This window comes from Scyliorhinus canicula, chromosome 14 (genome assembly GCF_902713615.1).
Source record: "Scyliorhinus canicula chromosome 14, sScyCan1.1, whole genome shotgun sequence".
In the NCBI taxonomy this organism is placed as follows: domain Eukaryota; kingdom Metazoa; phylum Chordata; class Chondrichthyes; order Carcharhiniformes; family Scyliorhinidae; genus Scyliorhinus; species Scyliorhinus canicula.
In genome coordinates this window covers 69,083,011-69,223,508 of record NC_052159.1, presented here as the reverse complement: position 1 = coordinate 69,223,508, position 140,498 = coordinate 69,083,011, and the positions used below count along the sequence as shown (strand labels likewise).

Genomic DNA, 140,498 nt, shown 5'->3' with positions numbered 1-140,498 from the left:
CCGAGGAGGGAAAAGCCATCACCAGGGATTGACCGATCTGCACGGAGTGCAAACCACGCTTCTATAGACCAGACAGGGCCCACCTGGTAAAGGCCTCCCAGCCCTTTGAACGCCTGAGCATCGATTTCAAAGGGCCACTCCCCTCGACCAATCGGAATGTGTATTTCCTGAACGTCATCGACGAGTTCTCCCGCTTCCCCTATGCCATCCCGTGCCCTGATATGACCTCCCACACAGTCATCAGAGCTCTGCACAGTATCTTCACCCTGTTTGGTTTCCCCAGCTATGTACACAGCGACAGGGATTCGTCCATTGTGAGCTGCGTCAGTACCTGCTCGACAAGGGCATCGCCTCAAGCAGGACTACCAGCTACAACCCCAGGGGGAACGGCAGGTGGAGAGGAGAACGCAACGGTCTGGAAGACCGTCCTACTGGCCCTCCGGTCCAGGAATCTTCGGACCTCCCATTGGCAGGAGGTCCTCCCCGACGTGCTCCATGCTATTAGGTCCTCCTATGTACAGCCACCAACCAGACCCCTCACAAACGGCTATTTGTTTCTTCTAGGAGCAGTAGCACGGGGTTTTCATCCCAGCATGGTTGAAGACACCAGGCCCAGTTCTCCTCCAGAAGCACGTCTGGATCCACAAAACTGACCCACTCGTAGAAAGAGTGCTCCTACTCCGCTCCAACCCTCAATACGCTTTTATCGAATACCCTGACGGCAGTCAGGACACTGTTTCCCTCCGGGACCTGGTGCCTGCAGGATCCAATCCCACCACTACTACCGCCGAGGTACCCCTCACACTACACCCCGCACAACCCTCCGCACCCTGCGCCCCCGCTCCTACAGGTTCACTGCCCGTGCTCCGCGGCCCCGCACCTATGGGTTTCCGGCGCTCCCTGTCGCCAGTCGAACCAATCGGGTACGAAGCTCAGTTCAAATCACCCCCGGAGTCCTCTATCGTACCCTCACCGACCGCCGCCACCCAGCCACCAGAAGAGGCTGCAACCCCGGTGCTTAGCCGATCCCAAAGGACGACTCGGCCGCCGCACCGGCTCAATTTGTAGACCCATCACCCCCGCCGGACTTGACTTTTTTTACAGGGGGTGAATGTGATGAATTATAAACCGAGTAATTCACACTGTGTTCCACTATATGTATTGTGTCCTTGTGGGCTCTGTATACGAGCCGTTGCGCGGCTCTGCCCATAGGGGGAGATGAGGAGTTTGTACTGGGCTCCGCTCATGGCTCCGCCCATGGCTCCTCCCACTAACCACTAAGTGAAGTATAAAGCTCTGCAGTGGTGAGCCTGCTGCCAATTCACCTCATCGCAGGCAGGCTCTGTTGTAGGATTATTAAAACCACTGTTCACTTTCAATCACGTGTCTTGTGAATTGATGGTTACATCAATCCCCAAGGCCTTTTTCCAAAACATAGACAGTCTAATCATGGTGTTTTTGTTGGGGGGTGGGGAGGGAACAACCCGAGAATTCCCAGACTGACACTGCAAAGAGGAAAAGTCAGAGGAGGCCTGGCTCTACTGAACCTACAATACTACCACTGGGCAGCAACAGCAGAAAAAGTGAGGGGATGAGTACAAGAACCCAACACAGATTGGGTACGAATTGAGGCGGCATCCTGTAAAGGAACGACCCTCCGGGCCCTGGCTACAGCAGCACTCCCATCCCCCTCAACAAGATACACAACGAGCCCAGTGGTAGCAGCCACGCTGAGAACGTGGACCCAGTTGAGACAGCACTTCGGGATAACCAGAATGGCCCCCATCTGCGGCAATCACAGATTCCCCCAGCCATGCTAGATACCACCTTCAAAAGATGGAGACGGGAGGGGGGCACAATGACGGGAGGGGACTTCTACGTAGGGCGAGACTGACGACACTGGACAAACTGACGAGGAAATGGAAACTAGCAAAAGGACAGGAATTGCGACACCTCCAAATAAAGCACTTCTTCCGCAAAGAGACAGTAGGGTACCCCGGGGCCCCAGAAAGCACACTTCTAGAGGACCTGATAGGCACAATCAGTGAAAAATGGGGGCTATGTGGAAAAATATACGGACAGCTGCTGGACAGAGCTCGAACACCACTAGATGGGACCAGACAAAAATTGAAGGACGAACTGGGGACAGAGATAGGATGGTGACTCTGGAGCGAAGCACTGAGCAGGGTGAACTCCACCTCCTCCAGTGCAAGGCTGAGCCAAAAGCAGCTTAAAGTGGTGCACAGAGCGCACCTGACCAGAACCCGAATGAGCAGGTTCTTCGCTGAGGTGGAGGATAAATGTGAGCTATGCTAGAGGGGCCTGGCCAACCACACACACATGTTTTGGGCTTGCCGCAAGCTTACTGGGTTCTGGACAGCCTTCTCCGAAGCAATGTCCAAGGTTGTGGGGGTGAGGGTTGTCTTGTTATGCTCTTGGGGTAGCATAAGTTACTTCCTTGATGTTCACTCTGACAAAGGAAGGTTCAGACGTGGAGATAACTTCAACACGTTTATTCAACTGTTAACAATTCTCCTACTCGGGTTCGCCACTACTGTTAATCCTTCTATAGCCACTGAGACTGACGAACCAGTCTGCTACAATCCACGTGGTGGGTGTGATGTTGAATCAACCCTGTGTCTGTACTCACTGAGTGTCTCCACTGGAAAGAGGAAGATCATGTGTGCTGTGTCCTTTATATATGGGTTGGTGTAATGCCCCCCTGTGGTAGTGTCACCTCTGTGTGTATTGTGAATGCCCATTGGTCATGTCCTATCTTACTGACCTATTGGTTGAGTGTCTGTGTGTCATGTCTCTAGTGCACTCTCTAGTGTCTAACTAGTCTATGTGTACTTACATTAACCCCTTGTGTATCTACAGTGATGCATATCACCACAAGGGTGAAGCCATTCCCAATAGTGGCAATCATCAGGGTATTGAAGCAGCCAGAGCTACACATGGGGAAGGGGGCCACGCCCTTGCTTTCGCTTCCCTGATCGTATACCAGAGAATCCTGCTTGGCTGGCGATCAGCAGCACCACCCAAAGCTGCAGACTGACTTGCCGACCTCTCAGAATTTCTCCACCTGGAGAAGATTAAGTGCGCCACCCAAGGGTCGGAGGAAGGCTTCCTGGATACTTGGACTAGTTCCACGGGTGTTCCAAAACCTGTTTGAGGCCAGCAACGAGGAGTAAGCCAGGAAAAAAAAGAGGAGGAACCAAAGGACTGCACAAAGGGGGGTGGGGAGAGATAGGAAAATGGGGAAACCACAGAGAAGAGAAAGGGTAGCTGAAATTAATGGGGGGTGAGGGGGACAGAGGGGGGGATATCATAGACTGATCCAGAGGGCAACAAAATGTATGTACAGTTAGTTAAATTGAGGACAAAACCAACGTCTCTGTAAAATAAAGCAAATTAGCCCGGGCAAGAAAAATGAAATGTATATACACAACAACTGTTTATAAATATAAGAAAAGCCAATCAAAAGATTTCCAAAGAAAAAATAAATTGCTGCCTCAGAAGCCTTGGTGAGTTTTTGCTTCTTGTAGATAGTACACACTGCTGCAACTGTTTGTTGGTGATAGAGGGAGTGAATGTTTGTGTATGGGCTGCCAATCAAGTGGGTGTTTTTTCCTGGTTGGGATGGAGTTCCTGGAGTGTTTTTCGAGCTGCACTGATCCAGGCAAGTGGAGAGTATTCTATCATACTCCTGGGGCGAAATTCTCCGACCCCCAGCAGGGTCGGAGAATCGCCTGGGGCCGCCGAAAATCCCGCCCCCACCGTGGCAGAGATTCTCCGCCACCCGGGAAGTGGCGGGGGCGGGAATCACGTCACTCCAATCGGCGAGGCCCCTGCAGCGATTCTCCGGCCCGCGATGGGCCGAAGTCCCGCCGCTGGGAGGCCTCTCCCGCCACCGAGGTTTGAACCATCTCTGGTGGTGGCGGGATCGGCGGCGCGACCGGGCCCCCGGGGTTCTCGGGGGGGCGCAGGGTGATCGGACCCCGGGGGATGCCCCCACGGTGGCCAGGCCCGCGATCGGGGGCCCCGATCAGGGTGCGGGCCAGTGCCCTGGGGCACTCTTTCTCCTCCACCGCCACCACGGCCTCCACCATGGCGGAAGCGGAAGAGAAACCCACAGTGCACTTGCGCCGGTGGTGACGCCAGCGGCAGCTGGCCGCTGATGTCACCGCCGGCGCATGCGCGAACCGGCGAAAGCCTTTCGGCCAGCCCCGCTGCCGGGCGGCGGGCCTGAAAGGCCGCTGGCGCCGGTTTTTGCACCAGTTGGCGTGGTGCCAACCGCTCCGGCGCGGGGCTAGCCCCCAAAGGTGCGGAGAATACCGCACCTTTGGGGAGGCCCGACCCCGGAGTGGTTGGCACCACTCCCCTATGCCGGGACCCTTCGTCCCGCCGGGTAGGGGAGAATCCCGCCCCTGATCTGTGCCTTGTAGATGGACAGGCTTTGGGGAATTAGGAGATGGGTTACTCTGCACAGGATTCCTAGCCTCTGACCTGCTCCTTGTAGCCACAGTATTTATATGGCATGTCCAGTTCAGTTTATGATTAATGGTAACCCCCACCCCCAAAAAAAGACGTTGATTGTGAGGATTTCAGTGATGGTAATGCCATTGAATGTTAAGGGGCAATGAATGGTTAGATTCTGTTTGACCCTGAGCTTATATTGCCATTATCAAAGCCAATTTCTTCCATCATAACATTGCCTGCCTTAGTTCTTCTGCTTTGGAAACCCTTATACCTGTTTCTGTTATCTCCAGACTGAAGTATGGAATGCTTTCCTTGCTTTCCTCCATAAAACCAAAGCGTCCAAAACCTTGCCTGTCTTGCAATAAATCAATGATCTATCACTGCCATCCTTGTAGATTGAACTGTGTTCTGGTTCTCCAATAAATTCAAAATTGCCTTTAATTCCCTCTGTGGCCTCATTCTATCACAATTGGCAGGCAGTGACTAGTGGGGTACCGCAGGGATCTGTGCTAGGACCCCAACTGTTCAAATTATATATTAATGACTAAGGAAATTTGGCATGACAGCTACGACTCTCACCAACTTTCACAGATGCACCATAGAAAGCACAGTGGTGCTTTCTGGTTGTATCAAAGCTTGGTATTGTTCCTGCTCTGCCCAAGACCGCAGGAAACTACAAAAGGTTGTGAATGTAGCCCAATCCATCACACAAACCAGCCTCCCATCCATTGACTCTGTCTACAATTCCCGCTGCCTCGGAAAGGCAACCAGCATAATTAAGGACCCCACGCACCCCGGACAAGTGGTGATATGCATCACTGTAAATACAAAAGGGGTTAATGTAGATACACTAGGACACTGTAAATACACAAGGGGTTGATGTGAACACACTACACCTAGCTAGACACTAGAGGGAGCACCAGAGACATTATGACACACAGACAGTCAATCAATAGGTTAGTAAGATAGGACACGACCAATGGGCATTCAAGACACACACAGAGGTAACACTACCATTGGAGGGCATTACATCAACCCATATAAAAGGACACAGCACACATGATCTTCCTCTTTCCAGTGGAGACACTTAGTGAGTACAGATAGGGTTGATTGAAACACATCACACCCACCACGTGGATTGTAGCAGACTGGTTAGATAGTCTGAGTAGCTATAGCAGGATTAACAGGAGAGTCGAATTCAAGTAGGAGAATCATTAACAGTTTAATAAATGTGTTAAAGCTATCTCCAAGTCTGAACCTTTCTTTGTCAGAGTGCACATCGAGGAAGCAGCTTATGTTACGTCAAGAGCATAACAAAACAGGACATACTCTCTTCCACCTTCTTCTGTCAGGAAAAAGATTCAAACGTTTGAGGTCACGTCCAAACTGACTAAGAACAGCTACTTCCCTGCTGCCATCAGACTTTTGAATGGACCTACCTTGTATTAAGTTGATCTTTTCTCTGCATCCTAGCTATGACTAGAACATTACATTCTGTAGTCTCTCCTCCCTTCCCTATGTACGGTAGGTGTTGTCTGTACAGCATGCAAGAAACAATACTTTTCACTGTGTACTAATACATGTGACAATGATAAATCAAATAAAAAATAATGATTTGGACAAGGGAACTAAATGTATTATCTCCCAATTTGCAGATGGTACAAAGTTAGGTGGGAGGGTGAACTGTGAGATATGCTTCAGAGCGATTTGGACAGGCTGAGTGTGGGCATATGCATGGCAGATGCAGTATATTGTGGATAAATGTAAGGTTAGCCACTTTGGTATCAAAAATAGAAAGACGGATTAGTATTATTTGAATGGGTGTAAATTGAGAGAGGTGAACACTCAGTGAGACCTTGGTGTCCTTGTGCAGTAGTCGCTGAAAGTAAGGGCATAGGTACAGCAGGCAATAAAGAAGGCAAATAGTATATTGGCCTTCGTAGCAAGAGGAATAGAGTTTAGGAATAGGGATATTTTACTGCAATTGTATAAAGCATTAGTGAGGCCACACCGGGAGTACTGCGTGCAGTTTTGGTGCCCTTATCTGAGGAAGGATGTTCTTGCTATGGAGGGAGTGCAATCTACGAACTACAGAGCTATAACTTCTCCAGAACACGTTTTCTGAGCCTCTGCCTCTGGTAATCTCTATTCCACCTCTAACTTCACCCCACCATTGTTGGCAAATTAGTCATCTTTAACTTTTGCAGATTGGCCCTGCTCATTGGAGTTCATTCATTCACTTGCCTATAAAATCCTTCAAGATCTATCTCTCACCAAACTCTAGTTGAGAGCTTTACTGTTTATGTAGTATTCTCTGCATTATGGTCACCAGGATTCCTTGACATTTTCCCAAAAGTAGAAATATTTTACTTTCTCTAGTATCCATATCCCCTGAACATCAAAAAGCATAACTTAGTATTTTAAATGAACTCTGGATTTTTATCACATTAAAGGTTTCCCACTAGGTGTCACCCTACACAACCAAAAATCCATTCAACAAAGTAAATTGGATGACTGATAACCTTTCAGCAGCAAAAGCATAACAGAACATTTTTTAAAGTATCCTAATTAATGATAATCCAGGGAAGGAACAGTATCTAATAATTGAAGCTCCCCACCACCACTTCCCTGCCGCCCAACGATTCAATTTGACCAGATAGAATAAAACATATCAGCCCAAATCTTCCAGTCTCTATATCGTCGGAGACCAGACCTATGACTGAAGATGCACGTTGTGACCCTGTGGAAGTCCCGATGGGCAAATCCCCTGCTCCCCAGGACCATCCACAAATATCTCCAACTCAGAGACTTGGGACAGTTCGATTTAGCTACCTTAACAGTTACCAAGGAAATGTTGAGCAGAAATTGTAACTCCTGATCTGACCTTCCACAATGATCCATCTGCCCCCCCCCCCCCCCTCCCCCCCCCCCCCCCCCAACATCTGACTGCCACCTCAGCCATCTACTGACATACCTTCTTATCCAACTGCCGCCCTCCCCATCTCCAACCTCACCCACCTTACCACCCGTAACATTCAACAGGGCCTTTAAACTTACCATTTGGCAGCCCGACCCCCACAACTCAGCTACGCTGCAACAGATCTCTCCAAGGGACGTCGCTCTCCACATTTCTGGTAAAGCTGGGTTTTGGAAGATCCAACGTGAATGCAGAGCAGCATTGAATTAGGGGAAAGTTTCCTCAGAAGAACCAGGCCATAATCTTTTCAATCAGAACAATAATTTTTACTCATTTAAGTATATGTGCTCTGGCCTGAGTTACCTCAAAATAATAATTCGGGTTCACTGCATCTATATTTAATACTTTAAATGTAAACTTCTCTTGCTAGTATTCCAACTGTACATTTCCTTGTTTAATTGATTGTCTACTGAGACTTCATTGCACGAGGGCCCATTTTGAATTTTGAATTTTCTTTGGGTGATAGCTAAACTTTTATGGAGAATAAAAAATATATCGCAAAGTGCTGACCTAAAAATGTTAAGATTGAATATTTCTAAATCATGAAAAGCTAGAAAAAGTGTAATTCCAAATAGACATGGGGACCCATGTACATTGATCAGGTTCAACTTCCAGGTGGTGGTGTTCCCATGTATCTGCTGCCCTTGTCCTTCCAGATGCTGATGGTCGTATGTTTGGAAGGTGCTGCCAAAGAAGCCTTGATGAGTTCCTGGATTGCTGGCCTTTATATTGAGAAGGAGGTAAGGGTAGAAGTCATGCTTCAGATTTATAAAGCTTTGATTAGACAGCATATGGAATACTGCAAGCAGTTCTGGGCATTACGTCTTAGAAAGATTTTATTGGCCTTGGAGAGTGCGCAGTGTAGATGTATCAGGATGATAAATGAATTCTAAGGGTTAGGCCGCAAGCAGAGATTAAACAAGCTAGTATTGTGTGTTCTCGAATTTAGAAGGTTTGTCCGAATTATTCAAGACCTAAATAAAACGGAACAATGGTTAGCATGGCTGCCTCACAGACCAGGGATCAGGGTTCAATTTCGGCCTTGGGTGACTATATGTGTGGAATTTGCACTTTCTCCTCGTGTCTGCGTGGGTTTCCTCTGGGCGCACTGGTTTTCTCACACAGTCCAAAGATGTGCAGGTTAGGTGGATTGACCATGCTAAATGGCCACTTAGTGTCCAGGGATGTGATGACTAGATGGGCTTACGGGGATATGAGGAGGAACTGGGCCTAGGTAGGGTGGCCTTTCAGAGGATTGGTGTAGACGTAATGGGCCGAATGACCCCCTTTTGCATTGTAGGGATTTTATGAAGGGGAACAGTGAAGGTGTAATGGGAGAAACAGTTTCCCTTAGTGTCTTAAGTCTAGGTGGCTAGTATAATCATTAGAGCCACACCTTTCAGGAGTAAAATTAGGAAACACCACTAAAGGTGGGAGAGGTTTGGAACTCTCTTCCTCAAATGGCAATTGACGCTAGATCAATTGTTAATTTTAAAAGTTAGATAGGCTTACAAAAATCAATTAAAGGTTTTAAAGGGATAAGGGGCAAAGGCAGGAGTTAGGTCACAGATCATCCATGATCTCACTGAATGACAAGCTCAAGGCCTGAAATAGTTCTCTGGTCCTACACTCCTCCCCCATTACCTTTCTATTTGAGAATATCCAACTCTCCTCCCGAGATACAAAACACATTTGGCCAATATAATGCTCGCTCACAAATCATTTTCCCCTCTTTGCCAATTTTCGCAACAGTTTTCTTTTCCTGAAAGTCCAGACTTATGGGGTCTGATTTTTGTGATGTTCAGACATTCTCCACTACCTGGCTTGAATGGTCATTAATCAGGTGTCAGTGCTGCAACCCAATGCTGTCCAACAGTATCATTTGTTTTGGTAGGCAGCACTTGAGTGTGTTTGGCTGAGGATCAAAGGTCTGGGTGGATGAAAAAGATGATCATAGTTATTACTAATCAACCATTGTAGCTCCAGGATGTCATTACAGGAATACCCCAGGGATATGTACTTGGCCCAATTATCTTCAGTTGCTACATCACTCAGCCATCCCCGCAACCCCATGCCCCACACACAACTTCAGCAAGTGAGTATTGTGGTTGTTTAATGATTGTACTTAGCTCCATTCCCACCACTCTCGAAAAAGGGAGTTGGAAATCATCCAGGCTTGGGTTGAGACTAGATTATTTTCGAAATTAGGTGGCATCTGTATTTCATCTTCAAGCCTAAAGGTGGAAAAGAAGCTCATCATTTTTTTCCAACCCAAGTTTATTGTTACTCAAGAAACAGTTTTCTTTGCTGTGTCCTTGACATGAAACCAGTTTCTATATCAGCATTTTCATTTTTTTAAATTCCTGTTTAACATCTTTTTGCACACTGCATACCAATTGATGCACTATCAATTATGACGAGATGAGAGTAGAGTGAAATCGAGGCTTTATTACGCAGAGATGTGTAGCCTCCCGCAGCTGCTGCCGAAATGGCTGCAGCTCCGGGAGCCCACATATTTATACTCCGCGTACTGGGCGGAACCAGCAGGGAGGGATCTACCCCGTACCTGTAGTACAGGAGTCTTACCGTAATACACCTCATATGTGATATATATACACAACAGTGGTGACTACCACATTCATCCCCCTGTTAAAAAAGAGTCCAGCGGAGGTGGTGGAAGACTAGTTACAGGCATAGGTTAACATTTGAGGAAAAGTTTACAAATTCAGACGATCGTGCGCCTTGATCCTCCGTTGTGAGCGCCGCAGTCCTGGTGGTGATGCAGGCGTCGGTTCGGTGGCCGGTGACTCTTGGAGCATGTTGACCTCATTTTCATCCCTGGGTGGGACCAAGGGAAGGACGGATCGTCCTGGAGCGGGGGCTGTGGTGAGGTGTGCTCGGGGAGGAAGGGTGGTGCCGGGGCAGAGGGGGAGGGTGCGGGGGACTCAGCTGGCGCAAGGTCCCTGACGGAGACTGTGTCTTGGCGGCCGTCGGGGTACGCCATGTAGGCGTACTGCGGGTTCGAATGGAGTAGCTGTACCCTCTCAACCAACGGGTCCGCCTTATGGAGCCGCACGTGCTTGTAGAGGAGAACGGGTTCTGGAGCTGCCAGCCACGTTGGGAGCGAAACCCCGGAAGTGGACTTCCTGGGGAAGGCAAAGAGATGTTTATGGGGGGTTTCATTTGTCGCAGTGCAAAGGAGCGACCAAATGGAGTGAAGGGTGTTGGGGAGGACCTCTTGCCAGCGGGAGGCCAGGAGATTCCTGGACCATGGGGCCAGCTGGACGGCCTTCCAGACCGTCCCATTCTCCCGCTCCACCTGCCCGTTTCCCCAGGGGTTGTAGCTGGTCGTCCTGCTCGAAGCGATGCCCTTGCTGAGCAGGTACTGGCGCAGCTCATCGCTCATAAATGAGGATCCCCGGTCGCTGTGGACATAGGCGGGGAAACCGAACAGGGCGAAGATGGTGTTGAGGGCTTTGATGACGGTGGCAGACGTCATATCGGGGCATGGGACGGCGAAGGGGAATCTGGGGTATTCGTCGACCATGTTAAGAAAGTACTTGTTTCGATCGGGGGAGGGGAGGGACCCTTTGAAATCCACACTGGGGTGTTCAAAGGGGCGAGAGGCCTTCACTAGGTGTGCTCGGTCTGGCCAGTAGAAGTGTGGTTTACACTCCGGCAGACCTGGCAGTCTCTAGTGATAGCCCTGATCTCCTCAATGGAGTAAAGCAGATTGCGGGCCTTTATGAAGTGAAAAAACTGGGTGAACCCTGGGTGACAGAGATCGTCGTGCAGGGTCCGGTGTCAGTCCACTTGTTCGCAGGCACATGTATCTTGGGATAGGGCATCAGGGGGCTCGTTGAGCTTACCGGGGCGATACAAAATCTTGTAATTGTAGGTGGAGAGCTCGATCCTCCACCTCAAGATCTTATCATTTTTGATCTTGCCCCGCTGTGTGTTGCTGAACATGAAGGCAACAGACCGTTGGTCAGTGAGGAGAGTGAATCTGATTGAGGGTGGCGGCCAGAGCGACATCTGATGCATCGCTCTCGACTTGAAGGGGAGCGTCTCGTCGACCACGTGCATCGCAGCCTTGGCGATATCGGCCTTGATACGGTTGAAGGCCTGGTGAGCCTCGGCCGTCAGTGGGAAAACGGTGGAGTGAATGAGTGGGCGGGCCTTGTCCGCATAGTTAGGGACCCACTGGATGTAGTACGAGAAGAACCCCAGGCATCGTTTGAGGGCCTTGGGGCAGTGGGGGAGAGGGAGTTCCATGATGGGGCGCATGCAATCGGGGTCAGACCCTAGAACTCAATTTTGAACCACATAGCCGAGGATGGCTAATTGGTTAGTGCTGAACACGCACTTCTCCTGGTACATTAGATTGAGAAGTTTGGCGGTGTGGAGGAATTTGGAAAGATTAGTGTCATGGTCCTGCTGGTTGTGGCCGCAGATGGTGACGTTATCCAGGTACGGGAAGGTGGCCCGCAGTCTGTACCGGTCAACCATTCAGTCCATCTCCCGTTGGAAGACCGAGACCCCGTTAGTGACGCCGAAGGGAACCCTAAGGAAGTGGTAAAGGCGGCCGTCCGCTTCAAACGAGGTGTACAGGCGGTCCGCCTTGCGAATAGGGAGCTGGTGGTAGGCAGATTTCAGGTCCACTGTAGAGAAGACCCGGTACTGTGCAATCTGATTGACCATATCAGATATGCGAAGGAGGGGGTACACGTCAAGCTGCGTGTACCGATTGATGGTCTGACTGTACTTAACGACCATCCAGTTTTTCTCCCCAGTTTTCACAACTACCACTTGGGCTCTCCAGGGGCTATTGCTGGCCTCGATAATACCTTCCTGCAGCAGCTGTTGGATCTCAGACCTGATGAAGGTCCTCTCCTGGCACTGTACCATCTGCTCCTGGTGGCGACGTGTTTGCAATCCGGGGTGAGGTTTGCAAACAGAGAGGGTGGGTCGATCTTAAGGGTCGTGAGACCGCAGACAGTAAGGGGTGGTAGGGGCCCGCCAAATTTCAGTGTTAGACTCTGGAGGTTGCACTGAAAGTCTGGGCCGAGTAGCAAGGCAGCGCAGAGGTTGGGGAGGACGTAGAGCCGGAAGCCGCTGAACGCTACGCCCTGGATGGTGAGGGTGGTGGTGCAGTACCCCCAGATCACCACGGAGTGGGATCCGGAGGCCAGGGAGATTTTCTGGTTAATGGGGCATACCGTGAGGGAGCAGCGCCTTACCGTATCAGGGCGGATGAAGCTCTCAGTGCTCCCGAGTCCAGAAGGCACGATGTCTTGTGCCCATTGACCTTCACTGTCGTTGACGAGGTCGCGAGGTTGTGTGGTCGGGACTGGTCGATCGTGAAGGAGGTGAGACACAGTTGCTGTTGGAAGGCCCCTGAGCGGCCGATGAGGTGCCCGATGAGCAGGGGTCCTGAGACGGGGGAGAATTTTGGGATCCCGCATTGGAAGCCTTTAGATACATACAGCTATGGGATTTTGCAAGGGAGGCTTTTCCAACATTCTGGTGACACCATCATCCTCATTGTTGCAGGGGATGTTGTCAGTGATTGGGTGTGGGAGGGGGTCACTTCGCAGAATCTATGGGAGGATTCTGGAGGAGGACACGGTTTCACTGGAGGGGATTAAAACTAAGTGGGAGGATGAGCTGGGGGGTGGTGTTGGAGGAGGAGTTGTGGTGTGAGGTGATGTCAAGGGTGAAGACCTCAAGCCTGTGTGTGAGACTCGGGTTAATACAACTTAAGGTGATGCACAGGATGGACCTGACGAGATCAAGGGTGAGCCAGTTGTTTGAGGGGGTGGAGGGTGATTGCTAGTGGTGTGGGAGGGGCACGGTCAACCACATACATATGTTCTGGTCCTGCCTGAAGTTGGGGAGGTTTGGGGACTCTTTCTCCAGCACCATGTCCCTGATCTTGCAAATGGACTTGGAGCCCAGTCACCTAGGGGCCATATTTGGAGCGTCGGACCTGCTGGAGCTCCAGACGGGGGCGGATGTTTTAGCCTTCTCTTCACTAGTTGCTGAAGTGCAGGTTCTATTGGGCTGAGGTCAGCTTCTCTGCCCTGTGCCTCGGTGTGGTTGAGGGACTTGATGGATTTCCTGTGCCTTGAGAAGGTTAAGTTCACCTTGAGAGGGGCTATTGAAGGCCTTGAAAAGAGATGGCGCCTGTTTATTCTTTACTTTGAGTTCTTATTTTATTAATTTATGGGATGTGGGCATCGCTGGTTAAGCCAGCATTTAGTGCCCATCCCAGAATATCACTGCAGGGGTTCCACAGGGGACTGTCCTCAGTCCCACTTTCTTCATTTGTCTCCTCAATGACCTTGTCACCGTAATAAGGTCAGATGTTGGCGATGGTCGCTGATGATTGCACAATGTTCAGCACCGTTCACAACTCCTCAGATATTGAATCAGTCCATACAGCAAGAAAACAATCAGGCTTGGGCTGACAAAAGGCAGATGGCATTCCCCAAGTGGCAGGCAATGACCTTCTACAACAAGAGATAATCTAACCATCTCCTCTTGACATTCCATGGCATTACCATTGCAGGATCCCCCAATGTCAACATCTTGGGATTACCACTGACCAGAAACTAAACTGGATCAGCCTTATAAATGCTGCGGCTCCAAGAGCAGGTCAGAAGTTGGGAATTCTACAGACAGTAACTCATCTAATGACTCCCCAGAGCCTGTCCACAATTTACAAGGCATAAGACAGGAATGTAATAGAATACTTTCCACTTGCCTGGATGGGTGCAGCTTCACAGCACTCAAGAGGCTCAATACCATTCAGGATAAATCAGGCTGCACTCCCCTCCACCACCACCAATTCACTGTGCTATCAGCATGTACCATAGATAAAATACAGCGACTCAACAAGACGTCTTCACCAGCACCTTCCAAACCCATGACCTCTACCTGGAAGGACAATGGCAGAAGATGCATTTGAACACCGCCTCCTGCAAGTTCCCATCCAAGCCACATAGCATCCTGATTTGAAACTATATCACCGTTCGCTGGGTCGAATCTTGGAAGTCTAATAGAACTGGATGCACCTACAGCACATGGCTTGAAGCGGTTCAGAAGGTGTTTCACCACCACCAACACAAGGGCAGTTAGAGTTGTACTACAGATGCTGGTCTTGTTTGTGACACCCACATCCTGTGGAATGAATTTGAAAAAGATCTATACCTCTGGTTACAAAGCCCAGGGTCCCAATGCGTATTCAACCTGCTCTGCTGCCTTCAACAGTTTGTGCACATATGCCTTCAGATTTCCCTGTTCCTGCACTCTCTTTGGAATTGTACTTTCTATTTTATATTGTCTTTCTTCGTTTTTCCAAATGTATCACTTCATACTTCTCCACTTTAAATTTCACCAGTCACTTGTGTCCCCATTCTACCAGTCTATGTCCTCTTGAAATTTATTACTATCCTCCTCACAATGCACAACTCTCACAAGTTTTGTGTCATTTGCAAATTTTAAATCTACGCCCAGCACACCCAAGTTTGAATCAATATATATCAAGAAAAGTAATGGGATGAGCACTGACCCCTGGGGAAGCCCACTGCATGCTTCCTCCAGTCCAAAAAAATCCAATCATTCACCATTACTCTCTGGCTTTGTTGATGTCACTCAGCCAACTTTATATCCATGCTTTCATTACTGCTTTTATTTCATGGGCTTCAACATTGCAGGCAAGCCTATTATATAGCATTTTATTAAAGGCCTTTTGGAAATCCATATAGACTACATCAACAGTACCACTTTCAACAACCCTCTCTTTTCCCTCATCAAGAAACTTAATCAAGTTTACTGAAAAGAGAGGCATCTTTTTTTTTAAACAAACATTTTGTTGAGGTATTTTTGGAATAGAAACAACAACAAAATAGACAATATACATGAAATCAGAAACATAGTGCAAAAACCGTTTATCTTTCGTATAGGTCCCATCCTTATTACCCCCTACTCTAACCTAAACTACTCCCCCACCCCCCCACCCCCCCCCCCCCCCCGCCCCCATCTGCTGACAATTAATTTTCTGCAAGGAAGTCGCCGAACGGTTGCCACCTCCGGGTGAACCATAACAGTTAACCTCTCAAGGTGAACTTAATTTTCTCCATGCAGAGAAAGTTAACCATGTCCGATAGCCAGGTCTCCGGCTTTAGGGGCTTTGGGTCCCTCCATGCTACCTCTAGGCTACCAGGGAAGCAATGGCCAGAACGTCTGCCTCTTTCTCCTCCAGGATTCCCGGATCTTCCAAAACCCCAAAAATCACCACCTCTGGACTCAGCGCCACCCGTGTTTTTAAAGCCTTGGACATGACGTCCGCAAATCCCTGCCAGAATCCCCGAAGCTTTGGACATGTCTGAAACATGTGGATATGGTTTGCTGGTCCTCCCGCGCATTTTGTGCACCCGTCTTCCACCCCAAAGAATCTGCTCATCCGGGCCACTGTCATTTGAGCCCGGTACACAACCTTAAATTGTATCAGGCTGAGCCTGGCACATGTTGCGGACGCGTTGACTCTACTCAACACGTCTGCCAATAAACCATCCTCTATCTCACCTCCCAGCTCCTTCTCCCACTTACGCTTCAGCTCCTCGGTCTGCATCTCCTCCGACCCCATAAGCTCCTTATAGATGTCCGAGACGCTCCCCTCCCCTACCCACCCTCTGGAATTACCCTATCCTGAATCCCCCTTAGCGGTAGGAGCGGGACGTTGCCACCTGTTTACTGAGGAAGTCCCGCACCTCGCCAATCCAAACTTTTCCTCCAGCGCCCTCATACTCAGAAAGCTCCCCTCTATGAACACATCCCCCATCCTCTCAATCCCCGCTCTCCATCATACCCGGAACCCCCCATCCATACTCCCTGGTGCAAACCGGTGGTTATCACAAATTGGGGCCCAGACTGATGCTCCCACTGCTCCCACATGCCGACTCTACTGGCCCCAAACTCTCAGGGCCGCCACCACCATGGGATTGGTGGAGTACCGTGCCGGCGGGAGCGGCAGAAGCACAGTTACCAACACCCCCAGACTGGTGCCCTTCAAGAAACCGCCTCCATACGCACCCACGCTGACCCCTCCCCCACCACCCACTTCCTGATCATGGCTAGATTAGCTGCCAGTAATAATTGCTAAAATTTGGCAGTGCCAGCCCGCCCTCTCCCCGGCTCCGCTCGAGCATTACCTTCCTTACCCGCGGGGTCTTGCCCGCCCAAACGAAGCCTGTGATCACCCTGTTGACCCGCTTAAAAAAGGACCGCGGAACAAAAATGGGGAGACATTGAAATACAAATAGGAACCTCGGAAGGACCGTCATTTTCACCATTTGTACCCTACCGGCCAGAGACAACGGGAGCGCGTCCCATCTCCGAAAATCGGAAAAGAGAGACATCTTGACCAAGCTATTCATCTTGCACTCATCAGGACAAGCCCATGAATGCCAAATGTCAAATATCCACAACATTTTATACTATAGGAGAAAAGGGTGCTGATTTATTGGTGAGTTGGCTCTGAATGGCCAAGCTATTGTCATGGAGAAAGCAATGGGGAACTATAGCCTTCCCATGCTCCTTATTCAATAATTTTAAAAAAAAATTAATGTACCCAATTAATTCTTTTTCAATTAAGGGGCAATTTAGCATGGCCAATCCACCTACCCGGCACATCTTTCGGTTGTGGGGGAGAGACCCATGCAGACACTGGGAGAATGTGCAAACTCCACACGGACTGTGACCTGGGGCCAGTATTGAATCTGGGTCCTCGGCGCCATGAGGCAGCAGTGCTAACCACTGTGCCACCGCACAGCCCTTCCTGTTTCAATAAAGGTGAAAGGCTTGAATATATTCCTTTTGTTTGCAGAGAACTGGTCCCTGTGTATGAATGAATGTTGCTTCTAATGACAAATATATAATGAACCAAATTGAGCTCAACTGATTATCTTAAATTGGTTGTTCGTGTAGGTATAAGCACACTCAGGATTGTTCTGAAAGAGATTCCCAAACACAGAATCGTACTTAACGGTAGAACCTTTGTTTTGGGATTTTACAAACAGGGGCTGCTTTTGTACGGTACAGTCTGTAATCTGCCTGTTAAAAACATGTTGTATGATTCAAGCCAATTGTTGGGGTGAATGGTTTTTGTACCTGGCATCGCAGCAGCACTGAAACTCATACAAGACTTTGCTCAAATGTGTGGTAGGCAAAACGTCTTTTTGGACTGTTGGCTGCATTCTGTTAGTGGAAAATTCCGCTTGGTTTGCCACTGTGTAGTGTCAGCATGAAACAGCTTGCTTAACTTGTTCTTCAAATTCTTGAAATACTTCGCCTTTCCATGATAATTTGATGTAAATTGGGCACTTTTTCAATGGTCTATTTGCAAGTTTGTGCAATACACGGTGAACAGTGATCTGATCATGATAGCCAGGATAGCTTTGTTGCGCTTTATTTTTGCATCACGCAAGATGAGCAAATGCCTAGACCACTATTTACAAGATAACTGATAAGGCCAATTTAATAGTGTGTGGAGATACGCGAATCCCAATGTGTATATTAATCAGTGAAGCTAGGCCTGTGGTAGAAGAACCATTTGCAGATTTCTCAACTAGCACATAAGAAAATTGTCGGTGCCACCCTGTACTCAGTTCCCAGCTGCATTTGACTAAAGGTCTGCAATATCATAAGAATGTAAGAACACAAGAAATAAGAACAGGGGTGGGCCATTCAGCCTCTCAAGTCTTCTCTGCCATTTAATAAGACAATAGCTGATCCGATTGTGACTTAAACCTCACTTTCCTGCCCGTCTCCCATAACTTTGCCTCCCTTATCAACCAAAATTCTGCCTAATTCAGCTTTGAATATATTGAATGACCCAGCCTCTACTGGTCTCTGGCATAGAGAATTCCAAACTTTAACAACCTTCTGAGAAGAAATTCCTCCTATTGTCATCTTACATAGAAGACGTGTTACTTTTTGAGCACCGTCAGAATCTCATATGTTTTAATAAGATCATCTTTCATTCTTCTAAACTCCAATGAGTATAGATAAAATCTGCTTGACCTTTCCCCATAAGACAACCCTTTGATACCAGGAATCAAATTAAAATATCTGAACTCCTTCCAAAGCAAATATATCCTTCATATAAAGTGACCAAAACTTTACAAAGAACTCCAGGTGTAACCTCACCATACCCTTTGCGGCTTTAGCAAGTCCTCATTCCTTTTACATTCCATCCCCTTTACAATAAAGGCCAAGGTCCTGTTGTGCTTTCCTAATTACTTACTGTATCTACATGCTAACCTTTTGTGGAGACAAAAACATTTAAAAGGTATTGGATCTGCACCCGAGGTGCTGTAACCTGCTAGGTTGGAAGGTGAATTAGAGTTGCGGCTGTTTTTTTCTATTATTTGGCCGCCGCAGACACATGATGGGCTGAATTCCCTCTTTCTGTGTCATAACTTTTCTATAATTATATATAGAAGGACACCTAGTGCTGTTGCGTCCTGCAGTCTCTTTCCATTTAAAGAAAATTCTCCTTTACTTCCTGCCAATGTGGACAACTTCACATTTCCCCACAATATACTCCATCGGCCAAATCTTTGCCCACTCACTTAACCTTTCTATATCCCTTTGCAGACTCCTTGTATCTTTCTCATTACTTGCTTTCCAACCTATTTTTGTATTGTACTTTGATTTATGTAATGTGACAGGATTAATTCATGACCTCAGAGTGACAGCATCCTTGGTAGCAGCGACCACAATATTATTGAATTTTCATAAGTTCCAAAGGGAGAAGAGTGGGCCTATGGCTAGTATTTTAAACTTAAAAAGGGGAAACTCTGTGGGAATGAAAGTTGAGCTAGTTGAAGTGAACTGGGACACTAGGCTAGGAGATAGATGAATAGAGAAGTAGTAGCAGACATTTATGGGGATCATTCAGAATAGTTGGAATAAGTATATTCCTAATATAAAGAAAAATTCTAAAGGGAGGACCAACCATCTGTGGTTAACTAAATAGTTAAGAAAAGTGTCAAACTTAATGAAAAAACAATCACTGCGCAAATATGAGTGACAGGTTAGATGATGGGTCAGAATATGAAGAACATCAGATAATGACTAAAAGGTTAATCAAGATAAAGAAGTGTGAGAGGAAGCTAGCTGGAAATGTAAAAACGGACAGTAAGAGTTTTGACAGCTATTTAAAAAGGAAAAGAGAATAAAATGAGTGTTGGTCCTCGAGAGACTGACAATGGGAGTTAATAGTAGATAATAAGGAAATGATGGATACAAAAAGCATTCCAGCAATAGCTGTAAATCAAGACATGGAAGGGATAGGGGTATTTGGTGAAATTACAATTTCCAGGGACGTGGTACTGAAGGCTGTCAGGTCTCAGGGTCCTGATGATATAACCACCAAGCTCTTATGCTTCAGACCTCTGCAAATAAAGGAAATATCCCCATATGCCATCTTGTCACTTATCTACCTTTTCTACTATCTTTAGGGATCGGTAGACATACACTCCAAGTTCCTTCTGTTCCTCTATAGTTTTCAGAATCCTGCCATTTTTGTGTTTCCCTTACCTTGTTTGGCCCCTACAATGGATTATCTCACACTTCTCTATTTAGAATGCCATTTGCCGCTTTTTTGCCATTTTGACCAGTCCATTGATGTCTTCATGCAGTTTACAGTTTTCTTCCTCGCTATCAAACACTCAGCCAATTTGCTATCACCTGCAATCTTCTGAATCATGCCCTTTACATACAGGTGTAAATCACTGATATCGACGAAGAACAGCAAGGAGCTTAGTACCAAACTCTGTGGAACCCCAACGGAAATAGCCTTCCAGTTACAAGGACACCTGCCAGAGGTTCAATGTTGGTCCCATTTATCATATTCACCTGGGTTCACTGAGCTTTAAATTTTCATGACCAATCTGCCAAGTCAAACACCTTGCTAAAATCTATGTAGACAACACCAAATTCACTGTTCGCATTGACCCTCCTTGTAACGTCCTCAAAAATTCAATCAAGTAAGTCAAACATAACCTTTCCTTAACAAATTCATGATTCTGCCCTTGATTAACCCATACCTTTTTGAATACTGATTTATACCATCTCTCCAAATTTTTTCCAATAATATTCCGTGGATAGGTCGAGTGGCCTGTATAATTTGGGCTAGCCCCATACACCCTTTTGTAATAAAGGTACAATGTTAGAAGTCTCCCAATCCTCCATTACCATGCCTGTAGACAGAGAGGACTGGAAAATTATGGTCAGAACCTCTGCTATTTCTTCACTTGATTCCCTTAGCAACCTGGAATACATTCCAACCTGGCCTCTTGATTTATCTGCTTTGAAAGATGCTAATCTGCTTAATATTTCCCAATTCATCCTCCATATGTCTGCTTCATCCTTCTCCTTTGTGCAAACAGATGCAAAATATTTGTTAAGAACCATGTTCATACCTTCTGCCTCCACACGCAAGTTATGTTTTGGTCTCTAATTGCCCGTACTTTTCCTCAGGTATCCTCGAGCCCATTTTATGTTTATGTATAAATTGGAGGGGGGCAGTTAATTGGTTTGTGATAAGGAACAACGCCAACATTGCAGCTTCAGGTCCTGTACCAGCGGAGGTTATCCATTGTTCTCAAAGGTGCCCCTCGCCTGAGGTGTGATGACCCTCAGGTGAGCTGTCTTTCAAAAGCCGAGAGCATCGTCCTCGGGGACTATGGTGACTTTCATTTTCATATATTTCTAAAACGTCTTTGTGATTTTCCTCGACTTTAATTGCCAATATTATTTTATGTCTGCTCTACTTCTGCATTTTGTAAACGCCTCTAGGCCTTCTGCGGGATTGAAATCTTGGCGCCTGACAGAAAATGATAACTTTTGGGCAAAAATGGGTCCCGACGTTCCTGCAGAAAGTCCCAGAAATTATGCCCGTTAACTTTGCTTTTTCTCTCTCCCCAGAAACTGCGCGACCGGCTGAGCATTTTCTGTTTTAATTTCTGGTGTCCAGCCCCCTCGAGCATGTTGTTTCTGGCCACAGCTAAAAGTTAACGTGTCACATGGCGAGACTCTCCCTGAATTATCCGCGATAAGGACTTTTTTTTTTTTGCAGCTGTTGCTTTTTAATAAATGATTTGGAAACGGGGTGAATTAATGGGAGTGTTTATTTTCGAGCTCCCCCAGGGCCGCGGTTGGATTCTTCATTGAGCAGTTAGACGTACGCGCGAATGATGATCAAATCCTGCATTGTATATCTCTCCCTGTTAAAGGCATTAGGAATCCATTCCCATCAGAGTGTCCGCCACCCACCGGGACATTCATGCTGGGGGCGGGGAGGCTGACCTTTGGCTCTCCAGAGGTCTTTGTGCCTGACTGTCCCGGTGAGGTTTGTACAGCAGTGTTGTGGCAGTGCACCCCCCTCCTCCCCTCCTCTCTCTCTCTCTCTCTCCCGCCTTCTCCCCGCACTATGACTTGGGCAAAGTGTTGGCGGCGTCTCTCTGACAACCGTCCGCAGCGGAGCCATTGGTGCTCGGATCACAGCGAGAGCGACCGGCTTCCCCTTCCCGTCTGACTGCGGCAACTCACTCCTTTCCATTCACACCACCGCAATCTTCAACGATCGCTCGTATCTACGTGTGTTCTTCGTGTATTTCATCCCCCCCACCTCTAGTTTTCATCCAGATGTTTGTCATCCAGATTCGCCTGGTGGTGGTGACCGAGAAGAAAAAGTCGAAGGTATTTGGCTGTTTTATTTAGCGTCCTGCTGTGCGCGCGTTTGGCTGTTAGGCATCCTCACTGTGTAAATCCTGGCGCTTTCCTAAGTTACCGAGGAGAATGGAGCCTCACCCCCCCCCCCCCAAGGCAGGGGGAGGAATAAAACGAGAGAGATGCGAAGCAGTTTAGATTTGTGTTCAGCTGGAGCCTGGTCTACAAATCTCAGCACTGGAGACATTTAACTGATCTATTGTACAATTACCCAGAGCAGTTTTAATCAAAGTACTGAATCGTACCAAAGCATCCATGCTTGATAAAATCATATAACTACTCTATTTGTGGGAAGAGAAACAGTTAACTTAACACCTGCTGAGTATTTCCAGCATTTTGCTAACTCAATTTCCAATTCCCCGCATCGGCAGTATTCAGCTGTTATTTTGGCTAATGTATCACTATTTCTGTACAAAGTAATAGTATCATTAATTAAACGGGCATTGTCACCACTGAGGATATTTACAACCTTTTCCAGTGGTATTTCTGCCTTAAATTAATATAATCTACACTGTGTTAAAATTTGCATCATCGCCAATAATCTGCATAAATAGTGTATTTAACACAACATACACTTACAGAAATTCTTCTGCAGGGATTAAAATGTTGAATCTTGCCACACTGATCAAACTCCATGCCTGAGATTTTATAATTGACTACTTCCGATTGGTTAAGGAATTAAATCTGGAACAACGTGTATGTAAAGATGTGTTAAACATCAGAATATTTTACAGGAGTAACCCATGTATCAGATTTCTTTTTAAAAATTAATTCATGGGATGTGGGCAATGCTGGCTGGCCCAGAGTTTATTACCCATCCCTAATTGCCCTTGAACTGAGTGGCTTGCGAGGCCAGTTCAGAGTGCTTTTAAGAGTCAACCACATGGGAGACTTCCGGTGGCGCCCTCAAGGAGACAGGTCGCAGGTCGGATCGCTCCCGCCCGCGATGGGCAAACGGACCTTTTTTAACGGACTTTTTTGGGATCTGGCAGCCTTAATCGGTGGAGGAGACGATAGGGAACATAGAACATAGAACAGTACAGCACAGAACAGGCCCTTCGGCCCTCGATGTTGTGCCGAGCCATGATCACCCTACTCAAACCGACGTATCCACCCTATACCCGTAACCCAACAACCCCCCCCCCCTTAACCTTACTTTTATTAGGACACTACGGGCAATTTAGCATGGCCAATCCACCTAACCCGCACATCTTTGGACTGTGGGAGGAAACCGGAGCACCCGGAGGAAACCCACGCACACAGGGGGAGGACGTGTAGACTCCACACAGACAGTGACCCAGCCGGGAATCGAACCTGGGACCCTGGAGCTGTGAAGCATTTATGCTAACCACCATGCTACCCTGCTGCCCCTTTCCGGGGTATGGGCTTCCTTTCCGGGGTATGGGCAGCTGGACTAGAAGTGGTCGAGTGGAGCGGCAAGGATCGAAGCGGGAGCAGCGGGGACCCCAGACCGGGCGGCCAAGCATGGCGGACGGCGGGGACCGGGGAGCGGAGGCTCACTGGCCAAGGGAGGAGCAGATGGAGTTCTTCAAGAACTGCTTCGCCGAGCTGAGGAGGGACACTCTGGACCCGATGAGAGCGGTGATGGACCGAATGGTCGAGACACAGGCGGTCCAAGGGAAGGCACTCAGGGAGGTCGAGGTGAAGCTCTCCAGCTAGGCGGGCACGATAACGGAGCAGGAGCACGAGGTGGAGGAGCTGAACGCCCGTCAGAGGAGGATGCAGGAGCAACTTGAAGAGCTGGAGAACAGAGCCAGGAGGCAGAATTTAAGGATCATTGGCCTCCCCGAGGGCTGCGAGGGGTCGGATGTGGGCGCATACGTGACGGGTATGCTTGAGGCGCTGATGGGACCGGAGGCCTTCCCTCAACCCCTGGAGTTGGATGGGGCACATAGAGCCCCCGCAAGGAAGCCCAGGACGGGCGACCGACCGAGGGCCTTGGTGGTCCGCTTTCACCGGCTTGCTGACAGGGAACATGTGCTGTGATGGGCCAAGGCGGAGAGGAGCAGCAGATGGGAGAACTGCGAGGTGCGCATTTACCAGGACTTGGGAACAGAGCTGGCTAAGAGGCGTGCAGGATTCATCAAGGTAAAGGCAGCCCTCTACAAAAAGGTGAGGTTTGGAATGCTGTATCCTGCAAAGCTCTGGGTTACATTTGAGGAACTCCACTACTATTTTGAGACACCAGAACAGGTTTGGACCTTTATTAAAGATAAGAAGCTGGACTTGAACTAATGGGCACTTGGTTCTTTCAGTGCTGTACAGTGGCGGCGGTTTGTTAACCTAATTTTGCTCTGATTAGGTGTGGACTTTTATTAAAAGAAGAAGCTAGACTGGAACTAAAGGACTTTGGGCTCTCAGAGCTTTTGTGTGGCGGTGGTTTGTTAAACTATCCTGTACTGTAATGTTTTATCCAAGATTGTTTTCAGCCTGGACAAAGAGTGGGGGCTGGAGGGCGCACTGTTTAGGGTGTTTTGGGGCGATTGTAACAAGGGGGGGGTGGAAGAGGGGGGCCCTGCAAAGGGGGCCCTGCACTTGGTACCTTTTGGCGGGAGATCGGGGCCTCTGATAGGGGGATGGGCTAGGGGCTGGTTACGGGACTTGAAAGGGCACGGTGGGATACAATTAGGTTAATGGGTCCCTGGCGTGTGGGGGGAGGGCCCGAGCGTTTGGACGGGAGACAGGCAGGCGTCAAGGGCAGGGGTCAGCATAGCTAGCGTAGGTCAGGGGGCACCAGGGAGAGTCGGAGGTGGGGCGGGGCGGGCTAGGGCCAAGCGCAGGGCTGACCTGGCAGGTCAGGCCTCGTGGGGGGGGGGCGGGGGGGGGCCCGGGGGGGGGGGGGGGGGGGGGGGGTTAGGGCCACGTTAGTTTAGTTGAACACGTGTGGCATGAGCAAACAGAGCTGGCAGGGGAAGTGCCTTAGTAACATGTTTATTCTTTCCCACTGTTCGTTTTCACGACATTTGCACAGGGCCATTTTTCTCTCTGTAACTCTTACAAATTTGTGTTAAATAAAAACACTCAAAAAAGAAAAAAAAAAAAGAGTCAACCACATTGCTGTGGATCTGGAGTCACATGTAGGCCAGACCGGGTAAGGACAACAGATTTCCTTCCCTAAAGGACATTAGTGAACCAGATGGTTCGACAACCAAAAAATATATATATAAAATTTAGACTACCCAATTCTTTTCTTCCATTAAGGGGCAATTTAGTGTGGCTACTCCACCTACCAGACACATCTTTGGGTTGTGGGGCCAGACCCACACAGACACGGGAAGAATGTGCAAAGTCCACATGGACAAGGATCGAACCGGGGTCCTTGGTGCTGTGAGGCAGCAGTGCTAACTACTGCGCCACCGTGCCGCCCCAACCCAAAATAATTTAATGGTCATCGTTAGACTTTTCAATTCCAGATTTTTATTGAATTCACTATCTGCCATGCTGAACTCAAACCCCAGAGAATTATCCTGAGTCTCTGGGTTACTAATTCAAGTGGGACAGAGTGAAAAGGAATGTAGCTATAGAATGGGATAGTATAGTTATGGGGACAGATACTGTTCTCTGCAGCTGAGAGAGTGAGCCAAAGGCAGTGTTCCCAGCCAGGGTTAAGGACGCAATCTCTGGGCTGGAGAGGAACTTGCTGTGGAAGGGAAGGATCTAGTTGTCATGTCTCATGTGGGTACCAACAATGTAAGTAGAACATTGAATGATGTTCTACTGGAATTATGAGCAGCTAGGAGTTAAATTTTTAAAACTGGAATCACAAAAGTATTAATTTCTGGATTGCTACCCGCACCACTTGCAAATCAGCATTGGGTAAATAAGAGCAGACTGTTGAATGCATGGCTCAAAGATTCATGGGGCACTGGTGCTAGTACTGGGGAAAGGGTAAGCTGTACCATTGGGACAGTCTTCAACTGAACCTCTCTGGGATACTCTTCATCTGAACCTCACTGGGACAGTGTCCTTGGCTGGTCATATAACTAGTGTTGTAGGGAGACATTTAAACTAAATACCAGAGTGTGACAGGAATATACAGAGTGAAGAATACACCAGAAAATAGGGTCAGTGGAGGGTAAAATGGTTTTAAATTTATGGAGGAGGAGGGCTCTGATGAAGGGAAATCTAGAAATCCAAAGAAATAGAACGTAACTTATGGGGCTAATAAGAGCGAGATAACAAAGGTAATTAATATCAGCAGATGAAAAATATTGAAGAACTCCAGGAACTAAAATCTGACAAAGTGCCAGGATATTTGTTCTAGGGTTCTAAAAGAGATAGCGACAGAGATCGTGGGAAGTACTGGCCATGAGTTTCCAAATTCCCAAGATTCTGAAATGTGTGACGAATGCAGGTTTTTAGAGATATTGGAATATTAACATTTGGCAACTTACGGGTTAAAAGCTTGGGTTAGAGTGTGCTTGTCTGCAATAGCCATGTTTTTAAAAGAATCTGGTTTTGCAAGACGAGAAAGTTTTTAAGAGCCACAGGGGAAATTTACCATTGTAAAATCCTGGGCTAATGCACTGTTGTTTGACTAAGAGGAGTCCCTGGGGAGGTTGTGTTTTCAACTTTGGGAGGTTGTGCGTTTTCAACTTTGGGAGGTTGTGCGTTTTCAACTTTGGGAGGTTGTGCATTTCCAACTTTGGGAGGTTGTGCGTTTTCAACCTGGGGAGTTGATGTCATGCTGAATGAAGCTAAATTCAGACTTTTTGAGAAAAAAATTGAGTTGATTTCTGACCTGGCTATGAGTCTACAAGTTAGGTATTTTGCTCAAACTGTAGGATAGTTTAAAAAAAGACTAATAATATTTAAAGCAGTGCAAAGTTGTCAGAGGACAAGGGGAAGCTGAAACAAACCAGTTGAAACAGCTTTTTGAAGACATCCAGCCAGAGTCCTTAAGGGTTCTAACAGGAGCCAAATTTGTTCTGGACAACAAGTTTTATTCTGTGCCATTGGGATATAGGAATGGATTGAGTGCTGTATGTTCTTCCTTTCTTGTTGTTTAATTGGGAATCGAGATAGTAATTAAGGGTATTTTATTTGCTGTATTTAGTAGTATTGCTTAAGGTGTAATTGCAAGCTATTTTTGGATGTGAGGTCAAACATTTTACTACTGTGATGATAATGTTTTATTTTAAAACTACCAAATCCTTATTTATTTCATGCAATCACTCCTGAAGTGAAGAATTCTTTCTGCACAGTCTAACAAAATAAATTAAAATATTGGGGTTTTGGTCCACTATCCGAGCAACTGTTGGGGTCTGGTCTGGGATCATAATAAATGGTCCCAGGAGATTGAGAGCTAGCAAATATAACAAATATATTCAAGAAAGCGGGGACAGAAGACCGAAATTATAAGTCGTCAGGAAAGTGCTGGATTCTATTATTAAGGAAGTTTTAACAACGCACTTAGAAAAACATAGCATTATTAAGAACAGGTCAACACGGAAATTCTTGTCTGACAAATAGTATGTAACTCAAAATTAGATAAAGGGGAATGAGAAGATGTAATATACTTGCATTTCCAGAAGCCATTCGCTAGGAAAATGATTTGATGTGGGAGAAGACCAGCTGATTAGGCCAGGAAGGGACAATAAGTTTAACAATAATAGTGCATCAGAGAGTGAGGCCCATGCAGGAAATACTAGTTAAATAAAATTGAAATCATTTTATCTAAATGCTTTGAGCTTCTAGAATAAGCTAGATCAACTAATGACACAAATAGAGATAAATGGGTTAGATCTATTTGCCATTACAGAGACATGTTACAAGTTGACCAAGGTTGGAAAATAAATACTCCAGATACACAACATTTTGAAAACACAGGCCAAATGCCAAAGGAGGGGCACCCCTGATAATAAAAATGACAAAAGAGCATTGGTGAGAAATTATCATGGCTCAGAAAAGGAAGAATTAAAATCAGTATGGGTTGAGATTAGGACTGGCAAAGGTCAGAAAATGTTGCAGCAAATAGTTTGTAGGCCTCCTAAATTGTAGTCAGACTGTCACAGCATATTAAACAAGAAATTATTGGGGCTTACAGTAACGGCAATGCAATAGCTGTGCTGCCTTTAAACACTATCAAAGGGGGCCTGGAAAAGGTGGTCTGGAAGTTGTTTGTAGAATACATTTGGACAGTTTTCTAAAGCAATACACTGTGGAATAAACCAGAGATAGCTATTTTATATTGAGTATTGTGCAGTGAAGCAGAATTAATTTGTGATGTAATTATTAAAAGATCCACTGGGAAATAGTAACCATAATACACTTGCCTTACACATTAGTTTTGTGATTGGAGTATGTTATTTAGAAACAAGAATCTTAAAGTCAATTGCACATTGTGGGGAAAGCTGGCTAAAGTTGATTGGGTCATAGAATCATAGAAAAGTTACAGCACAGAAGGAGGTCATTTGGCCCGTCTTGTCCATGCAAGTCCGAGGACATCCATGTGCCCTTTCTAATCCCACTTTCCTACACCCAGTCAATGGCCCTGTAGCTTAGAGCACTTAAGGTGCAGATCCTGGTACATTTTAGAAGACTTCAGAGTCACTGCCTCCACCACCAACTTGGGCAGTGAATTCCAGACTCCTACTGCCCTCTGCATGATAAGCATGGTGTTAATAAAACAGTGGGGAAAATTTTAAATAAATAATTCAACATTTTAAGCTAAAATACATTCCCTTGAAACATGAAAACTCAGCAAGACAGATGCTGTGGCTCACACAGGTTGTTAAGGAGAATATTAGAATAAAAGTAGAGGCTCTTAATGTTACAAAGAATAGCTGTAAATCCAAGGATTAGGAGTTTTGAGAAACCATCAAATGGCTACCAAGAAGTTGATAAAAAGGGAAAAAATGGAATATGAGAATAAACAAGCTAGGAATATAAAAGCACGTTGTCAGAGTTTTTACAAGAACACGAACAGGAAGAGAGTAGCTAAATTAAACCTTGATCCCTGAGAAGCAGAGACAGCAGAAATTATCATAGGAAATGAGGAAGTGGCAGAGCAATTGAACAAATGTGTTGTCTGTAGTCAGGGGGCTAATACCTGACACTATATCTTGATATAAATATCCCCATGGCTTAATTCTAAAATTAAAAACCGACAAAGACTCTTAAAAGACGAAAACCATGTTTGGCAATGACTTGAAAACAAAAGGAACTTTCTGGCAGCATAGAGAAAGCTGACACCTAGGCCGGGATCCTCCACTACCCGGCGGGGCGGGGGGTCCCGGCGTGATGGAGTGGTGTGAACCACTCCGGCGTCAGACCGCTCCAAAGGTGCGGAGGTCTCTGCACCTTTAGGGGCCAATCCCTCACCTTGAGGGACTAGGCCCACACCGAAGTGGTTGGCGCTCCACCGGATTGCGTGGACGGCCTTTGACGCAACGCCATTCGGGGTCGAAGGGACTTTGCTGGTCGGCTTAAGTCCGCGCATGCGCCGGAGCGTCAGCAGCTGCTGACGTCATCCCCGCGCATGCGCAGGGGAGGGGGTCACTTCCGCCTTCGCCGTGGAAAAGAGTGCCCCCACGGCACAGGCCCGCCCGCCGATCGGTGGGCCCCGATCGCGGGCCAAGCCACCGTTGGAGCACCCCCTGGGGTCAGACCCCCCCACGCCCCCCCCCCCCCCCCCCCCCCCCCCCCCCCCCCCCCCCAGGACCCCGGACCCCGCTTGCGCCGCCTGCTCCCGCCGGTAAGGTAACTGGTTTGATCCACGCCGGCGGGAGAGGCTTGACAGCGGCGGGACTTCGGCCCATCGCAGGTCGGAGAATCGCCGGGGGGGGGGCACTGAATCTCTGGTGGCGGAGAATTCGGGAAAACGGCGGGGGCGGGATTGACGCCGGACCCCAGCAATTCTCCGACCCGGCGGGGGGGTCGGAGAATCCCACCCCTAGTTATTCCTTGAATACACTAATGGCCCTGTGAGCTGCAGAGACAATGCATGCAAAGGGAAGTATGCAAATGTTATCTACATTTCATAAGCCAGTCTTGGCCACCGCGGTGAGTCTTCTCGACTGCAACCCTTTTTCAATGTCTTAATCTCAAGAACTCAGACAAAGGAATATGCACTTTTTCTCAAAGCTAACGTGGAGCGATGGGAGTCATGTGACATGACCCCCCCCCCCCACCGTTTGGATCACCAATTACACTGGGTGCGATTCTCCGGCAAAGTTTCTAAGCAGGAATTGCCACGAGCTTCCTGGCACTCGGCCCAGTGAGGCTGGAAACACAATTCAGTGTTAATTGGTTCACTTAACGAGGCATCAGGACGTCTCGCCGCAAATGAAGGCTCGCCAGCAGATATGCCGGGATTGCGCTCGCCAGCACCCCCCCCCCCCCCCCGCCAACAAGGTCGAGCAAGCTGCACTTGCTCAGCCAGCTCGCAATAATGGCACCAAGGAGACCAGCTCCAAGATTTGGGGACGCAGATCTGGGCAGGCAGCTAGCCGCCATGGAGGCCAGGAGGGATTTCCTGTTCCCCAGAGGGTCCAGGAGAGTCAGCCACAGGGCAGCCAGTGCTGCCTGGGATGAGATGGCGGTAGCTGTGAGTTTCGGGAGTGTGACTAGGAGGACCAGAGAGTGCTGGAAAAAGGTCAACGACCTCAACCAGGCAGCACGAAAAAGGTCAACTCCCCATGCCACCGCAACCCACCATGTCCCCCTGTGTCTCCTCGGGGATAGCTCTCACATCATTGTCAGTCAGGAGAGGGTCCAGACTGGTGGAGGTGCTGGACTTGACAATACTTACCCCCTTCGAGGAGCGTGCTCTGGAGGTGACGAAGGAGATTGTCAGCGACATCAGGAAGCATAGTGGAGAAGATGCCCCTGTCTACATCAATGGGAACAAAGAAGAAAGGGTCGAGAGCTTCAGGTTTTTAGGTATCCAGATCACCAACAACCTGTCCTGGTCCCCCCATGCCAACACTATAGTTAAGAAAGCCCACCAATGATTCTCAGAAGACCAAGGAAATTTGGCAAGTCAGCTACGACTCTCTCCAACTTTTGCACCATAGAAAGTATTCTTTCTGGTTGTATCACAGCCAGGCTGCTGGGGGACCTGACCCCACACCCATCGGTCCTCATTGGCATGGGGCATCGTGCCCCCACCAAGCAAGGAGGAACTACTTCTTGCAGAGGGTGCCGAATTTGTGCAACTCGCTGCCCTGTAGTGCGGTGGAGTCTAAATCATTAAATGCTTTCAAGGAGACAGATATATTTCTGATTTTAAAAATGGTTCAAAGGGATATGGGAAACAGGTAGGGAGGTGGCTTTGAGACCAGGAAGAGATCAGCCATTATCTGATTCAATAGCAGAGCAGGCTCACAGGGCTGAATTGCTTAGTCATACTCTAAATTCCTATGTTCCTATACAACACTATGGGGTTGCTGGGGGCCCCCCCCCCCCCATTTTCAGTCCCCTTCCTTTAGGCCCCACACTTCATAATACCCGTTCAAACTACTCACCCTTCATATCTCTTCTTATCTTAGGGAGCTTGTGTTGTCCTTGGGCAAGTGATATGGGGAACTCTCAACCTCACTTTGCGATCTTGGCAGCCTTTAGAACGGTGCCCCGATCTATGAGGAGCCAGTCTTGTCGGAGGTTAGTTCTCTACTGCAGAAAAATGTTTTTTTAATGTTTTATTAAGGCATTTGGTATATATACACCAAACACAACCACAACCAAAAAGAGAGCAAATTCACATAGCAAATAAATATTTAACCCTCCACAGTCCACCCTTCCTGCCGCCTATCTCCCCTAACTCCTTTTTTATTTTAGCCTCCCACCCCATCCTGCTGACTTCTTCACTATTCTTGAAGTAGTCGATAAACGGTTTCTATCTCCGGGTAAACCCCTGCACAGTCCCTCTCAAAGCGAACTTGATCTTTTCCAACCTGAGGAATTCCACAAGGTCGCTCACTCCCACCCCAGTTTCAGCAGCCCCGGGTCCCTCCATTCCAGCAAGATCCGTCTCCAGGCTCCCAGGGCGGCAAAGGCCTGTACATCGGCCTCTTTTGCCCCCTGGACTCCTGGGTGTTCTGACACTCCAAAGATTGTCACTTCTGGACCCAGGACCACCTTCTCCTCAACACTTCAGACATAATGTCAGCAAACCCCCGCCAGAATCCCTTCCGCTTTGGACAGTACCATGAAACGTGGACATGGTTCCCGGGTCCCCCGCGCACCTTCCACCCCCTCAAGGAACCTACTCATCCTGGCCGCCATCATATGTGCCCTGTGGACCACCTTGAATTGGATAAGGCTGAGCCTCGCACACGATGAGGACGCATTCACCCCCCTCAGGGCCTCCTCCCATGGTCTCCATTTGCACCCCCCCCCCCCTTCCCCAGTTCCTCCTCCCATTTCCATTTGACTTTTCTATTGGAGCTCCCTCCCTGTCCATTAGCTCCTCCACTGCCGATCAGCTATATCCTCTCTTGAGCCAGTCCCCAGCCCGTGTCACGCGTCCCTTCAGGCCCACCCTTGCTGTCCATCGCCATCATCTCTTTTCGTGCGGCGCCACAGCAGCCACTCCTTTGTCACAGCCCCTCCCTCTCCCCCTCCCCTGAACAAAACAACAACCCCATCCCCCTCTTCTGCACTAACCACCTGGCCACCAACCACTGTGCTCCCATTAACTCGCCCACCCAGCTAGCCTGGCAGCCTCTGCCCAAGGCTACTGAGCCACCTACCCCTCACTGATTTCCCCTCTTTCTCCCCCCCCCCCCCCTCCAACCCCCCTCGCAAACCTCACCCTCAACATCCCTCAAGCATCCCACCACCAAACCTAACAAAACATCTCACAAGAGAAAAGTTCTCACTTCCGGTTGCGGCTATGCAGAGCTAAGTCGCACGTTCGACAGCTCCCGCTAGGAACGGACATTTGGGCTCTTTTCAGTGCCCTCAACAGCATTTTTTTCGACATTTCCCGGTGTGGGAAGGAGACTGCAACATTCCCCCAACATTGCATGGCTTGGACCAGGAGCGGGGCAACTAAAAAAAGTGGAGGGGAAGCCAAAGAAAGTGCGAGGGAAGAAAAGCAAGATGGCGGCGTGCGGAGACCAGGCAGCGTGGATGCAGTGGGCTCAGGAGCAGCAGGAGGCTCTACAGCACTGCTTTAGGGAGCTTAAAGCGGACCTGTTGGAGCCGATGAAGGCTTCTATTGACAAGCTGCTGGAGACCCAGGCGGCCTAGGGGGTGGCGATCCGCAAGGTCCGGCAAAAGATCTCAGATAACGAGGATGAGATCTTGGGCCAAGTGGCAAAGGTGGAGGCGCACGAGGAGCTCCACAAGAAATGGCAGGAACGGTTTGAGGAGATGGAGAATCGATCGAGGCGGAAAAATTTGCGGATCCTGGGACTCCCGGAGGGACTGGAGAGATCGGACGTGGGGGCCTATGTGGTAACCATGTTAAACTCGCTGATGGGAGCGGGGTCCTTCCAAGGGCCCCTGGAGCTGGAAGGGGCTCATAGAGTGCTGGCGAGGAGGCCCAAGGCTAACAAGCCGCCGTGGGCGGTGCTGGTGCGGTTTCATTGATTCGCGACTGGGAGTGTGTGCTCAGATGGGCCAAGAAAGAGAGGAGCAGCAGGTGGGAGAACGCGGAGGTTCGCATTTATCAGGATTGGAACGTGGAGGTGGCGAAGAAGCGGGCTGGGTACAACCGGGCGAAGGCGGTGCTGCACAGGAAAGGGGTGAAGTTTGGCATGCTGCAGCCGGCGCGTCTGTGGGTCACCTACAAGGACCAGCACCATTACTTTGAGTCCCCGGAGGAGGCATGGGCCTTTGTTCAGGCCGAGAACAAAGAACAAAGAAAATTACAGCACAGGAACAGGCCCTTCGACCCTCCCAGCCTGCGCCGATCCAGATCCTTTATCTAAACCTGTCTCCTATGTTCCAAGGTCTACTTCCCTCTGTTCCCGCCCGTTCATATACCCGTCTAGATGCCTCCTAATGATGCTATCGTGCCCGCCTCTACCACCTCCGCTGGTAAAGCGTTCCAGGCACCCACCACCCTCTGCGTAAAAACTTTCCACGCACATCTCCCTTAAACTTTCCCCCTCTCACTTTGAAATCGTGACCCCTTGTAACTGACACCCCCACTCTTGGAAAAAGCTTGTTGCTATCCACCCTGTCCATACCTCTCATAATTTTGTAGACCTCAATCAGTTCCCCCCTCAACCTCAGTCTTTCCCATGGAAACAATCCTAATCTACTCAACCTTTCTTCATAGCTAGCCCCCTCCATACCAGGCAATATCCTGGTGAACCTCCTCTGCACCCTCTCCAAAGTATCCACATCCTTCTGGTGATGTGGCGACCAGAACTGCACGCAGTATTCCAAATGTGGCCTAACCGAAGTCCTATACAACTGTAACATGACCTGCCGACTCTTGTACACAATACCTCGTCCGATGAAGGCAAGCATGCTGTATGCCTTCTTGACCACTCTATCAACCTGCGTTGCCACCTTCAGGGTACAATGGGCCTGAACTCCCAGATCTCTCTGTACATCAATTTTCCTCAGGACCCTTCCATTGCCCATATAGTCCACTCTTGAATTTGATCTTCCAAAATGCATCACCTCGCATTTGCCTGGATTGAACTCCATCTGCCATTTCTCTGCCCAACTCTACAATCTATCTATATTTTGTTGTATTCTCTGACAGTTCTCCTCGCTATCTGCAACTCCACCAATCTTTGTATCATCTGCAAACTTGCTAATCAGACCACCTATACCTTCCTCCAGGTCATTTATGTAGATCACAAACAACAGTGGTCCGAGCACGGATCCCTGTGGAACACCACTAGTCACCCTTCTCCATTTTGAGACACTCCCTTCCACCACTACTCTCTGTCTCCTGTTACCCAGCCAGTTCTTTATCCATCTAGCTAGTACACCCTGAACCCCATACGACTTCACTTTTTCCATCAACCTGCCATGGGAAACCTTATCAAACGCCTTTCTAAAGTCCATGTATCTGACATCTACAGCCCTTCCCTCATCAATTAACTTTGTCACTTCCTCAAAGAATTCTATTAGGTTTGTAAGGCATGACCTTCCCTGCACAAAACCATGCTGCCTATCACTGATAAGTCTATTTTCTTCCATATGTGAATAGATCCTATCCCTCAGTATCTTCTCCAACAGTTTGCCTACCACTGACGTCAAGCTCACAGGTCTATAATTCCCTGGATTTTCCCTGCTACCCTTCTTAAACAAAGGAACAACATTAGCAATTCTCCAGTCCTCCAGGACCTCACCCATGCTCAAGGATGCTGTAAAGATATCTGTTAAGGCCCCAGCTATTTCGACCCTCGCTTTCCTCAGTAACCTGGGATAGATCCCATCCGGTCCTGGGGACTTGTCCACCTTAATGTCTTTTAGAATATCCAAAATTTCCCCCTTCTGTATGACAACTTGACCTAGAGTATTTAAACATCCATCCCTAGCCTCAACACCTGTCTTGTCCCTCTCCTTTGTGAATGCCGATGCAAAGTACTCATTAAGAATCTCACCCATTTCCTCTGAGTCCACGCATAAATTCCCCCTTTTGTCTTTGAGTGGGCCAATCCTTTCTTTAGTTACCCTCTTGCTCCTTACATACAAATAAAAGGCTTTGGGATTTTCCTTAACCCTGTTAGCCAAAGATATTTCATGACCCCTTTTAGCCCTCTTTATTGCGCGTTTGAGATTCGTCCTACTTTCCCGATATTCCTCCAAAGCTTCATCAGTTTTGAGTTGCCTCGATCTTATGAATGCTTCCTTTTTCATCTTCGCTAGTTTCACAATTTCACCCGTCATCCATGGTTCCCTAATCTTGCCATTTCTATCTCTCATTTTCACCTGCACTCTAATCAACCTTTCCTTAAAAGGTTCCCACATTTCAAATGTGGATTTACCCTTAAACAGCTGCTCCCAATCCACATTCCCTAGCTCCTGCCGAATTTTGTTATACTCTGCCTTTCCCCAATTTAGCACTCTTCCTTTCGGACCACTCTTGTCCTTGTCCATGAGTATTCTAAAACTTACGGAATTGTGATCGCTATTCCCAAAGTAATCACCGACTGAAACATCAACCACCTGGCCGGGATCATTCCCCAATACCAGGTCCAGTATGGCCCCCTCCCGAGTTGGACTATTTACATACTGCTCTAAAAAAAATCTCCTGGATGCTCCTTCCAAACTCTGCTCCATCTACACCTCCAACACTACACGAATCCCATTCAATGTTGGGGAAGTTAAAATCTCCCATGACAACCACCCTATTGCTCCTATATTTTTCTATAATCTGTCTGCATATTTGTACCTCTACTTCATGCTCGCTTTTGGGAGGCCTGTAGTAAAGTCCCAACAATGTTACTGCACCCTTCCTATTTCTTAGCTCCACCCATACTGCCTCAGTGCTCGAATCCTCCATCATGCCCTCCTTAATCACAGCTATGATATCATCTCTGACGAGTAATGCAACTCCTCCCCCCCTTCTACCTCCCTCTCTATCCCTCCTGAAGCATCTATACCCTGGGATATTCAGTTGCCAGTCCTGCCCTTCCCTCAACCAAGTCTCGGTAATACCAATAACATCATATTCCCAGGTACTGATCCAAGCCCTAAGTTCATCTGCCTTACCTGCTACACTTCTCGCATTAAAACAAATGCACCTCAGACCACCTGTCGCTTTGCGTTCATCAACTCTTCCCTGTCTACTCTTCCCCCTAGTCACATTGAGTTTATTATCTCATACCTGGCGTTAGTTGCTGCTTCTTTACTGATCTAACTTCCTAATCTGGTTCCCATCCCCCTGCCACATTAGTTTAAAACCTCCCCAACAGTGTTAGCAAAAGCACCCCCTAGGACATTGGTTCCAGTCCTGCCCAGGTGAAGACCATCCAGTTTGTAATGGTCCCACCGCCCCCAGAACCGGTTCCAATGTCCCAAAAATCTGAACCCCTCCCTCCTGCACCATCTCTCAAGCTACGTATTCATTCTGACTATTCTCGAGTTTCTACTCTGACTGTCCAGTGGCACTGGTAGCAATCCTGAGATTACTACCTTTGAGGTCCTACTTTTTAACTTATCTCCTAACTCCCTAAATTCTGATTGTAGGACCTCATCCCTTTTTTTAACCTATATCGTTGGTGCCTATGTACACCACGACAACTGGCTGTTCACCCTCCCCCTTCAGTATGTCCTGCAGCCGATCGGAGACATCCCTGACCCGAGCACCTGGGAGGCAACATACCATTCGGGAGTCTCGTTTTCGACCACAGAAATGCCTGTCTACTCCCCTTACAATTGAATCCCCTATGACTATAGCCCTGCCAGTCTTTTTCCCACCCTTCTGTGCAGCAGAGCCAGCCACGGTGCCATGAGCCTGGCTACTACTGCCTTCCCCTGATGAGTCATCTCCCCCAACAGTATCCAAACCGGTATACCTGTTTTGAAGGGAGATGACCGCAGGGGACATCTGCACTGCCTTCCTGCTCTTTCTCTGCCTTTTGGTTACCCATTCCCTTTCTTCCTCAGCAATCCTAACCTGCGATGTGACCAACTCACTGAACGTGCTATCCACGACCTCCTCAACATCGCGGATGCTCCAAAGTGAGTCCACCCGCAGCTCCAGAGCCGTCATGCGGTCGAACAGGCGCTGCAGCTGGACACACTTGGCGCACATGAAGAAATCAGGGGCATCGGCCGCGTCCCTGAACTCCCACATTGAGCACGAGGAGCATAACACGGGTCAGGGATCTCCTGCCATTTTTAGCCTTTACCTTAACTAACTACAAACTATACTATCAAATAATTAATAAGTGACAGGAAAAAAAGACTTTACTTACCAATCACAATACTCACCAACACAGGAAGAGTAGAATTTCTCCCAGCTGCTGCTAACTGGAGCACTTTCCTCGCCAGGCAGTCAGGTCACTGCTTTGCTGTGATGTCACCCTTCCAGGTACGTTTTTAAAGTTTTAAAGACGTAAACTTACCTTCCCAACGACCCCTCACCACTGCTCCCACCGAGAATCTGACCTCCTTATCAACAGTCTTTTTTTTTGGTTAGAGGAGGAGGGTGGGTGGGAGACACTACACGTGTAGTGTCTCGGGTTTAGCCGCTGCCCAAATATATCAGTTCACTCACCTTCCCAGAGCGCAATGCAGCTGCTCCCACAAAAGGGAAGTTTTTAAAAAATAGGTAAACTTACTGCTCCCGTTCAGCTCCTCCCACGTACTGAAACTGCAAACAGCCCCCTGGTTACATCTCTCGCTGAAACGTCCTGAAAGCTGGACACAAACTGAGAGTCGGGACAAGGGGTCATGTGTGGGGATGATTGGGGATTGCCGTGGTTGTGTTACATTTTGAGCATTCTCTGTTCTTGTTTATTTTTGATTCGGTGTGGGCGGTTAGGGAGGGTTGGGCACTGTTTTGGTTGGGTCTGCTGGTTGGACTCTTGGAGGGGGGCAAGTAAGCGGAATGGGGGATAGATGGCCGGTAGGGGGGATGGGGCCCCGCGGGGATGGGGGCCCGCGGGGATGGGGGAGGCCTGAGCCGGGGGTGAGGGGACTGGGCCTGTAAAAGGAGCTGTGCCAGAGGAGGCGGGGCCGGGTAGGTGGAAAGCGCGGGCTTTTTCCCGCGCTGAAGACTGAAGTGGGTGGGGCCAGGGCGGGGAAGCGCAGGCTTTCTCCCGCGCTCGGGATGGATGGGGGAGGCGTAGAACCTGCTGGTGGGTAATGGAGGGGGCAAGTCCCACAATGGGAGGAGTCGAAGGAGAAGCGGGAGTGGCCGGGGTCAGCAGGAGTCAGCTGAATTACGGAAGTGCAATGGGTGGAGCAACGCAGCTAGGAGGGTCCTAGCTGGGGGGGGGGGGGGGGGAAACCGGGTCGCTGCTGGTATGGTCAAGGGGGAGCTGGAGCGGGTAGACGGGGTCGGGACGGGGGGTCTGCCGCCGTGGGGAACGGGCCGGGCGTGGGCGCGTGGCTGGTCGAGGAGGGGTTATGGCTAGTCGGCGGGGGAGGGGGGCAGGCAACCACTTGATCCGGCTGATAACCTGGAACGTAAGGGGACTGAATGGGCTGATTAAACAAGCCCGGGTGTTGGTGCACCTGAAGGGGCTGAAGGCGGATGTGGTAATGCTCCAGGAGACACCCCTGAAGGTGGCGGACCAGGTAAGATTGAGGAAGGGGTGGGTAGGCCAGGTGTTCCATTCAGGGCTGGATGCCAAAAATCGGGGGGGTGGCGATCTTAGTGGGAAAGAGGGTGTCGTTCAAGGCGTCGAGCATTGTGACAGACAATGGCGGTTGGTACGTAATGGTGAGTGGTAAGCTGCAAGGGGAGAGGATGGTGCTGGTCAACGTGTACGCCCCGAACTGGGACGATGCGGGCTTTATGCGGCGTATGTTGGGTCGGATCCCGGACTTGGAAGTGGGGGGCCTAATAATGGGGGGGGGATTTTAACAAGGTGTTGGATCCGGCACTGGATTGCTGCAGGTCTAGGATGGGTAGGAGGCCGGAGGCGGCTAAAGTGCTGAGGGGGTTCATGGACCAGATGGGAGGGGTGGACCCTTGGAGATTTGCAAGGCCGGGGGCTAGGGAATTTTCATTCTTCTCGCACGTTCATAAGGCCTATTCCCGGATCGAATTCTTTGTCATGAGTAGGGCACTGATTGCGTGATAGCCATTTCGGATCACGCTCCGCATTGGGTAGACTTAGAGCTGGGGGAGGAGAGGGACCGGCGCCCATTGTGGCGCTTGGAGGTTGGGCTGTTGGCGGATGAGGAGGTGAGCGAGCGGGTCTGAGGAAGCGTAGAGCGATATCTGGAGGCCAACGATAACGGGGAGGTTCGAGTGGGGACGGTCTCGGAGGCGCTGAAGGCGGTGGTTAGGGGAGAGCTGATCTCCATTAGGGCCCACAAGGAGAAGAGAGAACAGAAGGCGAGGGAGAGGCTGGTGGGGGAGATGGTGAGGGTAGACAGGAGATACGCGGAGGTGCTGGAGGAGGGACTGTTGAGGGATTTGCGCAGCCTCCAGGCTGAATTCGACCTGTTGACCACCAGGAAGGCGGAGGGGCAGTGGAGGAAGGCCCAGGGAAAGATTTATGAATACGGGGAAAAGGCAAGCCGGACGCTGGCGCATCAGCTTCGGAAGCGGGACGCAGCTAGGGAGATCGGGGGAGTTAAGGATAGGGGACGGAGTGTGGTGAGGAGTGGGGTTGGCATCAATGGGGTCTTCAGGGACTTTTATGAGGAACTGTATCGGTCCGAGCCCCCGGTGGAGGAGGGAGGGATGGGCCGCTTTCTGGACCAACTGAAGTTCCCGAAGGTGGTGGAGGGACTGGTGGTGGGATTAGGGGCCCCGATTGTGCTGGAGGAACTGGTCAAAGGGATAGGAAGCATGCAGGTGGAGAAGTCGCCGGGGCCAGACGGTTTCCCGGTCAATTTAAAAAAAAAAATATGTGGACCTGTTGGGACCGTTGCTGGTTAGGATCTTCAATGAGGCAAGGGAGGGTGGGTGGGGGTTGCTCCCGATGATGTCCTGGACACAGATCTCCTTGATCTTGAAGCGGGACAAAGATCCCCTGCAGTGTGGGTCTTACAGGCCGATCTCGCTGTTAAATGTAGATGCCAAGGTGCTGGCGAAGGTCTTAGCCATGAGAATTGAGGATTGTGTGCCGCAGGTCATCCATGAGGACCAGACGGGGTTCGTGAAGGGGAGGCAGTTGAACGCGAATGTGCGGAGGCTCCTGAACGTTATTATGATGCCGGCGAGGGAGGGGGAGGCTGAGATAGTGGCGGCGATGGACGCTGAGAAGGCCTTCGATAGGATAGAGTGGGGGTACTTGTGGGAGATGCTGAAGAGGTTCGGGTTTGGGGAGGGGTTCGTCAGGTGGGTTAGGCTGTTGTACGAGACCCCGATGGTGAGTGTGGCCACAAACAAGAGGAGGTCTGAGTACTTTCGGCTGCATCGAGGGATGAGGCAGGGGTGTCCCTTGTCCCCCCTGCTCTTTGCATTGGCAATTGAACCCCTGGCTATGGCACTGAGGGAGTCGAGGAAATGGAGGGGGCTGATGCGGGGTGGGGAGGAGCATAGGGTGTCGCTCTATGCGGACGACTTGCTGCTATATGTGGCGGACCCGGTGGGGCGGGGGGGGGATGCCGGAGGTAATGAGGATCCTCAGGGAGTTTGGGGATTTAGAACATAGAACATAGAACAGTACAGCACAGAACAGGCCCTTCGGCCCTCGATGTTGTGCCGAGCAATGATCACCCTACTCAAACCCACGTATCCACCCTATACCCGTAACCCAACAAACCCCCCCTTAACCTTACTTTTTAGGACACTACGGGCAATTTAGCATGGCCAATCCACCTAACCCGCACATCTTTGGACTGTGGGAGGAAACCGGAGCACCCGGAGGAAACCCACGGGAAACACCTTTAGGTATCTACAGGTAAGGGCGTTTGCCAGGTGGCAAGTGATGGAATTCCCGCTGCTGCCACCACGCACGGTACAGGACAGGGTGCCCTCGGGGGTATGGGTCGGAGAGGGGAAGATTTCGGCAACATACCAGGTGATGCGGGAGAAGGAGGAGGCCTCGGTGGAGGAGCTGAAAGGTAAGTGGGAGGAGGAGTTGGGGGAGGAGATCGAGGAGGGGACGTGGGCAGAGGTCCTCAGGAGGGTGAACTCTTCCTCTTCGTGTGCGAGGCTCAGCCTCATACAGTTTAAGGTGCTGCATAGGGCACACATGACCGGGACCATGATGAGTCGTTTTTTTGGGGGTGAGGACAGGTGTGTTAGGTGCTCAGGGAGCCCAGCAAATCATACTGATATGTTCTGGGCATGCCCAGCGCTGGAGGAATTTTGGAAGGGTGTAGCGAGGACGGGGTCGAGGGTGGTAGGATCCAGGGTCAAACCGGGCTGGGGGTTCACAATATTTGGGGTTGCAGAGGAGCCGGGAGTGCAGGAGGCGAAAGAGGCCGGTATTCTGGCCTTTGCGTCCCTGGTTGCGCGGCGGAGGATTCTTCTTCAGTGGAAGGATGCGAGGCCCCCAAGCGTGGAGGCCTGGATCAACGACATGGCGGAGTTTATTAAATTGGAAAAGGTGAAATTTGCTTTGAGGGGGTCGGTGCAAGGGTTTTTTAGGTGGTGGCAACCGTTTCTGGACTTCCTGGCAGAACGGTAGACAATGGTCAGTAGCAGCAGCAACCCGGGGGGGGGGGGGGGGGGGGGGGGGGGTGGTGAGTTCTTTTTTACTTTTGTTGTTTAATACTGGCGGATCTGGGATCTGAGGGGGTGTACATATTTGCTATGTTTGCTTTGTATTTTGACGGGTGTTAATTTATTATTTATGTACGGGGGAGGGGGGTACTGGGGTGTTTTGTTTTATTTTGTATTTAATGCTGTGGGGTTCTTTTCCCATCCTGTTGTTGTTTTTTTTAAAATTTAGATTACCCAATTATTTTTTCCAATTAAGGGGCAATTTAGTGTGGCCAATCCACCTACTCTGCACATTTTTGGGTTGTGGGGGCGAAACCCACACAGATACGGGGAGAATATGCAAACTCCACACGGACAGTGACCCAGAGCCGGGATCGAACCTGGGACCTCAGCGCCGTGAGGCGGTTCTGCTAACCACTAGGCCACCATGCTGCCTTGTGACAACTTTAATAAAAATTATTTTTTAAAAAAAAACCAAAAGAAAAGTTCTCCGATAACCAACAAATGAAAAGACAAAATAAAAAGCAAACATCTCCTCACATCTCCTTCAGTCAGCCTTCTCCTGCCAGTCCATTGTCTCTCAAAAATTCCAGCACCTCCTCTGGTGCCCCGAAATAGTGTTCTTGGCTGTTAAAAATCTCACCGAGGTGGACTAGTACAGCTTCACCCCCTTTTTAAAGAGGGTAGCCGTCACCCAATTGAACCCGACTCTCCCCTTCACCAGGTCCGCACCCAGCTCCTGGTACACCCGAAGCTTGTTCCCTTTCCAGGTGGCCCTCCTCGCCTGCCTTGCCCACCTCGATATCTTTTCCTTATCCAGGAACTGGTGAAGACGCACCACCATTGCCCTCAGCGGCTTGTTTGCCTGCGGCTTCCTCCTCATCGCCCTGTGCGCTCGGTCGACCTCCAGGGGGCGGTTAAAGGCCCCCTCCTCCAACAACCTCTCTGGCAGCTTGGCCACATATGTTCCGGCGTCCGCTCCCTCGATGCCTTCAGGCATCCCCCTGGTTCTTAAATTCTGTCTCCGGGAGCGATTCTTCAGGTCCTCCACCTTCTCCTTTAACCGCGTCTGAGTCTTCTGCATCACACCTATTTCGGCCATCAACGAGGCGAGCTGCTCCTCGTGCTCTCCCACCATCTCCTGGCCCTGGGACTCCAGCCTCAGCTCCACATGGCCAATACTCACTTTTAATGGTTCCACCGCCTTGGCTCGGTCTTCCTGGGCTGCCCTCCTCTACCGGATGAACTTCTTGTTTAAGAAGTCCACCAGCTGCTCCGTCGACCTGTGGGCAGGTAGGACTGGCCCTTTACCCTCTACCGTTTTGACCTGTGGCACATGGAAGATTCTTTTGCTCCAACTGCTCCCTTCCTCCCCACCCACTCTGGTTCATGGATCCATCCACCAGCACCACCAGTGGAGTTTAACTTCCTCCAGTCACCCCTGCACCTTTTTCAGCAAAACATCTGCCCAACACGTGGGGGAAAGGTCTGAAAAAGCCGCCTCGAGGGGGAGCTGCCAAATGTGCGACCACTCACTCCATGGCCGCCACCAGAAGTCCTAAAAGTACACTTCTTTGGGAGAATCGCTCGCTAAGATTTTACAGCGAAGTTGTCCTTTTTTTTAAGGCCACAATATCAAATTGCTTTTCAGGAAACAACGGATGTGATCAATCAAAACTTATCTGCTCTTTGTTGAAAGACATTTTCAGACTCAAAACTTTCTTTCAATTTCATACTTCAAGTCAAAACTGGGAAGATAAGTGGGAGCTGTTGTGTTATGCTTCTTCATGTAGCATAAGCTGCTTCCTTGATGTATACTCTGACAAAGGAAGGTTCAGACTTGGAGATAGGTTTAACACATTTATTGAACAGTTAACAATTCTCCTACTTGTGTTTGACTCTCCTGCTAATCTTACTATAGTAACTCAATCTAACTAACCAGTCTGCTCTAATCCATACGGTGGGTGTGATGCTTTCTGATCTGCCCCTGTCTCTGAGTGTCATCTGTGGAGAAGAGAAAGAGCATATGTGCCCTGTTCTTTTATATGGGTAGCCCCCTTGTGGTAGTGTCACCTCTGGGTGTGTGCTGACTGCCCATTGGTCGTGTCCTATCTTACTGACCTATTGGTTGAATGTCTGTGTGTCATGATGTCTCTGGTGCTCCCTCTCGTGTTTATTTAATCCTAGTGTATCTACATTAACCCCTTGTGTATTTACAGTGATGCATATCACCACAGGAGCTTTATTTCTGAGCTAGAAAGCGGCGTTAGAAGGGGTCTGTATCATTTTGACCACACGGAGGTGAAAGGTCATATGATGAAATCTCCTAAGGTGTATTCAACCAGAGTACCAACCCTGTTCAAATCATTTGTGATAACTCTTGCAAACCCACCTGATAATGACTTCTCAAATGATCCCAGTCCTAATGAGGACAAAGGTAAATATGAATGGCAAAATTCAAGATATTGGTGCCTTTGTTTTCGATAGGCCTAAAAAATTATTCTTTGCTATAATAAAGGAGGAAGCACTTACCATGCTTATTTGACATTCCTTTGTCCACTATTCTCCCATGTTCACTATTTCAGCAAAGTTGCTTAATCATTAAGAAGGTTGCTGTTTATATAGAAGAGTGACAGGGATGGAAGACGGTCGTAGACAAAATAACTTTCTGTGTGGTGAGGTAGCTCGAGCCAGATGACCAAACCTCAGCTTCAAGGATGCCTGCAAGCATGACGTGAAGGCCTTCGACATCTATTATCGCAACCAGAAGTCAATAATTAATGACAGGGAAAATGACGACTCCTCCTGTGGGCTTGCGTGCATCTACATGATGACCAATATCTGCACCAATGGTTTGGCAACATACAACAAGTCATAACAACACTTATTGAAGCACTTGTGACAGAACCTGTCCCTCAGCAAAGGTGTGCCATATGAAGACACCTTATCTGAAATAGATTTGTTTGCTGCATGTCCATCATTTTCATAGATGGAAGGATGCCAGAAGAGTGAACAAATAAATGTTTTGCAAATGCATTAAGCAGAGTAAGCAGAAGCTTAATAAACAAGTTACTATGTTAAGACCAAACAGTAATTTCTTGGCCAATTTTAAGAATTTATTCAGTTGTTTAAAAAAAGATTTTTGGGGATAAAGCATATGCTACAAATACATATATACGTGCTGATTAATTACTTTGAGTCAGAAGTAGGCAACAGTGCTGCTGTCAAGAATATAGGCACTGACTCTGTGATCTAAGTATACAAACTGTCACTTAGTGACAGAATTTCTAACTATCTGACTCCACACAAGAGACCATCTTCACCTAGAGAGGATAGTTAGCAAATTGGTGAAATGGGATCATTGATGTGTACATAATTAGCACAGTTACAGTCTTTGTATTAAAACCTGAGTCAGAACCATTAGTAATGAATATTAGTTGGAACCGCAGCTGGTTATCTAGGCAGACATTTTAGTTTGCATTTAACATTTGCTTTTTTCACTGTTGCCCTACGCATTTCACTTCTTTCCCCTTTCCTCTCCTTGTCCCCTAAAGGTATTGATTCAATAATATCTGCTACTATCGTGTATACAATGGCTTGAATGTTTTCACATTTTAAGTGTCTTTGAAGTGGAAAATTGGGTAAAATGGTGTCAACAACAACTTGTGTTTATATATCCCCTTTAATGCAGCAAAGCACTAGCAAGTGATGGGAATGGAAGAGCATGGGGAAGCAACAAAAGCATGGTCTGGAGGTGGGCACCCAACAGTATTGACCTAGGACTTGACTCCTGATTTGCTGGTGCGTATAGCTTGTGCTGCACTTGACAGCTGAGCCATTGGTGGAAGTCACACCTTGAGAGACTTGATCTTTCAACTTGATCTATACTTTATCCTTTTCCACAAATCCAATAGCTTTCTCACCAGTTTCTCTAATAGACATGACCGAATCCAATGAAAGTGCAGTAGTTTGAAAGGTACAAATTACCGACTTGATTTCTGGTCATGTACCTCTCGCTGTGGCCTAGGAACATTACACCAGTGCAAGCCAGCTGTTAAATAAGTGGCCAGAAAATATTTCTGCCTGTGGAGCCTGGATGTTACATCTTGAGGTCCTCCATGCTCTCAGGATAACCTTATTTGTATTCCAGAGCTGCTGGCAGTAACAGTACTGCAATATAAAGGGGCAATGGGAAGGGGTAGCCATTACAAAGTGCTGTTAATCTGCTCCAAAGTGATAATTTCTTCTCGGCAGTCAAACATTTGGTGGTGTTACATAATTGCATTACAATGTAGAATGCTTTCCGATCGCTCCATTTTAATTTCAAGGCTTTGTGCCTGTTTAACAGTTTCTTTTTCACAGAACTACAAAATTGTTACAGTGCAGGAGGCCATTCGGCCTGTTCTGTCTGCGCCGGTGCTCCGAGTGAGCAGGGCACCTGGTGCCATTCTGCCAAGGATTTCGGTCAAGGCTGATTTGAAACCTGACTTCATATATCCACTGTTACCCCATTTCTCTTAATACCTTTATTTGACAATAATCTAAAGTTGATTGAAAATTAATCATTTTGTATCTAGCATTAATGCCATTTGTGGAGGACTTCTAAACTTCTCTCACCCTTTGTGTAGAAGTGTTTCCTAATTTCACTCCTGAAAGCATTAGCTGCACGCCAGCAATCATTCAAATGAACAAGGAGCATGAGAGTGGCATGTTGCCTATTGCTCAAATAATAAACGCGGGATAATTCCCATTACGATCCCCACCACTCACTATATTACATTACAAACTTTGGTCTATTACACTGAGCTGGAGTATTGTTATGGTGCCTCATGCTCCTGACATTGTGCAAGTAATTATAAAAATGCCAACTCAGCTATTTCCGGTAATGTCAGGCATAATCTCTGTGAATACTGTGAACTACCTCCCCCAGCTTTGCATCAGCTCAGAATCTGGAAAAGAAGAACATCAATTTGCACTTAAATAGCTTTGTAAAATGTCCCGAGGTGTAACTTAAGATGTGCCGAAGAAGGAGATTGAGAAAGGGTGAACAAAAGCTTGGTAAAGGAAGTTATTAAAAGAAGAGAGAGTTGCAGAGGCAGAAAGGCACACGGAGGCAATTCTAGAGGGATGTATTGACAACTGAAAGGACAAATACCACTGATAGAATGGAAGGTAAAGAGGGCAAGATAGCTAGAGGATTGGGGGAAGGGGGAATTGAGGTTGAATAGAATTGTAGAAATATGGAAAGCATTCATGAAGGTATTTAATGGTTGAGCATTTGAAGCATTGAGGGGCTGGGACCAAAGTCAGTCATAGGTATAGGAATAATGATTGAGGATTTCACCAACAGATGATCTGACATAGGCATCTTTGTGATGGAGAGGACACTGTGTGAAGAAGCTCAGCTTAGTCAAAGAGGATGCTGAGGTTGCAAATAGTCTGGTGCAGCCTGAGACTCCATGGTGGAGAAAGGTATTGGTGGCAACACACTGAATTTATGCTGGGCCAAAACCATGGCTTTGCTTTCTAATGTTTAGCTCTAGAAGATTACAGTCATTGTAATAGTAATGAAAGAGAAGCATTGAATAATGTCCAGAATAATTGAAATTTAAAGAAGATCTGTGGGTATTTTTTAAATGGACATGCAGGCCAAATATAAGGATGTAAAGTCGGCCACTGGCTGAATTGCTGGTGAGTGATCATGAAAGAAACAATGAAAAAATTAGGGGGAATTCTCTGCATGTTTCTCAGTGGCACGCTGTTCGATGGCAGCAGGATTCTCTCATCCTTTCACTTGTCAATGGGATTTCCCATTGAAGACACCCCACACCATTGGGAAACGCAGGGGTGGGCGTGGGAAACGTGAATCCCAATGGCCGGAAGATGCTTGGGGCAGCAGGGTAGCATGGTGGTTAGCGTAATGCTTCACAGCTCCAGGGTCCCAGGTTCGATTCCCGGCTGGGTCACTGTCTGTGTGGAGTCTGCACGTCCTCCCCCTGTGTGCGTGGGTTTCCTCCGGGTGCTCCGGTTTCCCTCCCACAGTCCAAAGATGTGCGGGTTAGGTGGATTGGCCATGCTAAATTGCCCGTAGTGTCCTAATAAAAGTAAGGTTAAGGGGGGGGTTGTTGGGTTACAGGTATAGGGTGGATACGTGGGTTTGAGTAGGGTGATCATGGCTCGGCACAACATTGAGGGCCGAAGGGCCTGTTCTGTGCTGTACTGTTCTATGTTCTATGCTGATCACCGTATTTCCAGGCAAGGTACTTCTAAAGCATCCAGAAACTAATTGCCAACTCTGGTGGAGACAATGGGAGATGAGTATCATCTCATCAAGATCCTGTGAGTAATATCCGGACAGATTTGTGGATTCTGCCTTCCAGGAACATATAAAGACTAGGATAAAAGCCAGCTGAAAAGCTGCCCCAAGTGTATGTGTATGTTTGAGTGCAGGAGGTGTCAGAATGTGTGTGACACAAAAGAAGAATCCAGCCAGCAGCAGCACCCTGGCAAAAATATTTTGCAGGCACATCTCTATCACTCTCTCTGATTATTGAAGTAAGCCAAATTAGCCAAGACTACAGTGAAAAAGGAAACAGGGCAGCTTCTCCACCAAATGAGGGGCAGCACGGTAGCATGGTGGTTAGCATAAATGCTTCACAGCTCCAGGGTCCCAGGTTCGATTCCCGGCTGGGTCACTGTCTGTGAGGAGTCTGCACGTCCTCCCCATGTGTGCGTGGGTTTCCTCCGGGTGCTCCGGTTTCCTCCCACAGTCCAAAGATGTGCGGGTTAGGTGGATTGGCCATGCTAAATTGCCCGTAGTGTCCTAAAAAGTAAGGTTAAGGGGGGGGTTGTTGGGTTATGGGTATAGGGTGGATACGTGGGTTTGAGTAGGGTGATCATTGCTCGGCACAACATCGAGGGCCGAAGGGCCTGTTCTGTGCTGTACTGTTCTATGTTCTATGTTCTAAATTGCAGTACACCGGAATCTCAAATTGCAATGTCTACAACACTCAAATCATCTACTCCTCACAAGTCAAGGACGTTTCATATACTTTTTATACTGACTTTGGACTCAATTCTCACTTCTAATATGTATGGATGTATATGCATGTGTTTTATCTTTTGCTTGCCTTTAGTAACTTGATCTATCTTTAACTCAGGAAAGCCTGGCTAAACTGACTCATTTTAAAACATTGATATTGGGACTGGGAAAAGGTATCCATGATAGGGAAGGATACTTTTTTATTTAATTCTATTGTGACTAGCAGAGGGGGTTGATTAAAGAAAGGGAGCCAGTTCATCTATCCTTAGCTGGGGCATAACAACTTGGGAGCATCCCAGCCAGATGGTAACAAATTGAGGGATCTCGCCCAGATTATCAAATTTGGGGAGTCTGGTCTAGATATAGGTCGCAATATTATTCAAGATTTGACATCTGACAACACAAAGCCAGAGGTTGAGTCGCCAAAGGTGGTAGATGTGGGTGTTTACAGCATATGTGGAAGTTGACCTTGTTCCATCTGAGGATGTTGCCAAGTAAATGGGTAAGAGGTATGAGCCAGTGATTGGGCCTAAGAGGATTCGAGAGGCAATGATGTCAGGTGGGAAGAAAAGCCATTACTAGGGATGCTAAAGCTACAGTTGGTTAGATAAGAATGGAACTACATCCTTCAGTAGGAACTTTGGGAGGGGTGGAATGCAAAGAGGATATAGACAGCCATGCCATAGGCTGTAGAAGGTCGAGTAGGGATAATAACCCATTAGCTTTATCACAAAGGATGTTACTTGTGATTTGAGGGTCATTTTGGTGTTGTCATAGGGGTGAAACTCTAACTGGAGTAATTCAAATATGAATTTGCTGGAAAGATGGGTATAGCTATCTTTGAGAGGTCACAGCACGTTCTATTATTTTGTAAGGGGTTGAACCATTTATGTCAGCTAGCATAGGAAAGGAAGTTGAGTGAAAAAAAATTCCATCATGGGATATTAGCAACATGGCAAAGCAAGCATTTGTGGTCCATCTTTAATAAGCCTTGAAAAGCTGGTGGTGAACTTCTTCCAAGAGCCCTTGCAGTGTAGGTTCACCTATATTGCTGTAGAGGAGGATTATGCAGGATTTTGACAGCAACAATGAAGGACCGATATAATTCCAAATTAGGGTATGTGTAACTTCTTTGGGAACTTACAGGTGGTTGTGTTCCCATATATTTGTTGGCCTTGTTCTTCATGATGGAGATCAGTGGTTTGAAAGGTGCTGTTGAAAGAGCCTTGGTGAGTTGCTGCAGTGCATTTTGTAGATGGTGTGCACTTGTCACTGTGCACTGGAGATGGAGCGAGCGAATGTTTAAGGTAGTGATAGATTGCAGATTGAGTGGGCTACTTTATCCTGGATGATGTCAAGATTCTTGAGTGTTGTTGGAGCTGCACTCATCCAGGCAAATGGAGAGTATTCCAACACACTCCTGACTTATGCCTTGCAGATGGTGGACAGGAATTGAGGAGTCAGGGGATAAGTTACTTATCACTGAATTCCCACCCGTTGACCTGTCTTTAGCCACAATATTTATGCAGCTGGTCCAGTTAAGTTCCCAGTTAATAATAAAATCCAGGATGTTGATGGTGGGGGAATTCAGTGATGTTAATGCCTTTTGAATGTCAAGGAAAGATAGTTAGATCCTCTCTTGTTTGAGATGGTCACTTGATGTGTTGTAAATGAAATTTGCCACTTATCAGTCCAAGCCCGAATGTTGTTCAGATCTTGTTCAATGTAGAACTGGGGCGGCACGGTGGTGCAGTGGTTAGCACTGATGCCTACGGCGCTGAGGACCCGGGTTTGACCCCCACCCCGTGTCTGCATGGGTTTCACCCCCACAACCCAGAGATGTGCAGGGTAGGTGGATTGGTCACGCTAAATTGCCCCCTTTATTGGAAATAATAATTGGGTACTCTAAATTTTTTTTTTAAATGTGGGAACCAACTGCTTCATTATCTGAAGAGCCATGAATGGTACTGAACACTCGGATAAAGTTCTTGATACATATCCAATGGGTCTCTCAGACCAGTCTTCCATTACATGGGATAATACAGCCCCAACTCCATACAGTGATGCATCACATATCAGCACTATTTTGAATCAAAATGTACGCATAAACTTGAAGATTGAACCACTTACTGCATTTGATTGAAAGCTTCTTGTTATGGATTTTTCCATTTTTTTCGCATCTTCAAAAACACATGTAACGGAGCTAGCAACATTGATAGGTGAGGGAGGAATCATCCGTAGTAGTTAACCATTCCCAGGAAAGACCTGAGCTCTGAGATGTTGTTAGGGCTGATGCTTCTTTAATGGCTCTCACTTTATCTTCCGTTGGGTGTAGCCCTTGAACATCCACCCTGTGTCCAAGATAAGCTACTTCATCCGCCTGAAGGTGCACTTTTCTCTCTTCACGCTCACTCCTGCTTTCTGGAACCTCTTTAAAACTTCATCCAGATTTCCCAAATGTTCCTCCTTAGTGGAACCTGTGATCAGGACACCATCAAGTAAACAATAACTTTGGGTGGGCGGCTTAGTGGAGCAGTGGTTAGCAGTACTGCCCAGGGTCGATCTCGTCCGTGTGGAGTTTGCAGATTCCCCCCGTGTCTGCATGGGTCTCACCCCACAGCCCAAAGATGTGCAGGGTAAGTGAATTGGATACGCTAAATTGCCCCTTAATTGAAAAAAAACTTTGGACACTGAACTCTCCATCATCTACTTCCATTTGTTGGTAGGCATGGCTCATGTCCAACTTAACATATGTCAGGTCCTCTAGTTTGGGTATGGGTTGCCTTTGCAACTTCACAGTTTGTTTCACTATTAAATTATAATCTCCACAAATTCTGATTGCCTTGTCAGGTTTAACTACATGTATAATGGGTGCGGCCCACTCAGCAAATTGTTCTGGTTTAATGATGCCCAAGTGTTCAATCGCTGCAATTCTGTTTCAATGCATAAGAGAGGCCTTGTCCAAAATAACCTTGGTGTCTCTTCCACATCTATATGGATCCTAGTTTGTATTTGTTTAATCTTTCCAAGTTCTTGGAATACTTCTTGATTGTTTATTAGAACCTCATTCAGCCCCCCCTCCTTTAATTTTAAAGATCTCTAGCGAGTTTGATTTTATCTCCCGGAGTCAAACGTCCCATTAAGCACAGTCCCACTATCAGTGGAAGCAGTGCTGACATGGAAGCAGTGCTAACTGCTGTCTGTAACTCGGGGATTGTAATTATTCCAATGATCTTTATAGCCTTTCCAGTATAAATGGCTAATTTTGATGTACATTCAGCAATTTTAGGGATTGAACTCCTTCCTTTCAGACACTGGTAGGTATGTTTGTTTCTAACTGAAACTGACACCTCCGAGTCCATCTCCATTTTTAGTGGCTGGCTGTTTACTATCAGCATGACTGTGATTGTGGCTACCTTGTCCCCTCCCACATTGTTTAACGACATAACATTACGTTCATTCACTGGACAAACCCCCATGTTATTTACTAATGTTTGATTACTTGCTCTGTTTGTACTGGACTGGCCCTGCTTACTTCTGCATTTGTGCCTTAGATGGTCTCGTTTCCCACACCAGCAGCACTCGGCTCCTTTGAATTTACATTGAAAGCACTCTGTTATTCCTAGGCTGATTAAATCTTCTATATTTACTCATTCCTCCTGCTTCTGTACTCCATTAATTGTCTGAGCCTGATCCTGTGCTCTTGCTTATCTTGCCATTACTACCTGTGGTTTCCTGTCCTACTCTCCGCATACTGGTCAATCTCTCAGTGTATCATTTAAAGCTGATCCAATGTTGCAATATTCTGCAATTTGCTTTAGCGTGGGTACGAAACTTGGTGATCAGCTCCACCACGGTCTTCCCCATCGAGATAAGCTTATCACTGCAGTGTCATCGAGGCTATAGGATGATAATGCCCTTTTGCTAGTTCCACTAGCTCTGAAAACGACTTGGTATCAGAAGCCTATAGAAATGTTAAACAAGAATCGGATAAGTCTGCGTCCGGACGCAGAAAGCAAAATGACTATTCCGTTAGCCCTGAAGAAATACTCCAGCTTTTCGATATATTGCACCCAATTCTCAGTAATCGGGTCGAAGGCTTCTAGCTTCCTGAGGAGAGGTATGCTTGTTTTCTCTTCCTTGGGCCTCGAATGATCTGATTCATTTTGCAATTTTTCAATAACACTCTCTGCTGATGAAGTTGCTCAGATTTACCTCATCACTATGTAGCAAAGGAGTGGTGGCCACCAGTCAGTACAAATAACGAATTATGAAGGTTTATGTACAAATGGTATTTACAGAGTCTTTTACGATGTTATCACGATTAGCCCTCGGATCTACTCTGGCTGCAAAAGTCCGTGTTCTGCACCAAGATCCCTGCACCTGATTCCCATTGGGTGATGGAGTCACATGACCATCTCGATGTACCCCCTTAAAGAGACCAGCTACTACACTGCTCATCCGGATAAGCAGTTTCTGAGGTAACTAACATGGGTGTAAATTGGGAGGGCAACATGAACCTGAGTTTGATCTCCCCAGTCGGGAGAGCATTGTTGGGGAAAACTCCCAACTCCGCAAACCCGATTTGGGCGAAAGTGTTCTGGTGAGTTGGACCTTATTAACAACAGTTCCCATGCATACCTACCCATGCTGTCTCATGTAACACACCCCCATGGCCCCTTATACTGTCCTTGCCAACTGATGCCCTCTACCCACCCTCATGATCCTTTATACCCCTTATGTCAAACACATGCCAATCCGGTTTGCTCCCCACAGTCTGAAGGTGTGCAGGTTAAGTGGATTGGCCATGCTAAATTGTCCCCTAGTGTCCAAAGATGGGACGGTTAGATCAAGGAGTTATTGGGATAGAGCGGGGAAGTCGGCTCTGGTGGAGTGCTTTTTCAGAAGGTCTGTGCAGACTCAATGGGCCGAATGGCCTCCTGCACTGTCGGGATTCTCTGATCCACTCCATTGCGTTGCAAGGCACCTGTGCTAAACGGGATAAACTTTGAACAGATCTAGAAATCCATGAGGTGCTGTTGGCAGTTAGTAGCAGCAGAATTGTAATCAACCACAATCTGTAACCTCTAGGACTGGCATACCATTACCACCAAGCTAGTGGATCAACCCTGGTTCAATGAAGACTGTAGGAGGGCATGTCAGGAGCAACATCAGGCATACCTAAAAAAATTAGATATCAACCTTCATGAAGCTAAGACACAGGACTACCTGCATGCCAAACAGCAACTAATAGATAGAAATTCCACAACCATTGGATCAGATCTTGGCTCTGCAGTCCTGCCACACCCAGCTGTGAATAGTGGTGGACAAATAAACAACTCACTGGAGCAGAAGGCTCCAAAAGTATCCTCATGGTGGAGGAGTCCAGCACATTTGGGCAAAAGACGAGGCTGAAACATTTGCAACAGTCTTCAGCCAGAAGTGCTGAGTGGATGATCCTCAGCATCACGGATGTCAACCTTCAGAATCCCTCCATGTGATATCAAGAAACAGCAGAAGGCACTGGATACTGCAAAGGCTCTGGACCCTGACAATACTTCAGCAATGGTCCTGAAGAATTGTGCTCTAGAACTTTCTGTACACCTAGCCAAGCTGTTCCAGTACAGCTACAGCACGAGCATCTCCCCAAGCAATGTAAAAAATTGCCCAGGTATGTCCTGTACACAAGAAGTAGGACACATCTAACCTGGTCAATTACCTGCCCATCAGTCTACTCTCAATCATCAGCAAAGTGATGGAAGGGGTCACCAACAGTGCTATCAAATGGCAGTTACTCAGCAATAACCTGCTCACTGACACTCAGTTTGGGTTCCACCAGGGCCACTCAGCTCCTAACCTCATCATAGTCTTGGTTCAAACATGGACAAAACAGCTGAATGCCAGAGGTGAGATGAGAGTGACTGCCCTTGACATCTGGGCAGCAATTGACCGAGTATGGCATCAAGGACCCTGAGCAAAACTGGAGTCAATGGGAATCTGAGGGAAAACTCTGCCGGTTGGAATCACAGCTGGCACAACGGAAGATGGTTGTGGTGGTTGGAGGCCAATCATCTCAGCTCCAGGACATCACTGCTGGAGTCCCTCAGGATAGTGTCCTAGGTCTAACCATCTTCAGTTGCTTCATTAATGACCTCCCTACCTTCCATCATAAGGTTGAAAGTGGGGATGTTCGCAGATGAGTGCCCAAAGTTCAGCACCATTTGCCACTCCCCAGATACTGAAACAGTTCATGTCCAAATGAAGCAAGAACTGGACAACATCCAGGCTTGGGCTGACAAGTAACAAGTAATATTCATGCCACACAAGCGTTAGGCAATGACCATTTCCAGCAAGAGAGGACTAACCATCACACCACCCCCCACCCCGATATTCAAAGAATTGCCACTGCTGAATCCCCCACTATAAACATCCTGGGGGTTATCATTGACCATAAAAGAACTGGACAAGCCATATAAATACTGCAGCTACCAGAGCAGGTCAGAGGCGAGGAATCCTGTGGCGAGTACTTCACCTCCTGACTCCCCAAAGCCTGTCCACCATCTATGAGACACAAGCCAGAAGTGTAATGGAATACTGTCCATTGCCTGGATGAGTGCAGCTCAAACAATACTCCCAAGAAGCTCAACACCATCCAGGACAAAGCAGCCCATTTCATTGACACCCCTTCCACAAAGATTCAATCCCTCTACCACCGACGAATAGTGGCAGCAGCAGTGTGTACCATCTACAAGATGCACTGCAGGAACTCACCAGGTTTCCTTAGGCAGCAACCTCCAAATCCATGATTATTACCATCTAGAGGGACAAACAGCAGATACTTGGGAGCACCATCACCTGGAGGTTCCCCACCAAATCACTGACCCCCCCCCCAACCCCCCTCCCCCAAGTTGGAAATATTTCGCTGTTCCTTCACTGTTGCTGGATCAAAATCCTGGAATATCCTCTTTTCACGTGCATGCATGTCTACATTAAACAATCCCAAAGGGCACCTGACTTCTCCAGAAAGGCACATTACCTCTCTCAAAGCTATCGGTGGAGCACCTCTCCAAGTAACTGCAACAGCTTGAAAAGCGTACCCACAAGCCATGTTTTAAACATCCCAATAATGAAATAGGATTGCTTAACAGATGCAGCTGCCTCCGTGGACCACAGATGTGCAAACTACAACCCGCCTCTGTTCCTCCTGGTGAGTTTCATAGGTGCCAGATTTGGGGCTGGTGGGATGGGGGGATAGGTGTGAAATTTCTGGAATTCGGTCTCCAGTGCCAGTTTGGAGACCCTCTTCACCTAATTCAGATTATAGTACCTCTGTCCTGAAATTGGAACTGCGAATTAGAAGCATCTGTAAACTCGCTGCTTTTCAAATAATGCAAACTGCCGTTTCTCCTCTTCTAATCAGGATCTATCACCGAGGAAAAAACTGTGTTTAAGGGAGCACTGATCCTATGATTTTTCCAGCCTTTTGTACTTCCCAAGATATGCAAACTATGTTTGAAAAAGACTATAGTGTCACGTTATGGGAGTAGTAAAAATAAATTGCAGAGAGCTCCCAGCAATAGAGTTTGGCCTTTTCTAGGCTGGAGGCCTGACTTACAGGATTTAATTTTGATCATCTGAATAGATAATACAATTTCTGTCTGAAAAGGCATGGTAATAGCTACTGATACAGAAGTAATCCCCCAAAAAATGTTTAATAATATAAGAGTTGAGAAGATTTAAAGGTTAACAATTCAAGGATGTGTTATCTCAAGAAAACTGGCCTTTCTACCCAACACAGTGGACCTGTGACTCTGCAGCACAAGCTCTGTAAATGGTCCCTGTTAAAAACGGGATTTTTTTTTTAAAACAGGCTTCTTAGATGGGTTTATTCACAGAGTGGTTGTAAAATGTAGTTTTTGATGTGATCTGGGTTATTAGTTGTGAGGTGACAACACCGTAAATTGGATTCTAGGTTTTATTGCTGAATGCCTTGAGATCATGCTGAATCGGTGTAGTGTTCTGGCCGGGTTGCATCTGGAGAACAATGTAAAATTCTGGTGACTATGACACAACATTGTGAGGCAGGGCAGAGGGGAACAATAAGAGTGATCCTCAGAAGCAGAGGTCAAGCTCTGAGGAAGATCGGATGAGCTGGAACATCTCAATTCTGAAAGGGGACACCTAAGCGATGATCTTGGAGATATATAAAACTTGATAATTTTAGAGTTAGAATTTTAGACATTTTCTAAAAATGTTTATTAATTTTCCATAATAAAAACCATACAACACAGTTAACCAAAATTACACAATAGGAGAAAGAGACTAACGGGCAAAGCACATATTAACTTTAATCCGAAAAACTAAACTGCACCCCTCCCTAACAGCTGACAGTGATTAGCTCCTTAAAAATAAAAATTAATGATTGCCCATCTTAGGTAGAACCCTTCTACTGACCCTGATGTACTTAACCTTCTCCATAAGTAGAAAAGACATGAGGTCACCCAACTAAGCCGAGACACTAGGCGGAGTAGGAGACCTCCACCCAAGAAGAACTTGCCTCCATGCTATCAATGAGGCGAAGGCGAGGACATCCATCTTCACCTCCAACTGAAACACGAGCGAGTCAGATGCTCCAAATGTGGCCTCTAGTGGACATGAATCCAAATTGACATGGAGTATCTCTGACATGGTGTTGAAGAAAGAGGTCCAGGAGCTTACCAACTTGAGGCAAGACCAGAACAGACGAGTGTGGTGAGCCGGTCCCCAGAGAGCAGCGCTGACACTTGTCCTCCACCCCAGAGAAAATCCACTCATCCTTGCTTAAGTCCGATGCGCTCTATGCACTACATTGAATTGGGCAGCATGGTAGCATTGTGGTTAGCACAATTGCTTCACAGCTCCAGGCTCCCAGGTTCGATTCCCGGCTTGGGTCACTGTCTGTACCGGGTCTGCACATTCTCCCCCTGTGTGCGTGGGTTTCCTCCGGCTGCTCCGGTTTCCTCCCACAATCCAAAGATGTGCAGGTTAGGTGGATTGGCAATGCTAAATTGTCCTTAGTGTCCAAAAGTGCCCTTAGTGTTGGATGGGGTTACTGGGCTAATGGGGATAGGGTCAAGGTATGGGCTTAAGTAGGGTGCTCTTTCCAAGAGCCGGTGCAGACTCGATGGGCCAGAGGGCCTCCTTCTGCACTGTAAATTCTATGAAAGTCTATGAATCAAACTAAGCTGAGCACATGGAGACATGGAGTTGACTCTGTGAAGGGCTTCACTCCATAATCCAGCGTTGGATATCCCCTCACTCAATGAAGTTGACTCAGCTGAGAGGATATGGCCATATATGTCTGAAATAGTCCCCCCCCCCCCAACCAGACCAAGCCAAAGCCCTCTTCAGCAGGGAAGAGGGTAGTGCCAAGGAAAAGGAGGGGAAAGCCTTGCGCAACAAATTGTGAATCTGGAAGTACCGGAAAAGTTGGAATTTCTCCGCCAACTCCTTCAACTGACAAGCCTCCACAAACAGGTCTCCAAACCACACCGCCTCCCCCCCCTCCCCGCCTCCCCCCTCCCCCATCCGGCTTAGACATCGAGTTAAAACCCGCTGGCAGAAAAAGCTGTTTGTTGCAGAGGGAGCTAGCGAAGACGGGAAACGGAGCGTAAAATGCTCTCTGAGCTGCTTCCAAATTCTCAGGGTGGATACTGTTATATTACCATTTGTGGAAATATCTTGTGTTCTTTGTGTTTTCTTCCAGAATGATCTGATGTGTTGTTGGCAAAGAATCCACCAATCAAAAGATTGAAACAAAACTAATTTATTGTAAAACTATTAATTAAATGAAGTTCGCACTCTACTGAGCTACAGTTAATAGTAAAGTAATATTGAATCTGTCGAACAGTACTCAATAATCTAAATAGTTACTAACTACACTATGATCTCACCTCCTGTTAACTCTGTCTAGTCTAATCTAATCCTCTCCTAATGCTGTCACCATGTTTTCTCCTAACCTACTCCCAGAATTCCCTCCAGGTCTGACTTAAATACAGAGAAGCAGTGGCATCCTCCAGTGTTAACTTACATAGAGATGTAATAATTAACCCTTCACTAACCTGTCTATATACATATCATTACAGATACCAGCACTGGATTAAGGGAAAATTGCATCGGAGAGAAAGGCATTGATGCAGTAACTATTGCACCAAGGCTAGAAACTGTGCAGGAACTCGCTTCCATGTCCCCATATGGAACCAGGATTGCTAAAGCACAACAATATCTTCTGAATTTTGGCTGCCCAATAGTAAAACAATAAATTGACAGGATAGTCAACCTAGGCCAACATTTGCAGAAGGCAGCAGCACCAGAGGGAAAATATAGAATCAATGTCAGGAGGTATTTCATTGCACAGGGGGTGATCAACATCTGCAATATGTTGAGATCTGGCCTCAGGAGTCATCTGCAAATAATCCTGTAATAGGACAATATAATAGGTTGACATTCTGATTAAATAGACTGCAGAGTCTTTTTTTCATCTGAGCTAGCTTTGTGATAATGTGAGTGAGGTAGGTCAGAATGACAGTGGAGAGGTTACATTTGGCTTAGAACAGGGGAGGCAAAAAAGAGTAGGATTCAGCAAGTCATTGTAGAGGTATTCATACAAGGACAAAGTCTGTAATATTTTTCTACTCTCAAATCCTATTAATTTTTTATTCACTTTAATTGTAATACATTAAAGGGACATTTTTCTTGCTCTCATGAATTGCACAAAATATTAAATAAACAACTTGTAATCTTTATTAAGTCTCTTTGCAGAGCCAGATGAAAATCAGTACTGTGCTAAATATATATATTTGGCTCACTGCATGCCTAATATAGAAATGATTCATGAATTTGTCATTTAGTGAGGATTTTATAGCATTGACATAAACCGGTAGTGAAACAGTAGCTGATATACAATCCTCAGTATCAGCTTGTCTGGCACGATGAGATCACACACCATGGCATACGGTAGGTTGGGAAGCTCCATTTAAGAGTTAAAAAAGGTCTTGTGCAATTATGACAGCAGTTTGCTTGCAGTATTGAAAATAACAGTGATTTGATGTCTTGGAACCTATTTATGAAGGAATGTAACCATACTTTGATGAGCAAAGCTTCAAAATACTGGGAATTCACAGCAAGGCCTTGTGTGACTGTCTATGTGAAGTTTGCACTTTCTCCGCCTGGCTGTGTGGGTTTCCTCCGGGTTCTCCGGTTTCCTCCCACAGTCCAGAGATGTGCAGGTTAGGTGGATTGGCCATGCTAAATTGCCCCTTCGTGTCCAAAAGGTTAGGTGGGGTTACTGGATTACGGGGATAGGGAAGAGGCATGGGCTTGGGCAGGGTGCTCTTTCCAATTGTCAGTGCAGACTCGATGGGCTGAATGGCCTCCTTCTCCACTGTAATTTCTAATATTCTCCGATACCAACAATACACTACAGTTTTGACGGTACTTAAATTGCAACAAAATATTTACTGTTCAGGCATTAATTTATCTCTAATTTCCAGCATTTGTTGCTTTTTTTTTTAGCAGAGCTTCTTCGCGCAGAACGAGATCTGGATGCCATTTTTAAATGGCTTCCTCATCTCTTGATGTCTCCTACGCAACCCTTGGTCCCACCCAACTCACTTGTTGGGAGTCCTCGAGCCCCCACCTCCTCGCACCCCACCGTGTACTGCAGAAACGGCCCTAGGGTTGCTGGCGCCCCGGGCAAGCTGAACTTCGGCGCCTTTCGGGGGGGGGCTCCGTTCGCCGGGGGGAGGGCTCCGTTCGCCAGGGGGGGGGCGCCAGAGTGACCTGGTACATGATCGGGACCCACCGATCGGCGGGCCAGTCTCTCTGTCGGCAGGCCTCCTTTCTTCCACCGGCGAGCCTGGATCCATCCGCCATGTTTGTGCGGGGCGGCCACCACGCATGCGCTGGTTGGCACCGGCCCAACTGCGCATGCGCTGTGTCTCTGACGCCAGTCACGCACTCCTTGATGGTGCCCCCAGCACATGTCGCCCTGGGCGACTGCCCGAGTTGCCGGTACCTTGAGCCGGCTCTGGTGTGCTGGCAGGCTACCTCTGAGACACCAGGCCGGCAGTGCCAAGGTTCCCAGATGACACCAGCCGTGCCAGGATGCCACCCTGCCCAGAGCCAAACACCCGGGGCCCTGGAATCACCTGGGTGACCCCCCCCCCCCCGGTACCGTTTCACCCGGTTCGCGTTTGTGGTGAACAGTCTGTGGCTGGGGTCTCCTTCTTGAGGCCGATAGATGTTTGGTGGCCGATCAATTCAGTGTCAGCATGGCTAAGTGGGCGGGCGGGTGGGGGATGGTGGGGGCAGGGGGGTGTTACCCTTACCCACGGGGAGTGCGGGAAGGGGTGTTCTTATCTGCGGGAGGTGCAGGGTGGGGTGTTACCCTTATCCGTTGGGAGGGCAGGGTGGATATTAGCCTTACCAATGGGAGGTGTGGGTGTGTTACCCTTATCCATGAGGGATCAGGCGGGGGAGTGTTGCCATTATCCACGAACGGTGGGGGTTGTTGACCTTATCCATGGGGGGAGTGCGGGGGAGTTTGCCTTTTTCCATGGGGGGAGTGAGGGGAGGAGGTTGCCCTTATGCGTGAGAGGTGTTGTCCTTATCCATGTGGGGGGGAGGGATGTTGATGTTATGGGGGGGGCGGGGGGGGAGTGTTGCCCTTATCAATGGACGATATGAGGGTGTTACCCTTGTCCGTGGGATGTTGCCCTAATCCATGTTGGAAGGGGGGGGGGGGTGTTTCCCTTATCCATGGGGGTTTTTTGCCTTATCAGCGGGGGTGAATGTTACCCTTATCCACGGGCTGTGCACGGAGTGGGGGATGTTACCCTTATCCATGGGAGATGTGGGGAGGTAAGTTGTTTGCCTTATCCTTGAGGAGGATGTTGCCTTAATCTGTGGGATGGGGGGGGGGGGGGGAGGAGAGGGGGGGGGAGGAGAGAGGGGGGGGGGGAAAGAGGGGGCGGTGTTGCACTTACCGTGGAGGGTGCAGGGGCAGTAGAGATTTTCCTTATCCATTGGGGAGGTTGTGTTGCCCTTGTCCCTGGGGATTGTGGTGTGAAGGGTGCAGGAGGTGGTGTTGGCTTATGCGGATAGTGTTGTTGCGCTTATGTGGTGGGCTGATGTTCTCTGGGTTTTGGTGCCTGTATCGAGTGGGAGGCTTTTATTTAAATTGGAGATCAGGGCACCCTTTAGGTATATGGTATTTTAGGCTTTATTAAAAGGGCATTGAGTACAAGAGTAAGGAGGTCATGTTGAGCGTTGTATGAAATACCAGTTAGGCCTCATTTGGAGTACTGCATCCAATGCTGGACACCATTCTTGAGGAAGGATGTGATGGCATTGGAGAGAGTTCAGAGGAGATTCACAAGATTGATTCCAGGGATAAACAACTGTAGCTATGTGGATAGATTGGAGTGGTTGGGATTGTTTTCTTTAGAAAAAAAGTGTGGAGGAGACTTGATGGGGTATTCTAGATCTTGAGGGGTATGAACAGGGTAAATAGTGAAAAACTGTTCCCACACAAGAGAGCATCAAGAACTAGACAACGCAGATTCAAAATGGGAAGTAAAAGTGACAGGGGGAAAATTCTATTCCCCCAGAAGATGCTTGGAGTCTGGAATGAACTTCCTGAGTGGCGAGTGGATGCAGGATCGATTGAGGTATTCAAAAGGGAATTGGATTGCTATCTGTAAATAAAAAATGTGCAAAATACAGGGATAAGGAGGGGGAGTGGGACAAGGTGGAATGCTTTCAGCCACTGCAGATACAATGGACTCAATGGTCTCCTTCTGCACTGTAAAGATTTGTCATGATATGCAAACATGCAACAAATGAACACTCAGAATAGGACACAACCAATGGGCAGTCAGGACATTCAGAGGTGGCATCACCACAAGGGGGCATGACATAAACACTATAAAAGGGACATCTAGAGTGTTAGACAGGGTTGCTCAGCAGCATCACACGCCAGCCCGTGGCTTGGAAAGTGGTGAGTAGACATTGTGGCATTTCTCCAGTGATTGAAACATTATATGCAGAATTACAATGGAATTATTATCCTTGCATAATAATGCATTACGACAAAATTGTATTTGGCATTGCACTAAGGTTCTGTGGATCGAGAGTGAATGAGCAGCATCACTGACTGGAAATATTGCATCTCAAATCCCATAGATTTCACTTTGATTCCTGTTGGAGCTGTGCCAAGGTGGGACGTACTGGTACCTTCCTTCAGGTCTAGATGGGGAAAGCCTGATTTGGGTGTGTTCCTTATCGTCCTTAACAGTCAATAGAAGGGGACCATTGCACACTGTTAGTGTAAGCTGTTTTGTTCCGAGCAGTGATACAAGTCCAGGTTGAATGGAAGCTAAATAAAATCAGCATTTCATTTTATTCATGTATTAGTATTCAAATCTACAGTGCAGTTACTTTATTCACATAGCCCTGTTACAAACACGAGAAACAATTGTTGATATACTTCATATATCCATTACTAGTATTTGCACCTTTTAGTTCCAATGTTTGCACCATTAAGTATCGCATTAATATTGTTTTGCAACATCCTTATCCTCAAACTACCTTCTTTATTGACAATGACATTTTGATATTATGTGATGTGTTATGTGGCAGTGCACCAAATGTTTTTCAAATATCCAATGTGGAAAGAATCTGTTTTTAATTGTGAGCTTGTCTCCGTTAGTAGCCATATTGCCTCTTTGTCTGATGGTTGTGCCGGGAGATTGAAGTAAAAAAAAAAGATAGATTGACAATTTAGATCAGTCTTCTAGATGAAAATGTTAAATATCTTCCTGCTCAGCTGGATATTGAAGATCCCATGTCACTATTCAAAGAAGAGCAGGAAACCTTCTCGGTATCCTGGCCAATGTTACTATTTCTACTAACACCACCAGTGTTCTCTCATTGTTTAGTTATTTGATGTATGTGGGATCTTGCTATAGGAAAATTGATTTTCTCACCGAACTGAAATTGCACTTCAGAAAGTAATCTATTGCTCCTAAAGTACTTTGAGAAATCCTTGGGATGAGATAAGATGATCCTTAAATTCAAGTTCCTTTCTTGAATGCAATAGTGGTATTTTATTGAACAGAAACATTGCTGTCCACCTCCGTAGTTGTATCTATCTCAGGCAGTGTTGCCCTTGTAGTGTCCTAAGATTTACTGTGAGTACTCATGAATCAATCTAGCTATATGCTCAGAGGTTTAAATACTACAGTCACCATTCATCCTCTTCCTGTTGGTACAGTGTCACAGTTGGGTTTCTTTCTATCAAATTTGCCAAAGACACAAAATACCAATCATTGTTAATATGAAGAAAACTGCCATAACATCAGGAGGTTACAGACAGGTTAATAGATTAGACTGATGTCAAATAAAATAGTATGCAGAGATACGAGGCAATATATTTTGAGAGGAAGAATGAGATGAAACATCAAATGATAAAACTTATAAAAGGAGCAAGCAAGCAGAGAGATTTGGGAGTTCAGATATACCAATCTTTTGAAGTCGGAATCAAGCTGAAAAAGTGGAATTGTTTTTTTTTAAAGCTGATTTTTGCGATGTGAGGATAGGGGCTAAATTACAAAGCAGCCCTAAACCTATTTAAAACATTGTTTATGCCACAGTTAGATCACTTTGTCCAGTTAACATAACAGGCAATCAATGCATAGCACCAGCTTTATGCCTGGGCGGCCCATTGAAAATCTACCCCTTAAAGTTATCATCAGTACACTTCCTTCAAAAGTGCAATAAGATTAGAATTAGTTACACAACTATTTTAACTGACTGTCGGTATTGATTTTGAAAACTCACCACTATTCTTAGAATTCCCCCTACACCAAAAAGGGCCGACATTGTAAATGGTGAACAGGGATTCTCACTCCCTGACTCCGATGCAGGCTTCAGTGGGTGCTATTCAGGTCAAACTATATTTTCAAGTTATCCCCCGTGATAACCCATACCTTCACCAAAGATTTTATCTACTTACCACTTAGTAGCATCGATGTCCTGGGTCCTGCATTGCTAAGTAAGTAAAGTAGACTTTAGGAATAACCACTTCAGGTTAAGTTAAGTTATTTTATTATTATATTTTTTCTTTTAAAAGCTGCAAACACTTTTGTTACAGAAAGGTAAAAAGATCTTGCTTCTGGATCCTGCTGGTTGGTTGAAGGGACCTTCAGGCCCACCTTGACAACCAATCTTCTTTAAAGTCTGGTCTTCTTGAGATGTGTTTGCTGGTTAGCTCTGTTGCTGTTTCTTGTCGATCCCATGTATTGAGCTAGAAGAGCTGGCTCTGCTAGCTATCTCTCAGTTGACTCTGACTCCTGTTTAAATTCTAGTCTTCCTTAGATGTATAGCTGTTTAAGCTCGGCTGCTTGTCTCATATTTCCAATGACCAAGCTGTGAAAGCTGAATATGCTTCTCTTGTTCCTTCTCTCTCTGAGTTCTCCTCCCTGGGTTTATATTCTCTTTCTAACAATTATTAAGTTTTTATTACCTTATTGTCAATTAAATTATTTCACTTTGATTGTTGAAAAGTATCTTTGATCTAAACATTTTAATACAACTAAGTATTCATTTTGGGCATGATCTGATTACATTGTCCTTTGTGATGTTCAAAGTTCCTTTGTGATACTCAAAAAATGCTTTGGTTTCAAGAGTTATGTGACCATCAATTAACTCGAGACACGATAGGAAGTGAACTGTGACTTTAATAGACTTACAACTGAGCCTGCCTGCGACCAGAAGAACTGAGGGCAGACTCACAAGGCTGCAGCACTTTATACTTCCGGTAGTGGGAGGGCCATGGGCGGAGCCGAGGGTGGAGCCCTGTACAAGCTCCTCATCTCCCCCTGTGGGCAGAGCCGCGCAACGGCTCACAGACAGAGCCCACAAGGATACAATATTATACAGTGTGAATTACATGATGTACATTCACCACATTCACCCCCTGTAAAAAAAATCAAGTCCGGTGGGGGTGACGGGTCTACAGGTTGAGCCGGTCCGGTGGCCGAGTCATCCTTTGGATCGGCGGAGCACTGGGGTTGCAGCCTCTTCAGATAGCTGAGTGGTGACGGGCGGTGTGGATCTGAGGGTGGACTCCGGGGGTGGTTCGTTCAGAGCTTCGTTCCTGACCGTTGCGACGGGTGATGGGGGGGCGCAGGAAACCTGTAGGCATGGGGGCGCAGGGCGTGGGGGGCCGGGTGGGGTGTAGTGTGAGGGTACCTAGGCGGTGGTGGTGGTGGTGGATCCTGCAGGCGCCAGGTCCCGGAGGGAAACGGTGTCCTGACGGCCGTCAGGGTGTTCTCTAAATGCGTAGTGAAAATGAAAATCGCTTATTGTCACGAGTAGGCTTCAATGAACTTACTGTGAAAAGCCCCTAGTCACCACATTCCGGCGCCTGTCCGGGGAGGCTGGTACGGGAATCGAACCGTGCTGCAGGCCTGCTTTAAAAGCCAGCGATTTAGCTCAGTGAGCTAAACCAGCCCCTGTTGGGTTTGAGTGTAGCAGTACACAGAACACAGAACAGTACAGCACAGAACAGGCCCTTCGGCCCTCGACGCTGTGCCGAGCAATGACCACCCCACTCAAACCCACGCAACCCGCACACCCGCAACCCAACAATCCCCCCATCAACCTTACACTATGGGCAATTTAGCATGGCCAATCCACCTAACCCGCACATCTTTGGACTGTGGGAGGAAACCGGAGCACCCGGAGGAAACCCACGCACACACGGGGAGGACGTGCAGACTCCACACAGACAGTGACCCAGCCGGGAATCTAACCTGGGACCCTGGAGCTATGAAGCATTGATGCTAACCACCATGCTACCGTGAGGCCCCAAAATGAAAATGGCTTATTGTCACAAGTAGGCTTCAAATGAAGTTACTGTGAAAAGCCCCTAGTTGCCACATTCCGGTGCCTGTTCGGGGAGGCTGGTACGGGAATTGAACCGTGCTGCTGGCCTGCCTTGGTCTGCTTTAAAAGCCAGCGATTTAGCCCAGTGAGCTAAACAGCCCCTTTCTACTTGTGGGTCCGTTTTATGTGTCCGGACGTGCTTCCGGAGGAAAACCAAATGGGAGCAAAGCCCCCGTGGCCCTTTGATATCAATGCTCAGGTGTTCAAAGGGCCGGGAAGCCTTTACCAGGTGGGCCCTGTCTGGTCTATAGAAGTGCGGTTTGCAATCCGCGCAGATTGGGCAATCCCTGGTGATGGCTTTTACCTCCTCGGTGGAGAAAGGCAGATTTTGGGCTTTGATGTAGTGGGTGAGCTGGGTGACCCCACCGGGTGGCAGAGGTCGTTGTGGATAGCCTTTAATCGGACGTCTTGCATGCTGGCGCATGTGCCGCGGGACAGGGCATCAGGGGTCTCGTAGAGCTTCCTCGGCCGATATATGATGTCGTAATTATAGATGGAGAGTTCGATCCTCCACCTCAAGATTTTATCGTTTTTTATTTTGCCCTTTGCGAGTTGTCGAACATGAAGGCAACCCATCTCTGGTTGGTGATGAGGGTAAACCTCCTACCTGCGAGGTAGTGCCTCCAGTGCCGTACGGCTTCCACAATGGCTTGGGCTCCTTTTTCGACTGAGGAGTGTCGAAGATCTGAAGCGGAGAGGGTTTGGGAGAAGAAAGCTACTGGTCTCCCTGCCTGGTTCAGAGTGGCGGCGAGAGCGACCTCTGAGGCATCGCTCGCCACCTGAAAGGGGACGGATTCATCCACCGTCCGCATGGCGGCTTTGGCGATGTCCTCCTTGATGCCGTTGAAGGCCTGGCGGGCCTCTGCTGACAGTGGGAAGAGTGTGGTCTTAAATAGTGGGTGGGCTTTGTCCGCATACTGGGGGACCCACTGGGCGTAATAGGAGAAGAATCACAGGCACCAATGAGGGAGAGGGAGTTGTAAGAGGGGTCCGGGTCGGGGCCCAGGACTCCGTTTTCCATGACATAGCCGAGGATGGCTAGTCTGGTAGTGCGGAAAACGCATTTCTCCTTACTGTAAGTGAGATTGAGTTTCTGGGCGGTTTGGAGAAATCGGTGGAGGCTGGCATCGTGGTCCTGCTGGTCATGGCCGCAGATGTTGATGTTATCCAGGTACGGAAACGTGGCCCGCAGCCCGTACTGGTCCACCATTCGGTCCATTGCTCGTTGGAACACCGAGAACCATTCGTGACGCCAAAGGGGACCCGGAGGAAATGGAAGAGGTGGCCATCTGCCTCGAACGCCGTGTAGTGGCGGTCCTCCGGGCGGATTGGAGCTGGTGGTATGCAGACTTCAGATCCACCGTAGAGAATATGCGGTACTGGGCGATCTGGTTGACCATGTCTGCAATTCTGGGGAGGGGGTACGCATCGAGGTGCGTGAACCGGATAATGGTCTGGCTGTAATCAACCACCATCCGGAACTTTTCCCCGGTCTTGACGACCACCACCTGAGCTCTCCAGGGGCTGTTACTGGCCTCTATGACTCCCTCACGTAGGAGCCACTGGACTTTGGCTCTAACGAATACTCTGTCCTGCAGGCTGTACCGCCTGCTGCGAGTGGCTACTGGTTTACAGTTAGCCGTTAGGTTAGCGAAAAGTGGAGGGGGGGGTCAATTTTTAGAGTTGCTAAGCTGCATATCGTGAGGGGGGTAGGGGTCCGCCGAAGCTGAGTGTGAGGCTCCTGAGATTACACTGAAAATCGAGCCCATGTAAGAGTGGGGCACAGAGGTCTGGGAGTACGTACAGCTGGAAATTAGAGTAGCTGGCGCCCTGTTAATGTCGCAATGGTGCGCCCTTGTATTTTAACCGAGTGCGACCCCGAGGCAAGGGAGATAGTTTGCCGTGCTGGGAAGATAGGGAGCGAACAGCGTCTTACCAGGTCAGGATGTACGAAGCTCTCGATGCTCCCGGAGTCGAAGAGGCATGGTGTCTTGTATCCGTTGACTTGAAAGGACATCATCGAGCTCCTGAGGTGCTTCGGACGCGACTGGTCCAAAGTGACTGCATTGAGTTGCGGGTAGTTGGTGGCTTGATCAGCAGTGCTGGAGTGGCCCCGTGATGACTGTCCGCGGAGGTCGTAGTCGCGAGGTGAACTTCGGGTGATGGCCAAGATGGCGGCCCCCGTTGATCACACGTGGCGGGCGATGATGAAGATGGTGCCCAAGATGGCGGCCCCCATGACTCGCACATGGCCGGCCACGTGGGGGAGGATTGCCAAGATGGCGGCCGCAGCTGCTGCAGGTCGCGTTGCGGGCCGGGCAGTGATGCCATGGGTGCTGGGGCTGACCACAAAAATGGCAAGCTGGTGCTCCATAGTGGGTGGGCGGCCGCGCGGCGCAGGCCTGGGGCAGTCGCTGGTCGGGGGTCCACGATGGGGTTGCTTTGTCTGCGGGGAACGAGTTGTGACTTTGAAACGCGACATCCATTGAGGTTGCTAGCGCTACCGTGTCCTCCAAGTTCTGAGCACCTTTTTCAAGGAGTCGCTGGCGCACATAATTAGACCGAACCCCAGCAACGTACACATCACGGACAGCGAGTTCCATATGCGGGGACGCAGTTACAGCCTGAAAGTTACATTCCCGTGCAAGGGCTTTTAAATCATGCAGGTAGTCCTCTAGCGGGGCGCTGGCGGCGGGTAGCAAAAGTATGCCGCGCGTAGACCTCGTTTACAGGCCGCATGTATAATCGGTTGAGCACAGCGAGGGCCTCTGTGTACAAGTCGGTACTGTTGAGTTGCGTAGAGATGCGATGGCTCACCCGTGCGTGCAGTAGGCTGAGTTACTGCTCATCTGTAGTAGCGGAGGTAGTCGATGTAGCCAGGTAGGCCTTGAAACACCGAAGCCAGTGTAGATAGATTTCCTTCGCCTCTGCAGCCTGCGGGTCGTGTTCTAGTCGATCAGGTTTGAGGGCTGATTCCATAGTAGTTTTCTTAAGTCTATTAAATTGATGTGACCATCAATTCATTTGAGACACGATAGGAAGTAAACTGTGGCTTTAATAGACTTATAACTGAGCCTGCCTGCGACTAGAAGAACTGAGGGCAGACTCACAAGGCTGCAGCACTTTATACTTCTGGTAGTGGGAAGGGCCATGGGTGGAGCCCTGTACAAGCTCCTCATCTCCCCCTGTGGGCAGAGCCGCGCAACGGCTCACAGAAAGAGCCCACAAGGACACAATACTATACAGTATGAATTACATAAGAACATAAGAACTAGGAGCAGGAGTAGGCCATCTGGCCCCTCGAGCCTGCTCCGTCATTTAATTAGATCATGGCTGATCTTTTGTGGACTCAGCTCCACTTTCCGGCCCGAACACCATAACCCTTAATCCCTTTATTCTTCAAAAAACTATCTATCTTTACCTTAAAAACATGTAATGAAGGAGCCTCAACTGCTTCACTGGGCAAGGAATTCCATAGATTCACAACCCTTTGGGTGAAGAAGTTCCTTCTAAACTCAGTCCTAAATCTACTTCCCCTTATTTTGAGGCTATGTCCCCTAGTTCTGCTGTCACCCACCAGTGGAAACAACCTGCCCGCATCTATCCTATCTATTCCCTTCATAATTTTAAATGTTTCTATAAGATCCCCCCTCATCCTTCTAAATTCCAACGAGTACAGTCCCAGTCTACTCAACCTCTCCTCATAATCCAACCCCTTCAGCTCTGGGATTAACCTAGTGAATCTCCTCTGCACACCCTCCAGCGCCAGTACGTCCTTTCTCAAGTAAGGAGACCAAAACAACACAATACTCCAGGTGTGGCCACACTAACACCTTATACAATTGCAACATAACTTCCCTAGTCTTAAACTCCATCCCTCTAGCAATGAAGGACAAAATTCCATTTGCCTTCTTAATCACCTGTTGCACTTGTAAACCAACCTTCTGTGACTCATGCACTAGCACACCCAAGTCTCTCTGAACAGCGGCATGCTTTAATATTTTATCGTTTAAATAATAATCCCGTTTGCTGTTATTCCTACCAAAATGGATAACCTCACATTTGTCAACATTGTATTCCATCTGCCAGACCCGAGCCCATTCACTTAACCAATCCAAATCCCTCTGCAGACTTCCAGTATCCTCTGCACTTTTCGCTTTACCACTCATCTTAGTGTCATCTGCAAACTTGGACACATTGCCCTTGGTCCCCAACTCCAAATCATCTATGTAAATTGTGAACAATTGTGGGCCCAACACGGATCCCTGAGGGACACCACTAACTACTGATTGCCAACCAGAGAAACACCCATTTATCCCAATTCTTTGCTTTCTATTAATTAACCAATACTCTATCCATGCTACTACTTTACCCTTAATGCCATGCATCTTTATCTTATGCAGCAACCTTTTGTGTGGCACCTTGTCAAAGGCTTTCTGGAAATCCAGATATACCACATCCATCGGCTCCCCGTTATCTACTGCACTGGTAATGTCCTCAAAAAATTCCACTAAATTAGTTAGGCACGACCTGCCTTTTACAAACCCATGCTGCGTCTGCCCAATGGGACAATTTCTATCCAGATGCCTCGCAATTTCTTCCTTGATGATAGATTCCAGCATCTTCCCTATTACCGAAGTTAAGCTCACTGGCCTATAATTTCCTGCTTTCTGCCTACCTCCTTTTTTAAATAGTGGCGTCACGTTTGCTAATTTCCAATCCACCGGGACCACCCCAGAGTCTAGTGAATTTCGGTAAATTATCACTAGTGCATCTGCACCAAGACATGATGTACAAAGAGGTGTTACTTTTAATTTCTGTCATTTGAACAGTTTAATTTCCCAATTGACCCAGCTCATAACTTTGCCTTTGATTTTGACTTTAAATTATGTTTCTCATAGACAGGTTGTCTCCAATTTTCTTAAATTTACTTGATGTTAGTAGAATTTCACACTTAGAAATGACATCAAATTCAACTGAACATCATCCATCCTTTCCAGCTGTTTACTCGAGGCTCTGGTTTTAAGGGTTTAATGCCCGGTTTCAGGGGCAGTTTTTGAACAAGCTTGTGCAGGAAGGCAGAAGGAAGGTGGGGAATATCTAAGGCCCAGAATAAAGCCTCCGGGAAGAAGAGGGAGAGTGAATGTTCACCATCGAGTGAATGGGTCAGCCCGGCAGCAGGAAAGATGGTGGAGGCTGGATCGCTGGGTGGGACGACGCCCTTCACAGTGGAAACTCTGATCGAGGTGATGGCCAGAGAATTTGAGAAGCAGTTCATGAAGTAGATGGAGGTGCTGTGAAAGGAGATGATGGCTGCGATGAAGGAGTGGGTGGAGGAGGCGATTGTCCCAGTGAAGGCGGCGGTGTCGAAGACATCGGCTGAGGTACGGAAGCAAGGAGAGAAGCTGAAAGGGGTGGAGGAGACTTTGTCACTGCACAGTAACCAATTCATATCGATGGTTGAGGAGTTGCAGAGGGTGGTGGAGGCCAACAAAGGACTCAGAGCCAAGGTGGAGGATCTGGAGAACAGGTTGAGGCAGCAAAGCATATGAATTGTGGGTTGCCTAAGGGGGTGGAGGGCCCAAGGCCGAGTGAATACTTCACAAAGATGTTGGCAGAGCTGTTGAGAGAGAGGGAAGAACCGTCCCAATACAAGCTGGATAGGGCTCATCGGTTGCTCAGGCTCAAGACCCGAGCCGCCAAGGGCAGTTATAATTTGCATTCATAGGTTTTGTGTCAAGGAGAAGGTCCTGAGTTGGGCGAAGCAAAGGCGTGAAGTGAAGTGGGAAGGCCTTGATATTTGAATATAATGGGAATTGATGTGGAGCTGGTGAGAAGGCGGGCAGCCTTCGGAAGGGTAAAGGCAGCACTGTATAGCAACGGCGTGAGGTTTGGGGTGGTCAACCTGGCAAAGCTGAGGGTGACCTACAACTTGAGAGACTTATACTTCGAGACAGCAGAGGCAGCAGATGCGTTTGTGAAGGCCGAAGGACTGGGGCTGAAATGAGGGATGGGACTGAGATTTGGACTTGGACTGAGGGGAGGGGCAGGTGTGCTCAGCCTTTATTTCTCGTTTTGGGTTGTTTTTTTTTACTTGTGACAGGAATAGTTGGGTTTTCGGGTTGGTTGAATGGGAAAGGAGAGTTTACCTTTGTTGAAGTCTACAATTGGGTACAATTATTTGTGGTTGGGTTATGGCCGTTTTCTGGGGAGCGGTTATTGCACTGGTTTTGTTTGTCTTTGTTTTCTGGGATTGGATTGGGGGAGAGGATTGAGAGGAGTGGTCCTCGGCAGGTGCTTCCACACTAGCAAGTGAAGGTGTGGTGGGGGTGAGGGCCACGGCTGTTAGAAGCTGGTCAAACAGGTTTTGGTTGCCTGGGAGATGTGAAAGGTGGAGGGATGGGATCAATATTGGGAGAAGTGCCCCCCACCCCCACCCCAACCAACGGAAATTCCAACCTGTAAGCAGACATTTTTAAAGGTTGGATTTGCGGGTTGTGATCTCCTAACTCTGCCACCCAACCCAGTGGCAAAATTTGGGCCTTGATGTTTATTGCAAGGGGAAGTTAACATAATATAAAGGGACTTAGTTAGACTGCATCTGGAGTACTGTGTACAGTTTGGGTCTCCTCAAGAGAGGATACAATTGCAATAGGAGAAGTTCAGAATAGTTTCACTTGACTGATTTCTGGGATGAAGGGGTTATGAGACAATATTGAGCAGGTTGAGTCATTGGAATTTAGAAGAATGAGATGTGATCTTATTGAAACAGACAAGGTCTTGAAGGGACGTGACAGGGTAGATGCTAAGAGGTTATTTTCCTTTGAGAGGGAGCCCAGAGCTAGGAAACACAGTTTAAAAATTAGGGGCTCCCATTTATGACTGAGATGAGGAAAAAGATAGAGGGTTGTTAGTCTGTGGAATTCTCCTCCCCAGTGAGTAATCATAGAATCACTGCAATGCAGCAGGAGGCCATTCAGCCCATCAAGTCTGCACCGACCTGCCGAAAGCGCACCCCTACCTAGACCCAGTCCCCCACCCTATCCCTGTAACCCCACCTAACATTTGGACACAAAGGGGTAATTTATCATGGCCAATCCACCTAACCTACACATCTTTGGATTGTGGGGCGAAACCGGAGCACCCAGAGAAAACCCACACAGACACGGGGAGAATGTGCAAACTCCACACAGACAGTTACTCAAGGTCAGAATCAAACCCGGGTTCCTGTAGCTATGAGGCAGCAGTACTTGCCACTGTGCTGCCACTACAGCAGCAAAAGCTGGATTATTGATAATATAGAAGGCCTAGTTGGATAGATTTTTGATTGACAAGGTAGTTGAGGGTTATGGGAGGGCAGATGGGAAAATTGAGTTAAGGTCACAATCAGATCATCCATGATCTTATTGAATGATGAAGCAGGCTCAAGAGGCCGAAACCTCCGCTCATAATTCTTGTGTTCTTATGTATGACTTCAACCAATGGTGTGTTCCAACCTGCACTTCCCTAGCCCTGACTCCTAGTGACTTCAATTTAGCTGAAGATCTCATTAAACCTTGGTCCAAACATGGGCAAGAGAAATTGAGGGCCCTTGACATTGAGGCAGCATTTGATTGAGTGTAGCATCAAGGAGCCCTAGTCAACTTGAAGTCACAGAGTCGGGGAAAACTCTCCATTGATTGGAGTCATACCTGGCATAAAGGAACATAGTTGCGGTTGTTGAAGGCCAATCATCTTAGTCCCAGCATATCACTGCAGGAGTTCCTCAGGGTAGTGTTCTAGGCCCAACCATCTTCAGTTGCTTCATCAATGACCTTCCCACTATCATAAGGTCAGAAGTGGGGATGTTCGCTATTCAGAACTATGTACAACTCCTCAAATGCTGTAGCAATCGGTACAAGCATAATGCTCAGGCTAGGGCTGACCAATGATAAGTTACATTCTAGCCGGTTATGACCATCTCGAACAACATTCAATGGCATTACCATCACTTAGTTCCCCCACTATCACCTGATGAAGGAGCTGCGCTCCGAAAGCTAGTGATTCGGAACAAACCTGTTGGACTTTAACCTGGTGTTGTAAGACTTCTTACTGTGCCCATTCCAGTCCAGCACCGGCATCTCTACATCATGTTCCCAACTATCAACATCCTGGGTGTTACCATTCACCAGAAACTGAACTGGACCAGCCATATAAATACTGTGGCTCCAAGAGGGGTCAGAAGCTGGGAATTATGCAGGGACTATCACATCTCCTGACTCTCTAGAGCCTGTCCACCAATACTCCAACAACACTCCAATACAGGACATATCCAGGGATGTTAATATTGGAACGTTTTTTAAAAGATAGCAAAATGTCTTTATTAATGGTGTACATTTTGCCTTCACTAAAGTTCAGGACCTGACTGCACTTTATCCTTCCCATCAAACTTAACTACATCCAAGACACTAAACTTCTCTTCCCCAGCCATCCTTCAATTTAATGTAATTAACGACAAAGTGGTTAACATGAGCATCCAGCCAAAGTAACTATAGCTGTAGACAGCTGGATAAAGATTTTTGAACTAATCAATTTTTGAAAACATCTGCAGCCTTGGGATCAAACTAACTAGACATTAGTCATCCTCGCTGTCTTTACCAGGTTTCACTCAAATGTTCATTCAGTTCCGCATTCTTCCATAATGAAATACCACTGATTCATGCACCTTCTCCCCTGTAGTCTCTCGTTTCCCATCCTTTGCTGGCTCCTTTGAATCTTTTTTCATGCCCCCGTATTCTCACATCTTCCACTTCCTTAATTTCACCATAATCTTGGTATGCGAAATCCACTTGCCCAGGATCCTCTGGATTCAGAGATTCTCTTTTTGCCAGCTACCTGACCACACCATGGGCGGGATTCTCCGACCCCCCCGCCGGGGGGCGGCGTGAATCCCGCCCCTGCCGGCTGCCGAATTCTCTGGCGGCGGAGATTTGGCGGAGCCGGGAATCGCGCCGCGCCGGTCGGAGGTCCCTCCCCCCGGCGATTCTCCGGCACGTGATGGGCCGAAGTCCCGCCCGTTCTATGCAGGTCCCGCCGATGTAAATTGGAGTTGGTCTCTTACTGGCGGGACCTGGCGGCACAAGCGGGCTCCGGGTCCTGGGGGGAGGGGGAGGTGCGGGGCGATCTTGGCCTGGGGGGGTGGCCCCACGGTGGCCTGGCCTGTGATCGGGGCCCACCAATTCGCGGGCGGGCCTGTGCCATGGGGGCACTCCGTGCCGGCCGTGTAAGCCTCCGCGATGGCTGGCGCGAAGGTGAACCCCCCCCCACCCCGCGCATGCACGGGGATGACGTCAGCAGCCACTGACGCTCACGCGCATGCGCGGACCCGCGCCGGCCGGCGGAGTCCCTTCGGCCCCGGCTGGCGCGGTGCCAAAGGCCTTCCACGCCGGCCGGCGGGGCGCAAACCACTCTGGAGCCGGCCTAGCCCCTGAAGGTGCGGAGGATTCCATAGCTTTGGGGCAGCCCGACGCCGGAGTAGTTCCCGCCAATCCACTGCGCCGTTTCTGCCCGCCCCGCCGATTCCCGGAGAATCCTGCCCCATGACTTTCTGGTTGTGTCCTGTCTACACCATCTGCCCTGCTGCTTGCTGGTTTCAATGGCTTGTAAACCAGAAAGAAGTCTTACAACACCAGGTTAAAGTCCAACATGTTTGTTTCAAACACGAGCTTTCGGAGCACTTCTCCTTCCTCAGGTGAAAGAGCAGTGCTCCGAAAGTTAGTGTTTGAAACAAACCTGTTGGACTTTAACCTGGTGTTGTAAGACTTCTTACTGTGCTCACCCCAGTCCAACGCCAGCATCACCACATGTTGGAAAACAGAAACACTGTCAGACTCATGAGTAAAAGAGGAAGTGAAGCTTTCTTCCACATCCATGGTACATTTTTCTTTTCTGTTTCCTCATGCTGTCCAAGAACCGTAAGCCATTGCTGTATTCTTCTTACTGCTAGTTTCAGGAACATCTTCCATTTCAAATTTGGTCCAGCGTTCCGGATGGAGAAGGTAGTCTGGGACAGACTTTTTTTATATGAGATACTGCTGTGCTCTCCTCTGGGAGACTCCCCAGTAACCTGCCTCTTTGAAGAACTGCCCTACTTTCCTGGAGGAACCTCCCCTATCACTTTTCTGTAACGAGCTCGATTTGGTGGCAGCTTAAATTCTCTGTCAATTAAGATGTTGACCCTGGACTGAAGTGCATCAAATTTTACTTCATTCTCTAAACTACTGAATATATACATTTTTTTAAAATGTATTTTATTACAAACATGTATCAAAACAAGTTACAGCAAATAAATGAAATGTTATGAAATGAGAATCGCTTATTGTCACAAGTAGGTTTCAAATGAAGTTACTGTGAAAAGCCCCTCGTCACCATATTCCGGCGCCTGTTCGGGGAGGCTGGTACGAGAATTGAACCATACTGCTGGCCTGCCTTGGCTTGTTTTCAAAGCCAGCGATTTAGACCTGTGCTAAACAGCCTGAAAATATACTTCCCAGCAATCAACTGTACAGTATGTACAGATTTTCCCCCTTTTTCACCCTCCCACCCCGCGACGAAGAGCCCCTCAAACACGGTCACAAATGTCCCCCACCTTTTCATAAACCCCCCTGCAAAGCCCCTTAACTCATACTTTATCTTCTCCAACCGCCGGAAGTCATACAGGTCACCCTACCATGCTGCTATCTCCAGTGACGATGCTGACCGCCAATCCATTAAAATTTGCCAGCGTGCAACAGATAGGCATAGGCCACAACATCGGCCTTCCTCCTCTCCATGAGCTCCAGCTTCTCTGAAATTCCAAATATCACCACCAAAGGGTCCGGGCCCACTCCCTCCTCCACTATCCTGGCTAAGACCTTGAACATTCCCACCCAGATTCTTCCCAATTGTTCACAACTCCAAAACATGTGAGCCTGTGATTCGCTGGCCCCCGCCCACACCTCTCACACTCCCTGAAAGAACCCACTCATTCTCGCCCGAGTCATATGCACCCTGAGCACTACCTTAAACTGTATCAGATTCATCTTTGCACAAGAGGAGATCACGTTTATCCTAATCAGTGCCTCACTCCATACTCCCCAGTTGATCTCCCCTCTCAACTCCCCTTCCCATTTCTCCTTGATCTTCACCACCCGCTCGCCTCCCTGCTACCCCAGCCACTTGTATATATCCCCAATTCTTCCCTCCCCTTCCCCATCCGGAAGCAGCTGCCGCTCTAGCAGGGTGTATCCCAGCAACCTCAGGAACCCCCTCCAGACCTTTCGAGCAAAGTCCCTAATCTGCAGATACCTGAACTTACTACCCCTCAGCAGCTCTACCCTCTCCCTTAGCTCTTCCAGACTGGCGAACCCTTCCTCCAAATACAAATCCCTCACCTTGATCAGCCCAACTTCCCTCCACCTCCTGTATACATTATCCACCCCCCTCCCCCCAACGCACCGGCTCAAACCCATAATTCTTGCACAGCGTCGTGAGCACCAACATCCCTTCCACCCTAAAATGCCTCCTCATCTGTTTCCATATCTTCACCATGGACTGCACCACCAGGCTCCCTGAAAACCTACTCGCAGTCATTGGCAATGCTGACGTCATCATAACCCTCAAACTAGATCCCTTACAAGATTCCTCCTCCATCCTAACCCACTCTACCCCTTCTCTTTCCCACCACTGCCGCACCTTGTCCACGTTCGCTGCCCAATAATAATGAAGCACGTTTGGCAAAACCAACCCCCACTGCTGCGTCTGCCTCTGTAGCAGGGTCCTCCCCACCCTCAGCACCTTCCCCGCTCATACAAAGTCCAAAATGATCGTGTCCACTTTCCGAAAAAAAGGCCTTTGGTATTACGATCGGGAGAGCCTGAAAGATAGTAAGAACCTCGCAGAATATTCATTTTCACCACTTGGACCCTCCCCGCCGATGTTAAATACAGTGTATCCCACCTCTTAAGATCCTCCCTGGCCTTGTCCACCAGCTTCATTAAGTTCCACTTATACTGAATATATTCTGACTACGAAAAGAGAAAGTGGAACTGGTTCTGCGTAGCTGAAAGAGTTGTGATAAAGGTCTGTTTTCAACAGTAGATACAGAATGATTTGACGTGTAGTTGCACTATGGTCCCACCCCATCGGCAAGTGAGTCATCTGGGGGCCGGGGATCTGGATCAGATTCATCAAGAGGTCACTAGGAATGAAACGACTGCAGATTGGTCTCAGTCAGTGTCACCAAGTGATACTGTATCACTGGATAACCTGGTTTCAAGATTAGAGTCTTTTAGAAGCAAGATATCCGTGGAAACCATGTTGGTTTCTCTGTCAGCCGTTTTATTGCAATATTGGAATGTTGTCTTCAGATGGCACTACAGCAAACAATTGCTTCCCGATGTCCAGGCAGCTCAAAGCTTTCTTCTGATACTGGACTCATTCTCATTTCCTTCTCGGTCTGACAAAGCTACCAGCGTCCTGAGCACTCACACCAGATTCCAAGTAATGGACAGAATACTGTTTAACTCTAAAAGGATGGTGGATCTGTATTCATTGAGCTGTGATTCCGAGTCCATGTCCCTCTAGTTCCGAAGCAGCCTGGTTCCCAGGTAATAATCTGGTCACCACCATACCTTCTCCCTCTTCTGTCATTCCGATAGTGGAGTCTTGGCCATTGGATGGAAGGTACAATTCTATAAGTATGACAAGGCCAGGCTTTGCTCACTACTCTATGGCAAAGCTCCCCTCATTTTGGCACAAGTCCCCAGAGGTTACGATTGAGGACTTTGCAGGGTTAACACAGTGCGTATACCTTTGCCTTGTTCGGTACCCAGGTCAATGTTGGGTGGTCCATCCAAATTTGTTCTTACTGAAATTTTTAAATAGCATTTTCATACATTGAGTGGCTTGTTAGCCGTTTTCAGAGGGCAGTTAACCAGATTGTTGCAGTCTGGAGTCACTTACAGACCAGATTAGGTAAGGACAGAAAATTTCTTCCCTAAAGGGCATTGGTGAACCAGATAGACTTTTACATGTAGTTTCATATAGATGCTAGAATTTTATTCCAGATGTATTTAATTAGCTAAATGCAAATTTCCTCCAGTTCTTTGAGATTTGAATTTGTATCTTCAAATCAATAAACCGGTTTTTTGAATTACTCAACCACTAACATAACCACAATGTGGTTGCACCATATTTAAGATTTAGTTCTGGTACTTTGGGGTAAATGACCCAATGCTGAATCCTCGCATGCTGATTATTGTGCCTGTAGTAGTTTTCTGTTATTAAATAGTTCTTGGTCCCCAAATTTCCTGGTTTTGTTTGCTGCAAATGTGCTATCACATGATGCAGTGGCACAGAATTTGGTGTGCAAGCCAGACACACTGTGTGGAATTTTATGGTTGGGCAGTGGGTGGAAATAACTGGGCGGCTCTCCAGCTCTTGCTCAATCCTGTGGTGAACTGGCTGGTAGGACTCCACAAGAACTTGATGCAAGATAGCCAAACCATCCATTCATCAGCAATAACAGAGGAATGCTCAAGAACATGGTGTAGTGATGACCCTCCTGTGGGCCCTCCTCCAGGCTATCATTGAAAGGCAGGACATTCTATTCCTGTGGGATGGCAAAAGGTGCCATCCTCATCTGATAAAAAAAGCCTGGGTGGAGGTGGCAGAGGAGGTCACCTGTAGGCATGGCTACAGTGCAGAAAAAGGGTGAGCAACCTTTAGTGTTCTGTGAGAATGAGTGTGAGTGTGCATTCCAACTGTAAATGTGCCCATACAACTGTGGAAGTGCATGCACATGATGAGTGTTTATTTTGTCTACCAAAGAAGTGAATAAATGGTTTCTGAGCTGGCTGAAGGAGCCTCGGCACATTACAAGACTCTGGAGGACCTGGAATGTAATGGTTGGGATATGATCCACAGTACAACAGCACTGAAGATTGTGGTTACCTGAGGGGGTAATCCATCCAGATATGGAACTCATCATTCTCCCATTACCGTTGCAGGATAAGAGGGTCCACCATGCCTTTAAATGGTCAAGGATAGGTGGAGAGTGCCAAACCTGGCAGTGTTGATGAAGATGGAAAAATACATCCTGGATCTGACCTGTCATCAAGGGACCAGATTAGTTGGAATAGGAGAGGCTGGAGTTGGTGAGTTTCCTAAGGATCCTGTATTAGCAATGGGGGTGAGGGAGTGTTACTGGGATGGGTGTTGGGATGAGTGTGTGTGTGTGTTACAGTGGGTAGAAATGATGACCTCCGAGGCAAGTGTGATCTGTTGTGAAGCTCTGTCTGAGATGCAACTACGTTTACCCAGTCTTCCTTTTTATTATTCATTAGCACTCACCTGTCTTATTCCCTCAGTCATCAGTCCCTTAAGGAAGCAGCATTAACCTCTTAGGAAGAGCAGCTGAACCCATAGGGAGCACTGTTCCACCTTTGCTCTGCACCAAGCACCAGCTTAGGTACTGGCACCCCATTGGGTTTACATGTGTTGGCTGGACCCGAAGCACCAACTGGGGTCAGCATTACACAATCGGCGCACCAGCTGTCCAAGGTTGTGAAAGTCCATTCTCTGAGGAGTGGAGGAGACCTCAGGAAGATGCTGAGCCCCAGAGGGGCGACAAGCTCCAAAGTCATCAATGAGGTGCCGGGCTTTGGCTGTCTAATGGATGGAGTGGAGAACTGGTAGAGCTTCTAGAGGGTATACACTCCCTGGCAAGGATTGCAGTGCTGGGAGCATACTTAAATTCTGCTGATTATGATTATTGTTGCCGCTAATATGTTCTAGTCATCATCCTCTATTCCTTTCCTTTTGCTTTAATGAATGTTTTTACTTTCTCAATTCCAGCATTGATCTCTAATCTTTCATATAGGGGCTGGTTTAGCACACTGGGCCAAATAGCTGGCTTGTATTGCAGAACAAGGCAGCAGCACGGGTTCAATTCCCGTACTGGCCTCCCCGAACAGGCGCTGGAATGTGGCGACTAGGGGCTTTTCACAGTAACTTCACTGAAGCCTACACACTGGGCTAAATAGCTGGCTTGTAATGCAGAACAAGGCAGTAGCCCGGGTTCAATTCCTGTACCGGCCTCCCCGAACAGGCGCTGGAATGTGGTGACTAGGGGCTTTTCACAGTAATTTAATTGAAGCCTATTTGTGACAATAAGTGATTATTTTTATTATATTATTATAGAGATCACTGATTTCAATGGGAATGAAAATCCAGCAGTTTTTATAATGGACATTGACCCAGAACATTAGTTTTACACCTGGGTGGCAAGCTGAAAATCTGCCTAAGTGTATAAACCTCTCAGTCAGTGAAAGGAGAGAATGTGCACCTTTTATTCAACAGTATAGGAGACTTTCCCTTTATAATGTCAAGACTTGAATTTTCATAATGATCTGCCTTCTTTCCTGGACTCCTAAGAAGCTGTTTTGTAGTTTGGTTCAGTTTGATGGTGTACAGTTCTGTTTTCCTTCCATGTTCTTCAGGGGAAAAAAAATCTTCTGATTATTTAGATTAATTGCCATTAATTATCTTGATAATTCGAATGATCAAAAACTGGTTAAATGGAACAGCACTCTTTCAACAGCTGAAGTTTTCCATTACAGGCTCCTCAGGATTCTGTCAACTGTAAGTTGGTTTATTGGCCTTAACCTTGTACCAGATAATTTGCCTGTTTTCATTGTCTGAGGCTTCCATTACTTACCAGCTTCTAACTTATCAAGTGTAACAGAACGGCAGGCTTTCTCATTACAATGGCCTTCATTATAATCCTGTGCTATTTAAGTGCCTCAGAGCGCAAGTAATATTTTAAACTCGTTCTCATTTCTCATTTGATCCAGCATTTTAATCCATAATCAATGCTAAAGAAATTAAAATTTAATGACGAGCTCTCATTTCTTGGAAAAGATATTCACTTAATTTATATGTAACATTGGAGGAGTCTGTTGGCATCAGAACTGGCATGGGTGCTTGATCATAAGATTATCGATGTTACTTTCTTGTGATATATTTGAAGTTTTGTTGCAATTCTATGACTCTTTGTAAGTATCCTGCAGAACCTCCAAGGAAGTTTAAAATCGATCCTTTCTGTTTGGCAAATTAGTAACGAGCACCAATCCTGAGAATCTGCAGAGCAAGGGCGCCTACCCATGACCTTTAATCCTGATTCTGCCAGCATATCATAGAATCCCTACAGTGCAGAAGGAGGCCACTTGGCCCATCGAGTCTGCTCCGGCCCTCTGAAAGAGGACTCCACCCAAGCCTCCTTCCCCGTCCTGTTCCTATAACCCCTTAAACTAACCTGCTCATCTTTGGATTGTGAGAGGAAACCGGAGCACCTGGAGGAAACCAAGCAGACATGGGGAGAAAGTGCAAATTCCACACGGAGAGTCACCCGAGGCCGGAATTGAACTCGGGTCCCTGGCGCTATGAGGCAGCAGTGCTAACCACTATGCCACCGTGCCGCCTATGTGGGATCATTGGGTGCTCACCTCATATTAAGAGTGCCGACGAACAGTTATGTCAATAGGATCCCATGACAGGAGTCTGTCCAAACGGGCAGACTGGTAATTTAAGCAGAGTTTAACCCAGCCACTAGAAACATCCCATGAGTCCTCCATCAGTCCCTTTTTATAATAAATCCGAGAAACGTAATCTCGAAAAACCTCCTTCGGAGATCCACCCTAGCCCTGGAATTTTTAGAGAACCATTGGTGCCACCAAAGTATGAAAACATAAACATTTCTTCCAAACTAGGGTTGAGGAAACTCTCAGGCCGGGACTCCATTACACTGGATAACTGTCCTTGCAACCACACACAGTATTTTGAATCCGGTAACCTCTCTCCCACAGGATTGGTTGGATTGTTTATTTTGATGAAAGCAGCTCACCAACACCTTCTCAAGGGCAATTAGGGATGGACAATAAAAGCTGGCCTATCAAGCAACACCCACATCCCTTGAATTAACTAAAACAAAAGAACCCAATAGTGTGGTCTATGTTAGTGCATAGGTGTCAGGATTGCTGCAGAGCTAGAGAAGATTCCTTATTCCATTGGTGAAAGTTGTTGGGCCTTCAGGTAATCTGAGCCTGAACCAGCGCTCTCCTTTGCTTGGACCTGTTGCCCTCATTCTGATGAATTTATCCTACTGGCCAGCTGCTGATCTGCCTGGTCTCCCCAACAAAGCAGCGGCAACCCTCACCATAACTGCCACCTACCTACCTTTGCCGCTAGCACCAGACAGACAGCTCCTTCCTCCTGGAGTCACTCGGTGCCACTAATTGGGCACTGAGCTGGTTTCCTGTCCAATTAGGACATTTACATTAAAAAAAATAGGGTCACAGGAGTAGCATAGCAGAGGATTGGGACCCAGAATTCCTCCAGGTACAAGCGTCCCAACCTTGCATTGAACATCTGGGCCGGGATTCTGCCCCACCCGGCGGGATGTACCGGAGTGGCGCGAACCACTCCGGCGTCGGGCCTCCCCAAAGGTGCGGAACTCTCCGCACCTTTAGGGGCTAGGCCCACGCCGGAGTGGCTCCCGCCCCGCCGACCAGCGCGCCGGCTGGCCGAAAGGCCTTCGCCGGTCGGCGTGAGTCCGCGCATGTGCTGGAGGGTTAGCGGCCGCTGACGTCACAACGGCGCATGCGCGGTGGTGTGGGTCTCTTCCGTCTCCGCCATGGTGGCGGCGGTGGAAGAAAGAGTGCCCCCACGGCACAGGCCAGCCCGCCGATCGGTGGGCCCCGATCGCGGGTCAAGCCACCGTGGGGACACCCCCCGGGGTCAGATCGCCCTGCACCCCCCCCCCCCCCCCCAGAACCCCGGGGCCCGCTCCCGCCACCTGCTCCCGCCAGCGCCGGCGGGAGAGGGCTGACAGCGGCGGGACTTTGGCACATCGCGGGCCGGAGAATCGCTGCGGGGGCCTGCCGACCGGCGTGGGGGGCCCGCCGACTGGCGCGGCGCGATTCCCACCCCCGCCGATGCCCGGGTGTCGGAGAATTCCGGCCACGGCGGGGGCGGGATTTACGCTGGCCCCGGGCGATTCTCCAACCCTGCGGGGGGTCGGAGAATTCCACCCCTGGCCCTTGAACTCTTATAAACTCTTATAATGCTGCGCATTCATGATATCAAAGTTAAGTAAAGATGGTTGGCTGTCTGTGGAGTAGATTTCTGGGTAGATGCACATAATTAGACACAAATCCTTGGAATAGTGAATTCTACACATCTTAATCCCAAAATCTGGCAGAGGACATTGGCAACGGTGAGTATATGTGCAGGACGTTTCATAGCTAGTTTTAGCAATTTGAACATGAATGGACTAATGGACCTTTTAGTTGTTAAATTTCTATTGCTGTTTCCTTTAATGTTCTGAATTATTGCAAATCTTTGAGCTAAGGACCCCAGCTGGTGTGCATTTTGGAGGTGGAGAAATATTTGAATATTATTTTTAACTATTGAGCATTTCGGAATTATTTATCAGATCTAACACAACATTCATCTAAATCAAAGGGTGTCTACTGGGATATTTCATGCTACCATGGAAACTAAAAGTGTGCCACAAGCTGAAATGTTTCATTGATCTGATGAAACAAGATACGAGTGTCAGAATTGATTGTGGTGCTGGACAAGGGTGAAAGCTCTTTTGGCACCATGGATTGGTTAAATTGACTGTGTAAAACAAGAAATTAAGTCAGGTCATTATACCAGAACTCATATTACCATTTCAGCTTATTCCGTGTATTGATATGCATTACAAAACATCTGGGGACAGCTGATCGAATTGAACAGGTGGTCAAAAGGTCAAAAAAGGTGTGGATGAGAAGCCTGCCTGGACAAAAGCAAGTTGCTTTTAACCAAAGTATCTAATCAGAATTAAAATGAATAATGTACTAGCCTATTAGCTATCCCCCATTTTCTTCATATGAGAACATACTGACAGGTTGGCCTTGGAGCAGATTTGGACTGATAAATGTTTTTAATAGGCTCAAACCTGCTGTAAAAAAATCTGCACTTGATTTATCCTCCCAAAAGGAGGATCAATTTTAACATGTGTTTAGAGCCCAATTTACCTCATAAGTAGGGTTTAGTCACTAGAGGGTAAGTGGGAAGGGCTTGTGGTCATGAAGCAAGCTTCCTTGGCATCTAGAATTGGCCTCCTTTCTATTAGACAGCTACTAATTGGCCACCTGAGATGGTGGGGATGGGTACCTCCACACTGCCTCCCTCACTGCGCTGAGAAACAAAATCCAGGACGATGTATCAAGTTCTGACCGAAGGTCTACATGGGAATTCTTTGATGTATACAGCATTATTGGTATCACTCAGGGTCATCACTATCTTCAATTTCTTCAAAATGTCTTCTCTATCCCTGAAGAACAACACCGTTTTAAACTGCAATCCAGTATGTGTCAAAGTTATTTATTTCCTTTGATGTGAGAAAACTAAAAATGCTTGAAAGATTATTGCACTTAAATTATGGCACTGATCAATCTACAATTTAACTACAAGAGTAATGCAATGCGCTTTTACACAAACTATAATTCTAAATTTTTAATCCTCTGTCTCATTTATTTGTTTTATGACTGTGACTTTACCATAGAGTTTTTTAAAAAATATTTCTTTATTCTCCTCCTTTTTCACATTTTCTCCCAAACTTACACCCACCAACAACAAACAATAATCAGCAACAAATATGTCAATCCCCATAACAATAACAGCGATCCCATCCTTCCACCAACCCCCAAACATTAGCCTGCATGTTTGCATAAACAAATGACAAAAAGGAATCGGGGATTACCCATAGTCACCCTTAATACACACAGCTTCCCCAACCCTCCTACTCATCCCCCCCCAACTAATGTTCGATGTTATCCAGTTCTTGAAAGTGCATAATGAATAATGCCCATGACTTGCAGAACCTCTCCGTTCTTCCCCTCAGTTCAAACTTAACCTTCGCAAGCGTCAAGATTAGCCCCCCCCCCCCTCAAACCGGCTCCCCCGCAACACTCACACACATCTTCTACTCCTTCAAAGAATCGGCTCATCCTCGCCCTCGTGAGGTGTGCTCTGTATACCACCTTCAGCTGTATCAGCCCCAACCTCGCACATGAGGTGGAGGCATTTACTACACTCTGGAGCTCCTCACACCAGACCCCCTCCTCTATAACCTCTCCCAACTCTTCCTCCCACTTTGCTTTGATCCCTTCCAGTGGTGCCTTATCCTTTTCCAAAATAGCTCTGTACACCGCTGACAATACCCCCCCCCCCCCCTCCCCAATCCCCTTGTCGTCAGCACCTCCTCCAGCAATGTGGAGGCCGGTTCCTCCGGGAAGCTCTGTATCTCCTTTCTGGAAAAATCTCGAACCTGCATGTATCTAAACATTTCTCCCTGCTCCAGCCCGTACTTCGCTCCCAGCTCCCTCAATCCTGCAAACCGACCCCTAAGAAACAAATCTTTTAGCGTCATGATCCCCTTCTCTTCCCATTTCCGGACATTTCCATCCCATCCCCCTGGCTCAAATCTGTGGTTCCCCCAAATCGGCATTTCCCTTGACCCTGCCCCCAACCCGAAGTGTTGGCGAAACTGCCTTCAGATTTTCTATTAAGCCATTACTACCGGGCTCGCTGAGTATTTCCCCGGAGCTGTCGGGAGCGGCGCTGTTGCTAGTGCTTTCACTCCCGACCCCCTGCACAAACTCTCCTCCATTCTGACCCACTGGGAATCAAACCCTCTGACCCAGCTCCGCACCTTCTCCACATTCGCCGCCCAGTAATGATACACCAGGTTTGGAAGACCCAAACCCCCTGCCTGCCTTCCCCTCTGTGACAGCAGAGAATTCTCCAGAGGGGGCCGAATTCGTGAAGGCCGTCGTGAAGTCGGCCGAGTTCACGACGGCCTCGGAGCCCCCTCCCCGCACCTAATTCACCCCCACCCGGGTGAAAACGGGCGTGAAGGGCCAGCCGCTCGGCCCATCGGGCTCGGAGAATCGCCGTTCGCCGTGAAAAACAGCGAGCGCCGATTTTTCCGAGCGGGGGGGGGGGGGGGGGGGGGGGGGGAGAGAATCGCCGGGGGCGCCAGGGGGGGCGTCAAAAGTATGCTTGCAATTGAGGCTGATTATAAGTGATGACATTGTTGATAGCAGTCCAGTAATGTGTTCAGAAATGAATTTTGATCCCTACTTTCAAGTTTAGGCAGAGTACTATATAACCTAAGGGCAAATGAGCTGTATGTCTCTCCATAGCACCCATCACTCATTCTTGTACAATATCAGAGTGAGATAGAACACGTGTTACAACAAGCGGTCATCTCTCCAGTAGCTATACCGACAAAGTGGTGTTCTGGAATGGTCACAGTACCAAAGCCTATTGGTTCAATTAGAATATGCATAGACTTGACTAAATTAAACATGTTAGTAGAGCTCCAGATCCGCCCGAGTGCATAATCTCACCAAATTAGCAAAAATCATCCTGTCCACAAAATTAGGTGCCAACAGTGGCTTTTGGCAGTTGCCCTGGATAAAGAATGCAGATTGTTAACTGCTTTTATCGCCCCATTTGGTAGTTATTGTATTAATAGGTTATCAATCAGAATTGTTCCTGCATCTGAGATATTCTAAAGATAGAATAATACCTCAGAACCTGGAAAGCGTGGAAAGAATAATATGGCTTATGGATGACATTCTCATACACGGATCATTGAGAGAAGAACATGACTGTTGAGTGAAACCAGTTCTCGCAGTTCTACAAGAAGCAGGTTTGATATTCAACTACCAGTGTGAATTTGATAAATCTGTAATAAAATTCATTGGGCGCATTGTGCAAGTTTTGGGAATTACAGCCTACCCGCAGAACATCACAGTCAGTAGGGAGTTCCTCACAGCCTAAAGCCATCACAGCATTACAAAGATTTCTTGAGATGATCAATCAAGTAGGCATTACCCTTCCAAACTTGGTATAAATGAAGGAGCTGCTATATCAGCTGAGACAAGGTCAACAGTGCTGGACTGTAGACCAGTAAAATGCTTTTGAGAACATCAAAAATCTCCTAATTTCACCAGAAATTCTAGCGCCCCAAGATCTAGAATTGCCAATAATTGTAGCAGCGGATGCATCATCCATAGATTTGGTGCAGTGCTGTCCCAAGTTCAGGTAAATGGACAAAGATCTTTCTATTACGGCTCAAGGTTTCTCACAGACACAGAGAAGAGATCTGCAATAATTGAGAAAGAAGTATTAGCAGCCACATGGATCTGTGAGAAGTTCTCTGATTATGTCATGAGATTAAGGTTTAAAAATGAAACTGACCACAAGCCTTTAGTTACTCTTCTGAACCGAAAGGAAATTGCAAAAATACTGTCTAGAATTCAACATTCGAGATGGAGACTCGTGAGCTGTGATTTAGTTACTGAATATGTTCAAGGAAGTACCAGATGACAGTGCATTGTCAAGAATACCAATGGGAGGAGCCCAACTGGAGGATCTAAACTTCATTGAGGAAGTTGAAGCATATATTTCACGACTTACGAAACAACTACCAGCCATAGAGAAGAGATTAGAACAAAGTAAGCAAGCATACCCGTTCAATAGCGAGTGCATGAGTATTGCCAGAATGGATGGGCAGATTATACTCCTAATAACCCAGTACTTTGCCAATACATTGAACAGAGTAAACAATACACAGTCATCGATGATTTCTTTAATGACAGAACAGTCATTCCTAAAACACTTTGACATGATATTTTATGAAAATCCATTAAGGTCACTTGGGAATAGTAAACTGCCAAGTAAGAGCCCAGTAATCAGTCTGGTGGCCAGGAAACAGTCCCTCCATTGAAGAGTTAATCACAAATTACCTTACACGTGCAGTGAATAGCCAACTGCATAGTGAACCACTAGCATCTACTTTTCCTTCAAGGCCATTGTAGTTCCTGGGAATGGATTTATTTGAGTTCAAAGGTAAAGCCATCATCAACATTGATTACTGCTTCAGGTGGTTTGGCGTCAGTAGACCATGGTGGGCACAGTCATTATATTACTGAGAAGAATCTTCACGACAAATGGCATCCTGGACATTGTGGTGTCAGACAACAGACCTCAGTTTGCCAACGAGCTGTTCCACAACTTTGCGCCGGAATATGGCTTCAAACAAGTGGCAATTTCACCTAAATATCCTTAGTAGAATGGAGAAACAGAAAGAAGAGTTTGAACAATCAGGGAATTGATGAAAAAGATCAATGATATTAACTTAGCCCTTCTTAACTACAGAACCTACAGAAAAGCAGCATCTTCCAAATCTGTGACCTCTACCATCTAGAAGGACAATGGCAGCAGACACATGGGAACACCGCCACCTGCAAGTTCTCCTCCAAACCACACAACATTCTGACTTGGAACCAAATCACCATTCATTCACTGGATCAAAATCCTGGCACTCCCTCCCGAACAGCTCTGTGGGTGTACCTTACACCACATGGGTTGCGGCGGTTCAAGATAGCGGCACACAGCCTCCTTCCTTGAGAGCAGTTAAGGCTGGGCAGTAAAATTGCTGGCCTAGCCAGTGGTGCTACACTCTGTGAAAGAATTTTTTTAAATCCTCACCGCTAAAAAAACAGGTCCTTGCCATCAGAAATGTTGATGGGAAGATGGCTACAAACAAAACTTGCATTCATGAGAAAGATAGTAAGAGTGAGGAGCAAAAGAGAGAGAGTGCCAAGTTCGTAATTTCCACTTCAGACACGGAGCACAAGATTTGAAAGTGCTACAGTCCCAGGAGAATGTGCGAATATGAGATCAAAGAAAGAAAGCATGTAATAGAAAGAGCTCCACAACCAACATTTTATAGATTTTGGGATAGACCATGTAAATATCAGAAGGAAACGAAGAGCCTTAGTCTAATAGGGAAAGAAATCAATGGAACCTTGGACATATTTAGATCTGGATGAAAACACGGAACCAGAAACTCTACAACAATTATAGGCAACCTAGAATGGTGAGTGGGCCGCATGAGTGGCCCTCCATCGTCTCAGTGGGCCGCAAGATTGAAATGGGGCATGTTCGCTAACCAGGACCCCATGAGTAATGTTGAATACATGCAAAATATTTCAGAACGAGTCATAGAAAATGCTCAATCATTCATGTACTAATAGAACTATGAACTTCAAATTTATTGGACTCAGAGGGAGCGCACAGCTCTCAGCCAATGTTGTGTGCAATCGGCACTCACCTCACTTCAAAAGCTCTTGCTTTACACGTATTATCACTTTACTCATGCCGGTAAGAAAAAAGAACCACACGGCCAGAAACCAGTGGAATCTGCAAACCGTGCATGTGGGCAACAGTCAACAAAATGTCTCATGGACCACACTCAGAACTGTGGTCCCTGGGCCATTGGTTGCAAACTACTGCTCTACAACCATCCTATCTTTAGATGAGAGAGTGCAGTTTACCCTCTACCTCAAAGTTAAATTCAGAACAGATCAGGGAGTTCGATCAAGGCACCATAGGCACCCTGTGATGTCTGAGACTCTTGTATGTGTGGTGGGGGGGGGGCAGTGTAGGAGGATGTATGTAGTTGGGATAAAGATTTGGGAAGATGTCAAGGAAAAGGGTTAACATTGAGAGCACCTAATGCTGATGCAATTGCTGGTGTAATTATGATGAACTGTCACTAGGCTAAGACAGATCTGGTGGGAAGCAGAAGTACAGCGTCATGTGGAGTACTGAGATGTATGCAGTTCTGTAAATAAACAAGAATAGCTTTTACCTATAATGGTCTATGGTTGCAATTTTAGGGTAACCTGCAAAGCTTAAAAAAACTCCATCTGGACCCCAAATCCAAGACAAAACATTTACTTTAACTAAAAGAATTCTATAATTTACAGTTAATTTATAAGCAGTTTAGAAAAATTAGCCCTGTTGCTTCACAACGGCAGAGTCCCAGGTTCGATTCCCGGCTTGGGTGACTGTATGGAGTCTGCACATTTTCCCTGTGTCTGCGTGGGTTTCCTCCCACAAGTCCTGAAAGACGTGTTGTTGGATCATTTGGACATCTGAATTATCCCTCTGTGTACCCTGAACAGACGCCGGAACATGGCGTCTAGGGTCTTTTCATGGTAACTTCATTGCAATGTTAATGTATGCCTACTTGTAACAATAAAGATTATTATTATTATTATTATTATTATTATTATTATTAATAAGTCGGAACGGGAGAGGCATACAAATGAAAATTATGAACAATTGATCGGTTAGTTATTTATCTTTTCTGAGTCGGTTATACAGATACAGATGTCCAAACACTTACTTTGACATATTTAAATCAAGGAGGGGCGCCTGAAATGCAACTGATGAGCACCAATGACAAGTGAGTCAGCACCTCCTGATTACTATGTAACTTTTAATGATCCAAATAGAGTATTATCCCGCTTCATTTGAGACATGGTTGGGTAGTTAGATTTAGTAAATTGCCAATGTAATAGTCCAAATGCATTTAAATCAGGAGATCTGATGGATCTTGTTATGGGCCAGGGTTTTAAAACCCCAAACTACATTATGGAGTTCATCTGACTTATAACTTTTTGTTGAATTTAGCTGGGATGAACCGAAGAGCCTGCCTTTCAGGTTATTATTCAACAGACTTCTTAGGCCCTTTTAATAAAAAAAACCAAGCTTTATTCTAAGAATTTAGTTATCATTTGTGTAAACACACATGGCAAGAATTGTTATCAATTACAAACATTTTTTTTTGCTAATAAATTCAGAATACCCAATTAATTTTTTCCATTAAGGGGCAATTTAGCATGGCCAATTCACCTACCCTGCACATCTTTGGATTGTGGGGGTGAAACCCACGCAATCACGGGTAGAATGTGCAAACTCCACACTGACAGTGACCCAGAGTCAGGATCGAACCTGGGACCTCGGCATCGTGAATCAATTACAAACATAAAGACCCCACACAGCTACAGTAATCTATGTATAACCCTTAATGAATTTCCCCTTAACTGTTCCAATTCAATAACAAAATACAAGTAAAACCAGAAAACCCTTTTCAAAGGCGTGGCCCAGCACACGGCATTCTCACTGGTATAAGACTGTTGTTATTGATACTCTGTTCCCCTTTTCAAACAGCAGCTTTGAATTCCTTCCAGAAAGTAATTCTGTTTTAAATTACCAAGCAGTCTGGAACCGCTTTTACAATGAAGATAGAGAAAGACACTTCTTTCAACCTGTGCAGTTCAAATTAGTCCAAACCTCAAAATGAAAGTAACAATTCTCACAGAGCCACAGCCCAGCTCCACCCACACAAATTACATCACTGAAGCCATGTGATAAGACAAAAGCCTTCCTTAAAGGGACACTCCCATGACAATCTACAATGTGCATTTACAAAGCTTTCTGCAGTGAATGATGATGAGCCATCGCCCTAATGTTTTTTTTAAATGCTAGATTAAAAAGGTGTGGTATGAAGAGATTTCATCAACAACTGCCAGGCTGAAATCCTTCATCCAACAATCACTATTGTACACCAACATATATCGTCTTATAGAACAATTTCTTGGCTGCCCAGATTCTCTGTGTAGATATTCACAGAACAGAGAGCTAATTGCTATGTTTTTGTTCATTCAAATTTTTCTTGGATACCTCCCACAGGAGAGTCATCACTTACTGTCAACTAGAGTACACTTTATTTGCCCAGAATCTAGGTAATTTGTGGAGAACCCAAGGATCAGACAGAAAGCCTTCCTCAATGTAATTTGGCTTCTGCTTCTTTCTCTATTTTTGACGGTGAGAGAATAAATGCTCCACTGGATCTTTACTGAGGCTATAAATTCCAATAGATTTCTTAAAAAGAAAACATAAGTCAAATAATAACATTGACATATTATGGATTTACAGTTTTTATAATAATCTTTACTTTAGTTAGAGGCCTCTTGGAGGATAGAAAATACACAGTGACATTTGCTATGCTTGTATTCGATGAGAACGGAACTTGGTTTCAGTAATAATTGTCAATTTATTGCTGCTCTCCCACATAGCTTTTGTGGTCTGTCTTTCTCTCTGTTAGCTTCATGGACTATTAAAGACAGGGTGATGTACCTTTTTTGTTATTGACAGAAGAGGGTTTAATTTAAACAGGTCTGATTTCTGTCAACACCTGTCTGTAAAGCAAAAGCGGTTGTTGATTTTTGATTTCACCCTGCACAAGTAGTGGAATATTCCCCAACCCCTCAGTAATGCAGTGATCCAATTTTCTTTTGAAAATATTTTTATTGAGCTTGTACCATTTTATGTCACAGATTCGCAGGGCCAAACAAGACCAACAGGTATATCAGAAAAGTGATCCAATTATTAATAATCCCAGAGCATATACGAGATTGGGTAAACTCAGGGGGTTAGTTTATTCGCACACATTCAAAACACAAAAGGAGGGTTTCGCTGTGTAGCCCCAGTGCATTTGTACAATTAAATAGGGATAGATAAACAAATATTTACAAGTCAAAGACCACAGAGCAAAGAAATGTTGTTTTATGTGAGTTCAGAGTCCAGAATCATCATTCAATGGTGTATTCTTCACATAGGTCGACAGATTGAAACCCATTACTGGATAATTCACTCTTCCAGTAGGGATGACTTCCACAATGAGATAGACGTACACAGATGAATTAATCTTGCAGCTGATGGTATAGAAGTTCCAAAGTCCCAGTGGAAGCAGTGTAAATGGAGGCCAGTCATTCGCCTGGACAGAGCATTTTTTTCTAAGCTGCTTCTTGCCAGATGGAAGATGGCAGACTGTCTTGCCAGACTGTCTTGCAATCCAGCAGGATAGTATAACTGGTTCTCCCAGCTAGGGAGTGGGGTTTATGCATTGCACCTCTTCACTTTGGCTTTGAAATAGGGTATATATCCCTTGCTTGGGTTCCTGAGATTGTTAATGTTCCAGCCATTAATAATTTGAATGGAGTTTATCCTTGCAGACTAGGAGGCTCTATTTCCCAGGCCTGGCTTATTCAATGTAGATGATCTTTGTATCATTCCCTTTGAATTTGGTTTCTGCAACATTTCGTGAATATACCAGTGATGCGTTAGGAAATCCCTCTAGGAAGTGCCCACATAAGGATTTACCTGGCAATTATCCATAACTGCTAACTTCCTCTGGACAATTGTGCTGGGTTGGTAACCGTCAATTAGAAGTATTCAAATCGCTAACTTTGGATAGTTCCAGTTTTACCCTGATAGTTACTCTGAAAGAGGTAGAATAAAAAGGGGAAAAAATCACTTGTAACTCCAGAGTAACTATTCAATCATTCAAATCTAGCTATGCATATACACCCCCCACACACAAGAACCCCCAGGGGACCTTCCACTGACCCGACCACCCGCTTGGAGTGACCTAGTCCAACATCGCACCACGTCGCGCCCCCCCCCCCCCCCCCCCCCCCCACCACCACCACCACCATCATCACCACATTAGTGCAACCCAGTTAATCACCCCCACTCTCCGGGGACTGGTTCCCTTAACCCTTGGTCTGACTCAAACTGACTTCGACCCCTCTTTCCACCCCCCCCCCCCCCCCAGCCTGATATTGTCTGAACCACTTATCTTTTAATTGACCCTCTGAACCACCCCTTTACAGCAGCTATTACCATCGAAAATAGGCGTGACTTAGCTCTTTGCATCCCAGTTACACCACACAGATGCAGCACCCTTTCTGCTCCTGTCTCACCCAGCCTGCTTGAGGATGGTTGGGCATGACCAGGGTTTCGGAATCCTAGAGAAGACAAGTGCGTTGAGAGTGGAAAGCTGCCAGCGATTGCCACTCTGAGGAAGTTACGGGCCATAGTATGAGATCTTAGCTCCATTACGTCTTTCAAAATTTGATCAACGTAAAGGAGACTTAATATATAGCTTTAAATTAAATTCAAATTGAGCTGCGAATAAAGCATATATTCTAGCATGCATGATTGTAATTGGTTTGAAGTGTTTGCCCCCCCCCCGGCACAGAACAGACAATGGTCATATGACTACACAATTATGAAGAGGGGACCTGCACCAACAGGTCAAAGTCATTTGCAGACCCAGGGTCTCCCATGGAAATAGAAGAAAAGAGTAACGACCAGAGCTACCAGAGTCAAACCACCAGATCCCAGGTTCAAAGCACTTATGAAGTGCTCAGCAACCAAAATGAAATAAATCACCTGACCACCAAGCAGCTAACACACCATGGGGAACAACAGGATAGCCATATTGCCAAAAATTAAAGTACGGATAACCTTAGCCCCACCACAGGGAGAAAGAAGTAGTCAAATACACCACCTTCCCCCGAAAGGGGTGTCCTGGGAGGAAGGGCCAATCCACTGCTCCCCCAGTACCCGGTACCATCCAAATAACCGGGACCAGGCAGGAGATTTTTGAAAAAGTGTCACCATAAAACAAATGCTCGAGGTGGGCCTACTCCCAATCAGCCAGCCGTCTGCCACATACACCAAGACAAAACTTCAATTCAAGTGCTCGGTAGAAAGACAATCGCAAACTAAGTGATGCAATTGATGAAATATCTCTGGAGACTCTCAGAAAGGAGAGAAAGAGAAGAAAGAACTAGAACCATCATAACTAATCACACGGATAATAGAAAATCGGTAACCAACCCAGACTCCCAACCTTTCGAGCAGCCACTTGATGTGTCACCAAAGAGAAAAGCCAGCCATACAAACCACAAGAGGGCATCACTCCTACCCCAAGAAATAAGAAGCAGGATATCTGTTAGGCATAGCCCTCAGTCCATCCCAAAATCTCAGCTACTCAATAGCTAAACACAAACCTCAAAGCCTGTCGCATAGGTGCCCCGGGGGGGGGGGTGGGGGGGACCCACGATCCACGATCCACGATCCACAGGGGCAACAGGCTACCTACCGATCATGGCTCCAGGCCTGACCTAACCCAGTGCCATTGAAAGAAAACCACCTCAGGAGAATATGACCATAGGATCTTCAACACTCCCCCAACTGCTACACCCACTCAAGCCTACACTAATGCAGTCCCAATCAGGGCAAGGTACTACCCCCACGGAAACTATGAGAAGAGAAAGGATAAACACTTAGACCTGAGGAAGAATAACCATCAAGACACCCACAAATGGGCATCCTGGGAGGAAGCCCCGGCCAGAACCAGCACTATGCTCCCCCTAATGAGAGAAGAAAGGAGAAGAGCGCCCCAGAGAGGAGACGCCCAACCAGATCATGGAAATCACCACTGTGCAAAGGATACACAAGGCCACCCTCATCCCCAGTCCCCAACAACGGAAATCGAGTCTACTACTACCTGACCGAAAATGGAGCAGACATTCTAATAGTTCCAAAAATATCGAAAACAGCCAAAGAGACTCAAACAAGGATAAAAGACAAACTCGAGCCGAAGGAATAATCAAACAGAACCCAGCACTCTGCAGGATAACAAGAAGTCTGTCCAGACGCAAGGAGGATAACAGCACGGATTCTCAAATCCTAAACCATCAGGAGATAAAAGAAAACCCCAAAATTAATTAACTCTAACTGGGGGGTGGGCATCCTCAATCACAGCGAGGGGGTGGGCATCAATCACAGCGAGGGGGTGGGCATCCTCAATCACAGCGAGGGGGTGGGCATCCTCACAGCGAGGGGGTTAGCATCCTCAATCACAGTGAGGGGGTGGGCATCCTCACAGCGAGGGGGTGGGCATCCTCACAGCGAGGGGGTGGGCATCCTCAATCACAGCGAGGGGGTGGGCATCCTCACAGCCAGGGGATGGGCATCCTCACAGCGAGGGGATGGGCATCCTCACAGCGAGGGGGTGGGCATCCTCATAGCGAGGGGGTGGGCATCCTCAATCACAGCGAGGGGGTGGGCATCCTCACAGCGAGGGGGTGGGCATCTTCACAGCGAGGGGGTGGGCATCCTCAATCATAGCGAGGTGGTGGGCATCCTCAATCACAGTGAGGGGGTGGGCATCTTCACAGCGAGGGGGTGGGCATCCTCAATCATAGCGAGGGGGTGGGCATCCTCAATCACAGTGAAGGGGTGGGCACCCTCACAGCGAGGGGGTGGGCATCCTCACAGCGAGGGGGTGGGCATCCTCAATCACAGCGAGGGGTGGGCATCCTCAATCACAGCGAGGGGGTGGGCATCCTCAATCACAGCGAGGGGGTGGGCATCCTCACAGCGAGGGGGTGGGCATCCTCACAGTGAGGGGGTGGGCATCCTCACAGTGAGGGGGTGGGCATCCTCAATCACAGCAAGGGGGTGGGCATCCTCACAGCGAGGGGGTGGGCATCCTCACAGTGAGGGGGTGGGCATCCTCACAGTGAGGGGGTGGGCATCCTCAATCACAGCGAGGATGAACTAATCCTACCAACTCCAACCTTCCAGCCCTGTTTCCCCCACCCTCCCCACCCCCAGCTCTGCTCATCTTCCCTCCAAATGAGATGGGAGGGAACAACAAAGAACAGCCCCCCTCCCTCCATCACAAGGATTATCAGACATTAAGCTCCAATACATTTAGGATTGAAAGTGAACACAAATCCCACATTCAACATTCGTTTCAACATGATGTGAACTTGCCCAATCAGGCTAACCAATGGTACAGGCCATCACACCCATATTACAGGTTTCCCTTTAAGGAAAGAAAAAGACAACATCAAGCCAATAACAACATGATCAACATATAGCAATGTTCAGGATAACGACTGAGTTGCAGGACAATCCCCAGGATAAAGATGGATGCACGGAGAAAGCAGAGGCCAAAGATAAAACATGATCAACAGCATCCCTCAGGATCTTTCAGGGGTTCCAACGATCAAAGCATGAGACACTAATACTTCCACCATGCTATCTCAACTACTCCTAGGTAGTCTTCAGCCAGGCCCTGGGTGGGGAATGGCTCAACCAGTTCAGCCTCTCTCGACTAGCATCAGGAACAGGACAAAACACGAACAATGGTCAGGAGGCCCAACCGAACCCGGGCCTCAAACAGGAGATATTGTGCTCCATCAAATTTTGGACAATGCATCCATCTTCCAAATCAAGATCCCAACACATGGCGGTCAGTTCTCGAACTCACTCGCGTGTCTTCCACCACCTTGAATCGAGGACCGGGCCCAGCATTGCACTCCTCCCAGTCCTCTTCTCTCCCTCCTGAATCCGTCAGGGTGGACGATAAGCTATGCAGCAGGGTTTTGACACTATGGAAGCGGGCCCACATCAGGGACAATGCTCTCTCTATAGCAAGAACCTCTTCATGCGCCTCCATAAAAGTACCTCGCAACTGATGGGATTGAGCCTGATGACCTGTACCGCAGAGTCGAGATTTTCAGCCTGAGCAGCATCTTCGTTGGCAACCATCATCCATCAATGCACACACCACCTTTAAATCGGGAGCCAACTGCGCCACTGAAGGCCCGGATCCACCCCAGCCACCATGAACAAATAAGCATTAAATATCAACTCTTTCGGGTACAGACACCGGGCAAATAGCACTTGGGACATTGCACAAGCTATGCATACCAAGAAAAAGCAAATACAAAACGTGCACTACGATGAAAAGACAAATGAAAGAAGAGCAGAGCCGGAGCTTGCAAAAACGCACATGAAACTTGTTTTTATATTGCATCTACCATGACAGAGAGGAAGAAGCAAATAAGATGATACAGTGACACAATATCCCAGCAATACCATCCCCCTCCCTAACACCGGTCTTAAACTGAACCTGACAGTTTTCAACCTTGGCATCCAATGTGACCCAGAACTGAGCTTCAGATTCCTAACAACAACTCTATTGCAACTCCCAACATCACCGTCTTCACCCTTGCCTCTGCTCAAATCCTCCTCCGTGCAATCGTTACCTCCAGACTTCACTATTCCCGTACTCCCAAGGCTAGCCTCCCATCTTCCAATATCCATAAATTTTGTCTCATTTAAAACTTTGCTGCCCATACTCTAACTTGTGGAATTTTGCCATTCACCCATCACCCCCTGTGCTCACTTACTTGCATTGGTTCCTGGTGCACTGTCACCTCAATTATAAAATGCTCACCTTTGTGTTCAAATCCCTCCATGACCTCACCTCTCACTATCTCTCTAACTTCCTCCAATATATCCCCAATTTCCTGCACTGCACATTTGGAGGCCTTGTCTTCAGTTCTGAAATCCAACCCCCCCCCCCCCCCCCCCCCCCCACCCCCCACCAAAACAATTCCAAACACGTTGACATGCCAGCAAGTAATTTAAGGCAAGGAATGTATATCCCAAAATCACTGAACTTGGATATACATGTCAGCCCCAATAAATGTTGACAATGATTCAAAACCTCTGCATTGCCCATTGTGGCTAGACCAACTCAAATCAAACTCTGCCTGTCCCTTGACAATGTTTACCAAATTCATATCTTGTCTAATCTAAAACTGGCAAGCATTTCCTTCTGGAATCACTTAGTAGACCCCCCCCCGCCCCCCCATAAATGCCTTAGTGATAAGATGCTGATCCGCTTACATTGAATCTACCTTGTAATCTTTACCTTGTCTAACCTCAAAAGGAAACTACAAAATGTTGTGAATGTAGGCCAGTCCATCATGCAAATCAGCCTCCCATCCATTGACTCTGCCTATACTTCCCGCTGCCTCGGAAAGGCAACCAGCATAATTAAGGACCCCACGCACCCCGGACATACTCTCATCCACTTTCTTCCGTCAGGAAAAAGATACAAAAGTTTGAGGTCACATACTAACCAACTCAAGAACAACTTAACAGCTTCTTCCCTGCTGCCATCAGACTTTCAAATGAATCTACCTCGTATTAAGTTGATCTTTTCTCTACACCCTAGCTATGACTGTAAATTTACATTCTGTAGTCTCTCCTTCCTTCCATATGTAGGTATGCGTTGTCTGCATAGCATGCAAGAAACAGTACTTTTCACTGTATACTAATACATATGACAATAATAAATCAAATCAAATCAAAGATTGAGAGCTCAGATGGTTCATTTTTTCCTGTTATTTGAGTGTGAGTAAAGATAGCAGTTAAGGGTATTGTATTCACTGTATTGAGCAGTATTGTTTAAGGGGTAATTGCAAGTTATTTGCTGGTGTGATGTGAAAGATATTTTAATACTATGTTAGTAATAAAGTTTGGTTTAATATACCATATCCCTATTTCTTCGTGCAATCACTCCTGGAGTAAGGTATCCTTTCCGCAAGGTCTTACAAAATTAAAATAAAATATTGGAGCTACTGTCCAGGATCCCAGCCACTGTTAGGGCCTGGTCTGGGATTGTAATAAATAGTTACTTTGTGGGACTGAAATTTTAATTTTACATCAACTTTTAATTCTAATTTGAAACACAAATTTATATACTTCTCCAATAAAGATTTTTTATTGGGTTCGTCAACTCAAGAATGTCATTGGCTCCTGGTTGCTAAGGGCAATATTTGGGAATATTTCTGCTTCTAGCCTTCATAACATAGGTCGTTACTGTATCGGATGCAGTAATCATTTGACCAACTTTTAAAACATTTGCTTTTGCATTGTCTGTAACCATGGCAAGACTAATATTTACAGATCATCTCTCGTTGTCCTTGAGAAAGTAGCACTGAGTCTTCTTCTTGAATGGCTGCACTCTGTGGGCTGAAGGTGCACCTCTGGAATGTTCCAAAATTTTGATCCAACGACAATGCATTTCATAGTTCTCATTCTATACTATATATTTATGTATATTTAGAACATATAAATATATGTTAAAACTTTTAAAAACAGATTTAAAAATAAAAATTGAGGGATGATGGTTTGAATTTAGAGGGCTGAGATTCCTCTTTGTTGCCTTAGAGAAAAACTCTTCTGTTGCATAGTGCTAATATGACATGCCGGGAGGGATTTTCCATTTCAGAAACATTTCTGACTCCCCCGCCCCCTCCTCCCGTCCCTGGCGCATCCGATGAGCAGCAGCAGCAAGCTGAACAGGGTGGCACCATTCCACATGGGAGACCCAAGTAACTGTCAGGCCCATCCATGCCCGGTCATCCAGAAGACGGCTGCCGAAGGGGACCCATGTCACAGGATGGGATTCATAGCAGGCCATCTCCACTCCTGATGTTCTGCTTGGGAATCCCCCGAGACATAGTGTTAGGGCCCAGCCTGTAAGGGCAAAAAGGTAGACACCAGTAAAGATGGCACAGGTACAGCACATAGGAGAGCATTAGGGGCTAGGGCACAAACCTTTATAATGATGTTCACCTCTTATTTGCAAAATAAACACGTGTGCACAAAAATTCCAACCTGCCTCGGTGCTCTTTCAGAAGGGTGTGGGGGATGGGCTGGGCTGGCTGCAGTGGGCACTGGGAGGACAGTGGAGCTGGTCGGGGGACAAGTCCTCCAGGTTGGACCCCGCACTTCGCCCTGCTACCCTGCCCCCTCCCTCCTTCTTGCCCAACCTCTGTCCCCACCTTTGCCACCCCAAGGGTTCAGTGGGACCATGTGATGGAATGGCCAGCTTGCATGCAGGGATTACCCAGGTGGACAGTGGAATGAGCTACCGTGGGCAGGAATCGGACGTTATCAAATGATGTGGAGCACATCGCACATTGGTCATCATCATCCTCCATCCTGTGGACCAGACCCACTGTTACTGTCAACCCAGTGCCCACACCCCATAGTGAGGCAGGTAGGAATAACAGGGGTTGTGTGCAGGTGGGGGGGCGGGGGTGGGAGGTAGGATGGGATGTTCGTGCTATCCACCAGGCCCCCTAGTCGGTGAGCCTGGAGCCAGTTGGAGTGTCCTGTGGGAACCAGCCCTGGTGCACACAGTCTGCGACCTCCTGTGCCTGATCTGGCCTCATGCCCTACCCATTCTGACCCTCCTCCGCATTCTCCTTGTCGGGCAAGGCCTGCCGTTCATTCCCCTCCTCCAGCAATGCCCCTCTGCTACACGATGTGGAGGATGCAGCAGGCCACCACAGTGTGGGAGACTGTACTAGCGCTATACTGGACGGCCCCTCTAGAGTGGTCCAGGCACCTAAAACACACCTTAGGTTACCGATGCACTGTTTGATCATGGTCGCTGCATGGGTGTCTTTGTAGCGGGTTTCTGTGTCGGCCAGTCATCACCGGATAGGCGTCAAAGGCCACAACCGCAGCGGTTACCCCTGTCTCCCAGGAGTCAAACCATCACCCAGGGGTGCAAAACAAAGGTGTCAGAAACCATTAAGTGTGCCAGGATAAAGGCATTGTGCACATTGCCTGGGTATCGGGCACAGCTGTGCATGATGTGCAGCTCATGGTCATGCACCAGCTGCACATTCATCAAGTGGAATCTCTTTCAGTTTGTGAAGACCAGCCCATCATGAGCCGGTGCTCTAAGGGGGTCATGCATCCCGTTGATCACCCCCTGGACCTGAGGCATCCCGGCAATGGCTGCGAACTCTGCTGCCTGAGCATCCTGTTGGGCCAACCAGGCATATAGACCTTCCGTGACGGCGCAGATGCACCTGTTCACCAAGGTCTGCGAGATTCCAGACAGGTCCCCACTTGGTGCTTGGAAGGACCCCTTGGAATTAAGGTTGAGGGCAACTGTCACCTTGATGGCCACCAGGAGCGGGTGTCCTCCTCCATACCCCCACAGTGCCAGGTGTGCCATGATCCTGCAGATGTGTCGCATGGTCCCCCCTGCTCAGCGCGAGTCTTCGACAGCATGCCAGGACCTGCAGGTCCTTGAATGACAGGCGCTGCTGGTACACATGAGGCCTGATGCAGCGCCTCCTTCCCACCTCTTCTTCGGCCTATTCGGCAGCCGGCCCTCCATCCTCACCGGCTAGCTCCTGTTCCTCCGCGGCAGGCTCTGCCGCTGTACGGTCCTCCCTGAGCTGCTCCTGCTTGTACAGCCTCCGTGCATCCCCCATAGCTGCGGTGGCTAGGATGAAGGCCACCATTCCTGGTTGGATTCCAAAGTCCATTCTCTGCAGGGGGTGATAGGCAAACGTTAGCATAGTGTGAGCACTCCTAGAAAATAGGGGTAATTCACCTAATAGGGATGAGGGTTGATGAAATAGCTTGGTACAAAGGAAGATGTGAGCAATGTGCGATTAAAATTTATGCCGCTTATTTTGTATACATTATATTGTCCAAAATAACTGCACGTTTGTGCTTCGTGGACCTTGGAAATGCACAGGAATTAGCAGATAATTTTTAGCATCTGGCTAACAGATTCGAGAGTTACCCATGTTGTTTGGGGGTAGGGAAGCGTTCTTCGAGCTGCAGATATTAACACTAATAGCATTCCCAAACTGAAGAGAGTTAATGAGAAAAAGTGACATTTTGCTGCAGTGACACAGATGATTCAATTTTCTGCAGACACTAAGAGCAGAAGAAATTCGTTTTTATTTAACAGGTCCAACCTTGAAATCCTAACACCTACACACTTGAGACATTTATGTGGAAAAATCTTATAATAAATAACAATCACAGTACAAAGCTGACTAATTCCTACCTCCACAAACCGTTTCCTTTAGAATTTGCATCAGTTCAAGCAACGAGCACACTGATATCATTGGCTGAACTATAATTAAAATATATCTTTATTGTCTAATCCAATTCATCCAACAATGTAGCGAAAGATCCTGTTAAACCGAATAACTTTTCTCAAATTAATTAAAATCCTGCATACAAATTCATTCATTTCCTTATAATGAAAAGACTAATTGGAATATAATTTGGTGCTTTTACAAAAGTTGCCTCTTTAAGTTGCTAACATTTGTCACACATATGGAAAGTAACTAAAATCATGAGTGGTCCAATTGAAAAGTTTCCATAAATTAGGTTGTATTCACCAAAATTATTGAAAGGAAAGTTGGCACAGTCCCCTTAAAACAGGGGTGGGCAAACTACGGCCCGCGGGCCGCATGCGGCCCGCCAAAGGTATTTCTGCGGCCCACCAAGTCATTAAAAAAAAAAAAAAAAAATTTTTTAAATTTTTTTTTTTTTTTTAATTTTTTTTAAGGTTAATGGGGGGGGCTGTTGGGTTACTTACTGGTATAGGGTGGATACGTTGACTTGAGTAGGGTGATCATTGCTCGGCACAACGTCGAGGGCCGAAGGGCCTGTTCTGTGCTGTACTGTTCTATGTTCTATATGAGGCGCCCAGAATCATAACCGGGTGAAGTAATTATTTTACTTAATATACTATGCGGCCCTTTGTGAATTGTGAATTTCTGAATGTGGCCCTTGCACGGAAAAGTTTGCCCACCCCTGCCTTAAAACTTCTCCGCTGGTGGGATTCTCCATTGCGCTGAGAGCATACTCATGTCCACGGGTTTCCCGGGGGTGTGGTGTGGCCACAATGGGAAATCCCATTGGCAGGTGGTGGGAATGGAGAATCCCGCTGCTGGCGAGGGAGCACCGCCCAGGAAATCACGGCTGGCAGACAGGAGAATCCCACCCGGGTAAAAACTGACTTATCACTCATTGAAGTTCTGAAAGGGATCCTTTAATGGGCATTCAGCCTGAATTTTTATATTAACGGAATCTAAGTCTTGTTTTACGCACCTGCCTGGGTTGGCTAGGATAGGCCTCACAAATTTGGCAGTGTAACCACTACCTATTCAGATTGGGTGAAGACTGTTCCCCTGCTAAATTGGTATGTGTTGCACTTGTTTTATGCTCAAAAACTGGGCACAATACACTGGACCACAAAACTCCATTGTGGAGCATTCTGGACAAACCAATAAGCTAAATATTCCGGGTGTCAGATTGAGACAGATAGATGCAGCCCATTCCAATGGAATATGCATTGTTTGACAACCACAGTGTACTGCCACATGAATTATGAAACCATGCAAGTGATTTATGCTATGTCAAAATGGCGGATCGTTTCTCCCCACTTTTACATTATCAGGGTTGCAACAATTGCCTCAGTTATCACCTGCAATTTGCACATGATAGTCTTTAAACCCGGTGTATCTCATGACCTATTCAGACAGAGTGCACTAAAAAGGAGTATCAAATAGTTCAAGGATTTTTAAATGCCTTCCAGCATTGTAAAATGTACATTGATCATTTCACCTCATCCCATCTCATAGAAGGGCATTTTCTGCTCTGATTCTTTTACCAGTGAATCCATTACAGTCACCAAGTTTCCCCTGTAACGGTCAGCACGGTGGCACAGTGGTTAGCACTATTGCCTCACAGCGCCGAGGTCCCAGGTTTGATCCTGGCTCTGGGTTTACACATTCTCCCCGCGTCTGTGTGGGTTTTGCCCCCACAACCCAAAGATGTGCAGGATAGGTGGATTGGCCATGCTAAATTCTCCCTTAATTGGAAAAAATGAATTGGTTACTCTAAATTTGAAAAAAAAGTTTCCCCTACAGAACATAGTATGAAATACAAAATGTTGTTGTGCTCTGCAGAAAGGAAATCAGAATTCTGCACACACATGACATTGTATTTTTAAGGGACAAGCTCAACCATATGTGCCATTTTCACTGAGCAGGTTTTGATGGTTCTTTTTTTGTTTTACAAATGTGGGGCCGGAGTCTCCATTCCTGAGACTAAGTGTTAACGCCGGGGCAGGATTTGTGGACTTCTACGACAGCAAATCTGGCGCCGCATTTGGACCGATTCAACGACCGTTGAGGGGCTAGCACTAGCGCCACGTGGAATACAACCGATTCCAATGAAAAACGGTGTTTGATTCACCGGGTCCGTGATTGACACTCAGGAGACTGTCAAGGTTCAGCCGCATATACACACTTCACTCCCCACACAGACTCATCCCAGCCAACAAGATGGCACTGGTTGCATTGGAGCACGCCCATCCTGTTGATGGGTTGGCTGGGGCCAGAGAGCACCTGGCCCAGACACCCATATGACTCGTGGTACTAGGTTCACCGTGAGTAGTCGGCTGCATGGTTGCCTTGCAGGCTGAGGCAATGGTGTTCCATGCCCGACCCCACAGCCCACCTCCTGGCCACTACCCCCCGCTGCTCCCCCTGGCCCTGGCAGATACCCCCTGGCCAGCAGCACAACTGTCAGCACATAACGGCAATGTTGGACACTTTCCATACCCCCTCTCCCCTTCAGCAGCCACGGTGCCTGTTTCGCGAATTGTGAAAGCACAAATGAACCACGCTCTCGGGAATTCCCCCTGGTGGAGGTGGAGAATCACAGAGGCCAGGGAGAATACCGGGTCAGGCCGCTAATGATATGCAAACGTTGTATGTATGTATGGAGTGGAACGCTGTCAAGGCACTGGAGAATTGTGATTTGGCGTGACCCCAGTGCCCACCATGATTTCACCGTCAAAAACGATTCTCCGTACAACCGCCTTTCCGGATTACGTTGTCATCTGACAGAGAATCCTGCCCGTGGCTTTTCATTAAATCAGATTCACTTTGTTTTGTAACCTCTGAGCTTGCTGAGTCCCTTCAATGCCCTCGTCATCCCTTCTTTGAGATACAGCTCGCTATTCTGCTCCACAATCATACTAATTGTAAATTGTCAAGAGAAATTATTTTTCTACCTTTCATATCTTACCTCTTTCCCCTCTTAGCCATCACTATCTCTGCCTCCCCCTCAATCACTGGCATCATGATGACATTCAACAATCTCCGCACATTCGTGTTCAGCTGCCTTCTCTTCACAAACCCTGTCTGGTCCTCGTGTACAACCCCTGGTACACAGTCCCCTATCCTGGTGGCCAAGATTTTTGCCAGCACCTTGGCATCTATGTTGAGGAGAGCTATGGGCCTGTATGAACAACACTGCTGGGGGCCCTTGTCCCTCTTTAAGATTAACGAGATCAGCGCCCGTGACATCGTCGGGGGCAAAGTCCCCCCTTCCCACACTTCATAAAGTGTCCGCACCAGCAAGGGGCCCACTAGGTCCACAAACTTTTTATAAAATTCCACCGGGAACCCATCCGGCCCCGGTGCCTTCCCTGACTGCATCTGCCCGATCCCCTTAACTAGCTCCTCCAGCTCAATCGACGCACCCAACCCCTCCACCTGCTCCTCCTGCACCTTCGGGAAAGAAAGCCCGTCGAGGAACCTCTTCATTCCCCTCCTCTCCCCCGTTGGCTCCGACCGGTACAGTTCCCCGTAAAAGTCCTTGAAGACCTCATTCACCTCTACCCCCTTCCGCACCACATTCCCACTCTTGTCTCTCACTCCAGCAATTTCCTTTGCCACATCCCGCTTGCGGAGATGATGAGCCATCATCCTACTCGCCTTTTCACCATGTTCGTACACTGCCCCTTGTGCCTTCCTCCACTGTGCCTCAGCCTTTCTAGTGGTCAGCAAATCAAATTTAGCCTGCAGGCTGTGCCTCTCCCCCAGCAGTCCCTCCTCTGGTGCATCTGCGTACCTCCTGTCTACCTCCAGCATCCTTCCCACCAGTCTATCCCTCTCACTCCTCTCGCTCCTCTCCCTGTGTGCCCGGATGGATATCAGCTCCCCACGAATCACTGCTTTCAGGGCTTCCCAGACCACCCCCACCTGAACCTCCCCTGTATCATTCACCTCGAGGTACCCCTCAATACTTGCCCGGACCCTCCTACACACCTCCTCCTCCGCCAACAACCCCACATCCAATAGCCACAATGGGCGCTGGTCCCGTACCTCCCCCATCTCCAACTCTATCCAATGCGGAGCGTGGTCGGAGATTGCAATGGCCGAATACTCGGCCTCCTCCACTCTCGGAATCTGTCCCCTACTCACCACGAAGAAATCTATCCGAGAATAGACCCTATGTACGTGGGAGAAGAAAGAGTACTCGCGTGCCCTCGGCCTCACAAACCTCCATGGATCCACTCCACCCATCTGATCCATAAACCCTCTCAGTACCTTGGCCGCCGCCGGCCTCCTGCCCGTCCTAGAGCTGGACCGATCCAGTGAAGAATCCAACACCGTATTAAAGTCTCCCCCTATGATCAGACCTCCCGCCTCCAGATCCGGGATCCGTCCCAACATACGCCTCATAAAGCCCGCATCGTCCTAATTTGGGGCATACACACTAGCAAGTACCACCTTCTATCTTTGTAGCCTGCCCCTAACCATAACATACCTACCCCCCTTATCCGCCACCACCTCAGATGCCTCTAACGACACATTTTTCCCCACCAGAATCGCCACTCCCCAGTTCTTCACATCCAACCCAGAGTGGAAAACCTCCCCCACCCATCCCTTCCTCAGACGGACCTGGTCCACCACCTTCAGGTGGGTCTCCTGAAGCATTGCCACATCTGCCTTTAGCCCCCTCAGATGAGCAAGTGCCCTTGACCGCTTCACCGGCCCATTCAATCCTCTCGCATTCCAGGTGGCCAACCGGATCAGAGGGCGTCCCGCACCCCCCCCCCCCCCCCCCCGTCGACTAGCCATAGCCCGTCGACTGCCCACCCCAGGCCAGCACCCCCTGCCCGACCCAGTCCCCACAGCAACAACACCTCACCTCTGTCCCCCCGGCCCCCATCAGCTCCTTCCTGACCCTGCCAGCAGCAACCCGGTATTCCCTCCCCCCCCCCCCCCCCCCCCGCAAGATACAAAACTCAAACAATGCCCCACAGCAAAAAAAAATAACAGAACAATACCCCCATAAGTAGCCATATCAAAATTGCAAAAGTGCAGAAAAAGAAAACACAGCAACAGCAGAATCCAGCAATAAAGTATTACAACCGACCCCGCAACCCCCAACCCCTAGTTCAAGTCCAGTTTCTCTGTCCGCACGAAGGCCCACGCCTCCTCCGGGGAATCGAAATAATAATGCCGGTCCGAATAAGTTACCCACGGGTGCGCAGGCTGCAACATTCCGAACTTTATCTATTTCTTGTGAAGCACCTCTTCCGTCCGATTAAACCCGGACCGCCGCTTAGCCACCTCCGCACTCCAATTCTGGTAGATCCGTACTACCCCATTCTCACAGTTGCTGCTCTTCACCTTCTTGGCCCAGCGCAGCACACACCCCCGATCACTGAACCGGTGGAACCTCACCAGCACCGCACGCGGGGGTTCATTATCCTTAGGCCTCCTGGCCAGTACTCTGTGTGCTCCCTCCAGCTCCAAGGGCAGATGGAAAGACCCGGCCCCCACTAGTGAGTTCAGCATCGTAGCCACGTAGGTTGTCAGGTCCGACCCCTCCAGCCCCTCCGCAAGGCCCAAGATTATTCCGCCTCATGCAGTGATCAAGCTCCTCGAAGCGGTCCTGCCACTTCTTGTGGAGTGCCTCGTGTCCCTCCATCTTACTCACGAGGATCCCGGCCTCCTCCTCTCGTTCAGTGGCCTGCGTCTGCAACTCCTTGATGGCAGCACCCTGGGTCGTCTGAATCTCCGACAGCCTTCTGTTCGTTTCCTGCAGAGAGCTCAGTACCTCAGCCTTGAAATTTGCAAAACAGCGCAGGAGAGCAGCTTGCTGCTCCTGGGCCCACTGCTTCCACTCCTCTGGAGCTCGTCCGGCCGCCATCTTGGATTCCTTCCCCCATTTTTTCTGGGGTGCTGCTGCCGTTTTTTCCCCCTTTGCACTATGAGTTTGAGTCATGAAATGCAGGGGAAGTCGATCAGCACACCTTCTCCCACTGGGAGACGTCGAAAAATTTCCGTTTTGGGCTCTAAAAAGAGCCGAAAAGTCCATTTGAAACGGGAGCTCCCAAATGTGCGGCTTCCTATGTCATCGCTGCCACCGGAAGTCCATGCTTACCCATTGCTGAGGTTAGATCTGTTTACAACTCTGGCCAGAGGCTAGATGTTCTCCAAACCTGACGTGAGTCAAACCTACCAGCAGCCCTTGTTAGAGGAGGACTCAAAACAGCATGTCAAAATCAATACCCACAAGGATTTGTTCAAATAAAACTGTCTGGTTTTTGGGCTATCTTCCAGTCCGCCGATTTTTCAGAGAACAATGGACAATGTGTTGGAGAGGACTCCCCATGTGGCAGTTATTTGGACGATATTCTGATCACAGAGCACACTGACAACCCTGGATTAAGTGTTTTTCAGAGGCAAGTCTGCATCTGAAGCATGGCAAATGCATCTTCCAGGCACAGTGTGGAATATCTGGGTCATCGATTCACAGTGCAGGGTCTGTGCCCTGTGAAGGAAAAGGTGTGAACTATCAAAGAAGCTCCAAATCCCAAGAATGTGTCCGAGCTCAGATCATTTTTGGGTTTAGTGAACTACTACTGGAAATTTCTACTAGGCCTTTTAACAGTGTTGTTGCCACCATATCTGTTCCTCTGTAAAGAAACCAAATGGAAGTGGGGGCCAGCACAAGAGAAAGCTTTCAATGACGTGAAAGTGTTGCTACAATCAGCTAATCTGTTGATCACTTTGATCAGGACAGAGAGCTCATTCTGTCATGTGGCACCTTGCCTTGTGTTATCGGGGCAGTGTTCTCTCATCTGATGATTGACAGGTCAGAAAAAACAGATTTGTATCGCGCACGCTGACAAGAGCTGAGAAGGAATACTCGCAGCTAGACGAGGAAAGTCTAGCCATCGTTTTTACTATGGAACAGTTTCATTAGTACCTTTATGGGTGCTCTTTCACCATATGTACAGACTGTGGTGAATCACAATCCTAGTAATTCACACTGTGTTATATTGTATGTGCTGTGTCTCTGTAAGCTCGGTACACGAGCAGTTGCGCAGCTCTGCCCATAGGGGGAGATGAGGAGTTTGTACTGGGCTCCGCCCTTGGCTCCGCCCATGGTTCCGCTCATGGCTCCTCCCACTAACTGGAAGTATAAAGATCTGCAGTTGTGAGCCTGCTGCCAGTTCATCTCATCGTAGGCAGGCTCAGTTGTAAGACTATTAAAACCACTGTTCACTTCTAACCACGTGTCTTGTGAATTGATGGTCACATCAATTTAATAATCTTAGGAAACTTGAAGAAAACGACGATGGAATCAGCCCTCAAACCTGACCGACTAGAACTCGGCCCGCAGGCTGCAGAGGCGAAAGAAATCAACACTGGCTCAGATGTTTCAAGGCCTACCTGGCTGAATCAAGCACATCAGAAACTACAGAGGAGCAGAAACTCAGTCTACTGCACGCAAGGGTGAGCCACTGTATCTCTACTCAACTTAACAGTACTACCTCGTATACGGAGTCCCTAGCCATGCTAGATCGAATATCGAGGGCCATCAACGAGGTCTACGCGCGCCACATTTTTACGACCCGCCGCCAGCGCCCCGCGGAGTTGTTGGATGAATTCCTGCGGGATTTAAAAGCTTTAGCTCGGGACTGTAATTACCAAGCTGTATCAGCCGGACAGCATATGGAGCTCACTGTCAGAGATGTGTATGTGGCAGGGCTCAGGTCAAACTATGTGTGCCAGCGGTTGCTTGAAAAAGGGGCCCAGAACTTGGAGGACACTGTAGAATTGCCTACAACCATGGAGGTCTCATTCCGCAGCCTCACCTCGTTCCCCGCGGTCCAAGCGAACCCATCCTGGGCCCCCGACCAGCAACTGCCCCAGGCCTGCGCCGTGCGGCCACCCACCCACTACGCAGCCCCAGTGTGCCATTTTTGTGGACAGCCCTAGCACCCATGGCAGTACTGCCCGGCCCGCAACGCGACCTGCAGCAGCTGCGGTCGCAAAGGACACTATGCCCGGGTCTGCCTGGCGAAGAAATCCCCCTCTCCAAACTCTCCCGCAGCCCAGAGCACTCGTTTCCAAAACTCACAGGCCCGCAGGCCCCGAAATGCTGCGCCCTGTACTCCGACTCCGCCCCCACCCGCCACGTGCGATCCATGGGGGCGGCCATCTTGCGATCCATCCTCTTCAAACTCTGAAACTCACCTCGAAGATTACGAACTCAGAGGGCAGTTATCACGGGGCCACTCCAGCACAGCTGATCGAGCTGCCAACTACCCGCAACTCAGCATGGTCACGTTGGACCAGTCGTCCGAAACACCTCCGCAACTCAATGATGGCCGTTAAAATCAACGGGTACAGGACACCTTGCCTCTTTGACTCCGGGAGCACCGAGAGCTTCGTACACCCAGATCTGGTAAGACGCTGTTCGCTCCCTATTTTCCCTGCACGGCAAACTATCTCCCTCGCTTCAGGCTCACACTCCGTTCACCTCCAAGGGCGCACCCCCGCAACCCTAATGATCCAGGGCACTAGCTACTCGAACTTCCAGCTATACGTACTCCCCGAACTCTGCGCCCCACTCTTATTGGGACTCAACTTCCAGTGCAACCTCAAAAGCCTCACACTCAGCTTCGGCGGGCCCTTGCCCCCGTTCTGTAGCCTCGCTACGCTAAAAATCAACCCCCCTCCACTCTTTGCCAATCTCACGCCAGACTGCAAACCCGTAGCCACTTGCAGCAGGCGGCACAGCCTGCAGGACAGGGTGTTTATCAGAACCGAGGTCCATAGGCTTCTACGTGAGGGGATCATAGAGTAATAGCCCCTGGAGAGCTCAGGTGGTGGTCGTCAAGACCGGGGAAAACTTCCGAATGGTAGTGGACTACAGCCAAACCATTAATCAGTTCACGCTCCTCGATGCGTACCCCCTCCCTAGGATTGCAGACATGGTGAATCAGATCGCCCATTATAAAGTCTTCTCTACGGTGGATCTGAAGTCTGCATACCACCAGCTCCCAATCCGCCCGGAGGACCGCCACTACATGGCGTTCGAGGCCGACGGTCGCCTCTTCCACTTCCTCCGGGTTCCCTTTGGCGTCACGAATGGGGTCTCGGTGTTCCAACGAGCAATGGACCGAATGGTGGACCAGTACGGGCTGTGGGCCACGTTTTCGTACTTGGATAACGTCACCATCTGCGGCCATGACCAGCAGGACCACGACGCTATCCTCCATCGATTTCTCCAGACTGCCCAGAAACTCAACCTCACGTATAACATGGAGAAATGTGTTTTCCGCACGACCAGGCTAGCCATCCTCGGCTATGTCGTGGAAAACGGAGTCCTGGGCCCCGACCCGGACCGTATGCTCTTACAACTCCCTCTCCCTCATTGTCCCAGGGCCCTCAAAAGGTGCCTGGGGTTTTTCTCATATTATGCCCAGTGGGTCCCTCAGTATGCGGAAAAGCCCACCCACTATTTAAGGCCACACTCATCCCTCTATCAGATGAGGCTCGCCAGGCCTTCACCTGCATCAAGGAGGACATCGCCAAAGCGGCCATGCGGGCGGTGGATGAATCCGTTCCCTTTCAGGTAGAGATCGATGCCTCAGAGGTAGCTCTCGCAGCCACCCTAAATCAGGCAGGGAGACCAGTTGCCTTTCTCTCACGAACCCTCTCAGCTTTGGAACTTCGACACTCCTTGGTCGAAAAGGAAGCACAAGCCATCGTGGAAGCTATACGACACTGGAGGCACTACCTCGCAGGTAGGAGGTTCACCCTCATCACCGACCAAAGATCGGTTGCCTTTATGTTTGACAACTCACAAAGGGGCAAAATTAAAAATGATAAGATCCTGCGGTGGAGGATCAAACTCTCCACCTACAAGTACGATATTATGTATCGACCGGTGAAGCTCAACGAGCCCCCAGATGCCCTGTCCCGCGGCACGTGCACCTGCGCGCAAGACGACCGCCTGAAAGCTATCCACAATGACCTCTGCCACCCGGTGGGCACCCGGCTCGCCCACTACGTCAAAGCCCAAAATCTGCCTTTCTCCACCGAGGAGGTAAAAGCCGTCACCAGGGATTGCCCGATCTGTGCGGAATGCAAACCGCACTTCTATAGACCAGACAGGGCCCACCTGGTAAAGGCCTCCCGGCCCTTTGAACGCCTGAGCATCGATTTTAAAGGGCCACTCCACTCGACCAATCGGAATGTGTACTTCCTAAACGTCATAGACGAGTTCTCCCGCTTCCCCATTGCTATCCCGTGCCCCGATATGACCTCCCACACAGTCATTAGGGCCGTGCACAGCATCTTCACCCTGTTTGGTTTCCCCAGCTATGTACACAGTGACAGTGGTTCGTCTTTTATGAGCGACGAGCATCGTCAGTACCTGCTCGACAAGGGCATTGCCTCGAGCAGGACTACCAGCTACAACCCCAGGGGGAACGGGCAGGTGGAGAGGGAGAACGCGACGGTCTGGAAGACCGTCCTACTGACCCTCCGGTCCAGGAAGCTCCCAAACTCCCATTGGCAGGAGGTCCTCCCTGACGTGCTCCATGCTATTAGGTCCCTCCTATGCATAGCCACCAATGAGACCCCTCACAAGCGGCTATTTGTTTTTTCCAGGGGCACTACCACGGGGGTTTCGCTCCCAGCATGGTAAAGACACCGGGCCCGGTTCTCCTCCGGAAGCACGTCCGGACCCACAAAACTGATCCACTCGTGGAGAGAGTGCTCCTATTCCACTCGAACCCCCAATACGCATTCATCGAATACCCTGACGGCCGTCAGGACAGTTTCCCTCCGGGACCTGGCGCCTGCAGGATCCAACTCCGACAACACTACCGCCGAGGCGCCCCTCACACTACACCCCACCCGACCCCACGCGCCCAGCGCCCCCACGCCTGCAGGTTCACTGCCTGTGCTCCACGCCCCCGTGCCTATGGGTTTCCGGCGCTCCCCGCCACCAGTCGAACCAGTCGGGTACGAAGCTTGGACCGAATCACCCCCGGAGTCCGCCATCGTCCCTCGCCGACTGCCACCACCCAGCCACCAGAAGAGGCTGCAACCCCGGTGCTTCGTAGATCTCAGATGACGACTCGACCGCCGGACCGACTCGATTTGTAAACCAATCACTCCTGCTGGACTTGATTTTTTTACAGGGGGTGAATGTGGTGAAACACAATCCTAGTAATTCACACTGTGTTATATTGTATGTGCTGTGTCTTTGTAAGCTCGGTATACGAGCAGTTGCGCGGCTCTGCCCATAGGGGGAGATGAGGAGTTTGTACTAGGCTTCACCCTTGGCTCTGCCCATGGCTCCTCCCACTAACTGGAAGTATAAAGATCTACAGTTGTGAGCCTGCTGCCAGTTCATCTCGTCATAGGCAGGCTCAGTTGTAAGACTATTAAAACTACTGTTCACTTCCAACCAAGTGTCTTGTGAATTGATGGTCACATCACAGACCACAAACCATAGTGGTTTGGAGCTTGGGTAGGGTTTGCGTCAGGTGCTCCAGAGTTCAGACATTTTTAAATGGCATCACGATCTCCCGCTACACTGAGGAGTTCCGACGATTGGAGCACCTCAGTGCAGCAAATGGGGCGATGTATGGCCTCGGCCGCGCATTCTCCACTGAGGGCCCCCTAACTCATTCAATAGCGTTGTGTTTCTCAGAGCTGTGAGCGCCAGGAAACATGCAGCTAAATGCACTCGCTATGGAACTTTCTTCCCATTATTTAAATCGTGCCCCATATGTGAAACACAAAGATGAGTTGGGTGTGCAGGATGGTTGCTTTCTTTGAGGGTCTAGAGTGATTGTTCCACCTTCTGGCCATTTGTAAGTCATAGATGAAATCAGGAGACGCACCTGGGTGCCTCCATTAGCAAGGTCGTATGATTGGTAGCCAAAAATGGGTCGGGACTTGGAGAATAAGGTGAAATCCTGTCCTATGTTTTTTTTCATTCATTTACAGGATGTGGGTGTCGCTGGTTAGGCCGGCATTTATTGCCTATACCTAGTCCTTCAAAAGATGGTGGTGAGTTGTCTTCTTAAACCGCTGCAGTCCTCAAGGGGTAGGTATACCCACTGCGCTGTTAGGGAGGGAGTTCCAGGATCTTGCCCCAGTGACAGTGAAAGAACGGCGATATATTTCCAAATCAGAGTAGTGAGTGACTTGGAGGGGAAACTCCGGTGGTGGGGTTCCCAAGTATCTGCTGCTCTTGTCCTTCTAGATAGTAGTAGTCATGGGTTTGGAAGATGCTAAGGAACCTTGATGAGTTGCTATAGTGCACCTTGTAGATGGTACACATGGCTGCCGCTGTTCATCGGTAGTGGAGTGTTTGAATGATGTGAAGGAGCTGGCGTTGGACTGGGGTGAGCACAGTTAGAAGTCTCGCAACACCAGGTTAAAGTCCAACAAGTTTGTATTGAATCACTAGCTTTCGGAGCGCAGATCCTTCCTCAGGGGAATGGCTCGAGGGGCCAGATGACCTACTCCTGCTCCCAGTTCTTATGTTCCATTACAATAGAGAAGCTACGCTATGGTTTTGTGACTCATGGCTTACCGAATTCCCAGGTTTCTGATAACGGGACAACATTTTCAAGTGATTTGTTCAAAGAGTTTATGCAAAACAAATGGACTGCACCATGTGAGTACTGTTCCTTTTCATCCAGTGTTGAATGGTTTAGCAGTGCGATCTGTTCAGATACCGAAAGGAGAACTGAAGAGAATAGCAGACGGTACTTTGGGAACTAAGCTCCCATGGTTCTTTTTTCAGTACCGTACCACCGCCACTAACGACAGCATATATATCACCGGCTGAAATATATTTGTTTAACAAATTTAAACTACCCAACTATTTTTTCTAATTAAGGGGCAATTTACCGTGGCCAATCCACCTACTCTGCACATCTTTGGGTTGTGGGGTGAGACACATGTAAACACAGGGAGAATGTACAAACTCCACACGGACGGTGACCCAGCAAGGGGCAGGGGTCAAACTCGGGTCCTCAGCGCCGTGAGGCAGCAGTGCTGACCACACACTGACTGAAATGTTGATGGGTATGAAACTAAATTCTCACCTGCACTTGCCACAAAGTGAGAGTGGGAAGGAGACAGGAAATGAAGAAGGAGAGACATTTCAATCCAAATGACTGTGTCATGTCGGGAATTTCGCAGTAACCAACAATGGCTGCCTGGAGTTATTCTGAACCAAAGTGGTTTAGTGTTGTTAGTGGTGAAGCTGTCGAATGGAATAATAATAATATAATAATACAATAATAATTACTTTTTGTCACAAGTAGGCTTCAATGAAGTTACTGTGAAAAGACTCTAGTCGCCACATTCCGGCGCCTGTTCAGGGAGGTTGGTACAGGAATTGAACCCGTGATGCTGCCTTATTCTGCATTCCATGCCAGCTATTTAGCCCAGTGTGCTAAACCAGCCCCATGGGCAGACACCAATAACACATTCATCTACCGCACGACTCTGAGACAGTCAAATTTCCAGATCATATGCAGAAATAAATGCTGCTGTGGAAAATCGTCCGGAAGTGGTTCCTGTTGTTCAGGGGCACCCAGAGGACGCTACTCCAGGCGAGGACTTCCTCCCACTAACAACCAAGCTACTTCTGCGCCCTCAAGTGCAGCTCAACTGAACCAAGACTGAACCAAGACTCACCAGTGTCTACTGAGTCACCAGTGGTTCTACGCAGATCACAATGTTTCGCAAAGTTGCTGAAAGACTGACTTATTAGTTGCAACATGTTTGCTATTGTCTCTCCTTAAAGGGATTTGAAATTTAAGAGTGGGGGAGAGATGTGTTATAGAGCGTTTCAATAAGCATGTTCCGATTTGATTATGTGCATGGATGTCTTTAACAAAAGTGCGCATACGCATGTGACATCATTGGGAGTACGGGGTTTCAGTTTAGCCACGAGGAGCTTGTGTATTGTTGTATTTAGCTGCTGCTAGTGTCTAAAGCCAAATTATATCATTACCTTAATATTTTATGAGGTAAAGAAGATTTAACTTGCACAACGCGTTCGATTACCTTTCTTGTGGTCAGGTTACCACAGTTGCCCTCAATTTGTCACAACTTTATCTGATCTCATTTCCCTTTTCTCCCAATCCCACTAGTCCAATTTTTTGTCTGATCTCTCCTTTATCTTTTCTCTTGCAAACTTTCCCAGGTCCTTCTCTTGATCAGTTCCTCAAAAAGTCTTAATTTTTTTTCAATCTCCCATTTTCCTGCATGTTGCACCCACCCCACAACTCCTCTCGATGCTTCACCCTCCTCTCTATTCACAAACTGGTCAGTTTGTCTTCAGCGTAAGTGCTGCCTGGGCACTTCCCTGATTTGACACTTGGCAAGTGTCCATTTTGCTGCTCCTGTTTTGCAGGGTTTGTATCATCAAACACTGTGAGACTACATTTTATCAAGTTTGTGACTATTCAGGCATACGGGCTGCATGCAGAGCCTATTCCAGTACAACTCTATTGAAATGAAATTGCCTGAAACTATGACAACACCATAGGCTTTCTTTGTATTTTGTAGTGCTCAGAAGATAAAATACTGCTTTCATCTACAAACATCAAACATACCACACTGCAGGGAAGGAAAGTCCATTACTGCTGTAACTCTAGCAGAGTTTATGATCCACATTCATCATTCTCTTCCATACTTCTTTATTTCTACGCTCCTTTATTGGTGACTGCTTACATCCAAGCAATAGCAAACGGGAAAACTAAGCACTACATACTCTATCAAAAGATGACAGTGCAATTTATTTTCCTGTGTCTTGTACATCTTTAATAGTTATACACAACCGCTCAAATATTTTACGCCCTGCCCATGTAAGGTATTAAGATATCTCAACCTAGCAACATCCTTTTTGCAGTTTCCATTGTTTGTTTTTTGTATCTAAGACTGTGAACTATAATTGTTCGATCAATGAAAATCTCCTGCCATGTCCAATAAATGGGTGATAAGTGTGTTCTGTTACCATATGGTATCGAACCATCTCCAGCTCTCAACCATTCCTTCCTTCTATGTATGATGTGCTTGTTTTGGTTAGTGAAGTAATGGAGTCATGGTTGGGCATCGCACCAAATCCAGCAGCACCCCACAGGTTTAAGTGAAGGACTGTAAAGGTAGCTCAGGTATGGAGTCAGTTCTCATCTTGGGGGGGAACTCTTTGCATTTGTGCCATTTTAATGTGTCAACCCAGTCAGCTACCTTTAGTTTGTGAAAAGTCTTGAGAAAGGTGGCTACAACACTGATAACCTCCTGATGGTTCAAATTCTTGACTGTTCCAACAGGCTGTTTATCTCCCTATGAGCACAAGAAATACGCTCCATTGTGTCTTTGACCATAGATGATTGACAGCCTTGTTTCCGAGGGCCTTGCATCTGGGCTACATGCTGAAAGCTTCCTCTCAATATCATAACTTTTGTCTAAGGATCTTAACTCAATAGATTGGTCATTTGTATCACCCAGGAACAACAGCTCAATCTGCTGAACGTTTGTTATTACTTATTAAGCTGTATAAGAAATATATTCTGAAAAGGATATTTCGACCCTGACACTGATAGTGTCCTTCTGAATTAGTTTGAGCCTGATTGCAATAGTCTGTTATGGTGTTTCCTCCCTTTCCAAAGAAGTTAGATTACAGTGGGTACCTTAGAATCATGGAATTTCTACAGTGCAGAAAAAGGCCGTTTGGCCCATCAAGTCTGCACCGACCCTCTGAAGGAGCACTCAATCTATGCCCACTCCCCTGCCATATCCCCATAACCTCACCTAACCTGCACATCCCTGGACACTAAGGGCATTTTTTTAACATGCTCAATCCACCTAACTTGCACATCTTTGGACTGTGGGAGGGAACGAGAGCACCCGGAGGAAACCACACAGGCACTGGGAGGAAGTGCAAATTCCGCAAATTTCACACAGTCACCCAAGGCTGGAATCGAACCTGGCGTTATGAGGCAGCAGTGGTAATCACTGCGCCACCTTTCTGCTCGTTTGGGTACTCTTGTACATTTTGCACTCCAGAGCTGTCTGATGGATAAATGAGAAAGCTTGGTCTACTTATGAAAGACACCCTTCTGCTGTGAATAATAAACTAGAATTTGAAAAGTAGGCAATGTTTCTGTCCTTTAAAATCTTTACTCAATTTACTCAGCTAGTTTTACAAACTTATTCAATCTATATATTAGCAAAAGCAAATATAGAAGTACTATGTTATGAAAATGTGCACAACAGATATAACGTCTGTTAAAAGGCACATTTTTCCTGCCAGTCATATGGATATATACCGATGGAGCTATAGGACAGAGGATCCTGGCATGCTCCAGGATATTAACTGCTCTAAAACGATTTCCTTGTACACCATGTAAGAGATAATAGGTTGAAGGCCACAGAGTTCATGAGGATGGATAGACGGCATGTCTGTCATAATCCTGTCCAAGTGGCCATCCTTTATGCATGAATCTCCAAATGCCAGCCGATTGTTCAATCATGGGGTCAGTTATGACCCTAATATGATATCCCCAGATATATAGTTTCCAGCAAGTTACTGATGGCCGTCTGGAGTGGAAACCACAGCTACGGACAAATGTGAACTAATGCATTTTGGAAGGTCTAATACAGGTGGGAAATATACAGTAATGTCAGAACACTTAAGAGTATTGACAGGCAGAGGGATCTGTGTGTACAGGTCTACAGGTCACTGAAAGTGGCAACGCATGTGGAGAAGGCAGTCAAGAAGGCATACGGCATGCTTGCTTTCATCGACTGAGGCATTGAATATAAAGATTGGAAAGTCATGCTGCAGCTGTATGGAAACTTATTTAGGCCACACTTTGGATATAGTGTTTAATTCTGGTCACCACGCTATCAGAAGGATGAGGAGGCATTGGAGAGGGTGCAGAAGAGGTTTACCAGGATGTTCCCTGGTATGAAGGACAGTACCTCTGAGGAGAGTTTCAATAAATTCGGTTTGTTCTCACTGGAATGACATAGATTGAGGGCCAACCTGATACAAGTCTACAAAACTATGAGGGGCATGGACAGAATAGATAGTCAGAGGTTTTTTCCCAGGGTGGAAAAGTCAATTACTTAGGGACATAAGTTTAAGGTGCGAGAGGCGAAGTTTAGAAGAGATGTGCGAGGGAAGTTTTTTACACAGAGGGTAGTGGGTGTCTGGAACTCGTTGCTGGAGGAGGTGGTGGAAGAAGGGACGATAGTGACATTTAAGGGCATCTTGACAAATACATGAATAGGATGGGATTAGAGAGATACAGACCCTGGACGTGTCAAAGTTTTTAGGTTTAGACGGGCAGCATGGTCGTCGCAGACTTGGAGAACCAAAGGGCCTGTTTCTGTGCTGTACTTTCCTTTGTTCTTTGTACTTTAACAGCATCCTCTCCCAAGCCATCTTGCCTAGCATCGGGACACTAATCACTTCAAAGCTCCGCTGGGTGAAACATGTAATTCATATGCTTGACACAACAGAACAGAGCAAGACTTTGGGCTGGATTCTTCGGTCCCCCAGCTGCATGTTTCTCAGCGACACACTGTTCGCAGAAGACAAGATTCTCTATTCCTGCCACTGTGAATAGGATTTACCACACCGCCAGGAAACCCATGGGTGGGGGTATGCTCCTGGATGGAACAGAGAATCCCGACCACCAAAGAAGTCCAACTGTTGTCGAGAATCTGCGCAGGTGAAGTTAAGGCTTCGGCGGGAGCGCACAAACATCCAAACAACCCATCTACCCAACCCTTCAAAAACCACCTGCCCCACATATGGCAGTCTGCAAATTGTCTGCTTGCCACTGTGCTACCATGCTTCCCCCTGGTTGGAGATTATTGCGAATGCCTCAGCTTTTTCTTTTGCACTGATGTGCTGGGCTCCTCCATCATTGAGGATGGGGATATTTGTGAGCCTCCTCCTCCAGTTAGTTAATTGCCCATCACCATTCACAACTGGATATGGTAAAACTGCAGCGCTTAGACCTGATTCATTAGTGTGGAATTACTTCAATCTTTGTTGCATGGTTTTTCCATTATTTTGCATGCAAACAGTCCTGTATTGTAGCTGCAGGTTGACACCTCATTTTTAGGTGTATCTGGTGCTGCTCCTGGGCATGCCTTTCTGCACTCTGCATTGAACTAGGCTGTATCCCCTGGCTTGATGACAGTGACAGAGTGGGAGATATGCCAGGCCATGAGGTTACCGATTGTGGTTGTGTGCAATTCTGCTACTGCTGATGGGCCTCAGCACCTCAAGGCTGCCCTTTTGTGTTGCTAACTCTTTTCCACTTAGCACGATGATAGTCCCACACAATACGATGGAGGGGACCCTCAACATGAAGACAAGACTTTGTCTCTATGAGGACTGTGCAGTGTGCACAGATTGATGAGTTTTTCCCTCTTGTTGGTTCCCTCAGCATCTACCGTAGACCCGATCAAGCAGCTATATACTTTAGAAATCAGCCCGCTCATGTGATGAATAATCACCAAAAGATGGCTGAAGCTGCTGCATCCAAGTCAAAGTAACTTGCTTGATTGGTGCTCCTGTCACCACCTCCTCCAGCACTGTACTACTGTTTCTGTAGTATCTATGATCTATGGGTTGTACTTCAATAACTCGCCAAGAGTACTTGTACAGCATCTCCTTCCCTTGCAGTCGCTTTGTTATGCAGAAGAACAAGTCCAGAAATACTGTGGAAACACCATTATCTCTAAGTCACCGACCACCCTGACATGAACTTGCATCACTTGTCCTTCGTTATCATAACGCTCTCATATAAAAGCAAAATACTGCAGATACTGGAAATTTCAAATGAATACAAAAACATTTGGGAAATACTCAGCTTGTCAGGCTGCACATGTGGGGAGTTACTTCAAGTTAACATTTCAGGTTAATGCCATTTTATCATTGAACAGTTAGTATATTCTCAATCTTGTTAGCTCTGTATATTTTGATCTGCAAGCTAAATTAGATGAGTACTGTTAGCCCATAGTGGCATGATATTTCCTGCCTTCTAAGATAAGACAAAAACATGCAGAACATCCCATAAATTCTTCACCGGGGGATTTAACACAATTTTAGGTTGTGTGACCTGGACTTTGCTTCCCATGCATTGGCAGAAGATAGAGATACAGGGTTTGGTTTACAAAGCACCCCCTTCCAGAATTCATAGTCTTGTTGTGTAAGATGTTGGGGTAAAATGAGGCAGCTCTATGACCATCATTGCAGGGAGATCGAGGGGGTGCTGGGAAGGGGGAGGTGCAGTGGGTCACTCTCTACAGGATGGCCTGGAGCAGCAACTGTATAGAACCGACTAGGAATTCCATGTTGGGCTGCTTCCATGCAGGATGTAGCTCTGGCAATTCCAGACCTGCCCACCAGAAGACTGCCACCATTCTCTCTACAGGATCCGGCCACATGGGGGAGTGGGGGGGGGGGGAACTGTACCTGTCTGGAAAATCCAGATGGTGTGTGGAGTGCCCTCAGTTGGTTGTTTCTTTTACCTAATTTACTGGCCACTGCCAGCCAGTATATGGTCGCCAGCCCGCAACAGCGGTAGTGAGAAATTGCCAGCAGTCCCGTCTTCAAAGCTGCCCTCACCTCAATATGAAAATTCAGGCCAAAGGGTTTGGAAGATTATGAACTTTAACTGGTGATGGCAACATTTTTTAATAACCATTTTCTTTTGTTAATTCCTCCTAGGCGATGAAGTGCCCTTTGGAAATGGTGATGCGACTAACAATATGCTGAAAATAGTAACAAAGACATTTGATATCAGGATGTCCCTGCATTGCATTATATTCCTTTGCAAAGGATTTTCATTACTTCAGAATCTGGTCTATCTTCAACAGTCCTTGAAGAGATGTGAAATGTAACGTGGGTCATTTTTGCTAAGAAGTGAATTAGTGGCACAGTCCAGTCCTCATGATGACGGAGTGTAATAACACTCTACAGAGCTGTGTCCCTGAGGTTTTGAATGCAACAAGTCCAACTGTGAATTCAGGCAAGACAAATCTTCCCATCATCATAAGGATATTACTAGCAATAGTTATGATGTCAATGATTGCAGTTGGTTTCCTTGGTAATGCAATTGTGTGTTTAATTGTTCATCAGAAGCCTGCAATGCGCTCAGCAATCAACCTGCTCTTAGCAACCCTTGCATTTTCTGACATCATGCTGTCTTTGATGTGCATGCCATTTACCACAGTCACCATCATAACAGTCGAGTGGATCTTTGGAAGTTATTTCTGTCAGATATCTGCTATGCTCTACTGGTTCTTTGTCCTGGAAGGTGTGGCAATACTTCTGATAATCAGTGTTGACCGCTATTTAATCATTGTGCAGCGACAAGACAAACTGAATCCACATCGTGCCAAAATAATGATTGTCATTTCATGGGCAGTTTCCTTTTGCATTTCGTTTCCATCAGTGATTGGCTGGACTGTGGTGGAAGTACCTACTCGGGCACCCCAATGCGTTCTGGGATACACAGAGACTGGAGCCCACCGCATTTATGCAGTGCTCTTGCTGGTTACTATTTTTTTTGTTCCTTTCAGTGTGATGCTATACTCTTACCTCTGCATTCTGAACACAGTGCGGAGAAATGCCGTGCGGATCCACAACCATGCAGACACCCTCTGCCTGAGTCAAGTGAGCAAGCTGGGATTAATGGGTTTGCAGCGCCCTCATCAAATAAACGTTGATATGAGCTTTAAAACCCGAGCCTTCACAACTATTTTAATCCTCTTTGTTGGTTTTTCTTTTTGCTGGTTGCCGTACACAGTGTATAGTCTACTCTCTGTTTTCAACAAGAACTTTTATCACAGCCAGTCCTTCTATACTGTTAGCATCTGGGTTTTGTGGCTCACTTACCTGAAATCAGTTTTCAATCCCCTCATCTACTGCTGGCGCATTAAGAAATTTCGTGAGTCTTGTATGGAATTCATGCCAAAAACAATCAAAATTCTACCAAAGCTGCCAGGCAGGACAAGACGGAGAATCCGGCCCAGCACAATTTATGTTTGTAATGAGCATCAATCAGCTGTATAAATTAAAACTTTTGTCCAAAACGCCTTGTCAAACTGCCCGGAAGTAGAATATTTTGGTGTGATATGCATTTGCCATTTAGTATATGAAATTTACCTTTTTATAGTGATGGGTTGCTGCCAAAATGTAATTTGTTCATATTGTAGACCTGTTTATTACTGCCCTGACGGATGTGTTAATGGAGAAATGATTGTTGTGATTTGTATTTTACTCTGGTTTATGTACGATGATGATGCAGCACTGAAAGCACCCTGCACTTTTAAGAATCCTCATGAGACCTGAAATAAATAAGACTTCATATTTCTTTCAAAATTGTCCCATGCAATTGTGCAAGGAGATTACGTAACAGTGGAAATAACACTTTACACCCTAAATGTTGTCACCTGTGATTTATAATCTCTTTTTTTGTGAACTGGTCTGTGTTTTCACAATCTTCTAATGTGTTGCTCTAATTTAAATAGCATCAAACTTGCTGCCTGAGTATAAAGCTCTTGTTGCAGATCAAATACCCATTCCAGAAACTGCACTATTTTAATTCCTATCAAAATTATTTGTAATGAAAATTGGGCTATTTCTATGAACAGCAGCCCAATCCACAATGGTAGTTAACAAAGATAGATGAAGGGCCTGTGGGACTGGATATGAATAATTCTATCACACATTAAGATGGCACCGTAGGTTGCCCTTCAGCTTTACCGCCAAAGGACTTTGCAGAATCAGTGAGGGGGTTATTATCTGTTGATGCAAGGTCATCGAATGAATTTCCTGTGACCAACACTCCATTGTTCCCAGATACTTGAGCATCGACCTATCCATGGTAAGTGAGGTTACCAAGCTTCTGGACCCCCTCACTACTAATTCCGGTTGCTGGTAATGGGGTTTCCTTTTTTTAAAAACATATTTAGAGTACCCAATTTCTTTTCCAATTAAGGGGCAATTTAGCATGGCCAATCAACCTTACCAGGCACATCTTTGGGTTGGGGGTGAGACCCATGCAGACACGGGGAAAATGTGCAAACTCCACACGGACAGTGACCCGGATCCGGGATGGAACCCGGGTCTTCAGCGCTATTAGGCAGCAGTGCTAACCACTGCACCAACATGCCGCCCTGTCAATGGGATTTCCTATTGAATTCACCCCACAATGCCAGGAAGCCTGCTGTGGGAATTCGCCATCGATTGGACTGGAAGATCCCACTGCCGAAAATGGCCAGAAAGTCCCCACCCATGTTTATGAGGATTTAAATTAAGCTAGAATATTTGCCTAGCTTTGGCTAGAGGAGCAGATCTCAAATTTGTTTTTTCACCATGGTAAGTCAGTTGGGGGAGAAGAAATTAACTGCGTGAAAAGGCAAAAGGAACTGAGAATAGCTTTAATGTCATTCCTGCAGAATGAAATGTCTTTGTAAGGCAGGGGGATTTTTGATTGTTATGAAAGTTAAATGGAAGTTATTTTCTGTAATTTGTGTAAGTTTCTGACTGAAATTGTTTAGTCAATGCTGCTTTTAGTTTGTTCCAGTAAAAGTTTTGAAAACCATGTGATTCTTTCAGCATTTACCGGAAGTTGAGTTTCTTCTTAAAAGTTGTTGGCGTCCACAGGATTATAACAAATTGGGTGGCTCATCCAGGATTTAATATCCACTGGGATTTTCCAGAGTTTAAATGAACCATATGACACAGTGAAAATGCCTTGCAACAGTTAACTAAGATTTGGAAGCTGAGTCATATTCGACTTGAAATGTTAACTCTGTTTCTCTCTTCACAGCTACTGTCAGATCTGCTGAGCATTTCCAGAATTTTCTGTTTTTATTGAAGATTTCACAGTGACTGTATGTCTCCTGTATTAATTGAAAAGTTGCCATGGCTGTGTCCAGTGCTGAAGCATTCCTCAATGTAGAGGAGATTCCTTTTAGTGTTTTGCAATTAACAAAGGTTAATTTGAAGCTGATAGCAGAGAAATTGAAAATAAATTTACAACTAGGTGCTCAGAAAGCAGAGAAAGTTGAGGTATTGGCTCAACATTTAAATGTTGAGGCAGGGAAAGCAATCCAGATAAAAAACAGGTTGGGTTAGCTCAGATTCAGCTGCAAATGACGCAACGGGAAGTAAAATTACAAAGGAAAGAAATAGAAAGAGAAATTTTTAAAAACTTGAATTAGAAGAAAAAGGAAAGACAGAGAATGACAAAAAGAGAGAGAAACCAGAAAATGGGACCTGGACAGAGAAAGGTTCCAATTATGCAAAAACGAAATAGCAGGAAGACTTGACAATGAGTCAGCCTAAACTTCTAGAGATTTGATTTTGCAAGGAACATTTTCTTAGTGCCTAAATTCAGTGAGGACAGAGTTGTAATGTATTTTGTTTCATTTGAGCTCATTGCCACCAAGTTACAATGGACAATAATGTCAATGTTTTGGTAGTGAATGGTAGTGAATTTCTCTCCGGATAGTTCACCAAACAAAAGTGTATTGATACAGAATATTGATGGAAATTTCTTGTTCCATTATGTAGTGTGAATGTAAACTGTGTTTTAGTCAATGGTTCTGTTATTATGGGAGCTGTGTCAAGATTGTCTATTAAATGATATTGACGTTATCTTGGGAAACAATCTAACTGGAAACCATCTGCTACCTCAAGGCATTTCCACAAAATCCATTGAATTTGTTAAAGATACGGATGGATCAATGGACTTGGGAAAACAAATGCCTGTCTTTGAATTTGTTGTAAAGCACAATGATTTGACGCCAGGGGTCTGAAGATTCACAAGTTCAGACTTCAGAAATTAAAAAGACACTGAAACCTTAGTCTGACAACAAAGAGTTAAAATAAAATCTGGGGGCAAAACAGTCTGAATTAAGCCTGCATGCAGACCCTAAGCCAGAGGTGTCAAGGCCACACACAGCAGCAGCAAGCCAGGTTGATGAAGAAGCAATGGAAGACAGTTCCTTGAAATAAAATGACTTGGCTGTAACCAATGATACTATGGAACCAAGTGGACAAATTAGAGTTTCGGAATATATATCAAAACTTCAGAAGTATGAAGCTCTTATGAGAGTGGAGTTGAGCAAAGTTTGTACAAAATGAGAAAATAATTTAAAATAATTAATGAAATGGATAAAAAAAGAAAAGCAGAATATTTTGACTGACCTTAATGAGATTCCTAAAGTCATGAGGGAGAACCACAATCCTGCATTTAAACAGGAAAAGGATGTGTCAGCTGTTTGACTGGCTAAGACTTATTTTCAACCTGGACAATAAAAAGAAGTTACAGTAATGAAAGAGAATAGAGATCCAGAGTTAAAAGCTAAACAGAGTGGTTCACAGGCTGCATTTAGAGGTCAACACTCGGTGTGTCTCATTCTAAGGAAGAACAAAAGGACATGCTAAAGCCACATGAGAAGGAGAGTTGTGACAGTGGATTGTGTCTCAATTTACACCTCATGGGATTTAAAAATCACAGGGATTGTCAGTAAGTAACAGTATATTTCTTTACAAAGTTACCCATACTGAACCAATTGTAGCATCTTTTAACCAAGGACGGAGAAGCACTGAAATTTACATAACGTGAGAAAGGAGATTTACTGCAACGCATGACAGACAGTGAAGCTACCAGTAGCAGCATGAACTCTCATTCAGAGAGCTGGAGCTCTAGAAATCTACTTAAGTTGAGGTTGGACTCCGAACTTTTTTGGTTGATATAGATTAATCATTGTGATGCTGCCAAGATAGACTGTTTAAATACTGAAATTTGACAACAAGGGAAGAAATTGCAAAGTGTACTGTGTGTAGTAAGTTAATTGTTAAAATGTACAGAATTTTATCAGACGTCATGTTTTGGACAGTGTTTATTTGAAAACATCAATTTGGTGATGACTTTTCATCTTTTGGGAGGGAGGCATTACAAAATGCAAGATTTATAAGATATTTGTGTTTTGGAACTCTCTCTTGAAGGTAAAATGAAGGGGGTCATGTGACTTGTTCTGAATTCTGCTGACAACAAGCCTTGGTGGTTGGGGTGGGGCGGGTTTTAAGGAGGTGCAAGATATTCACACCTGTAAACAGTAACCCAATTATCTGTGCTGACTATGGTTAGATGTTACCTGTCTGGAAAGGAAAAAGGAGTTGAGAATAGCTTTGGACTGGTTCCTGGAGAACGTGTGGACTGGTTCCTGGAGAATGTAGTGTCCAGTTCAGATACAGAATAAAATATAACCTTGGTAGGGGGATTTTTAGTTGTTGTAATGTTCAATGGGGAATCTTTCCTGTAATTTAGAAGTTGCCCTTTCAAATAGTATTTAGTCATTTCTGCTTTTAGTTTGTTACAGTAAAATTCTCAAAACCTGAAAACTTGTATGATCTTTTCAGTCAAAATACTTTTCAAGGTTATCGGTCTCCATGGGAACTAACAAAGCCCATGTGCACTCATGGATACTAGAAGCTTCAACACACACAGCATATATGTCAACTATGGCTCATGCCTCTGAGTCTCAAGGTTTTGGTTCAACTCCTACTCCAGGACTTGAGCATAAAATTCAAGGCTGACACTCCAGTGCAGTACTGAGGACATGTTGCGCAGAGATGTGCTGTCTTTTGGTTGAGATGATAAACCCAGGCTCCACATGCCTGCTGAGGTGGCTGTAAATGAGTCTGTGGTTCTCTTTGCAAGAACAGCAGAGGAGTTACCTCTGCTATCCTGACCAATATTTTTCCCTTAGTCAACATTACAAAAAAAAATTATCTGGTTGTTTGAAGGGATTTGCTGTCTGCATATTGACTGCTGCACTTTCAACATTACAACTATGACAGTACTTCAAAAGTATTTAACTGGCTGTAAAGTGCTTTGAGATGTCTATGGTCATGTAGAGTGCTACATAATGCATGTCTTTCTTTGTTTCATACCACAGATAAACTAGGTCTCAGTGCCACTGGAAGAATGAAAATGTCAATTATATGGAGACTCAATAATACAGGTTGGAGCTGCCCTTTGATAGGTAAAAGACAAATAGAGGTTCTGTCCCTCACAAAATATTTAGATGTTCCCTGAAATAGTAAAGGAATAAAACCCTGATGTTTGAGAATTTGATTGCATCAAATATCATTTCAAATGGGTTCATTATTAGTTACAAAAACAGAAAGTACTGGACAATCTCAGCAGATCTCTCAGCAGCTATGGAGAGAGAAGACAGCTAACATTTTGAGTCTGGATGACTCTTTGTTCAAGCTAAAGAGAACTGGAAATAGGGCCAGATTTAAACTGTTGGGGGGAACGGGTGTGGAGAAGTGGCGCTGGATAGAGGGCCAGCAATAGGTGGAGTTTGACAAAGATGTGAACAGAATGACAAAGGGAATGTAAAAGATGGAGAAAATGACCTAGAAGAGTGTTGATAGTGGCACATTAAGAGGTCTGAATGTGTTAATGGCAGAACAAAGGTGAGAAGTGTAACAAAGGACAACCTGGATCAGGTGGCCCAAGTGGGTGAGGTGGAGTGGACAATGGTGAGGGGAAAACGGATCAATGGAAGAAATGAAAATAAATTGATAGGTGGAGGAGACAGTTCACAGTCAGAAGTTATTGAACTCAATGTTAAGTCCGGAATGCTGTAATGTGCCTAATTGGAAGAGGAGATGCTGTTCTTTCAGTTTGCACTGGGCTTCACTGGAGCATTGCAGCAGGCAAAGGACAGACATGTCACTTGGGTCACTGTATGTGCAGATGTCTGCACGTTCTCTCCGTGTCGGCGTGGGTTTCCTTCGGCTGCTCTGGTTTCCTCCCACAGTCCGAAGATGTGTAGGTTAGGTGGATTGCCCTTCGTGTCCAAAAAGGTTAGGTGGGGTTACTGTGTTTTGGGGATAGTGTGAAGGTGTGGGCTTAAGTGCTCTTTCCAAGGGTCGGAGCAGACTCGATGGGCCATATGGTCTCCTTCTGCACTGTAAATTCTATGTGGATATGAGAGCAGGACGGTAAGTTGAAATGCAAGTGACATGATGCTCTGCATCCTGCTTGTGGATGGATCGAAGATGTTCTGCAAACTGGTCACCCAGTCTGCATTTAGTCTCTCCAATGCAGGGTAGGCCACATTGGGAGCAGTAAGTGCAATAAACCAGACTAAAGGAGGTGTACGTGAAGCCCCGCTTCATCTGAAAAGGGTGTTTAGGTCCTTGGATTGTGATCAGGGAGGAGGTAAAAGGGCAGGTGTTGCAGCATCTGCAATTGCATGGGAAGAGGGTGAGGTGTTGGTGATGGAGGAGTGGGCCAGGGTACCTCGGAGGGAATGTTACCTGCGGAATGCTGACGGGGGAGTGTGGTGAAGATGTGTCTGGTGGGGGCATCGTGTTGGAGTTCATGGAATTGGCAAAAGATGATTCTATGAATGCGGAGGCTGGTGGGATGAAAAGTGAGGACAAGGGGACGCTATCCTGGTTCTGCTAGGGAAGGGAAGTGGTGAGAGGAGAGGTGCGGGAGATGGATTGGATACTGTTGACAGCCCTGTCGACCACAGTGGGTAGGAAACCATGATTAAGGGAGAAGGAAGACATGTCAGCAGCACAGTGGGGTGTGAAGAGCTGTAGTCGAGCTAGCTGTGGGAGTTGGTGAGCCAACAACATCGTTAAAAAAAGGAACTAGCAATGTAAACTTTGTTTACTTACAAGATAATGAATGGCTTGGATAGGATGGACGTAGGGAAGTTGTTTCCATTAGCAGGGGAGACTAGGACGCGGGGGCACAGCCTTAGAATAAAAGGGAGTCACTTTAGAACAGAGATGAGGATAAATGTCTTCAGCCAGAGAGTGGTAGGTCTGTGGAATTCATTGCCACAGAGGGCGGTGGAGGCCGGGACATTGAGTGTCTTTAAGACAGAAATTGATAAATTCTTGATTTCTCAAGGAATTAAGGGCTATGGGGAGAGAGCGGGTAAATGGAGTTGAAATCAACCATGATTGAATGGTGGAGTGGACTCGATGGGCCGAATGGCCTTACTTCCGCTCCTATGTCTTATGGTCTTATGGTCTTAAACAGATGGCTTCATTTTTCCAAAGTCTTTTAACTCTAAACATTTCTTATGATTAAACATAACATCTATTTTCTAAGATTCATATTGTTTTACATTTTAAACATGCAAGCGTAAACATGCATATAGTCCATTTAGTTTATTCCACCTTCGAACATTCTAGTCTTCTCACACTTCACAGTTGTGGTAAAGCATCGGCAATTACATTTTCTCTTCCTGCCACATGTAGAATTTTTCATTTAAACGTTTGTAACAATAAATTCCATCTGAACAGTCTTGCATTTTGATTTTCAACTGGTCCAAAAGCTTTCATGGATTATCGTCTGTATATACAATTGTCTCCATTGAATTGTTACCAATATAAATGTCAACATGTTGTAATGCCAATGTCTCCTTGATGGTCGAATATTTATTTGATGAATATGTTGTTACTGAGAAAAATAGCTGATTGGTCTTTCTATTCTTTCCTGCAGCAGTACAGCATCAACACGCACATCACTCACATCAATTGCCACCTTAAATAGCTTGGTATAATTAGGTGTAATCAAAACAGGTGTGGTGGTTAACACACTCTTCAGATTATCAAATTCTTCCTGACATTCCGATGCCCACTGAAATTTCTTGTGCTTTTTCAGAAGTTCAGGCAGTGGAGCAACCACACTGCTGAATTCAGCACGAATTTCTGATGGAAACTACTCATGTCCATAAATCTGAGAACTTCTCTCCTCGTTGATGGTATCGGAAACTCTCCAATAGCTATCGTTTTCACATTCTGTGGCGCCACCTCACCATGTCCAATTGTATGATCGAAGAATGTGACCTGGGCTTTCACAAATTCACTTTTAGCCAAATTCACTACCAACTGTGGTCGATCGAAGAGTTATTTTTAATCTTCCTTCCACGTTTGACTGAACACCACCAAATGGTCAATGTACACTACACAAAGGTTTAGTCCAGAAATGACCTTGTTGGTTAATCTTTGCAATGTTGCTGGCACATTCTTCATTCCAAATGCCATGACATTAAATTGATACAGACCATTTGGTGTCACAAAAGCCTAAACTTTAAGTGTAGAAGATTTTAGTTTAGACGGGCAGCATGGTCGGCGCAAGCTTGGAGGGCCGAAGGGCCTGTTCCTGTGCTGTACTTTTCTTTGTTCTTTGTTCCTTCCCTCTGTCTGATAAAGGTCGTTGCCAATATTCTTTAAGCAAGTCAAGTTTGATAATCAAATTCGCTTGTCCCACCTTTTCAACAGTCTTCCAAATGAGGAATAGGATACGAATCTGACTTTGTAACTGTGTTGACCTTTCTATAGTCCACACATAAATTCTTGTGTTCCATCCAGTTTTGTTACCATGACAATTGGTGAGCTCCAATTGCCGCAACTCATTTTGATGATTTCATCCTTAAGTATGCTGTCAATCTCATTTTGTACCTGTGCTAACTTTAGTGGATTGAGCGTGTATGGAAGTTTTTTAATGGGAATAGCATTTCTTCCACCTTCATCATGCATAATGGGCTGAATTCTCTGAAAATGAGGCTAAGTGTCGTGGAGTTTCACAACAGCATCATTGGGCCCCCAGGTCGAGCTATTCAACGGCCCATAAGGGGCTAGCATGGGCGGAACGTGAAGTGGCGAGGGAGTGGCCGCCAATTCGCCAGGTCCATCATTGACGCAATGCCGCAGCTGCTCATAACCATTCTCCCCCACACCTCCCCCACACTCAGCGTCGCAGGCAAGATGGCCACCAGAAGAGCAGCTCCGCAATTTAGGGACGGCGAGTTGGAGACTCTCCTGGACACCGTGGAGGGGAGTTGGCTGATACTATACCCCGGGCCGGGCCACAGGACAGCAGGCACCATTGTTCGGTGTGCATGGGCGGAGGTGGCAGGCGCCATCAGGGCGATGGCTAGGACCACAGACCAGTGCTGGAAAAAGCTGCACGAGCTCCTCAGGGCAGCCAGGGTGAGTACCCATCCCCCGACCCACCGCCACACACGTGACCCCCCCCCAGGGGGACGGTCCCACCCCACCCTGGCCCACATGGCTGCACCCACCCATGCCAGATGCAATGGCTGGGTGCCCTGTCCACTAATGCCATTGGGGACCCGCCCCCTGGGCTGCATACGTCGCACCATCTAACATTTGCTGTTTGTGTTTGCCCCCCCAAAAAAATAGTCCGTGCATAACCACCAGGAGCGGAAGACCAGAGGGGGACCACCGGAACCACCTCCCCTTACTGTGCCCGAGCAGAGGGCACTGGACATTGAGGTGGGCTGGAGGAGCGGGAGGTCGCCGATGCGGAGGTCGGAGGCCACTATCAAGTGAGACCCACCTGCCTGTTTGCGGCTCCTCACGACACATGTAAACCCCACCCCCCCCCACCACCCCCTCCCTCACCCCACCCTCTCACCCCACCCTCTCACCCCACCAGATTGCAGCGGTGTTCCTCAGTGTGGCCCAGTTTCAGCAGTCCATTGCTGAGAGCATCGGCGCCATTGCCCAGGTGCTAGCTGGCATCGCACAGACCCAGAGGGATATGGCACAGTCCCAGACAGGGATGACCCACTCCCTGTGCTCCATGGCTGCTAACATTCAGACTCTGGTCAATACCAGAGTGGGCATCCAGGAGTGGCAGTGCCAGGAGCAGGGGCGCCTTTAGGTTTGGCTCTGCTTGCACCCCCGTCCCATGGAGAAGCCCAAGGAGTCACAGCAGTCCCCCTCCACTCCTGCTGTACCATCTGGGGAACCACCTTAGCGTAGTGTTAGGGTCCATGAGGCCAGAAAGTTAGACACCAGTGAAGTTGGCACAGGTGCAGGGCACAGGTTAGTTAAAGGGGCGAGGGCACAGACTGTATATACCTCTCCACATTAAACATCTGTTATCACCGTTGCAAGCTGCCTCTGTGCTCTGTCTGATGGGTGTGGGGATGGGGTGGTCAGTGATGGCCACTAGGGGTGAGGGGTGATGGACGAATGAGGCCCAGTGGGTGGACTGTGCAGCCCCCGCCCCTCCCCCAACCCACCATCCACTGACTATCCCCATCCCCAGCTACTCGACAGAGCCATGTGATGGACTGGCCAGCTCGCATGCTGGGATTGCCCAGGTGGGGGATGCTACTGTGGCATGAACCAGACATTGTCTAATGATGTGGAGCTTGGAACTCATCGCAGAGCGGGCTGTCATCATCCTCTATCCCATGGATCAGACCCGCTGTCACTGCCAACCCAGTGGCCCCATCTCGTTGTGCGGCAAATATATATAACGGAGGGGGTTGTGTATGCGGGTAGTTCGGTGGTGTGGGAGGTGAGAGTGTTCGGTGGTGTGGGAGGTGAGTGTGTTCGGTGGTGTGAGAGGTGAGTGTGTTCAGTGATGTGGGAGGTGAGTGTGTTTGGTAGTGTGGGAGGTGAGAGTGTTCGGTGGTGTGAGAGGTGAGTGTGTTCAGTGATGTGGGAGGTGAGTGTGTTCAGTGATGTGGGAGGTGAGTGTGTTCGGTGGTGTGGGAGGTGAGTGTGTTCAGTGGTGTGGGAGGTGAGTGTGTTCGGTGGTGTGGGAGGTGAGTGTGTTCAGTGGTGTGGGAGGTGAGTGTGTTCGGTGGTGTGGGAGGTGAGTGTGTTCGGTGGTGTGGGAGGTGAGTGTGTTCGGTGGTATGGGAGGTGAGTGCGTTCGGTGGTGTGGGAGGTGAGGGGGTTCGGTGGTGTGGGAGGTGAGTGTGTTCGGTGGTGTGGGAGGTGAGTGTGTTCGGTGGTGTGGGAGGTGAGTGTGTTCGGTGGTGTGGGAGATGGTGTGGGAGGTGAGTGTGTTCAGTGGTGAAGGGGTGTGGTATTGTCATGTCCGTGCCACTGCCCAGCAACCCCCCCCCCCCACTAGTTGGCGAAACGTGTGTTGATCAAAGCGTCCCGTGCTCGCCGGCCCTGCCAATGGCGTAGTGCAGCCTCCCGTGCATGGCCAACCCCCATGTCATGCCCATTGTCCCCCTCCCCTTCATCCTACTCGTCTGGAGAGGCCTGCCCTTACTCCTCATCCTCTGCTGGATTATATTGTGGAGGACGCAGCAGACCACAACGATGTGGCCGACCCTGCTTGCCTCGTATTGGAGGGCCCCTCCGGAGCAGTCCAGGCACCTGAAACGTATCTTCAGGACCCCGAAGCACCTCTCGACCACACCCCTGGGCGCACAATGGGCCTCATTGTAGCGTTTCTCCGCGTGGCTCTGTGGCCTACATATAGGCGTCATCAGCCACGACCGCAACGGGTAACCCCTGTCACCCAGCAACCAACCCCTGAGCAACCAATCACTCACCTCCCACACCAGCGAACACTCTCACCTCCCACACTACCTCTCTCGAACATGCTGGGGATCAATGATTGCACTAACACGAACGGGTCATGTACACTGTCCGGGTACTGGGCGCAGACGTGCAGGATCTTCATCACAGACCACCTGAACATTCATGGAGTGGTACCTCTTTTGGTTGGTGAATAGCGGCCTGTTTTCCACAGATGGCCGCAGCCCATCGATTACCCCCTGGACCCGGGGCATCCTGGCAACAGCAGCGAACCTCGCTGCCTGGGCATCCTGGTGGGCGCAGTCCACAGGGAACTGTATGTGGCGGTCCGCAAGGGCAGAGAGGGCATCCATGACAGCGCGGATGCACCTGTTCACCTATGCCTGTGAGATGCTGCAAGCCCAGCCACACATGTCCCCCACCCCCACTCCATTGGTGTGCCCACTCCTGGCACTGATCCCTGCTGCCATGGCCACCGTTTGATGGCACTGCCCTCAGTGTGGCCCTGGGTGTTCTCCCCAGTGGGTGTCACCAGGTGAGTGGGGTGGCCGGAGGGGGGGGGGGGCGGGGACACCCAACCAAAGGGCCGTTAACCCTGTGTTCATGCAGCGCCCGGTATGGGTGGCCAGCAAGATGGCCACTGTAATGGCGATCGTTGCGTGGGCAGCACCCTGTCATGTTGGGGGCTCCCCGAATGCCTGGCCTGTCACTGCACCCTTCCCCGACCCTGGCAGGGCCACGCCAACCCCCCCCCCCCCCCACCCCCCCGCAGAAAGCATGGCCGTTGTCCATTATGGAAGCCTGCAGTACCCCACGCTAACTCCCACCTCCTCTCGCAGCCGCCTCAGCCAGCACGCCGGTATCACGATTTTTTATAGGTGGTTAGAACCACACCGTTGGGAAATCGGCCCATCTGGGCCGCAGAATTGCACAGGGCCCGGAGAATCAGTCGTTCGGGGACCTAATGCGATTCTCCGAGCCACGCGGCAGCTGCCGCGATTTTGTCGTGTTAAAGCCGATTTCGATGTCGGAGCCGATTCTCTGGCCGATTGCGTTTCGCGATTTCGGCACGGAGCTGTGGAGAATCCAGCCCGATTACTTTCGGACTTCCCTACCTATTCCCACATACATCTCTATGTGACTGTCTCTTAGGTCAGTGTTCTTCAAACTTTTTTCCGGGCCTCCATTTTTACCAACTGGCCAACCTCCGGGACCCAACCCAGCCGACCTTCGAGACCCACGCCGCCCGACCATTGTGACCCACCATTTTCTCTTATCTTGTTTTCTGCTGACAAAAATGGAGGAAATGATTTTGGGTCCCTTTGGCCCTCATACATGCTCCTCCAATGGAACGGTGTCAGAAAGTATGGAGTCTCCATCTGTTCAAAGTTCAGCATTTTTTTCCTGTAAAATTTTATCAACCCCTCCCCCCCCCCATGTGTAAAAACAAGTAAAAATAAAATAAATGAAAAAATAAAATTTAAATGAATAAACTAAATGAAGAAAATGAATAAACCCCCTCCCCCCCCCCCCCCCCCGCCGAACTTGTAAAACAAAAAGCTGCGACCGTTTAACAAAAAAAGAGGCCGTACTGCGCATGCTGGCCCAATCATTGGCAATCATGCGCATAGTTGTGTGCATGCGCGCCGATGATCTGGCACGCATGCGCAGTGCAGCCCTACTTTTTTTAACATGTTCGTGGCCATTTTGAAGGCCATGAGCGCCATGATGGACGGCTCCACGACCCTCCCGACACCCGCCCGCGACCCACCCGCAGGTCGCGCCCCTATTTGACAATGCCTGTCTTAGGTCATTTTTATCTTCCTCCAGAAGGCAACTCAATAATTTATCCCAATTTCTTAATGCTTCTCATTCCCCAATCTAATTTGAGGAATGTCAAATTCAGCATCATCTGGATTTATCTCTTCCCCCTGAGTTACAATGATTAACACCTCCTGCTTCTTTCCTTCTCTATCAAAATACCTTTTCAGTAAATTAACACTTTGAGTTTTCCTTCAATTTCCTTTCAATTTGATAAGGCCCACTAAATCTTGCTTTTAATGATTCACCTAGTACTGATACTTTCCCCACCAGTAAAACTACAAATATTTGATTTCTTATTTGCCTCTTTTTTCATCACATATTGTGACAATTTTAAATGTTTCCTAGCCAACTCACCAGCCCTAGTTAATCTCTCCCTAAAGTTTGATGCATGTGAGGCGAGCTGGCAGACCCATACATTGGGCATGACCTGGTCCCAGCATCCAGAGTTAGATGAGGAGTTGACTCAGACCAGAGTCCTGTGGGCAGAGTTAATCACTGCAGTGACAATACTGAATAGGAGCCTGCTGCAAGTGGTTATTCAGTATTATCACAGCAGTGATTAACTCTGATCACAGGAGAAGCATTTTCACAAAGCCAGGGAGTGGAGAAAAATAGGGGGTACTGTGCAAGTCATTGCATTGACTCCAATGGAGGAGGAAGCAATGCAATTGGAATGGGTTGCAGAAGGGCAATCTATCACTGAGGGCAAGGTGGGTAGGGAGCCCACAGCGAATGAGCAACATGTTGGATGTGGGTACCTCCTAATGAGCACAAAATACGGAACACATGTGACCCTAGAACACAGGAATTTCCAGATCAAGAACCTGATCATGAACAGCCAACAGGGGTTTGTAGGACCCTAACATCACTTGTCTCCTTTGCAGGCCCAGTATGGATAAGGGACCAGCAAATGCTCAAAAATCATGAGACCTCAGAGGAGAATCCACCGACTGAGGAGACAGTGTCACATTCGTCCAGCATAGCCTCCAACTGTGCAGATACTTTCACGTCAGTGGGCTTTCATGTGCAATTAGAAAGGTCGGCACCAGCTGGTGAGCACAGCGTTGATACGTGAGAGAAGCTAACAGAGGCAGTGAAAGCTGCGGGCACTTACCATCAAAGGACTGAGGAAA

At 47.5% G+C, this 140,498-nt stretch overlaps 1 protein-coding gene across 3 annotated transcripts; it reads left to right on the top strand.

The window, feature by feature from the left end:
* The first annotated feature begins 21,709 nt into the window (after positions 1-21,709).
* On the top strand, positions 21,710-127,231 carry gpr45 (G protein-coupled receptor 45). 3 transcript variants are annotated; one of them, XM_038818806.1, is made up of 4 exons: positions 21,710-22,228; positions 31,771-31,882; positions 81,549-81,695; positions 124,897-127,231. In XM_038818806.1, the coding sequence occupies exon 4, from the start codon at positions 125,119-125,121 to the stop codon at positions 126,241-126,243; it is 1,125 nt and encodes a 374-aa protein (XP_038674734.1). In that variant the 5' UTR covers positions 21,710-22,228; positions 31,771-31,882; positions 81,549-81,695; positions 124,897-125,118; the 3' UTR covers positions 126,244-127,231. The 3 variants fall into 3 exon arrangements, with proteins under 3 accessions (XP_038674734.1, XP_038674733.1, XP_038674735.1); XM_038818805.1 differs by lacking the exon at positions 31,771-31,882; XM_038818807.1 differs by lacking the exons at positions 31,771-31,882; positions 81,549-81,695.
* Positions 127,232-140,498: the final 13,267 nt, after the last annotated feature.

What these genes read in the sequence shown, in the direction of transcription:
- gpr45 (XM_038818807.1), top strand. Translation starts at nt 125,119, where the DNA reads ATGATGACGGAGTGTAATAACACTCTACAGAGCTGTGTCCCTGAGGTT.